Here is a 144,073-nt window from a genome sequence, read left to right on the forward strand (position 1 = left end):
ATAAAGACACATTACATATAGAGTAACAATGATTCAAAAGGCTGAATTTTTCATCAGAAATTATGGAACCAAAACAGTAGAATAAAGTCCATTCAAAATGCTATTTCCAGCAAAAATGCCCTTCAGGTTTAATAGCAAGATAAAGACATTGTCAGATGAATGAAGACTAAAATATACACTGTTATAGACTGAATTGTAATACCTCAAAATTTATTTATTGAAGTCCTAACATCCAGTGCTTCCAAATATGACATTTTTTAAAGATTTTATTTATTTATTTATTTGGCAGAGAGACATAGCGAGAGAGGGAACACAAGCAGGAGGAGTGGGAGAGGGAGAAGCGGGCCTCCCGCTGAGGGGCTTGATCCTAGGACCCTGGGATCATGAATGAAGTAAGCTGAAGGCAGACACTTAACGACTGAGCCACCCATGCAACCCCAGAATGTGACTATTTTAGACATAGAACCTTTAAAGAGGTTAAGTTATGGCACCTCGGTGGCTCAGTCTTTAAGCTTCTGCCTTAGACTCAGGCCATGATCCCAGGGTCCTGGGATCAAGTTCTACATTGGGCTTCCTGCTCAGCAGAGAGCCTGCTTCTCCCTCTCTCTCTGCCTCTGCCTACCTCTCCTCCTGCTTATTTTCTCTCTCTGTGTCAAATAAATAAAAATATTTTTTAAATAATAATAGAAATCAAGTTAAATTAAGTTAAAATGAGGGCAGTAGAGCAGGCCCTAACAGTAGAACTGATGTCCTCATAAGAGATGAAAATTGGGACACAGATACAAACTCAAGGCAAGCAAAAGAAAATAATAAAGAGTAGAAATTAATCACATTGAGAAGAAAATAATAGGGAAAAATTAATGGAACCAAAAGCTGGTTCTTTGAGGGCGCTTGGGTGGCTCAGTGGGTTAAGCTGCTGCCCTCGGCTCAGGTCATGATCTCAGGGTCCTGGGATTGAGTTCTGCATTGGGCTCCCTGTTCAGTGGGGAGTCTGATTCTCCCTCTGCCCCTCCCCCCAATTCGTGTGCGAGCTCTCTCTCTCTCACTTGCTCTCTGTCTGAAATAAATAAAAATCTTAAAAAAAAAAAAAAAAAAAGCTTTAGGGCACCTGGGTGGCTCAGTCTGTTAAGCATCTGCCTTTGGCTCAGGTTATGATCCCAGGGTCCTGGGATGGAGTCCCGTGTTGGGCTCCCTGCTCAGTGAAGAGTCTGCTTCTGCCTTTCCCCCGGTTCATGCTCTCTATCAAATAAATGAATAGGATTTTTAAAAAAAATTTTAAGGGAACACTACTAACAACCCTATGCCCTTAAATTCAGGAATAGCTGAGAGCCCTTAATGCAACCTACCAAAATTGAATTCATCACTTAAACCCTTCCAGCAAAGAAGACCAGAAGTAATTTTCATTACTCAGTTCCTTCCTGTAAGAAGGAAATAATACCAATTATATACAGTGTCTTTCAAAAGATAGAAGAAAGGGAAACATTTCTCAACTCATTTTGTGAGGTCTTACTACCCTGATATCAAAACCTCCTTAAGACTGTACAAAAACCAAAAGAACATTACAAAATATGACTAGAACATCATAAACAAACCGTATCACCCTTTAACACGTGAATTGTGGAATGTCCTTCCTTCTCCCCAACATAATCCTCCGTAATCCAACCAAACCCCTAAGAAAGCCCTCAGATATAGCTATGGAGCCTAGACCCAAGGGAAAACAACAGCAGCTGCAAGTGTCTTAACACCTACCTTCTGATGCAGGGAATGATGTGTGCAGTGGAGCTGGGGCTGGATTTTAGATCCCATCCACCCTGTGGTAGGCCGAATACTGGTTCCCCTAAACACCCATATCCTGACCCCTGGAACATGTGCCTATCACCTCCTATGACAAATAGGATTTCACAAACGTGATTAAGGATCTTGAGATGGGCAAGTTATCCTGTAGAATCAGGTGAGCCCTAAAGGTAGTCAAAACTATTGCTGAGAGGCAGGCAGGCGGAGATTTGGCTGGAGGAGAAGTGAAGGCCATGTAACAACAGAAGCAGAGAGAGATTGGGAGATGCTCCACTGCTAGCTTTGTGGATGGAGGAAGAGCCAGGAGTCAAGTAGGTAAAGAAGGGCTCTAGAAGCTGGAAAAGGCAAGGAAAAGGGTTCTCATGTCCCAACCTTTAGAGGAACCCTGCCAACGCTTTGACTCTAGCCCCATGAAAGTGATTGCAGATTTCTGACCTCTACAACTGTAAGAGAATACATTTATGTTGTTTTAAGCCACTAGGTTTGTAGTAATCTGTCACAGCAACAACAGAAAACTGGGAACTGGGCACCTTAGTAGACAGCCCAAACCACACGGCTGTTCAAGATGGCCTGTGCATGGTCCACTTCTTCCTCTTCTACCCACAGACTAGTGAATTAAGACAGAGTCTGCGACTAGTTAGCATTTCTTCTTTCTTAAATTTCTAAGACCTCCCGTAGCCTGCAATCTTGGCATTGGGATAGGTTTTGAATCATTCTATCTCTGGCTCCTTTCTCTCGGGTCCTCAAATGCACTGGAAGTTCTAGGACTAAGCTTTTTTGGGGAGGGCTGGCAAATAGTTACCTGCTTTTCTTGGGGTACCTCAGGAGGAGGTGGTCAGGTTATGCCAAGATAAGGCCCAAACATTCCTCAGTCTCCTGGCTGAATGTCTTTATAATACCATCTTAACCACTAATGAATTCCAACAACCTACACATTACTGTAAGAGCACAGGGGAAGGAAGAATTATATTAAAAGTGTGTTTACTAGACTGAATGCAATCTATTTACATTAGTGGACTTTTAAATCAGTTTTGTTTGGTCTAATCAGAATTTTTAATGAAATAAAATAGAAATTATCAGAATGCATTGCAGATGGAAGGGTAAGCACAGCTCGATAAAACTTTGGTCTCAGTCATAGGTGTGAGCACAGGTTCTATGTTGCAATATGAAATATATTTCTTTTACTGAGTCTTAGAGGGTTTGAAAAATACTGGAGTATGTGTTTTCAAATGGCTGTTCCAACTCTCATCTCACTGTTCTTATGAAAAGTCAAAAAGACAAAAATGGACATAATTCTCTAAAGTTAAAAGGGCATTTTCAATAAACAAAATCTTCACTTAACTCGCTTTTAATAACTTGAGCTTGTAATGCTATTGAAGGAAAATCCAGAGCAAGAGGTCTTGTGTCCAGGTGGTCTAGGAAACCTCTGATTGCATGCAAAATGTTGTAGGTGAAAATGGACATATTTTTAGGAATGGGTCCATATTTTTCATGAGATACCCAAAAGAGTCCACAAGTTTTGGTATATTAATCTCGTCTGGCAGTGCCATAATTCTGGGAATGGCATATATTGATGATAGTAATTAAAATTGATTTAGGAAAAGACATTCTGATCGAGTCCTGCCTAATAACATGGTTGGACTAATATACAAGACTAGCAGTCAGTATCCATAAAGAAGATACCAAATTATGAAGACTTTTTCTTAAAAAAAGACCATCTTTTCTTTATTATATGAAATCACTTGTGTTAATGACGGGACATAATACAAGTTGATTCTTAAAGTGGCTGATTAAAAAAAAAAAATTGGTTTTGTAACTGAACTCATATAACTGCGTCTCCATCATAGCCTTGATAGACAGGAACACAGGGTCTTGTCATCTCTTGCCATGACCCCTTGTCGTTCCTCACCCAGCTGTATCCTATTTATCCTTACAGATTCATTTTAGGCCTCATCTCCTCCAAGAGCTTTCAGTCTCCATGCCACCGCTCAACTGACTCCAAGAGTGCCACTTGCTCTTCCATAACAACCAACTCACAGCACTCTTAGTACTTCCCTCCTTACACATCCCGCCTCTGCATTGCACAGTCAGTGCTCTGAAGGCAGGCAGGGACGGAAGTGTCTTAGTCTCCAGGTCACCAAAAATTAGCTGGGTGCTTGGCACACACTAAGGCAGTACCCGCTACAAATTACAAGTTTAGTTCCTACAGTGTAAATTGCCTATGAGGTTAAATCTTTTCACCTAAACTTATCAGAAATTGCCTAAAGTCTTTTTTTATTTAACAAAGCAGTATGTATATTCTTAAATATCTTAATACAAATTTGTTAAATATTTGAGACCGAGTAGTCGTCCCAGGGTGTAGCAGGTAGGGACTCTAGGTGAGTCAAGCAGTACTGGGGAAAGGCTATGGTTGTAAATACTGGTTGGTGATGACTGGTCCTCCACACAGTGATCTTCTGAGAAAATGGAAGTGGCACTGTAGGAAGCTTGTGAGGAGAGTTTCCAGACAATCTCGGTCCCCACGAAGCATATTGGTTTCCATAGAAAAAGACAACATTAGGAACAAAATTTGCTTAATATCACTTCGACTAAATAACTTCCCCTTAACTATTCAGGGCTCCAAATATTCTTATTTTGTATCTGTGAGAGAAACAATGTTTTGGATGTCTCACCCACATATACTTTTCCCCATTTCCTAAGAAAGATGTGGCAGACAGAAAGCAAGTAGTCTAAGGGACCGCATTCCTAGCTTTTGTATTTCAGAAACCTAGACTTCACTCTGCCTTGTTCATTGGTTTACCCGAGGTGGAAAGACAGGGCAGGTGGAGCAAAGGAAAAGCATGAAGATAAGGGAGTGAGGTTTGGGGTTTAGAACACCCCCCTACCTTGACTGAAAATCAGTCCTTTAGCAGAAACACATTCCTTTTTCACAGCGCAAACAGTTGAAGCATGAATGCCGGTGAAGCAAGGAGAGAAGGCAGCGGCGCCTGGTGGTCCAGCCAGACTCCCCTCACAGTACACACTCAGCCCAACAGTAAACCTATACCAGAATGGTTGGCCAGAAGGGTACCAAGCTGGGGACACCTCGGGGGCTCAGTCAGTTAAGTCTGCTTTGGCTCAGGTCAGGATCCAGCCTCACGTGGTCATCAGGCTCCCTGCTCAGCGGGGAGCCTGTTTCTCCCTCTGCCCCCTAGCCTACCCCTCCTCACCCCCACTCATGCTCTCTCCCTCTCTCTCTCAAATAAATTAAATTAAATTAAATTAAAAAGGGGCACCAATGAGATTCCCCCAAGGTGCCAACAAAATCCTGGGTGTGTCTTCAACTAAAAAACTCAGAAAGCATTGCTCTGACCACTTGTGGCAATAACCTGATTTCCCTCTGGAATGATCTACCTCTGGAATGTTAACATATACAGTTCTCTGGGAAGGGATGGCAAAATTCACCAGGAGGCACAGGCAGGTCCATAGAAAATGTTTATTAGGACACTATTCATTACAGATGAAGAAAAGACCAAGTTTCTTACACAACGTCAATGAGTAGCTGGGCTGGGTCAGCAGCACCTCGGGAGCCAGGAGGAGGCCGGGTCCCCCATTTCCGGCCCCCAGTGGCAGCAGGGTTCTGTAGGGGCAGGAGGAAGCCAGGGGGAGACCCTGCCTATGTGACTTCATTAAGGGGTGAAAAAGCAATCTTTTCCTGAAAGCACCAAAACAGCATGATAACTTTTCCCTCTAAAGTAAAAATAGGTAGTTTCATCATCATACCTAAATACTGAAAAAAGAAAAATTGTCCCCAGGAAAGCACGGATCCAAACTTCAGATATTATATGAACAACCGGGAGCCATGCAGGTGCTTGTTGAGGGGCCACAGGTTGCTCTCACCCACGTTGGAGGTGCGCCTCTGGCACTGTTTGCAGCGCCGGTACTTCTCACACTGGTCCAAGAGGAAGAGCTTGTCTGATGCCCTGAGGAGAAGGGAGGACGAGCAGCCATCATTAGGTGCCCCCTGAGTCTGTGCCAGGGTGGGGAAGGTGGTGATGGGGGGCACTGGGGTAGAAGAGAGGCAGAAGAGAAGTCACACCCACTCCCCACCCTCCAGGGGCTTACCACCCACCTGGGATGGCCCCCTGCAGTCCCTCCCACCCCCCACACTGCTCCCTGCAGCTCAAGCCAGCTGGGCATCTCCTGCTTCCAAACCTCCCTTTATTTGATCACAAAAACTCCTCTGTTAGCTTAAGTCAGGCCGGTGTTTGCTTTCCTCATTTTACAAATGAAAAAAAGTAAGACAAAAAGATCAGCTGCCTTTTCAAAGTTAGTGTTAATTCTCAAAGCCATGACGAAACTCCCTAACTCTAGATGGTTCGTGGATAGCTGGGGAGAGGCGGCACGAGTCTGAAACGTGGCAAGAAGATGTTCTTGGTTGGTTCCATCATGGGCATCTCGGTTTCCCAGTTGCCAGTCTTACGAACAACCCCCTGACTCTGCTCTTAAATGACTGTTCTGTCAGCCTTTGATGTGTTCAGAGGGAGTCTGTCTCCCTATTTCTAACCTAGTTATTTCCAAGGAGAATTCCTGCTCTCCTCCCCCATGCCTCCTTACCGTCCGCAAAATGACAGTAAAATCACCCTACATGGAGGCTAAGATCGGGGCGAGATGGAAAGCGTGTCACCTACATCACGCATTCTCCAAGCCCATCTCCATAACAGGCATTTCTAATACACCAGAGCAGCAGCTCCCACCTAAACCAGGATTCTCTTGTCCACCAGGTGTGCTAGGCAGCCACAACTAATGAACTGAAGTTGGCCCTGGAAACCTGTCTGCCATCCCAGCGTCTCAGCAAAGTCAATGAGGAGCAGAGGGGGTTTTTCCGCAAACAGGGCCCTTGAAGTTCCAATCAGGAATCACCTCTCGAAAGCTTTCTCCTCCAGGTCCCGCTGCCTCTTCATTGCAGCACTGCTTTCCCAGTCCTCCTGCAAGCTCTGGTTGATTCTGTTCACCCGCTCCAGCTCAGCATTTCGGTCTGCCAGGCGCCTGGAGAGAACAGCATGGTCTGCTTCTATTTACAATATAGGGAAGGGCAGGCACCAACCTTGGGAGCCCCATTCCCTTTATGGTAGATTAAACAGAAACATTCTGGTTTTGTTCACTACTCTTTGAAATACACTGAAAGGCATGAACACAGAACGAGGAAAAATACTAAAAACATTATAGCTCTCAAATAGTTTATGGGTCTAGGACCTTTCATCTTCAATCCTGGTTTAAATTAGCAGAATTGAAACCTTTTTCAAGTTAAATGCAGCCTTTTAAAGCCATTCATTTCCTCTGAAGCTAATTTAACTAAACTGAAGAATCATCTCAAATGGATTTCCTATACTTTAGGTTTCTTTCCTTTTATTCCAGTCTCTCAGCTGTCAGTAATCAGCCCACAAGTTGCCACAGGCTTGTTACAAGGCAGAATAGAGAGGAATTTAAATGAATGAATTCCCTAGAGAGGGGAACAGAAACAGAAGTGACCAGGTAAAGGAAAATCAAAATCAAAAAAAAAAAAAAAAACTTAACATTGTGAAGAAGGTAAAAAGAGAGAGAGAGATACTGGTGAAGGTCACAATATCAGAGAAGCAATTGCAGAGTCTCTCTCCAAGTACCATGCCCCAGAATTCCCAGTGCTAAATGTCTCTATTACTGGTCTCCAGATGCTCAGCCCTGCTGTTATGAATCATCTTAAAGCTGGCTCAAATTATTTATGTGTGTGTATTTCTTGCCCAACTGAAACTCCTACCTTCAGTTCTCATTAAAGTCTAGAAAGGACTTCACTAAATATATGACTGTTGAGTTAGCCCGCTCTCAGGGCGCTGTGTTATAGGCAGCAACTGCCACTAGGTGTCAGGACCCTCTGATAAAAATCGCTCAAGTACTCAGCCACCGGTTTGTGTGTCCTGAGAGCGCAGCCACGTTTTCCTCTGATGAGCACGATTCAACAGTTCAGCTACTGTATGGTCATTACAAAAATTAAATGAGATAATATACACAAAGTGCCAATGCCTATCACACAATGGGAGCTCAATGACCGAATGGTACCTGCCATATAAACTTTTTTTCCCTTTTCATTGTATTTTTTTAAAAGTAAAAATCCACACAGGGGTGCTTAGGTGGCTCAGTCCATTAAAAGCATGACTTGGGCTCAGGTCATGATCTCAGGGTCCTGGAATGGAGCCCTGAGTCAGGGTCCCTGCTCAGCAGGGAGTCTGCTCGTCCCTCTGCACCTCCTCTCGCCCCCTCATACTTTCTCTTAAGAAAATAAATAAAATCTAAAAAAAAAAAAAAATATAGTAAAACCACATAACATAAAATTGACCATCTTAAACATTTCTAAGTGTACAGATACATAGTATATTTACACGGTTGTGCAACCAATATAGCTCTTATAGTATAGCTCAATATAGTAGCCAAAGTACTCTTTCCATTTGCAAAACTGAAACTCTGTACTTATTAAACAACTCCCCATTCCTCCCTCTCCCTAGCCCCTGGCAGCCACCATTCTACTTTGTTTCCATGAATCTGACCACTCTGAATACCATACAGAAATGGAATCATACATTTGTCTTATTATGACTGGCTTATTTTACTTAGCGTGATGTCATCACTGTTCATCCATGTTTAGCATGTGTTGTAATTTCCTTCCTTCTGAAAGCTGAGTAACAGTCCATTGCATATATATAACATGTCTTGTTTATTCATCCCTCTGTGACTAGGTATTTATATTGCTTCCATTTCTTGGCTGCTGAACACTGTTACGAACATGGGAGTGCAAATATCTCAAGATCCTGCTTTCGACTCCACCAAAAAAAAAAACAAAAAAAAAAAACTAAACAAACTACCTGAACTGATTATTTAATTCAGTAAGGTCACAGGATACAAAATCAATGTACAGAAATCTGTTCCATTTCTATACACTAATAATGAAACAGCAGAAAGAGAAATTAAGAAAACAATCCCACTGGGGCACCTGGGTGGCTCAGTCAGTTAAGTGTCCCACTCTTGATCTCAGCTCAGGTCTTGATCTCAGTGTCATGAGTTCAAGCCCCATGTTGGGCTCCACACTGGGCATGGAGCCTACTTAAAAAAAGGAAAGAGAAAACAATCCCATTTTCAATTGCACCAGAAAGAATAAAATACCTGAGAATAAACAATGAAGGAGGTGGAAGATCTGTACTCCCAAAACTATAAAACATTGATTAAAGAAATTTAACACAGGGGATCCTGGGTTGCTCAGTTGGTTAAATGTCTGCCTTCAGCTCAGGTCATGATTTCAGGGTCCTGGAATGGACCTTGCTTAGTGGGGAGCCTTTGTCCCTGCCCCCCTCCTGCTCATGCTCTCTCTCTCAAATAAATAAATAATATCTTAAAAAGAAAGAAAAGAATGAAAGAAATTGAACATAAACAAATGGAAAGATATTCCATGCTTATGGATTGGAAGAACAAATATTGTTTAATGTCCATGCTACCCAAATCCATCTACAGATTTGCCGCAATCCCTATCAAAATACCAACATTTTTCACAGAACCAGAACAAATAAGTCTAAAATTTGTATGAAAACCACAAAAGATTCTGAATAGCTAAAACAATCTTGAAAAAGAAAAACAAAGCTGGAGATGTCACTATTTTAGACTTTAAGTTATATTACAAAGCTGTAGTGATCAAAACAGTATGGAACTAGTACAAGAATAGACACACAGATCAGTGAAACAGAATAGAGAGCCCAGCAATAAATCCATAACTATATGGTCAATTAATCTTTAACATAGCAGGGAAGAATATCCAATGGGAAAAAATCTCTTCAAATGGTGTTGGGAAAACTGGACAACAACATGCAGAATAATGAAACTGGACTACCTTCATATACCACACACAAAAATAAACTGCAAATGGATTAAAGACCTAAATGTGAGACCTGAAACCATAAAATCTTAGAAGAGAGCATAGGCAGTAATTCTCTGACATTGGCTATGACATATTTCTAGATATATCTCCTGAGGCAAGGGAAACAAAAGCAAAACTAAACTATTGGGACTATATCAAAATAAAATATATATAAAGAGGGGCGCCTGGGTGGCTCAGTGGGTTAAGCCACTGCCTTCGGCTCAGGTCATGATCTCAGGGTCCTGGGATCGAGTCCCGCATCGGGCTCTCTGCTCAGCGGGGAGCCTGCTTCCTCCTCTCTCTCTGCCTGCCTCTCCGCCTACTTGTGATCTCTCTCTGTCAAATAAATAAATAAAATCTTTAAATATATATATATATATATATATATATATATATATATATAAAGAACTTAAACAACTCAACACTAAAAAAAAAAAAAAAAAAAAAAAAATCCAAGTAAAAAAAATGGGCAGAAGATATGAACAGACATTTCTCCAAAGATCTACAGATGGCTAACAGACATTAAAAGATGCTCAGTATCACTCATCATCAGGGAAATTCAAATCAAAAACCACAATGAGGTATCACCTCACACCTGTCAGAATGGCTAAAATCAAAAACACAGGAAACAACAAATGCTGGCGGGGATGTGGATAAAAAGGAACCCTTGGGCACCATTGGTGGGAATGCAAACTGGTGCAGCCACTGTGGAAAACAATATGAAGGTTCCTCAAAGCAATGTCCACAATAGCCAAACTATGAAAAGAACCTAGATGTCCATCAACAGATGAATGGATAAAGAAGATGTGGTATATATACACGACGGAATACTATGCAGCCATCAAAAGAAATGAAATCTTGCCATTTGCGACAACATGGATGGAACTAGAGCGTATCATGCTTAGCGAAATAAGTCAAGCAGGGAAAGACAACTATCACATGATCTCCCTGATATGAGGAAGTGGTGATGCAACATGGGGGCTTAAGTGGGTAGGAGAAGAATAAATGAAACAAGATAGGATTGGGAGGGAGACAAACCATAAGTGACTCTTAATCTCACAAAACAAACTGAGGGTTGCTGGGGGGAGGGGGAGTTGAGATAAGGGGAGTGGGGTTATGGACATTGGGGAGGGTATGTGCTTTGGTGAGTGCTGTGAAGTGTGTAAACCTGGCAATTCACAGACCTGTACCCCTGGGGATAAACATAAAAATATATGTTTATAAAAAATAAAAAATTAAAAATAGAACTACCTTACAATCCAAGTAATCACATTACTGGGTATTTACCCAAAGGGGGGTAAAAAACAACACTACTTTGAAGGGGTATAATGCATCCCTGTATTTACTGTAATGTTATTACTATAGCCATTTATGAAAACACCCCAAGTGTCTATTGATGAATGGATAAAGAAGATGTGGTGTAGGTGGCGCCTGGGTGGCTCAGTGGGTTAAAGCCTCTGCCTTCCGCTCAGGTCATGATCCCAGGGTCCTGGGATCGAGCCCCGCATCGGGCTCTCTGCTCAGCAGGGAGCCTGCTTCCTCCTGTCTCTCTGCCTGCCTCTCTGCCTACTTGTGATCTCTGTCTGTCAAATAAATAAATAAAATCTTAAAAAAAAAAAAAAAGAAGAAGAAGATGTGGTGTATATTGGTGTATATATACACACACCCACAATAGATATTATTCAGCCATAAAAAAGAATGAAATCATGTCATTTCCAGCAACATGGATGGGTCTAGAGAGTATTATGCTAAACAAAATAACCCAGACAGAGAAAGACAAATACCAGATGATTTCACTCATATGTGGAATTTAAGAAAACAAAACAAATGGGTGTGTGGGTGGCTCAGTGTGTTAAAGCCTCTGCCTTTGGCTCAGGTCATGGTCTCAGGGTCCTGGGATGGAGTCGGGCTTTCTGCTCAGCAGGGAGCCTGCTTCCCCATCTCTCTCTGTCTGCCTCTCTCCCTACTTGTGATCTCTGTCTGTCAAATAAATAAATAAATCTTAAAAAAAAAAAAAGAAAAAGAAAAAGAAAACAAATGAACAAAGGAGAAAAAAACAATAGACAAGCCAAAAAAAAAAAAAAAAAAAAAATCCAAACCAAAACCAAAAACAAAGAACAGACTCTTAGCTATAAAGAACAAACAGATGGTGTCGGTGGCAGGGAAAGATGGGAGATGGGTGAAGTTGGTAAAGGGGATTATCTTGATAAGCATTGAGTAATGCAGAGAGGCATTGAATTATGAATTACTACATGGTACACCTGAAACTAATATAACTCTGAATGTTAACTACATTGGAATGAAAATTTTAAAAATAAAATAAAAACTTTAGTTTAAAGAAATCCTGCTTCAAATCTTTTGGATATATACATAGAAGTGGAATTAGTGAATCATATGGTAATTCTATTTTTAATTTTTTGACGAACTGCCATGCTGTTTTCCAGAGTGGCTGCACCATTTTACATTACCACCAACAGCGCACAGGGTTTCTATTTCTCTACATCCTCGCCAACACCTATTATTTTCTGGGTTTTTTATAGTAGTCATCCTAACAAGTAGGAGATAGTATCTTTCTCTCTGTGTTTTCTTTCATTTGTTTAGTTTTTTTTTTTTTTTAAGATTTTATTTATTTATTTGACAGAGAGAGAGATCACAAATAGGCAGAGAGACAGACAGAGAGAGAGATGAGGAGATGAGGAGAAGCAGGCTCCCTGCCGAGCAGAGAGCCCAATGCGGGACTCGATCCCAGGCCCCTGGGATCATGACCTGAGCCGAAGGCAGAGGCCCAACCCACTGAGCCACCCAGGCGCCCCTCATTTGTTTAGTTTTGGTTTTGGTTTTCTTTCTCTTTCCCTTTTATAACATAATAGCATCTTAATGGTTTTGTCTACCAGTAAACAGACAGTTTTCTTCCTTTCTAATCTTTTGAATAGTCTAAAAGAAGTACTTGTTAAATGTTTCACGGTGCGTGTGATATAAGAAAAAATCTATAATTAGGGACACCTTGGTGGCTCAGTCGGTTAAGCATCTGCCTTTAGCTCAGGTCACGATCCCAGGGGTCCTGGTATTGAGTCCCGCATTGGGCTGCTTGCTCAGTGGGGAGCCTGCTTCTCTCTCTGCCTGTTGCTCCCCCTGCTTGTACTCTCTCTCTCTAATAAATAAAATCTTTAAAAAAAAAAAAAAAGAGAAATCTATAATTATTCTTGATTTGGACATTTCACAAAGAATCAAAGCACAGTATTATAATACAAGATAAATGAGAGCACATTTCATCTTTGCACTTGTGAAACCTTATGACACTGTTCGCAAATGTATGTTTTCTTTTCATAAAGCCCTAGGGGGAAGAAAAGATAGCCATCTTATCCGTCTACGTTACAGGGATATATACATCTTAAACAGTAAAAGATGTTTTCCTACATCTGCATGAATGAGTTGCAAAGGGAGAGTGAACAGTTTGCTAACTGCTTACTTCATTCAGCTGCCATAGACTTGGCTCTCCAGGATAGATATGTGATCGGAATCAAGTTATTAAATTGCGTGATACAACCACAGCTACATTTGCAATCTTGCCATCCTACTGGGGTGCCTTTATTCACTGGAGTGGAGAATCCCTCTCTCTCCGGTTCAGATAAGCAAAGAGTCAAGGAAACATGAACTACTTCCTGCCTTATAGAGGCAAAAATCTAATTAAATGCTAAATGGTGTCTATTCCAAACAGGACAAAGGAGGGCATCCGGCCGCCGAAGAAGGCTCACCTGTGCACGTTTCAGAGTGCAGAGATCATTTGTTAAGGAGCAGCTACCTCACCATGGTTTTGATGTTCTTTCCCTTAGTGATTAGGGAAGTTGAGCATCTTTGCATATGCTTTTCGGCTACTATTATATTCTTTGTAAAGGGAGAATTTTAAAAGTCAGTTTAATTTAGATGCTAAGCAAGTGAGAAAATGAACTGGGCCACAGGGGAGACCACGAGGATTCTCACAAGACTGGTGGAGGGAACTCGCCTTACCTTTTTAGAAAGCAAACTGCTGGTATCTGGTAATATTTAAAATGTGCCATACAGTTGATCCAGCAGCTCCGCTTTTAGGATTTTATCCAACAGAAACAAAAGAACCAATATAAAGATATATATTTAAAATGTTTAATACAAAAGTTGTTGTAATAGCAAACCAGCTGGAAGCCGAGTGAATTTTCATCAATAGTGTAAAAGTTAAATTACAATAATTAAATTAATTAAATTTTATTATGATTAAATTATAGTAATCCATGTTATAGATGTTATGCTGCCAATAAAGAATGAATTAATTTTGCTTCTGTGTACTGACCTAACTATAAATTAATGATGCATTATTAGGTTAAAGAAAAGTTGGGCTGCAGAGTAATGTATACGATCTCATAGGTCTTTTCATTTACAAAAGTAAAAGGTAATTTTCATTTACAAAAGTAGAAGGAAAATATATATGTGGGTATTGTGTGAAGATATTTGTAAAGAGTAGGAAAAAATATAGAAGGCTGGGGGAGACTATTAACCTTGTTTTATTCTACCAGTTGACTTATTTTAATGAACATGAATTGTTCTATTTTTTATAAACAAAAGCAGAAAAGTTTAAAGAAAAAGAATACTGTAGGGGCACCTGGGTGGCTCAGTGGGTTAAGCCTGTGCCTTCGGCTCAGGTCATGATCTCAGGGTCCTGTGATAGAGCCTCAGATAGGGCTCTCTGATTGGTGGGGAGCCGCTTCCCTCTCTCTCTGCCTGCCTCTCTGCCTACTTGTGATCTGTCAGATGAATAAATAAAATCTTTAAGAAAAAAAAAAGAATACTTTAGCAGGCCTGTTTAGATCACACTGACTAAATTATCTCCTCTGAAAGTGACCCTTTACTTGCCACAGGAGGCTTTAAGATGACATCTTGAGATGAACAAGAGACAGGGAAGTTGGAAAAGAGTTGAGTGAGGGGGCTCCTGGGTGGCTTAGCTGGTTCAGTGTCTGCCTTCAGCTCAGGTCATGATCCCAGAGTCCTGGGATCGAGCCCCGCATTGGGCTCTGCCTGCTTCTCCTTCTCTCTCTGCCATCCCCCCACCCCCAGCCCCTCACTTATGCTCTCTGGCTCTATCTCTCTGTCAAATAAATAAATAAAATCTTAAAAAGAGAGAGAGAGAGAGAGAGATAAGTGAGAGAATCTGGGATACCACGTGAAGGATAGAAATGGAAGACAAGGATCTGACCCCTACAGAAAAGGGGGGGGGTGGTCTGTGACCAGAGCTTCAACAAGAGAGATAACCAACACCACAGTTCATATTTGTTCAGACCTCTGCAGTTTCCAAAAATGTTCTCAAATACATACTCTCACGTTTTTCTCACAGTAGGGAGAGGTAGGGCAGGTTCAACAGGTATGTTATCCTTATTTTCATGTGAGGAAAAGAGGGCTCAAAGACCCCACATGTATTTTGGCCCAGGTCATACAGCTTGGAAATGGCAGAGTTTAACACCACTCATCATCAGAGAAATGCAAATCAAAACTACAATGAGATATCACTTTACACCAATCAGAATAACTAAAATCAAAATGACAAGAAACAGGTGTTGGCAAGGATGTGGCTAAAAAGGAACCCTCATGGAGTATTGGTTGGAATATAAATTTGTGCAAGCACTGTGAAAACAGTATGGAGGTTCCACAAAAAATTAAAAATAGAACTACCATATGATCTAGTAATTCTACCTTTGGGTATTTACCCAAAGAAAATGAAAACACTAATGCAAAAAGATACCTGTACCCCTACATTTACTGCAACATTGTTTACAGTAGCCAAGATATGGAAGCAACCTAAGTATCCATCAATAGACAAATGGGTAGGAAAAATGTGGTATCTATCTATCTGTCTATCTATCCATCCATACATACACACACACACACACACACACACACACACACACACACACACACATCATGGAATATTATACTGCTATTAAAAAGGATGAATTCATGCCATTTGAGACAACATGGATGGACCTAAAGGGTTTCATGCTAAGTGAAATAACAAGTCAGACTGAGAAAGACAAATACCATATGACTGTAAAAAATATGAATAAACAAACAAAAAGCAGACTCAATAGAGAACAAACTGGAAGCCTGCCAAAAAGGAGGGGCATGGAGGGTCAGGCAAAATGGGTGAAGGGGAGTGGGACATATAGGCTTCTAGTTATGGAATGAATAAGGCAATAAAAGGCACAGCATGACATCGTTAAGAGCAATTTACCAGGACAGATGGTCGCTACGCTTCTGGTGAGCATAGTAAAATGTATAGACTCATCAAATCAAAAGGAAAGAAAAAAAGAAACTGGGTGTCTGATGGTTGAATTTTCATATATTTTCGCTGATAGGGCATCAAGTCCTGCCTTGCCCACCCTGCCACCTTCACCACACCTCGCCCGCCCTAAGTACAGCTCACTACATCAACAGTTCTTTGAAGGAAGGGGCTTTATTGGAGGCTGAGAAAGAGCCCCAGTTTCAGGTGGGTGTCTAGTTGAGCACAGCAGCACGTTTGTCGCTCACATTGTATTTCCAATGGATCGTGCTGACCTGGACAACTCTTTTAAGAAGCTGTACTGCAAAGGGAAGGGAAAAACATGGAGCGTTAACTGGAGGGAGGAGGAGGATCCGGTCTGGTTGGTTGGGTTTTCTGATCAATGCCTTTTCTTCATGGGGTGAATTGTAAGGACAAACCAAGGTGACGGATCTGATAAGCTCAGAACAATATTTTGCACACAGTCACTCCTCTGTGTGTTCACTATTGTTTTTGCTTCTTGCTGTTGTAGGAGGGAGAGAGAGAGAGAGAGAGAAAGAACAGGAAGATGGAAAGGGGAGCAGGAGAAGGGGGGAAGGAGGAAGATCTGGGCTCTCTCACTCTCTCTGTGTCCTCCGAAGCATCTGCAAATCCCGCTTCTGTTCCACCAGCTGCTGCAGGATGGTTCTCCTCCTGTGGCTGGCAGCGGCCTCCAGCTGGTGCTTCATGTAATTCTGTTCTTGCTTTTGCTTTTCCACCATCAGCTCACCCTCATCCTTACCAAAGATGGGCTCACTAGAGTCTGGCTCAAACATGGGAAGTTGCAGGGGTTTGTTCTTTATCTGAAACAGGGACACACATCGTGCAGACCAGAATTCTACCAGGCAATAAACCGTACGCACAACACCGCAGCACAGTAAAATACCAACCCTCCCCCCTTAGAGGAAGGAACGAGGGCCCCCCAAACCACAAAATGGGTAACATATAAGGCTACTCATCACATGAGAGCTCTTATACAGATTTTTAGAATGCTACTTGAAGCACAGCATAATTTTTAAGATAACAGTTGTCCCCTTACCTGTGCATCCAAAGCTCTCTTGTAACACTGTGTTTCTTCCATCTTATCTTTTATATACTGGGCTCTTTGTGCAGCGAGTCTGGCAGTTAGGAGTAAGAGAAGCGGGGTGCACAGTGTGTTGCTGTCTCTGGTAATAGAGACTAGCAGCACTAAAACCTGTTTCCTAAGTATCAATAGGAGTGAGAGACTGGTATATAAAAAGTGGTATTTCCGCCTAGAGCTTTCATTTTAATGAAGAAAGGAGGAACAGATCCAAAGGCTAGTGGAAAGTGTGTTGAATACAGGACAGACAGGACAGATGTAAGCAGGGGATTGACCATTCTGTCCGAACCCACTACCCCTGAAACAGGTAGCCCTCCACCCACCATGCTTTAGAACAAAAACCTAGATAGGAAAGCAGGAAGCGTCTATTCACTCTATAAAATGATTCACCATATGATTCCTTTTTAAGAAAAGTGATCTTTCCTGTTATAAATTATGATTCTGTTACAGGCAACCCACAGAGAACCCACATGATCCATAAAGTGAGTATAATGGAACATATACATTTTATAGAAAAGTAAATCTTTGGTCATAAAAACCAGTGTACTCTTTAAGAGTCTCTTTCCCACTACAGTAACCTCTTTAATTGCTCTCCTGACCACAGTTATAGAAACAGGACCCCCTTAGGCAACTCTGACCCTATCCCAGGCCTCAGGTGACCTAAGCAAGACCAATCAGATTCTCATTCCTGAAAATTTGTAATTGGGACTAATATTCCCCCAAGTTTGGGCTGAAAAAGAGACAATGTCAACCAAGGAGCTGTGGGTACAAGCAGAGGGGAAGCATTTCTTACATATGCCTGGTTTTACCCTGCTTACATCCCCCACACACGCCTACCCTTACTACTTCATCCTACCCCTACGTACACCAAAAGTAGAGACACCTCTACTTACAACAAAACGCCAGATTGCCTTGAGATCAGTGGGGAGTAGCTGGGTGTGCTGTTTTTTCAAGACAAGTCCCTTCCTCCACCTGCCAGTATCAGCGATCACAACACAATACAAAAGGATCCTCGATCGCGAATTACAGACTGCTAATCCTTACTCTAATGGTCATTATAATAATGACAGCCTTTTCATTTTTTCTAAAGAAATGTCACGCTGGCTGCTAGCTGGGTTGGTTTGCACAGTCGGTTAGAGCTATGCTCATGAAACTACCGAGGCTGATTCAATCCCACATGGAAATAAGCTTCACAGGAAAATTCTGAACCCGTTTTTCAGGGCCTGTCAGTTAGACTCACTCCTCTGTGAGTTGTACTTGTTCTAGGCGCTCCATCAACTCTCTGTTTTGTCTTTGCTTTATTTCTTTTTCTCGTCTGTTATCCATTTGTTTCAGGAGATTTTGGGAATATTCTTCTTGTTTTAGAGCATTAATCTCAGGACTGAGTGGCCGTTTATCAAAGAGGAAAGATTTCTGGAATGAAAGAGAAGCAATGCATTTACTCTAAAATACCAAAAATCAACAAAGAATAAAGGTAGTAATGCAGAAGACTAAAGTCAATTATTAATTTACAGTATTTGCCCAGTCCTCAACACACTGACCAGCTAGTGTTGAGACAACCCACAGAACAATGGGAGTGTGCTCAAGGACGAACCTGAGCAGAACTGACGAAACCCCATACCAGAGAGAGAAATGAAACAGGATATCATGGAGGAGGTCCTGAGCTCGCACAACACACAGGTGGAAAGAAGGAGTTCTGAGTGAGAGCAAAAGCATGAGCAAGGACTGAGCAGATGTGGGAGAGGGAGAACTGAATACCCGCTCTGGGCCTGGCCATTGTAGACACTGACGGAGATCCACAGAGAGCCTGGTGCATGGAGTCTGCCTTCCGTTACAGGAGATAGGGAACAAGTGAACAATATATCATCTTTTAAGGTAGGGATTAAGTGCTAGGAAGCCTTTATCATAGCAAGTGGGTGGAAACAGAGCTAAAGCAGTTGGTTATTAGAGAAGTCCTTTCAGTAAAGTTGGCTGAACACCTCCACTGCAAATATCAGGTGACCTGTGTCCCATACTTGAAAGAACAGCAAGTGCAAAGGCCCTAGATGAAAATGAGTTAGGCATGTTTAATGAGCAGAAGGAAGGTCTACATGGCTGAAGCACAGTGAGCAAGAGGAAGAAGTAGGAGAGCTCAAAGAGGAAGGCAGGGCCATAGGGACCTGATAGGTCAAGGTAAAGAGTTTAGATTTTGTTTTAACTCACCGGGAGACCGTTAGACGTTTTAAACAGGAGAATGTTATGTTTGGGTTAAGTTTTAAAAGATCACTTGACTGCAGTGTGGAGAATAGATTGTAAAGGGGAAGAAGGCCAGCAGCAAACCTAACCAGGGAAGTGTTTCAGAAGCTGAGCCTTATAATGTGGCTTGTACTAGGATGCGCTGGTAACCCTGGAGATGAAGGGATGTGAAGACCTGGGATACATTTGGGCAGTAAAGGCAACTGTGCTTGAGGATGGCTGGATGGGGACAGGGGAGCAGCAATCTGGGATCACTCCTTGGTTTGGGCTTTGTGCAACTGTCTGCCAGGTGATGCCCCTCACTGAAATGGGGAGGCAAAGAGAAGGACAGGTGAGGAGAGGGATCAAAAGTTCTGATTTGGGGGGGCGCCTGGGTGGCTCAGTGGGTTAAGCCGCTGCCTTCGGCTCAGGTCATGATCTCAGGATCCTGGGATCGAGTCCCGCATCGGGCTCTCTGCTTAGCGGGGAGTCTGCTTCCTCCTCTCTCTCTGCCTGCCTCTCTGCCTACTTGTAATCTCTCTGTCAAATAAATAAATAAAATCTTTAAAAAAAAAAAAAAAAAAAAAGTTCTGGGCGCCTGGGTGGCTCAGTGGTTAAGCCGCTGCCTTCGGCTCGGGTCATGATCTCAGGGTCCTGGGATTGAGTCCCGCGTCGGGCTCTCTGCTCAGCAGGGAGCCTGCTTCCTCCTCTCTCTCTCTCTCTGCCTGCCTCTCTGCCTACTTGTGATTTCTCTCTGTCAAATAAATAAATAAAATCTTTAAAAAAAAAAAAAAGTTCTGATTTGGGGGGGGCGCCTGGGTGGCTCAGTGGGTTAAGCCGCTGCCTTCAGCTCAGGTCATGATCCCAGGGTCCTGGGATCGAGCCCCGCATCGGGCTCTCTGCTCAGCAGGGAGCCTGCTTCCTCCCCTCTCTCTGCCTGCCTCTCTGCCTGCTTGTCATCTCTCTCTGTCAAATAAATAAATAAATAATCTTTAAAAAATTTTTTAAAAAGTTCTGATTTGGGGAGGAGCGTGGAGGGATGGGGTAACTTGGATGATGGATATTAAGGAGGGCATGTGATGTAATAAGCATTGGGCATTATATAAGTCTGATGAATTACAAGCCTGTACCTCTGAAACCAATAATACATTATATGTTAATTAATTGAATCTAAATTTTAAAATGTTTTAAACATAAATAAATAAATAAATTCTGTTTTGATCTTTTTAAGATGTGTGCAAAGAGGATGTATCTTTGTAGGCAAAGTAGGCAGTAGGATGCCTACTAACAAAGTAGGCAGCAATAATCGTAATCTGGAACTTATATGTAAGAAGAGAAAAGAATCAGGCTTGAATCTCAAAAGTATCATGTCTTCTTCCTCCCTCCCTGCTATCCCTCCCTGGAAGGTTCTCGCACCATCCCCTGCTTTACCCAACTCCTTTATACAAGGAAGTCCCGCACATTTCTGGTCTGGGTCAAGTGACTCTTTGCTCACATGCTGCCCTGTTCAAAGATATATCATAGCATTTATGATACCACACTCTTAGCACTTCAAACCTGTCTCCTCCAGTAACCTGAGGCCTCTTCCAGGAGGGACCTTGTCTTATTCCTCTTTGTATTCCTAGCCATGAGCACGGAGTCCAATAAATGTTTGGTGATGAATAAAGAAAAGGTATTTTATTAGAGTTATGTCCCGTGTGTCAGACCACCTAGACAGTGGTGTGAAGGGAGAAAGATTCAGCAAAATAAAGGCAGGTGCACAGTTATTGATAACATGAAATCAGTGGTGAGGTAGGTGGCTCACCTCCACAGAAGAGCTGGGTTGTTCAAACTTAACTTGCACCTACAAATCGCAGGAGGATCTTATTCAAATGTAGAGTCCCACTCTGGAGGGATGGGGCTCCTCAACTCTGCATTTCCAGCAAGCTTCCAGGTCATACTGGCTCTCCAGATCCACGGCTCCTGGGGCATTACTGTAGTACACTGCCCCCCACCACCCGTCCCAGGGCTTAGCTGAGAATTACTATCATTAACAAGTATCATAGTATCGAACAGAGACTGTACTGCAGATGTGAAGAGTCTGGACACAGACGCTGGACAACTCCTGACCCAGAACAAGGCTACAGACTTGCACAACCCACTTTTCACCTCGGCCACCTACACAATGGTACAGCCTGCAGCACAGAGAATAGATCCAAACACTCCTGGATGGGGCAGGTCTTGGCAACAGAAATTTTGGAAACACTCACATAAAATTCAGGTTTCTCATTCTTGTGGATTCTTATAGCTTCAGCAACTCCAAGGTTGTAGGCAGCATTTTTCTGATTTTGTTCTCTATTAGCCAGACTTCTCATCTTTGAGAAAAAAATCACATATTGACATAGAGCCTTTAAAATTTTAATTCTATTACATTATAATTATCTAACCAAGATAGAACTTGCCTTTTGGAGGCAAGGCACTTTCTGATGTCTTCTTAGATCTATAAAAGTAGGTTGGGGAAGGTTTTTTTTAATTTCCTGTTTTGGAGCTTTAGGCATCACCTCTATGGGAATCATAAGAGGGAATGGAAGATTTCGTAAGTAGTTCCTTGATACCACAAATGCAAGAAGCAGTAGTAGGGTCAATTATTGGAGACCTCAGAAATCTGGATAGTGCAAATGTGAACATGCTATTCTCTCTTTCCTTGCTTAGGTAGGCCATGATTTTGAAGGGAAAAGCTTTGATTATGTCTTATTAGAAATCACAATTTAAACCATATCAATCCAGGAATTCTACCTTTAAAATTCAATCCTTGGGGGTGGAGGAGAGGGAGAAATCAGCAACAGGTGCAAACATTCAGCTGCTTGGGTGTTCATCCCAGTGTTGCTCGTTATTAGTGAAAACTGGATACAGCCTACGTTTTAATCCCGCAGTAAGTAAATGATCAAATATGTTACAGAACAGATATATTTAAGTTGGTTTGGGGGGATTTTTTTTTTTTTAAGTAGGCCCTATGCCCAGCTTGGAGCCCAATATGGGGCTTGAACCCACAACCCTGAGATCAAGCCCTGAGCAGAAATCAAGAGTCAGACACCCAACCAACTAAGCCATCCAAGCACCTAATGGAGCATTTTATTTTTTTTTTAAATATTTTATTTATTTACTTGAGAGACAGTGAGAGAGAACATGAACGAGGAGAAGGTCAGAGAGAGAAGCAGACTCCCCATGGAGCTGGGAGTCTGATGCGGGACTCGATCCCGGGACTCCAGGATCATGACCTGAGCCGAAGGCAGTCGTCCAACCAACTGAGCCACCCAGGCGTCCCCTAATGGAGCATTTTAAATGGCACTTTATAATCATGTTCTACTGTCCCATGTTAAGCACTCTTTAATCAAGCTGTTGAACTACCTGCTGTTTTAAGAGAGCCTCTTGATCCCTCAGGATTTGATACTGCTGAATGAGTCGCTCATCTTCTATCTCTCTCCTCTTCCTTTCCTCACTGTAGCACAATGGGGAATTGCGCTGCGCTCGTTGCAAACACACATAACACATCTCCTACGATACCAGGTTTGAAGACATATTAATTCTTGCCTTTTCCTTTTTTGCCTTCACAATCCCTTCATAAGCTCTCCAAAGATTGAGTACGTCAAGCAACATACTTCATAAAAGGATGTATGAATGACGATTAATAAATTGAGATTTGTAGAGAGGGCCCCCAAAATACCCAAGAGGACATACTGAACTCTCATTTGATCAGAAGCATTTATAGCAACGCAAAATTAGAAAGAGATATCCCAACCCTACTTCTGTTAACCCCAGTAGATTTTGACTAGTAGAAAGATTTATTAAAGTCCAATTTAGGGTGCTGAGTACATGAGCTAAATCCATACATTGAAAAAAAGAGCAATTCCCATAATTCTCATTGAGAAACAGAAGTGAGAAAGATTCTGATTGGATTTTTTTTGTTGGTTTGAAAACACAGTACCTGTCCTGCCTTATTATGATCCTGGCAGGTGGGGACTGGAGAAAGTTTAGGCTTCATTTCACTTTTCAAACAACCTGGAGATGACAAACTATAAAAACAGTGCAACACTAATTAATGTTTAAAGCAGTCTGACATGAGCCATGACAATTTTAGAGGCAAGTATAAATATAAAAGAAATAAAAATACCTTTTTTTTTTTTTTTGCAGAGAATCTCTATGCATAGAGGTTAAGAACCCATGCGTCATAGCAAATAAACTTGGGTTTGAATCCCGCTTTTTTGCTTATAAGCTGATGCCATTAGGAAGGCTGAGTCACCTTGCAAAGCCTCAGTTACCAATTCTGTGAAACTGGGATAAAATTTATTCACTCTATAAAATGAATTGTGCTTATTATATGCACTGTATTAGGCATGGGAGGTGCAGTGAACAACAAAACATAGGAAAAAAGAAAGAAAGAGAAATCCTGGGCCTAATGGAATTGACCTTCTGATAGGAACTGACAGCCAGTTGGTAAACAAGATGAATGAATGAATTCAATAGTACGCATGATGGTGATAAATGCCTTGCAGTGCTGGAGGGACAGAATGTATTAAACCATAAGCAGAATCCCCAGGGATGCTCCACCAAGACGACATTTGAATAAGGTGAGAGAGTAACAATAATCATATATTTCTGCTCCTGGGAAGATAATTTGATACAACCTTCCTGAAAATAATTGCTAACATGTATCAAAGACAATGAAAAATGGGCCCATCTCTTATCTCAAAAATTTTAGGTTAAAGTTTTTATCCTATAGGATATTCAAATGTGTGCAGAGACTTCTGTGTAGTTATATTATCCCAATATTATTTATAATATTTTAAAAACTAAATATCATCGGAATATACAAAAGCAGACTGGTCAAACAAAAGGTTAAATCACTGAAATGATATGCAATTATCTGTTTATATCCTGAGATATTTAAAGCCATGGGGAAATGTTTACCACTTATTGTGGTAAACAAAGCTTCATATGATATGATCTCAGTTGTACTTAAAATGTGTACAGGTTTCAAGTATAAATATATGTATATATTGTATACGCATTAAAATGAAGAATATATACCACAATATTAGCAGAAAGTTTCATCTACTTATGGGGTTATGACTGATTTTTTGTATCTTTTGCTCTTCTCATTTTTTTTTACTTTAATGATCAGATATTACTTTATTGATCAGATATTACTTTATTACAGATATTACTTTAATGATCAGCACAAAAACCATTTTTTGGCCCACACCAATAGGAAGCCTTTATTAATAATCCCTAACAATTAATTACTCTCCCTCCTCTTTGCAGCTTCCGTACTTTCTTCTGTTGTCTTTGTCATGAGTATTACTTCTTCAGCATCAGTCTCCCTAAAAGACTCTTTTATGAAAGCAAGTTTATATGGTCTTTTATATGTTGTGTGGCTCTGTATCTTCAGTATCTAGAATAATGTTGGGCATGCAGTGGTGCTCAGTGTCTGTTGGATTGAACTAAATTCCAAAGAACAAGACACTTAATTCTCAATTCTCTTTCATAACAGTGAGATTATTTAAAACAAGTTTGCTGGGGTGCCTGGGTGGCTCAGTGGGTTAAGTGTCTGCTTTCAGCTCAGATCATGATCTCAGGGTCCTGGGATGGAGCCCTGCATAGGGCTCTCTGCTCGGCAGGGAGCCTGCTTCCCTCTCTCTCTCTCTTTGCCTGCCTCTCTGCCTACTTGTGATCTCTGTCTGTCAAATAAATAAACAAAATCTTAAAAAAAAAAAAAAAAAAACAAGTGTGCCTAATGTATGCAAGTGCATACATCTTACATATAAAAGTGCACATATCATACATATGTAAAGTGCATATATAATACATATGATAGCTGATACATTGTGACACATTAATAAATTCAAAGTTGACAGCACAGTGCAAGGTACATAGTAGATGCTCAATAAATACTTGCATACAGTTGACTGATTGGAGATCTTAAAAAGTGTCCTCCTCAAAGAGGAAAAAAATATAGAATTCTTTTGATGTAAAATTGTTAGAAGACATGGCCATGATGATTTGTAATACATCCATTGATTCAAAGAACATTTATTAAGTGCCAACCATGTTTAGCAAAGCTGCTTTCCAATTTTATCTAAATATGAAACTGTGTCATATTGTAATATCCAAGAACAGGAAACAACAGGGGGAGGCCTGGGTGGCTCAGTCCATTAACCACCTCCCTCCAACTCAGGTCACGATCCCAGGGTCCTGGAATCGAGCCCGACATCAAGCTCCCTGCTCAGTGGGAAGTCTGCTTCTCCCTCTCCCTCTGCTCCCCCTGCTCGTGAGCTCTCTCTGCCTCTCTCTTGCTCTCTCACTCTCTAACAAATAAATAAATAAAATTTTTAAAAAGAAAAAGAAAAGGGAAGTATTTGTAAATCCACAAAGAGATTTAGATGTTTCCTCCTCTGTGCTATTTTGTTTCCATCTCTGTTATAGCAAGTATCCTACTGAATCAACTAATTATTCTAGGTATGTCTGGGTTCCCCACTGGATGGTAAGCCCTGACTGTATCTGTTATCTCAATCACCTAGCAGGTAGAATGTACTCAAGGATCCTGGATGAAGGAATGAATGCACATTCATTTTAATGCCCTGCATCAAGATAGAACTCAAAAATACATCTAGTAACATATAACAGGTAAAATACCAACACATTACCTTTCAGGGTTCATAATCTTCCCGCCACTCCCATTGCGCTCTAACTTGTTTGGCAAGGTGGCGCTTGTCATTTTGGGAGGGGATATGGCTTGTTTATCCCGAAGTCTCTTGGGCGATAAGATCTCTGTAGAATGAATGAAACCAAGTTTCCTTCCAAACTTAAATGGGTAGTTTTATACCTAACTGATTCTTAAAACTCATTATTTTACTAGGAAAAATTTTTATCAAGAAACATTTCTTATCTTAAATTATTGTCCCTTGCCCAGTGTAGTTAAAACAAATTTTTTTGCTGTGTACTTCTTATGTGCAAAGCTGGCTGGTCACTTTAGAAAATGCAAAGAGGCAAGTCTTGGCCCTTAAAGATCTTTCAGTAGATGTATAGACAGTTCCCTTAATGATGGTTCTGCTCGGGGCGCCTGGGTGGCTCAGTCGTTAAGCGTCTGCCTTCCGCTCGGGTCATGATCCCAGTCAAACCCTGCATCGAGCCCTGCATCAGGCTCCCTGCTCAGGGGGAAGCCTGCTTCTCCCTCTCCCACTCCCCCTGCTTGGGTTCCGTCTCCCGCTCTCTCTCTCTCTGTCAAATAAATTAATAAAATCTTTAAAAAAAAAAAAGGTTCTGGGCGCCTGGGTGGCTCAGTGGGTTAAGCCGCTGCCTTCGGCTCAGGTCATGATCTCAGAGTCCTGGGATCGAGTCCCGCATCGGGCTCTCTGCTGAGCAGAGAGCCTGCTTCCCTCTCTCTCTCTCTCTGGCTGCCTCTCCGTCTACTTGTGATTTCTCTCTGTCAAATTAATAAAAAAAAAAAAAATGGTTCGACTTGTGAATTTTCGACTTTATGTTGGTGCAAAAACAATATGCATCCAACAGAAATTGTACTTTGAATTTTGAAGTGTGATCTTCACATATCTAGGGATATGTGGCAGAGTACTCCCTTGGGATGCTGGGCAGAGCAGCAAGATGCATCTGCCAGTCAGCCACACAATAACAGGAGCAAGCAAGCAGTGCATTTACAACTATTCTGTACCCAGACAACCAGTCTGTTTTTCTCTTTCAGTGGTCAATAAATCACACAAGATATTTAATACTTTATAAAATAGGCTTTGTGTTGGATGATTTTGCCCAACTGTAGGCTAATGTAGGCTAAATGGCACATTTAAGATAGGCTAGCTATACTATTCAGTAGGTTATGTGTATTCATATGATAGTTTCAACATATGATGGGGTAATCTGGATTTAACACGCTCATTAAATAGGGGGAGATCAATAGCTGGGTAGAAAAATAGGAGAAAAAGAAAAAACATGAGCGCCCTCATTTGTTGAGATCTTATTACGTGTCAACAATGCTAAGTTCTTTACATACATTGCATAAATAACAACTCAGGACAATGAAGAAAAAATGTCTAAATCCCAAATGATGGTGCCATCTTCAAGGGTCTGCCATGTTCAGAGAAGACAGAAGACACTTCAGAGTCCAGTGATGAGAGGAGTGAGATGTAGAAAGGACGCGGAGAGGTAAGGAGGATTGGGAGAGACTCTAAGAAAGGGAAGGACATTGTAGTCAGGAGAAAAAGCATAAGCAAAAGCATGAAGGCAGGGAAGGGCAAGACATGTTAGAATATGGACAGTTTTGCTCAGAGAAGTCTATGAGGAACAGTGACAGATGAGGCTAAAAACACAAAAGCATGGGAATATTAGGCTAAAAGCTTACATGTAATCACGTAGACATCACGTGCAAAACTAAGATCCACAAACCAGTGTTCACCCACTGATATGATTTGTTTGGCCCACATTTTTTGCTTCAGTGTCAATTAGTGTGTTGCCCACAGAGCAACAGTCCTCCAGGGGAAGTCTTCTGAGAGTAGTACAGAAACCCCTAAGGATCTCTAGGCCCCTTTCAAAAAGTCTTTGAAGTCCTAGGATTTTCTTCATATGCTTCAACCAAACAACACATCATAACAGATTAGGTAAAGACATAGATATAAAAATCCAGCTATCTTCTATTAAGTCAAATATCAAATGCTGCTGCCCCTCGGAACAATTTGTTACTTAAACTGTAACCCCTGGAGGATTTTACTAGTTGCCAAGCACATTTAGATATGGCCTTAAGAAATACATATACTGACAACAGGTCTTTGGGGAGAAGGAGGATGTACGACTGTGAAGCTGGGCAGCTGGGGATGCCCGGCTCGCTCAGGGCGGAATGTCGCCCCTTCACAGAAGCCCCGCAGCTGGGAACGCCCGGCCCGTCCAGGGCAGAACGCCACCTGCTTCAGGGAAGCCGAGCACCCAGGAACGCCCGGTCATGCTCAGGGTGGAACAAAAACCGCCTGCTTCCCTTTTTCGTGATTGCTCCTTTCTCTTCCCAGAAGTGCTCGTTGTTAGTTGGATGAGTCCTGTGAATGTGCTTGTTTAACTAGAAACCTTACCCTCCTCCTTGCTCGTCTGCAAGACGGGATTAACGTTTGACCTTCATCAGTCCTTCTGTTGGCTATTGTTTTCTATCCAATAAAAGTGAGACTGTGGCGTTGCTCGGGGCAGCAGTCCTTTTCCACTGTTGTCCCCGGCTCCCAGTCTTTTGCCTCTGACTTGTTTGTGCCTAATTCTTCTCTCATGGCCGACTGGAAGCGGCAATCAAAGATGCAAAATTATCATTCTCTATTTATAAAATTATTATTTATGCTAATGTATCACCCTATTGTGTTACATGGAACACACTTCATGCGTTTATTATCTGCCTGGACCCCATAGGCATCTGAGTTTTGGCCTCTTTGAGTAATGGGGAACCAACAAAGAGATCATAGTCTAAAAGCCTGAGCGTCAGAAATTGGTCAAGATGAGATATAAGATTCCAGGAATAGAAGATATTTGTTAGATGGAGTGGAGGGAGGTGGGAGGGATGCGGTTGACTGGGTGATGTCCACTGGGGAGGCTATGTGTTGTGGTGAGCACTGTGAATTGTGTAAGACTGAGGAATCACAGTACCTATGAAACAAATAATACATTATATGTTAATAACAAAAAATTTTTTTAATAATAGTATTTTTTAAAAGAGAAATTATCCTACTTTCTATAATTTTAAAGTTAAAAAAAAAACAGAAACAGATGTGGATGTTTTTTTTCTGAAGATTTTTGTTATTTATTTATTTGACAGACAGAGAGATCACAAGTAATCAGAGAGGCAGGCAGAGAGAGACAGGGGGAGAAGGCTGCCTGCGAAGCAGAGAGCCCGACGCGGGGCTCGATCCCAGGACCCAGGACCCTGAGACCATGACCTGAGCCAAAGGCATAGGCTTTAACCCACTGAGCCACCCAGGCGCCCCAGATGTGGAATTCTATCAAATGCTTTTCGGAATCTAGATTTGGGTGATTTGCTTTTCTTATTGATGAACTGTATAATTTAAATACATTTCCTAATGCCAAACGATCTCTACATTGCTAAAATAAATCTTGTCTGGCTACCATGAAAAAAAAAATTCTACTTGAAAAAATCCTGAGACTTATAAGATTTAATTAACATACATAAAATATCAGCATGGTCATAGTATTTAGCAGATATTCTGTTATTATTAACCATAACCAATTTACTTTCTTTTGCATTAAGAAATATTTAGATGTTTACCATATATGCTACATTATACAATTACATTTATATAATTTTTTGGTAATGTTGTTCTAGAACTTTCTTATATCTTTAGAATAAAGAAATATAAGTTTTTAGAAATCATATAAACATAGGTAGTTTTTCCTCAGATGTTTATGAAAGAGATTATAGGATTTATATAATAAAAATAAATAACTTTAAAAACCATGATCTAAATAAAAGAATGTATTTGTTAGAAAGAAGAACACAGTGATTATTCATGAATCTAATTTTATCTGGGGCACAGAAGTCACTAAGAAATATGGCTGGACCTAGAAGCAATAAAGCATGACAAATGATGCCTAGAATCATTGGCCTACCTCTGATTCCTTCTTCTTTGTCTGGCTGGTCTTTTAATTTGCACTTCCTTTGTCTATTCTTTCTACCTTCTTCTACAATGGTCGCCATAGGTGGTTTGTTCTCCACCTCCTTGAGCTCAATCCTAGAAATAAGCCACAATGTTTACTGCACTGGACCTGAATAGGTGACCATGTGAACTTTCAATCCTGAGAAGCAAGCCACCTAGCTCTCTGATTCTGAAGTAAGCCCAATTCCCTCAAGGGGGCAAGTGTTTTGAATTGCTGAGGCTCTCTTTGAGTCTAAGTCTGAGAGCCTGACCAAGACCTTCCCCCTCAACACTGGGGGCTCAAAAGCAGCTCTTATACAGATAAATTGTGGGATTTAAGCTTTTGGGTTTAGTTTCAGTTTAAGTTTGTCTGTCTTTTCTAGTTCTATACCAAGATGCCATTAGGAGTGATACAGTGAAAGGTGGCTGTTGGATGGCTTGCGGGCAGATTCATAGCCTGTAGGCAGAGTATGTCTGGAAATAACCATTTCTTTCCTCTTTCTTTCTCTGCCCCACAACTCCACCCCTTCCCCAGGCAAAAGTGAGGGACTTACAAAGGCACAGTGGGGGAATGGGTTTGTTAGTTGGCATATGCAATTGTAGATTCTCTGTGGTCTCAAGTATGGAGTTCGTAGACTGAGGGGCCAAACTTCACATAAATACAACGTCTGTAACTGTTTTGACTATTTGAGTCCTCATGTCCATGACTAGGCTCTATGATTAACAGGAGAGTCTGACAATCTCTGGTCTTGAACCAATTCAGTTATTTCCTTCTTGGAGTGCTTAAGCCAAAATGTGTCCTAGCAGGGCAGCCAGATTTGCCTTCCCAAATACAATCAAAATAAAATTATTTGAATTCATTGATTTCTTTTTAATGAGTAAGGCAACACGATGCAATGGAAAGGACAGTGCAGCCGTGAGGAGCCATAGTTTTATTTCTGACTTGGCCAGTCAGTTGTTTGGCCATTTCATCTACAAGATGAAGGGGTTGGACTAACTCTTCTCTAATGCTTATTCTGGCCCTCATACTGGTTTTGCTGAGGCATATGTCATACAGTCCTTTCATCAGCAATCCAACAAACATAAGAGAATGTCACACACTCAAAAACCATGAGAAAATAACACTCCGGAAAGCTGGTTATTATTCCCCAAACTTCCTCCTCTTGAAATGCATAGTAGTCAGTTGGGCAGCCACGAAGATGAAGAACATGATTAAGGGCATGCAATGAGTGAGTGAGAGAGACTCACTGGAAATAAAAGCCATCTCCTGACCCCTGTTCCAGTGTTCTCAATACTGTACCATGTTGTTTCACTCGTTAAAAGGAGGGGGGGAAGAATTAAAATTACAATTAATTTTGTACATCTATAAAATGGATAAAACTATAGTACATACCCTACATCACTGTAGTGAAGATTCAGTACAATAATACTGAGAAAATGCTTAACAGTATCTGACATCTACAGTAGTAAGTGTTCCATTGATAACAACTATTATTATTACTATCATTATCATTATTATAATCATGTCAGCAGCAGTCACCAGTAATGCCCACAGCACGCTTGAGATAAAGTTGTTCCTTTATTCTACCTGTCTCTCCTACAGCTTGAGGGGTAAAAATCAGAGTGTAGACAGAAGGTGGGCTACACTGCAGAAAGAGGAAGCTAGGTCAGAGGAAGTGATAGAAGGTAGAAGAAAGCGCCGCAGCTAAGAAGAATTGCACTTATATTGCAGGGACTAACGGTGATGGGAGGTAGTATCAGAATTTCCAGGGAACTACAAGTAGTTTAAAAAATGAATAGTCCATATGGATTTAGAAGGTACAATACTAAGTAAAATAAGTCAGACAGAGAAAGACAAATACCATATCATTCCACTCATATGTGGAACTTAGGAGTTCCACAAACAAAGAAAATAAGAGACCAAAAAAAAAAAAAAAAAAAAGCAGATTCTTAAATACAGAGAATAAACTGGTGGTTTCCAGAGGGGAGGTGGATGGGGGGGTGGTGAGATAAAGAAGATTAAGAGTATAGTTGTTGTGATGAGCACCAAGTGGTGTTTAGAATTGCTGAAACCTCAGGAAAAAAAATAATATAAAATAAAAAAGAAATCGTCTGTGCATTGTTTTCTATCTTAGCTATGGAAAGTATGCATAAAATTCTTCTTTGCTGGAGCACTGAGAGAGAAAGAACACTGAAAGCAGCATGAGCTAGAAAAGGTGAGAAACACAACCCAATCACATTAATAAGTCAACAAGGATTGCTGTCCTGGAGGAACCTGTGGAGCAAAGCACTGACCTTGGAAATGCAAGCACACTGTTGGGTCGCTTCCCTGAGATCTCTCTGCTAGACAACACGGAGTCCACAGTGCCAGGCCTCTGAAGGACAGAGACAGAAAAGGCTTACACCAGGACACAAACACATCTAAGCTACCGGCCGTCTCACAGGCAAGGCTACCCTGGTACTCTCTATTGTTATTTTTTTGAGTGCTTAAAGTCTAGAGCTTAGAAAGTCAATGAGGAATTATTTCACTTACCACCCAGGTAGTCCTATACCAACGTCACTGATGCTGCCTTTTCTCAAACCATCGCCTCTTTGGAAATTGCCTTCGGAGTTTATGGCTTCCTTTACACATCATTGAGAGGAGAGCCAACTTAATAAAAAAAAACTATCAGGAAAATGAACAAGCAAGCTAATTTCATGCTTGACCCAAAGAACTCTAAAGTTGGGTGGTTAAGAGAAGAGCTTGAAGTTGGTAGGTTCATATTCACATCTCCATATTGTTAAAGTTATGTAGCCTTAGACCCTGGGCATATGGGGCTAACAATGGGCTCTAATTCATGGGATTTGGGGGTACTGTATGTAAGTGGCTGGCACAGGATCAGCAGTCAACAAATAGCAGCTATTATCATTATTACTACATTAGGCAGTAATCACACTACATATTATACTAGTATAGAATAATATACAAAATTATTTTGGGATTAATGACACAGTTTACAAAAGGCTTGAAAGGAATTTCCAAAAAGAGGTTTTAAATATGTTTCCACCAAAAGCAGCATCATTGAAATAAACCCACAGCTTCCTAAGAGAACCACTCTGCAGAATAGCACTCAAGTTTAAGTTCTGGGACATTTGGGGGGGAAACAATCACTCTCACCACTTTACAGCAAGTTCCCAAAATGTGTTTTATAGATGTTAACAAGTATTGGATTAACGTAAAGTTCCATGATTCATGATTCAGGCAGTTAAAGTGGCTTCTCTGTAGCCAGACTTCTCAGACCCTTGAACAGGCCTGTGTGCTTTGTGCTTCTGTGTGTGAGGTTGATATATGTAGCAGTCCTCCATTGGCTTTGACCTCCAGGTCCTCTTTTCATAGGATCTCTCTCAGGACTACTTTCTGGAAAATGCTCCTTAAAAGTTATGACTTAGAGTACAGCAGGCCAATTAAAATGCTGTCCTTTCTTAGAAATGCATTATTAAAGCTAAAGAGTTCCCTAGTATCCCTGAAGATTAGAGATGGGTGAGTGCTTTGGCCTTGTTTCTGGTGGGTTTTCATGGAAAAAGAGGGTTATACCTTTGTGTGTTTCCACTTTACACACACAGGGTCGGTACCTCTCTTTAAGATCCTGCATGAAACCAGATTGTGGAGAAAACACCAACAGCCTCACTTTGCACAACTCTTAAAGTCCCTATAACAGAGCTCCATGAGAGAATAAAATAAAGGGTAGAATTTGACCATATTTATAGAATTTAATTTTGTAGCCTTTTGACTTAAAAATCAGGCTTTTATTCTGTGGGACACAGGATTATCTAATATTCTATGATAATCTAATTCACTTATACCAGCTTTGTTGGTTCCCAGAGGTGAACCTAGGGCACGTTAAGCATCCATTTAGTCCCACTGATTGACTAGTTCACTAGCTCCTTAAATTCTGCTACGTCCAACTTAGCATGAAGATCATACCAGTTACAGAACAGTTAACAATGATGGAGTCAGTCAGAAATTTGTTCCACAATATGGCAAATTAAAAGCTAAAGAGAGGGGCACCTAGGTGACTCAGTGGATTAAGCCTCTGCCTCCATCTCAGGTCACGATCCTGGGGTCCTGGGATCGAGCCCCATGTCGGGTTCTCTGCTCAGCAGGGAGCCTGCTTCCCCCCTCTCTCTCTGCCTGCCTCTCTGCCTACTTGTGATCTCTCTGTGTCAAACAAATAAAATCTTTTTTTAAAAAGTTAAAGAAAGATACATTTCCATGACTCAATTCACTGTAGGTTTTCATTAAAATGCTATAACCAGCAGAAAGAAAAAAAAAATAGAATGATTATAAAATCTGGTTCTACCACTTAATAGCATCCTGACTTCAGTCTCCCCACATAACCTGACCTCCATTTTTCTCATTTATAAAATCAGGATGATAATAATGCAGTTTGATAAAGTTTTGAACCACAAGTGAAATAATACATGTGGAAGAATTGTTAAACTATAAGGTACTATAAAATATTTAGAATTATGAATGTTTCTATTACTATTTATATTTTTTAATTGGCATTGACTCAAAACTTATTTTAAAGTTTCTTTGTCCTTCTAAACTTTGTCAAAGAATTAGTCATCTATAAACAAAGACTTCTTCTTACTTGGGGTAAGTGCCATTTAAAATATGCCAACCTGAATTTTTCCTTTTTTTTTCCTTAAAGATTTATTTATTTATTTATGAGAGAGAGTGTGTACATGCAAGCCGGAGGAAGAGCAGAGAGAGAGGGAGAGAGAGAATCTCAAAGACTCCCTAATGAGCATGGAGCCCAATGTGGGACTCAGTCTCATGACCCTGAGATTATGACCTAAGCTGAAATCAAGGGTTGGTAACTTAACTGACTGAGCCACCCAGGCACAACTCCACCTGAATTTTTCTTAATAATGACACACACTTATTTCAAAGCTATGATTGGGAGAGGGGTTTGGAGAAGGAAAACATTAATTTACATTTGCTAGGGCTTTTGCCAAAGTCCCACTTCCATCCACAGAACAAAGGAAGTCCTTATAAAATCTCATCTTCACTTTGTTGCCTTTAATCACAAGGACCCCGATTCCTTTGAAAGTAAATTCCACATTTCGTTTGATGGAAATGGATCGTGATAGAAAAAGCAATGTCTCCTTCACGCATCCTTCCACTGTATCCCTGCTAAATGGACCCTCCAGGGATATCATGACAAAATTAAGTGGAACAACTGGAATATCACCTAGAGGAGTAAAGACAGGGTAGGGGGGAAAAGTGGAAATTACAACAAGAATATATCATATACACTCACAAATAATTCTCAGTACTCAAAAATAGACTTGTCCATGTGAACCCCTTAGTTGTACCTTATCAATAGTCAGTAATAGGCACAAATTTCCCTAAATGTATATTTTTTTTTTCTCAGAATAAGAACAATTAGCTTTCTAAGCAGTACTGCAGCCAAGCTTTTGATTTTATCTTGGAGACACAGTAATAACTAACTTCATCGCTTCATCAGAGGTTTTTCTGAAGTTGTCAGCCTTCTTCTCTCAGGACATACTCCAGCAATATTTGTCTATCTCCTCCAGTTATCACACCATTTTGAAATGTTTATAAATATCTATAAATGCCAAGTGTTTTGAAAAGATAGTCATCTTCAATAGAAGTTACCTTCAAATGAAAGTTTGTCTTATCAGAGGGCATCAGACTGGATAACTTGCTTTTCCTCCCTAATAAGTTCATAAATGATACTGCAGAGGAATATGGTTATAGCTAGCATAAAAATAAGCAATTGTTATGTTCCACTAGAACAACAGTCAGAAAAGAGGGTAAATAACAAAGATGATCAAGATGATAAATCCAAAAAGGGGCAAGAAACAAGATCCAGTAACAGAGGAACAGGATAGGAGTAAGATAAGAACATTCTAAACATTCATTCAGCAAGCATTACTTTACAGCTTTTCTGTCTGATAGTGCTGGCTGATGAGGATTAATATAACTACGAGACATATATCAGCCCACGGTCTTCTGCACAACTTAATGGTGCTTCTATACGACCACCCTCTATTTTACTTTTTATTTTTTGTAAATGTCTTAAAAGAAAAGGCTCTGATGCCTGCCTCTAGATTGTCCCCTCCCATTCATCCAATGCTTCTCTTCAGTCTATCTTCCAGTCCACTTATCTCAGTAAGGACAGTATCAACTCAGGATGGACAAGCTGATGGAGAGATTGTAAATCTCACTCTCATGACTGCTCTGTAACTTCTGTTGGCCATGCCCTCTCTTTGCTCTTGTATCCATGGCACCATTCTTGGTTCTCCAATTTCCTCTTCCTTGGTCTCCATTGCTGTTTCCTTCTTCTTCTACTTCTAGTAAGATGGTGTTTTCTTGGTGTGTGTGTGTGTGTGTGTGTGTGTGTGTGTGTGTGTGTGTCTTAAACAAGACTTTGTCCTTGTCTGTCTCTTCCCCTTATTTCAAACCTCTCCTGGGTAAATTAATCCAAATCTTGACCTCTAGATTCCATCCCTCTCCCAAGCTCTGGAATTCTCTCTACCTAAGTATCCCTACAGGAATTTCAAATTGAACATCTCCAAAAGTGAACTCATTACTTCTCCTGCCATCCCAACCCGCCTGCCCCTTCATTCCCTGTGACACTAATGACAAGAACATATATGTATTTTCCAAGAAATCTGAGTCATGCTAAATACCTCCCTGCTTCTTGCTACCCACCACTCTCAACTGGCAGCCAAATCCCATCAGTTCTCCATACAAAATATGTCATGAACTGACTCCTTCATCTTCCTCCCGATTGCCAATGCCTTCATTCAGGTTTCTATCATATTTCACCAAACTACGGTAATTAAAGATTTTATTTATTTATTTATTTATTTATTTATTGATCTATTTATTTGAGAGAGAAACAGAGACAAAGCACGAGCAGTGGGGAAGGGGAGAGGGAGAGGGAGAAGCAGACTCCCTGCTGAGCAGGGAGTCCCATGTGGGGCTCAATCCCAGAACCCTGAGATCATGACCCAAGCAGAAGGCAGACACTTAACCAACTGAGCCACCCAGGTGCCCCCAAAACTACTGTAATTAAAAGAACTGTTTTCCTAAACTAAAAACTGGATTAGTACATTCAAGTCTCGCTCAAAAATTTTCAATGACTCCTCATTGTCTATAGGATGAATTCTGAAGTCCTTATCACTTATCACTTTATCACCTTATCATGCCAAAGGCCCCTCACAATTTCACCACTACCAACCATTTTTGTCTTACCTCCCTCCACTTGCCTCCACAATCATATGCCCTGGTCACACAGAAGTACCCATTACTCCTTTCATAGGCTTTACTCCTTCTCTTATTCTTGAGTCATTCACACTGTTTCCAAAATATTTTCCATAGCTTCTCTGCCAGCAAAGTCCTATCATCCTTTAAGACGTCCCATACATGTCATCTTCCTAACTCTCCCCGAGCAAAGTTGGGCATGCTCACCTCTCAGCTCCCCTAACACTTGATCCAGTTCTCACCAATGCTGCTTTCACAGCATTTAATCATGTTGCAACATCTGCTTTCATATTTATTTCCCATGCTAAATTCTGAGATCTTCAAAGGAAGAATTATGTCTTGACAATCTTTAAGACTCACTGTATAATGTTTAGTTACGTAGTTAATTAATGATGAAGAATCATAACCCCAAAGGTAAACTCTAGACAGAACTGTTTTTGTGAATTAATTCAAGCATATATATTTAATTCTGAAATTTCTTCAAACTTGTAAAAAAATAATTCTGTAATCTTTTTAAAAAAAAAAAAACTACAGATCTAAACTACTTTTTTGCAGGATACTATGATGGTAAACTAATTCTAAGGAGCAAATGTTTTTGTCAAAAAAAAAAAAAAAAGATTGGCTATCTTTTCACTTTGCTAGGTTTTTGATGAATTAGGATATTATATGTCCATAAAACTCTAGGTAAAAATATCTGAACAGTCCATCAAATCTACCATATAGATTATATGCATAACTAAGTATAATTTGTTGCTATTTGTTTTTCCAATCTTTCCTTTTTGGTGGGAAGTTTGTCTGAAAATTAACTTTCAGGGAAGTTCACAAAAGGCAAGTTTTAGTCTAAAAAGGCTAAACTGCTGACTTCGAGGGTAGACTGTTTCTCTTTGTCCATCTATCAGTCTGATGCAGGAGCCAATAGTAAGGAAGATCAAAAGGAATACAGCCCAGAAATCAGGAAGGAAGCCCCCAAAGGCCCCTAAGGAGCCAGAGCAGGCATCACTAAGTCCACACACCAAAGCTGGAGCGTAAGCAAGCATCCTGTGTCAGGTGGCATGCCTGTTTTGCCTACCACTGTATTCCAAGGTCCTAGAACAAGGCCTGATACATAGTTGGCCCTCAGTAAATATCTGTGGTAAGAGGGAAGAAAGGAAGGCGGGGGAAGGAGGGAGGGAGGAAGGAAGGAAGATTTTAGGGTGTGAGAGGTATACAAGGTGTTCATCTATGGAATTATTAACCTCACTTGTAAATTTTAATAATTTAGATTATGTATGATAGAAACAGTTAGAGGTCTTTTTTCATAGCTAACATGGACGATAATTCTAACCAGAGACCCTAATTAACTTTTTCAATAGCCATTTTTAACTTCTTAGAGCCTAAAAAAGTGAATAAAGTCCGCACAACTCTGTAATGTGGCATTTATATAAATTTGCCCTGACGTCACTTCAAGTCTTCCCAGGCCTGCCTCTTAAGCTACTGAGGTTTGAAATGGCCTGCAGGAAGACTATTATTTCCTGTGTTGTCCCCCACCCACAAAGGTTCCACATGAAAACTGAGCTCCTCAAATCAGAAACCCATAAGGTAGCAAGTAGACACACTTTGCCCTTTCATTTTCATCCCCAGGCCAGTTACTTTCTGAGAACATCTTAAATGTTGAAGAAGTTTACCAGGAATATATATTTTGTTTTGCTTGAGTCCATGAATCTGCACTAACTTCTCGGCCATGATAAACATGGGTCTCTGAATCAGAATAAACTTGTTGTTTCCCACCTCCAGTTTTTGTCTCATGAAAGTGAAAGTTCCAAGTCCTGGAATCTGAACTCCCTGCAAGAAAAAAGGAAGGGGGAAAAAAAACAGAGCAACAATCAGAAAAATAACCCTTAGTACCATTATCCCAAAAAACAAGGAAAGAATTAACCATTAAATAGTCAATGATCTCTACAATCTCCTACAACTATAGCACGTTATGACTTTAAGTTTTCATATAAATATAAATGTAATACATTGATATCCAATCCTTCCAACATCAGATCTCCCATCTCCATCATCATTCAAAGGCTGTGAGGACTAAGAAAACTTGTATGGATGCCATTGCTAATTTTAATTTATATTTAAGAGTCCTCTTGTCCAGGGTACCTAGATGGCTCAGTTAAGAGTCTGCCTTTGGCCCAGGTCATGACCCCAGGGTCCTCCAATGGAGCCCCCCGTGGGGCTCCCCGCTCATCAAGGAGTCTTCTTCTCCCTCTCCATCTGCCTCTCCATCCCCCTCACACACCTCCACTCACACCCACTCTCTCTCTCTCTCTCTCTCTGATAGGAGGAATTTGAGAGGCAGAGCCAGGGGGCTTGAGGGTAGGGAAGGAAAAAATGAAACAAGATGGGATTGAGAGGGAGACAAACCATAAGAGACTCTTAATCTCACAAAACAAACTGAGGGTTGCTGGGGGACAGGGTAGGGAGACGGTGGTTGGGTTATGGATATTGGGGAGGGTATGTGCTATGGTGAGTGCTGTGAAATGTGTAAGCCTGACGATTCACAGACCTGTACCCCCTGGGTCAAGTAATACATTATATATTATTTAAAATAATTAATTAAAAAATTTAAAGATTCCTCTTGTCCTAAATTGTGTGAAATTCCAAATTTTAATCATTTGCCATTAGAAAGAGGTAATTTAAGAGGCCATAAGAATCTCTGCTTTCCCATTCTATCTTTTAGGTTTTGTCTCTCATTTAAAATCAGACAATCCAGCATCCTAGGCATATGCTGCAGTGGAATGATGTTGGCTGCTAGGTAGAAGCAAATGCTTTTCGCTCTCAAACTGGGTCTCTGTCTCCCTGAAAATATCATACCTCAAGGGTTGCAAATGCCTACATACACCATGAAAGAATGCAGGGGAGTGAAGGTAGCCAACCAGAAACTGCAGTGACTAGAAAGTACAAATCCCATCCAAAGGCTAGAGCCCATTGTTGGCTCCAGTGAAATGTCAGCATGCAGGCATGGAAAAACTGGTATTGTTAAATCTGCTGATTTTTCAAGAAAAGAGAGAACAGATGCAAAACTTTATATAAACTCTCCAAATTTTAGGTGGTGATGACTAATTCAAATTATCAGAACAAACAAAAGTTTGAAGGATGAATTCGGCCCAAGGGCTGCCGTATTGAGACCTCTGGGTAGCATATAAATGTTCCACAACTTCCCAACACCCCTCCAAACTTCTCAAAGTTCTGACCAGTTCTACAGCATCCAAACTCAAGACAGGCCAAGATTTCTCATTTTGGGCAAGTTGAGTTCAGTCCCTCACTGTCTCCTTGTATTTTAATGAAAAGCCATTCCCTGCAAGGAAGCAAGACAGGAAGCAATATATCCTTCTATAGATACGCCAGGAACTATCTGATCACAGATAAATAGAATTTATCTAGTTCCTCTACACATAGCCAGGTTAGTCAGTGCTTGGTATCACTAGAAGAGTAGAACTCTTAAAAACTCATTAATGTAAGAATAAAATCCGTGTTTGTTAAATCTACTATCCATAAGTCAAAGTGGGAGCATCATAAAATCACAAGACTGAAAGTTAAATTAGGATGGATGTAAAGTCTGCTATCTTGCTCACAGCAAAATTATACAAGACTAAGAAGGAAAGATCCTTTGGACTCTTGCATTAAAGTATAAATCCTACCTTGTGCAGGGATAGCTGCCGTTCCACAAATTCTGACACATTTGCCCATATAGCAGAGACTTCTGAAATTCAAAGGAAATAAAAAATAATTTATTTAAGCATTCATGTGATAGTATCTGGTGCTAGTATAAAAAAGTAAATATGAAATGCAGAATCAAATAATAGTAATTCCCAATTAATTTAGAATTGGAAGAAAGTAAGGTCATTCCTCAAAGTTAATTTTCCTAATAGCTAAAGCTCCCCCTTTTAAGTTCCAAAAATGTGCTTAATAATAATAATAATACAATAAACTTTTGAGTAAAATCTTTCTAGGATAAAGGGAACTCTATCACACACCTTTTAATTCTATAAAGGAAATTCTATAAATTCTGTAAAAGTGTGACAGAGTTCCTTTTATCCTATAAATAGAGCTAGCCAAGTATAATCTAGACTTGTTTTAAGTTTTTATTTAGGGGCGCCTGGGTGGCCCAGTGGGTTAAGCCTCTCCCTTTGGCTCAGGTCATGATCTCAGGGTCCTGCGATCGAGCCCTGCATCCGGCTCTCTGCTCGGCGGGGATCCTGCTTCCCCCCTCTGTCTGCCTACTGGTGACCTTTCTCTCTCGCTCTCTCTGTCAAATAAATAAATAAATAAAAATCTTTTAAAAAATAATAAAGTTTTTATTTAAATTCCAGTTAGTTAACATATAACGTAATGTTAGTTTCTGGTGTACAATTTAGTGATTCAACACTTTCCTACAACACCCGGTGCTCATCACAAGTTCACCCCCTTGTCCCCATCACCTATTTCACCCTCTCCTTGTTTTGATGACATTCAAAAAGCATTTATGGAGTGTCTACTCTGTGCCATCTGATAAACCTTCATTCGTATGCCATCCTATAACACAGGAATAAAGCCAAGCACCACTGAGGCATGAGAGGCTGTTGTCTATATATTAAGTGTCCCTATACTTCTGTTTTGCTTAATTCTTTTGGGAGGTGGGGAGTACTCCCAAATGGGGTGTGTATGTGTGTGTGTGCACATGTGATCTTTCTGCACAACCCTGCCCAGACAATAAACTCCATGACAGCAGGGACTTAAGTTCTTTGGTGCACTGAGTCTTGGTGTACCATCAACAGTGAGTAGCATACAGTAGCCTTCTATATTTTTTAAATGTCTTGTGCCCAGGGGTGCCTGGGTGGCTCAGTGGGTTAATCCTCTGCCTTCAGCTCAGGTCATGGTCTCAGGGTCCTGGGATGGAGCCCCACACCGGGCTCTCTGCTCAGCAGGGAGCCTGCTTCCCCCTTTCTCTCTGCCTGCCTCTCTGCCTACTTGTGATCTCTCTCTCTGTCAAATAAATAAAATAAAATCTTTAAATGTCTTATGCCCATAAAACATCATCACTAAACCTATAAAAATACACATTCTTTTTAATTGAGATTCAATTGACACATATTATACTAGTTTCAAGTGTACAACATTATTTGATATTTGTCTATATTGCAAAATCATCACCATGTTTTTGCTTAATTTTTGACTTGCTTTTCATTCTCATTTGTCACTCTTAAGATGACAAGCTGTCACCGTTCTGCTGTGAGGGCTCTGCAGACCTCCTGCCTAATCCTAATTTACTGCTTCAAATGTACCTAATTTACTGTACCTAACTTACTGTAACAAATATACTAATATTATCTCTAAAACAATAATTTTTAACAACTGAACTTAGGGGAGGGACCCAAAGTCTTGAATCAGTGTGTAGACTTCTCCCTATCTGCTCTGAATGATCAGAGAGAGGTCTTCTATGTTTTTCTTGTTCTGAGATATGTTCCCCCCCCAAAAAAAAATGTGGCAGAAAAATAAGTAGTTGCCAATAACAAGTGTTAAATATGGGATATGAGGATATGCTCTAGGTATAACCAATATTTAGAAATACAGAGACTTGGTGGCAGCCACGGTACAGGATGGACTCCGCTGGCTTGTGTACCTCATTCTGCTTCCTCTGCAAACAAGTCTGACAGCCCCGACAGGACTTAGAGAGAGAAATTCAGTAAGTTGAAATTGAAGAAGGCAGAAACACAGAAGAAAAATCCACTGCCTTCAAGAGAAACGACTGAACAGGAGAAGCAAGCAGGGAATCTTAATGAGGCGTGTGCAGCTGAACGTGCATGGCACGTTCCACAAGCATTGCTTTCTTACTTCTTTTCAGCTGTTTAACTTTGTCAGAGGCAAACACATTGGATCCAGTTTAAGTGGCTGTGCTGCCCCTTTTCACATTAAAGAATCAAGAACTACTGACAGTGAAAGCTGTGCTTGCCTCTCCCATCTGCCTGTGTGGCTGGCAGGCAAGGAAAAGAACTTGGATGTTGGTGAAGGAAGAAGCTGGGTGGGAAGACAGTGAAATCTAGAGTAAAAAATGCAGCTGGTTCAAGGTGTCCTGCAGTCTGTAAAATGCAGTTTAATCAGAGTGCCATTTTTTTTGTTCAACAATTTTAATCATGGGAATTCACAATTTTTAAATATGCAAATTTAAAAAATTTTTAAACCTGGAAAAGAAAAAGAAATACAGAAAATTAAGTCTGTGTTGACATCTCCATTCCAAACCCAATGATGTGTATTGAAGATACTTTCCAGGGGAACCCGAGTGACTCAGTTGGTTGAGCATCTGACTCTCAATTTCAGCTCCAGTCAAGATCTCATGGTTGTGGGATCCAGCCCCTTGTTGGGTTCTGCGCTCAGATTCTCTCACCTTCTGCCCCTCCCCCAGCGTGTGCATGTGTGCTCTCTCAATAAATAAAATCTTTAAAAAAAAAAAAAGATACTTTTCATTGAGGAACTCTTTGCAAATCAAGAGTGTTATATTTAGGGCGCCTGGGTGGCTCAGTGAGTTAAGCCGCTACCTTCGGCTCAGGTCATGATCTCAGGGTCATGATCTCAGGGTCGTGGGATCGAGTCCCGCATTGGGCTCTCTGCTCAGCAGGGAGCCCGCTTCCTTCTCTCTCCGCCTGCCTCTCTGCCTACTTGTTCTCTCTCTCTCTCTGTCAAATAAATAAATAAATAAAATCTTTTAAAAAAAAAAAAGAGTGTTATATTTAATTCTCAAAATAAAAGATCAAGAACAGTAACATTTACCAGGTTGCCACTTTAGGATATGGACACAGTTGGTGATAAAGACCAATTCTCTTTTCACTTTGGAAACTGCTTGATTTATTGCTATACCTTTTATTACTTTTTTTCCTTTTTAAAAATTTAAATTCAATTAATTAACATATAATGGATTATTTGTCTCAGGGGTACTGGTCTGTGATTCATCAGTCTTGTGTAATACTCAGTGCTCATTCCATTGCATGTCCTCAATGTCCATCCCCAGTCACCCTCTCCCTCCATCCGCCCCTGCTCCAGCACCCCTCAGTTCATTTCCTATGATTAAGTGTCTCTCATGGTTTATCTCCCTCTCTGGTTTCATCTTGTTTCATTTTTCCTCTCTTCCCCTACAATCCTCTGCTTTGTTTATTAAATTCCACATATCAGTGAGCTCATATGATAACTGTTTTTCTCTGATTGGACATATTTTGCTTAGCGTAATATACAACTTTTATTTCTAATGGCTTAAACCACTAGCTAAAGCAGGGAAATTGCAATCTTGTAATTCCAATATATCAGGGTTATAAGTATTTTAATTAATATGCCAGAGGAGGAATAGGTTAGGCAATGAGAAGTAGTAGTGATTCTCATCGGCATCGGGGAACAAGCTGGGTGATGAAAATTCACTCACCCACGAAGAAAACTAGGGCTGCATGCTACAGCGAGCCAAGTGACAAGATCATAACCAAGTTTTCCCTCTACCCTGCTCCATCCTACTGTGTTCCTCACTCTTGCCCACCACCATAGACAAAAGAATTCTACTTCTGGCAGCTAAGAACTAAGAAGATCTTTCAACCAATCCCAATTGTATGCTGAATTAAAATTTTCATCATGACCAAAAAGGTCATTAATTTATTAACAAGACAGAATCTTCATAATACCCAGATTTACAGGGAGACCTTTCAGAGTTTTTAAAGTCAAAACTATTAAGTCTTTCACCTAGACTCATGATATGCAGCTCAAATTTCAGGAAAACAATCTATACCAAAAGGAAATGATTTAATTAGAGCGTGGAGAATCTATATAGCTTGGAGAATCTATATACCAAAAGGAAATGATTTAATTAGAGCCTGGAGAATCTATATAGCTTGAAAAGACTTGACTGAGCCTAACTGGAAATTTGAGGATCACCTTTCTTCATTTGGATGGTATATTCAAGTCATGTCATTTTACTCTATACAATCTAATGGGCAAAGTTATGCAAGAGCAGAGTTTATTATTTGAAACTGAAATTTGCTATTTTTTTAAATTTTTTTAAAAATATTTTATTTATTTACTTGAGAGAGAGATAGTGAGAGAGAGCATGAACGAGGAGAAGGTCAGAGAGAGAAGCAGACTCCCCATGGAGCTGGGAGTCTGATGCGGGACTCGATCCCGGGACTCCAGGATCATGACCTGAGCCGAAGGCAGTCGTCCAACCAATTGAGCCACCCAGGCGTCCCTTAAATTTTATTTATTTATTTGACAGAGATCACAAGTAGGCAGAGAGGCAGGCAGAGAGAGAGGGGGAAGCAGGCCCCCCACTGAGCAGAGAGCCCAATGCATGCTCAATCCCAGGACCCTGAGATCATGACCTGAGCCAAAGGCAGAGGCTTTAACTCACTGAGCCACCCAGGCACCCCTGAAATTTGCTATTTCTTACTGAAGAAAAGAGAAAGCTCTTAATTTTAATTCATTTAAATTTTAATTCAGCACACAATTGGGATTGGTTGAAAGACCTTCTTAGTTCTTAGCTGCCAGAAGTAGAATTCTTTTGTCTATGGTGGTGGGCAAGAGTGAGGAACACAGTAGGATGAAGCAGAGTAGAGGGAAAACTTGGTTATGATCTTGTCACTTGGCTCGCACATTATTCCCTTTAGGAAGCTTTGGGGCCCTGCCCTTCAGCTGGAATAGGTAGATTCGAATATCCTACAAACTATGATTTTTAACTTTGATTTTTCTGGCATCCCAAAATCAGAGAGGGCATCACTTAATCTCAAAATAAAAAGAACTGTAATCCAGTCTATGAAGCAAGCTAAAGAATATGCTATTTTTATATTTTAGAGAAAGCTGGGGTAATTATTTATTTTAATCAAATACTGAAATCCCATGACTCACTATTATAAAGAAATAATCCCTGGACGTACCTTCTATACTCAGTTCAACCATCATTTGACTTCAAATTCTAAACATTTTATGCATTCAAAACCATATTTTTAAACAGTGCCAAGTAGCAGGAATTCTCTGTTTTATATATGATCATTATAAAAAAGAACTGTGTCCATTATGTAAATTATAGGATAATATATGCTAGAAATAGATATTAATACCAAATATAAAAGATAAGCTCCCTGACTTCATAAGACATCTTCTAAAATTAAAATATTGACACACAAACAAAGCAAAATATTCAAGACTGATCTAAACAAAGAAACATATTCCCAGAGCAAAGTGCAGTGAAAAGATCAGTGTGTCACACTGAAGACCTACAGCCTTCCTGCCTCCGAAGATTGCTAGCTATGTAGTCTTCACAAGTTTGATTCAGTTCATATCCATAAAACGATGACAGGACCTTCGAAGTACCATAACTACATAATACTAAACTTCAGTGAAACATATGGAAACAACAGGACTTAATATGAAAAAATTAATTTTTTTGTTTTCCTGAAATTGGAATTTTATCCTTATCTCCTTCACAATGGGTCATTTGTGAATGTTAATAAGTAGTTATTTGACTTCTATTTCTGTCCTTCAACCAAGAAAGTTCTTGCTGTGGGGCACCTGGGTGGCTCAGTGGGTTAAAGCCTCTGCCTTCAGCTCAGGTCATGGTCCCAAGGTCCTGGGATCGAGCCCCACGTCCAGCTTTCTGCTCGGCTGGGAGCCTGCTTCCCCCTCTCTCTCTGTCTGCCTCTCTGCCTACTTGTGATCTCTGTCTGTCAAATGAATGAAAAAAAAAGAAAGTTCTTGCTGAGGTCACCAATGGTCTCCTTGTCAACAGATTAAGTAGATATGTTCAATTTTCACCTCCTTGACCCCTCAGTCACATGTAACGCCGATGACCACTCTGTCCTCCTTTAAACACCTCTCCTGTTAGCTTTTGTGACAACTACCGTCTCCTGGGTTTTCTTCCTACCTGTACAACCATATTCTCTCATTCTCCTTCGAAAGTTCACCTGCCTCAACTTAGCCATTAAATGCTGGAATTTTGGGGCACGTGGGTGGCTCAGTCGGTTAAGCATCTGCCTTCAGCTCCGGTCATCCCCCAGGGTCCTGGGATCAAGTCCCGCATGGGGGCCCCTGTTAAGCAAGAAGTCTGCTTCTCCCTCTCCCCTCTCCTCCCTTCCCACACTGCTCATGCTGTCTGTCTCTCTCAAATGGATAAATAAAATCTTATAAATAAATAAATAAATAAATAAATAAAATGTTGAAATTTTCAAAGGTACAGCCCTCGACCTTCATTCTTCACTCCAGACTCCTCTTAAGCATTCACATCCATGCTCAGGGCTTTAATCACCACCAAAATGCTGAAGAGTCCCAAGTGTTTTTTTAGAAGCCTAGAAACTCTCCCCATCTTTAGGTTCTAGACTCATGTATCCCACTGCCTCTTTGGATATCTCACTGAGACACTTTGCATGCTCAAAACCAGCATCTTCTGGGTGCCTGGGTGGCTCAGTTGGTTGAATGACTGCCTTCAGCTTGGGTCATGATCCTGAAGTCCCAGGATCGGGTCCCGCATAGGGCTCCCTGCTCAGCGGGAAGTCTGCTTCTCCCTCTGACCCTCTACCCTCTCATGCTGTCTCTCTCCCTTTGATTCTCTCTCTCTCTCAAATAAATACATTTTTAAAAAACATAACAAACAAAAACCCAACATCTTTCTTCCCTTAAATCTTGCCCTAAATCCAAGGTTTCAATTGCAATGACTGTCATCACCATCTATTCAATTATATAAGCCAAGAACTCGGAACTCATCCTTAAGACTTCCTTTCTCTCTCACCCTCCTACCCAGTCCACCACCACAATCTGTATATTTTGTCTCTAAATAGCCTTACAGTCTGTCTACTTCTCTCCACTTCTACTGCTACCAATTTAGACCAAGCTACCATTCATTCTCACTTAAGTTACTGTTCTAGGTGTTCTTAATCCTCCAATTCATTCACTTGGAAACCAGAGCAATCTTTTTCAAAACACAAACTTGATTGTGGTGCTTGGGAGACTCAGCAGGTTAAAACCTCTGCCTTCGGCTCAGGTCTTGATCCCAGAGTCCTGGGATCGAGCCCCGCATCGGGCTCTCTGCTCAGCGGGGAGCCTGCTTCCTCCTCTCTCTCTGCCTGCCTCTTTGCCTACTCGTGATCCTGTCAAATAAATAAAATCTTTAAAACAAAACAAAAAACCCCACAAACTTGATCGTGTCATTCAACCCCTCCTTTAGCTTCACGCAAAACACTTAGGGGCCTTTAATCAGACTTAAAATAAGGACCACTATCCTTAATATGATTTACATGCATTGCCTGACCCCTCCATTTCTCTCCAGCCTCCTTTAGAACACACTCACCTCCCACACTTACAGAGAAGCCATGTTGACTTCCCTTCAGTACCACAGTAACACCAGGCTCCCTCTTGCCAACATGCTCTTGTTATTCCCCCTGCCAGGCACACTACCGCCTCCCTCCACTCCCCACTCCCCTGATCCGTTTCCTCTATTTCACAGCAACTCCTTCTTCACATCTCAGCTCGAATCTTCTCTTCTTCAGCAAATCTTGACACATATCCCCATCCTCGCCTTGAGTAAAAGTTCCCAGTGTACCGTGCACCCGCACCCATAGCACTTACTAATTGTAAAGTAGTATTTATTTCTGTGATTATTTGGTTAACGTGTATCTCTTCCCACAATAGACAATAAATTCCAAGGTTTTTGCTCACCATCAGTTCTCTAGTACCTAACACATAATAGGCTCTCAAAATTACTCATATAAATAAATTCTATATAAATTTATAAATATGGCAAATATTTTTAATCCATAAAACCATTATATTTAATGCTTCTTTTAGAATTATTATAACAGGAAAAAATAGGAATGATGCAGGGGAAAGAAAAGAGGCATCTACTCCTATTTATTTTTGTCTTCTTAAGTCATTTGGTTAAAGCATAGACAACGTCCCTAAGTTACAATGACTTGAGAGTAACAATAGTGTCCATTTCCGGAAAACCAAGGACTCCCATTGCTTCCAGACATCTCAGTGTCACTTTAGGGGGATTCTTCCAAGAAAGAATGTTTTTAATCAAGCCTAGTAAGCTTTCTGTAAGACGTTGCCAGTTCTTCTTCCAACCACCCTGTTCATTTTATGGTCCTCTCACTTAACCCCAAAACATCAAGGGCAACAAAAGTAGCCTTTTCTTTCATGAAGTCTGGGAAGGAGCCATTTGGGGTGGCTGTTTTCAGCTAACATTTATTGAGCACTTACTTTGTGCTAGTCCCCAAGTTAAGACATTATTTCTTTTAATCAAAATCCTCACCTGGCCTTTTTCCCTCATTAAGGCAGTCAATAAAGAAACCGTCTCTGGGCATCCAGTGTAAGCCTGCTGTGATTGCCAGCTGGTTGCCAAGACAACCTGGTCACTCCAGAGGATAAGGAAGGAGATTTTCTGCCTTTCCCTAAGCGGGTTAAGATCCAGCCCCCAGGGCCCTCACCCCACATCGCTTACCCTCTTGGCTCAGCGACAGCAGCGTAGGCAGCACCTGCCTGCCTAGGTCTTGCACGGAAGGGACAATGGTGTCCAACATTGCAGGTCTGTCTCTAGTTGGCTTGGTGCTCAGTCCTCAATGGGTCTCTTCTTCTTTCTTTATATGGAGTTTGTACAAAATTGATTTTCCCACCCTCAAATCTCCTCTCCTCAGAGCTTTGGATGTGCCTTAAAAATAAAAATTACCAAATCTTGATTTTTTTTTTCTTTCTTAAACGCTGTTTCTCACTGTCCCTCCCTCCATGTGCTGACTTTCCCTGAGTGACTCCCACCACAGGAACCCAAGAGCTGTCCCGCACCAGTATGCAAATCCAAGCCCTCCCTCCGGGCCACCGAGAGGTACCATGAGAGGGTGAGCAGGAGCCTAGAGCCGGCAAGGAGGACGGAGGCCACAGGGAGGGCGAGGTGTGTTGCTAGGACGCGACAAAGGCTTGCTGCGTTGCTAGGGTGTCAAAGAATGGCCTTGGCCCCGCCTCCTATGATGGGTCGCTCCCAGTTGCCCTGGTGATTCCGGAGCTTCCAACAGCGAGGTTGGGAAGTAACTTCACGTTTTTTCTTTCCCTTCTTACCCTGGACAGCGATGAGACTTCCTCGCTTTTGTAACCACCTTGGACCAATTTGGGAATACCTTTTAACCCTGGTGGTGCACATTTGAGTCTCCAGATCTGTGCGAGGACTGCAGTTTGAACTGGACTTTTTTTCTCGCGTTTGGTTTTTGCCCTGGGCTCTCTCCAGAGGAGATGGACAGCCAGAGGACTGGGGAGAGAAACTGACGTTTCTTTTTTTTAAATTCCCTTTACACTACACGAATGTCATCCTACAGACTTGTTTTAATACTCTTCCCTCTGCCGATAATGAATTATCCCAAAGTGAACACACACATAAGCCCCACCCAGGTCAAGAAACACCTCTTGCATCCATCACTCACTACTCAAAATTAGAGAAGATACCCTACCTCTCTGAGATTCTCTATGTAAACTGAGAGTTAATAAAACAGAAGTCACATAAAATTATTTTCCCAGAGTGTTCCGCAGAATACTAACTTCTTATGGAACAAATAAATGATACGTGGAAAAAGGAAAGTAGGGAGAGGAAGGAAGCTCTACCACCACAGAAATACCTCATTGCCTCTCCAGGCATTATTCCACAAATGCTATACATTTATTTGCCTGTGTTTGAACTTTTGGAATCATATAGGATGTATTATTTTGTGTGCGGCTCTGTCATTCAACATTATGTTTGTGAGATTCCCCACGGCTTCTGCAGGAGCAATTTCTTCATCTTCACTGTTGCATATTATTCCTGGGTGTGAATGTGGCACAATTTATCCATTCCACTGCTGAGGGAACATCTGAGTTACTTCCATTTGGGGCTAATAGGAACAATGTTGCTGTAAATATTTTTTTAATTAACATATAATGTATTATTTGTTTCGGAGGTACATTTCTCTGTGCTGCAAATATTCTTGAACAAAACTGTGATGCACGTACATACTCATTTCTGATGTGTAGATAATTAGGAGTAGACTACTGGGTCATGGGAAGTGCAGATTTTAACACAGGCCAAGAAGATTTCCAAAGTGACTGTCGCAGTGTTGGTGGGAGGGAGAAACTTCTGGCACTTAGTGTGAACAGAAACTAGGGAGGCCTGATGGCCTGCAATGTACAGGACAATCCTATACAGTGAAGACTGTCCCACTATGGTGAAATATCTCATCAGACGTCCCCATGTAAGAAAAAAGGAGGCTGCTTATGAACCTAGGGGAAAAAAAAAAAAAAAAACACTTTACGTGCAAATACAAAGAAGTTTTTCCTTAATTTCAGTATCACTTAATTTCCTAGAAATCCAAAATCCAAGGAAAGTTGGGAATTATGCCCTTTTGTTCAGGATTTAAGATTATGCCTTTTCTTTTTTAGGAATTTAGAAGAGTTCTTCCTATTTAGGAAAACTATAATCATTATGATCGATGAGGCTGGTGGCATCTGAGTAGCCAACACAGCAGAGCCAGACTGCATTTGCTGTTGTGGCATTCACAGTGATCCTTTCTGTTGGTAAAAGCATGTGGCAACTTCACTGGCCTTCCAGCATAGTCATGCCTAGACATGTGTACATTAAAATATATATTATTTTACTATACATTACTTACATTATACTAGAATTTGGACTTTATATTCTTTTTAAGGAGGCTCCACGCCCAACATGGAGCTCAAGGTGGGGCTTGAACGCATGATCCTGACGTTGAGACCTGAGCTGAGATCAAGAGTCAGATGTTTAACCTACAGAGCCATCCAGGTGCTCCCTTTATATTCACTTTTAAATGGTATAGGTAAATAAGCTGTATTATCTACAAACCTCACTTCAGGATAGTAACAAGGCATTCAGGCAAAATATTTGTTGCAGAAAAGAATCATTGTATCTATTAGGACTGAGAAAATCTGTGCTAAAAAATGATAAGCTCAGGGCGCCTGGGTGGCTCAGTGGGTTAAGCCGCTGCCTTCGGCTCAGGTCATGATCTCGGAGTCCTGGGATCGAGTCCCGCATCGGGCTCTCTGCTCAGCGGAGAGCCTGCTTCCCTCTCTCTCTGGCTGCCTCTCTGTCTACTTGGGATTTCTCTCTGTCAAATTAATAAATAAAATCTTTAAAAAAGAAAAAATGATAAGCTCAAGGTGCCTGGGTGGTTCAGTGGGTTAAGCCTCTGCCTTCTGCTCAGGTCATGATCCCAGGGTCCTGGGATCGAGCCCAGCATTGTGCTCTCTGTTCAGCAGGGAGCCTGCTTACCCCCACCCCCACCCCCGCCTGCTGTTTTGCCTACTTGTGATCTCTTTCTCTGTGATAAATAAATAAAATCTTTTTAAAAATACATTAAAAATGACAGGTTCCATAACTCAGGTTTTCCCTATCTTCTACTAAGAAGTTCAGAACTAGGTTTTAGGACTTTCATAAAGTAGTTTCTTTTTTTTTTTTTTTTTTTAAAGATTTTATTTATTTATTTGACAGAGAGAAATCACAAGTAGGCAGAGAGGCAGGCAGAGAGAGAGAGAGAGAGAGGAGGAAGCAGGCTCCCTGCTGAGCAGAGAGCCCGATGCGGGACTCGATCCCAGGACCCTGAGACCACGACCTGAGCCGAAGGCAGCGGCTTAATCCACTGAGCCACCCAGGCGCCCCCATAAAGTAGTTTCTTGAAAAAATAATTTTCTCCCACTCTCTCTTTTACCATCTGCCTTCTATCCTTAGTCTATGATGGTGTTTAGTCTTCAAGCACTTGTCTTTCGCAGAATAGGTTGTCTTAAATTCTTTGGGGGAAATAAGCAGGGAAGATTGTTGAATGGATCAGCAGCAAACAATGGGCAAACTCTTTTGTACCAGTTGTCTGGACACTTGCTGAGCAGGCTAATTTTTAGTGGTCATATCAGCATTATTATTCAATCTTAAAATAACGAAAATGAGGGCGCCTGGGTGGCTCAGTGGGTTAAGCCGCTGCCTTCGGCTCAGGTCATGATCTCAGGGTCCTGGGATCGAGTCCCGCATCGGGCTCTCTGCTCAGCAGGGAGCCTGCTTCCTCCTTCTCTCTGCCTGCCTCTCTGCCTACTTGTAATCTCTCTCTGTCAAATAAATAAATAAATCTTTAAAAAAAAAAAAAAAGATAACGAAAATGAAAAAAAAATATTAGTTTCTTAGAATAATAGATTAGATTGATTTAAACATGGTGATGATACTTCTAGTCTCCAGAAAAACTGTCTTCAGTTTCAAAAAAATGGTTATGAATGACTGTTGATTATTAATGAATTATAGATGACCAAAGGAGGATCTACAAATGATGAAGGCAAAGACCATTCTTTGAACATCTTTTCCTTTTACCAAAGATCTCTTGACAAAAGAGGCTGTGGAGACGCATGTGACCCAGTGTTCACTAGCAACTTTGAATAAGTTACAAACATGTCTCCCGAAAATACATACCCTTTAGTTGATAACAAAGCTCAGGCAAACGTTGCAATTCTACTACTTAGAATTTGTTCTTTGGATACACCTGCATGATACAGACAAAGACATATACATATGCAACATTGTTTGTAATGCTAATTATTAGAATTAACCTAAGATAACCATCATGGGGAATTAGTTAAATGGTAAATTATACTTTGGAATACATTTTGAAGGGATTGCTTAAAAGAAAGCTGTACATTTATGTGCAGGCATTTTAAAAGTTTCAAGATACATTAAGTGAAAACTTGTTGCAGAATAATATTAATAATATGATACTATTGTTTCAAGTATACATATACATATAAGGATATATATTCATATATGTTCATAAATTCATATAATATTTGAGGAGAGAGATATTAACAGTGGTTATTTTTGGATAGTGTGGAATTGTATGTGGAGAGGGAAGAGTTCAGAGGACTTTTAGGTTAACTTTTCTTCTTTATTTACTGTTTACCAAGAGCATGAATTATCCTAGTGTTAACATTTTAAAGGTAATTTGCCAAAGAAAGAGAAACAGAAGACAGAGAGAGGTAAAAGCAGAGTGCAGAGTTGTGTGAAAACACTGAAGGAAACAAAGAGCCAAAGTTTTCCAAAGTACTTTAATATACATATACTTTTCTGCAAACTTCAACTCACTTTGCAAAACCCACATTAAATGGGCAGTCATTTTAACCAGACCCCAAAGCATACGCAGTATTCAGTGGTTTGTATTAAAGGCAACTTGGAAACCTAGTAAAAAAAGAAAACAATTTGTAAAATTTTTGTTTTAATATTACACAGCACAGAATAAAAATTTTCAATAAATAATCGAACCCTGATCTATTAAGTATCTACTATGTGTCAAGCACTTTGCTAGCTGGTAAGAGGAACACAGCAGAAGAAAATCCCTACACCATTCATTTGCCATTTAACAAATATTTATTGAAGAAAGTTTTAAAATCAGGATTGGGTTCTGAAGTCAACGTGTAAATTGAAAATTCAATAAATGAGCAAAATTACTCTAGAAATGCCTTCTTAAGAGGGTACCATGTTAGAACCCAGATAGCATCTCTTGGTTCATAGACCCAATACAGTCAGTTTTTCTCTCCAGCTTTAAATCAGATCACTTTCCTGTGAGCATATACTGAAGCAATTGGCTTATGGTTAGGAAAGCAATCTTGTCTGAGAAATTCACCCAAATAGCAGAATTATGCCCCGCACTGTGAGATGCTTACAGTATGGTAAGTACTCGGAAACCGAGACAGACTAAAAACATATCAGATGCATATCTCCAATCCCTTGCTTACTCAAGGGCTTATGCAGAAGTGGACTTGAGGTGGCTTTCTACCACATTAACTTAGCTAAGATGGAACTGGGTTTCCCAGAATTCCATTCCCTGTATGGCTCTAGGTTAAGGTTAGTAAAAAGAGAAATTTGTGTGAGATTTAAAATGCAGAAGTAAAGCAGAAGACGTTCTTATACTCTGAAAATCATTGTATGGTCAGATGCTGATCTGCTGCCTCGCCACATAGGCATGGGCCAGCAGCCTGGCCTCCAGTGCCCACCAGATCTCCTTCTCCAGCTCCCCTGAATCCTCAACTTGGTGCATGTTCAACAGTGGGGCCAAAAGCACCACCTTATCCTACAGGTCACATGTATCACTGAAATTAGATACAGTGAGAGACAAATGCAAGGCCCAATTTGTTCTCGTCGGTTCTATTTGTCCTCATGGGTTCCAGCTTATCCTCACCAATTTCAATCATTTTTTTTTTTTTTTAATTCTCCCCCATTTCATGACTATTTCCTTCCTGACTGTCGTTCCTGCTGACTTCAGGCCCAACACCACAGACTGCTTCAGAAGTCCCTACAATTATGGAAGGGCTAATGCCCATAGCAATCTGATACTCATCATTCATAAGGCTTCTGCTTCCTGAGTAAAAGCTGATACAGGACTAGTGGTTAAGACTGAAGTGTTTCAATTTAAATTAGCCTCTTTCAGCTTTACGTAGACTTGACATCCTATAAATTAACGGCTTGTGCACTGCAACTCTATCATAAAAGACACATTAACAATCAGGTTAAAGGTATGAAGACAATATAATGGGAGTACAAAGAGAAGAATGTTACTTATATCTGAGATGATTTGTCTGAATGCTAAGCAAAGAGGTTTGGGCTTTATTTGGAAGTTGCAGATGGTTCCTGAAGGCCTTAGAATAAGATGATGACCTTATCACTCACAGAGTATTATATTCTCCAGTACTATATTAAGATGAGGTTCATATTTCACCACATGATACAAATAATCCATATTTCATATGGCAACTAAAATCAGGGAAATTTCTGAGGGAGATGAAGGAAATCTACCAGATTAAAAGGATAAGTGCTAGCCATTGAAAGGCAGGGCACAGGATGATTAATGTCACGGACAATAACAGCTATTTATAGACTTTTTTTTAAAAGATTTTATTTATTTATTTGACAGAGAGAGATCACAAGTAGGCAGAGAGAGAGGAGGAAGCAGGCTCCCTGCCGAGCAGAGAGCCCGATGCGGGACTCGATCCCAGGACCCTAAGATCATGACCTGACTTTTGAAAGATGAAATGGCAAAGATACAATACAATTGAAAAAAGGTAAATTAGCTAATGTGACAAATGAGAATATTTTGAGAATAAGCTATAAAATGATCACCCAAAAAGGAAATAGAGCAAAATGCATCAAATCAGACTACTTGAAAACAGAGCTTTTGAAGTTATAGATAGCACTGTCACCAGCCTGCCTGGACTATCTACAGGATAAAAGTCATACAATAGGACTTCCCATGTTTAATAGATGTAACCTCAATGAATAATAAGTATGATAATAATACACATTTGTATTTATTTGTAAACATAAGGTTGATATTTATGCTGTAATCATCTGCCCTGCCCCTCTTAAAAACATTTTTTAACTTTTTTCTATTTCATATGTGCTAAAATGAAAAACTGGCACCAAAAACCTGAGCTAACACCTAATATTAGCATAAATAATTTATACAACTGAAAAAAAATATATTTCTGAGCTTTAATTTTTCATTGATTAAAAATAGGAATAATGATGATAAATACTAATAGAGGAAATTCCCATATTTTAAAAGAAAAAAATGGGAAAAACTGAAATAAGAGAATTTTTTGGCTTCCACAAATCCTAAACTTACAGTTACTTGTCCAATTTCACTATTATGTTATACCATCCTACATAGGCAAAACAAGATATGTATTCTACAGACAAAGGAATACTTCTTGATTTTCTTTTTAAATGAAGACTACTGATCAATAAGCAAGCTCTGTAAAGAAATGTAGATGATTTTATGCAATGCGTGATAAGTTAGTTAGGCAACTCACCTCACGAAGATTAATTGAAAATAGGTTGTAGAACTATATCTAGAAGTAAAAACTACAAAGCTTCCAGAAGGTTTTAAAACATAAGAGAGAAATCTTGTGATATTCAGGTTTTAAACAAATATTTCTTAGAACACGAAAAGCATAAATTATTGGAGTTAAAAATGTGATAAATGGGACTTTATCAAAATTTAAAAGTTTTGCTCTTCAAAAGGCATCATTAAGAAATGAAAAAGGAAAACAGAACAGGAAAAGATATTCATGCTACATACATCTGGCAACTGGTATACAGACTATATATTTTTTTTCCTCGAGTTTTTATTTAAATTCCAGTTAGTTAATAAACAGTGTAATATTAGTTTCAGATATAGAATTCAGTGATTCAACATCAGTCCATTAAGAGTCAGACATGGAGAAAGTCAAGAAAATAATATATCAACAAAATAGAAATATCAACAGAAATAGAAAACCTAAAAAGAAACCAAAAAGAAATTCTGCATCTGAGACATACAGTAGTAACTGAAATGAAAAGTTCACTAGAGAGATTCAATAGTAGCTTTAAACAGCAGAAGAAAGAAACAGTGAACTTGAAGATAGACTAATAGAAACTATTGAGTCTGAGGGACAGAAAGAAAAAGATTGAAGTAAAGAGAGGCTATGTGACCTACAGGACACCTTCAAGTAGACTGACTTATGCATTGTGGGAGTACCAGAAAGAAATGAAAAAAAAAAAAAAAGGAAAAGAGAAGATTTGAAAAATAATGTCTGAGAACTTCCCAAATTTGATGAAACACACAAATATAACATCCATGAAGCTCAGCAAACTCCAGGTGAGATAAACTTGAAGAGACTCACACTGAGACACAATATAGTCAAACTTCTGAAAGACGAAGACAAGGAGAATCTTGAAGGCAGCAAGAGAGAAGTGATACATCATATCCAAGGGATTCTCAATGAGATTATTAGCAAATCTCTCATCAGAAACTTAGGAGACCAAAAGGTAATAGACCAATATATTCAAAGCACTAAAAGAAAAAAAAATCTGAACAAACACCTTATATCCAGCAAAATGATCCTTCAATAGTGAGGGAGAAATTAAGATATTCCAAATAAACAAAAGACAAACAAAGAGACTCAGTTCAATAATGTTATGGTAGTAGGGGCATCTGGGTGGCTCAGTCAGTTGACTATCTCAGTCTTGATTTCAGCTCAGGTCATGATCTCAGGGTCATGAGATCGAGCCCCAAGTCGGGCTTCATGCTCACCCCAGAATCTGCTTGAAATTCTCTCTCTCCATTTCTCTCTGCACTTCCTTTCCCACTCCATGTACTCTCTCTCTCATAAATAGATAGATAGATAAATAGATATAGATATTTTTAAAAAGACCAAAATGTGAGATATGAAACCATAAAAATTCTAGAAGAGAACTCAGGGTCCTCAACAAAGTAGAAATAGAACAAAACATCCTTGATCTTTAAAAAAGATTAGCTAGTAATAAACTCTATAGCTACATCATTAGCAATGGTGAGATAGTGACAGCTTTCTCCCCAAGGTCAAAGAGAGGATGAGGATATCCACTAGCATTTATTCACTACTGTGCTGGAGGCTCTAGACAACGCTATAAAACTAGAAAGAAAGGGACGCCTGGGTGGCTCAGCTGGTTAAGCGGCTGCCTTCGGCTCAGGTCATGATCCTAGCGTCCTGGGATCGAGTCCCACATCAGGCTCCTTGCTCAGCCAGGAGCCTGCTTCTCCCTCTGCCTCTGCCTACCATTCTGTCTGCTTGTGCTCACTCTCACTCCTCTCTCTGACAAATAAATAAATAAAATCTTTAAAAAAAAAAAAACTAGAAAGAAAATAAAAGATATAAGACTCAAAACAGAAAGTAAAATGTTTTTCAATTATATATTATATGAATGTAAAGGCAGAAATCCAAAAACATATCAGCTGTTATAATCAATAAGCTCTCTAGATATAAAGTCAAGATATAAAAATCATAATTCTATATATTAGCAAGAAACAATCAGAAAATTAAGTATTTAAATATTCCCCACAGTGGAATAAAAATATCAAATATCTAGGAACAAACTTAAGAAAATTTACATGAAGCTAATATTGAAAACTAAAAAATATTGTAAGTTCATACTATAAAGAGTAATTAAAGATGACCCAAATAAATGGAGGAGGTGTATCATGCTTGTGAAGCAAAAGACTGAATATGGATAAGATATCAGTTTCTCCCAATTTGATGTGTATATTCAAGGCAAACCCAATCAAAAGCCAGCAGGAATATTTGGTGGATACTCACAGGTTGAATCCTACATTTATATGAAAATGCAAAGAACCTAAAATAGCCAATATAATCTTAAAGAAGAAAAAATTTGGAAGACTTTTATAAGAGTTCAAGACTTACTATAAAGCTATACAATTAAGACAGTGTCCTATTGGTGCAAAGATAGACTAGTAGACCAATGTAACAAGACAGAGTCCAGAAATATACCTCTACAGATAAACTTACTAGGTTTATGACAAGAGTATCACTACAATTCAGCAGGAAAATGATTGTCTCTTTTATTAAATGGTGCTTCAAAAATTGCATATTCATATGTGAAGAACAGTAAACCCTACCTCACATCAGACCCCAAAATTAATTTAAGGTGGATGATAGACCCAAATGTAAAACCAAAAAATAAATCTCTACAGGAAAACAAAGTAACTTCACTACTCTGGGGTAGGCAAAGATTTCTTAAACATGACAGAAAAAGTGCTAACCTTAACAAAGTCAATAAATTTGACTTCATCAAATTAAGAACTTCTATTATCAACACACATCAGTAGGAGATTGAATAGACCAATCAGAGACAGAGAATATATCTGTAGTACATATGTCTGATATATCTGATAAAGGATTCTATCCTTAATATATGAAGAACTCTTTAGATGAGAAAGTTTTAAAAAGGGGAAAATTCTTGAACAGGAACTTCCCAAAAATGGAAGCTGAACATACATCTACCTTATGATGCAATAATTCCACTTCTAAGTATATCTTCCCAAAAATAATGTATTGAATATGTATGTTTATAAAAATTTGTTCAAGAATGTTTATAGCAGGGACGCCTGGGTGGCTCAGTTGGTTGGACAACTGCTTTCGGCTCAGGTCATGATCCCGGAGTCCCGGGATCGAGTCCTGCATCAGGCTCCCAGCTCCACGGGGAGTCTGCTTCTCCCTCTGACCTTCTCCTCGCTCATGCTCTCTCTCACTGTCTCTCTCTCAAATAAATAAATAAAATCTTTAAAAAAAAAAAAAAAAAAAAAGAATGTTTATAGCAGCTTTATTCCTAATAGCCAAAAGTGGCAATGATCTAAACATACATTAACAGGTAAATAGATAAACAAATTGTAATATATTCATACAATGAAACATGACATGACAATTAAAAGAAGAATAAACTACTGAAATATGCAACATAAATTTCCAAAATATTATGATAAGCATAGGAAAACAAATGCAAAATACAAACCACAGATGACATTTATATGAAACAAGAGCCAGCAAGCTAATTTATGTGATAGGAATCAGAAAACTTACTTCTGGGAGATGGGGTATCAACTGGGAGGTAATATAAGAGACTTCCCTTGGGGACTAAAGATGTTCTATATCTTGACCTGGGTGGTGCTTACACAGTATATGCATCTGTAAAAATATATACATGCTTGGGACGCCTGGGTGGCTCAGTTGGTTAAGCAGCTGCCTTCGCCTTAGGTCATGATCCCAGCATCCTGGGATCGAGTCCCACATCGGGCTCCTTGCTGGGCTGGGAGTCTGCTTCTCCCTCAGCCTCTGCCTGCCATTCTGTCTGCCTGTGCTCGCTCTCTCTCCCTCTCTCGCTCTCTGATAAAATAAATTTAAAAAAAATATATATATATATATACATGCTTAAGGTTTATCTTACTATATGCAAATTAGATTCTAATTTTAAAAAAGAATGGAAGAGCAGTGCACATTTACTTGCCACATTGTGTTCATAAGCTCTGTGCACCACATTCGGGCATTTAAAAATTAAAACTTCCTAACCCATGGGGCACCTGGGTGACTCAGTGGGTTAAGCCTCTGCTTTCAGCTCAGATCATGATCTCAGGGTCCTGGGATCAAGCCTCACACTGGGCTCTCTGCTCAGCAGGGAGCCTGCTTCCCCCTCTCTCTGCCTGCCTCTCTGCCTACTTGTGATCTCTCTCTGTGTCAAATAAATAAATAAAATCCTTAAAAAAAAAAAAAAAAAAACTTCCTAACCCATTAGGAACACCATATAGAATAGTGGCTAAGAGCTTGGGTTTAAGAATCAGTTCTTCAACAAAAGTTTGTTGAGCTCCTTATTATGTGCCAGGCTGTACTAGCATAGTGGTATAATAAACAGTAACACAGCCAAGAGCCCACCATCACAGAGATCATAGTCTAGTGAAAGACACAAATAACAAAATATAAACACTGTAAGTACTACAAAGAAAAATAGGGCAGGACAATTGGACACAGAGTGAGGAGGCTACTTAGAAAGTCTTCTCTGAGCTGACATTTGAGCAGAGAGCTGAATGATGTAAAGAAGCCAGACATGGGAATATTTAATGGAAGGATAAGTCCTAGACATTTACTTTTCTATTCTGGAAACATTGGGCAAACTGTTTGATTTCCCTGAGTCTTAGTTTTATCATCAGTAAAGTAAGGATCATAATAACTCCATGTTACACTAAAGAATGAATGAGATAATGATGTAAAGTGCTAACACAGTATTTGACGTATCATATGGAGTCAATAAAGAATTGCCTAAATCACTGAATAAGATAGAAACAGAATGAATGCATCAGGACTACAGGAGATAGGCTTTTTCTTTCTCTTCTATATATACAGTGTAGGTATTCCATAAGCATTTGGGGTTCTGTGTATTCGAATACGACACCTTTTTTGAAATGTGTCTCTTCCAAGACAGCTCTAGCACAGAAAAAGAAAAGATGGGAAAATGAGGAAGCTAGGGAATAAAGGACTGGCTACAGAAAGCAGAGGGACTACCAGGGGATAGATTCAGAGTAGGTATTCTAAACAGTTCACTTTTCCAAGCTAGGTCATGGATGAAGAAGTGAGATGAGCCAGATAACAAGTTAAACAAACAGTTGAATCTTAACTGATGCACATACATTGGACACCTTTGTTCATCTTGTTTCCTCTTCCTAAAATACTCTCTCTCTCTCCATTCCCAACCCATCTCCTATGATTCCTGTAAGGCACTGTGCTTTCTCAAGCATCTCTACCTCTTTGATGTTCTTTCTTAATGACTGAGCCACTCAGGCACCCCTTTTGATGGTTCTTTCTTAAGTTGGAATTCCCCTCTTAATTTGTAACAGGTCCTTGTGCCCAAATCTCAGTTGTTTTTAGGAAACTTTGGCCTCCCTATCTGTACAGGTTGGTTGGTGTCTCTCATCTGGGTTCACATTTCTCACCCTCAATAGGAACTCAATATTTCTTGCGTAATTGTTACACTTTGTAAACAGCAAGTGTTTGAGAATAACCCCGGAATCCACAGCACACTGTTTATACAGGAAGTACCCCCTGGTGGTGAAAGAAGGTTACTATACTTCTATGTCACTAAGATGTGCTTTCCATACTGAGCTTTCAGAGCTTTAAAGATCATGTACAGAAGCCATGAGGACTTGTTTGTAGATGTACCTGTTGCCAAAAAATAATATTTCTTGAATGAATGTTTCCTGTTCTTTTACCTACTTTTTTTTTTTTTTTTTAACTCTCTTCCCCATTACCTCCCATCATCGCTTTTCAATCCCCTTCTCCTACATTTCAGTTGGTCCATTGAAAACACAGTTCCGGGTGGCATTTGTTTTGTTTCGACTGCCTATGAGCCTCCAGATTTCCGTTTGAAATTCACACATTCAGACTGTGCATTATGTCTGTAAGGCAGTAATTCCTGATAATAGAATGACCACATTCCATTACTAAAGCTGAAGGAAAAAAATCCTTGCCTTCCTTGACTCAGCAGGGCCAGGAGCCAGGCATGTGACCCAAGCATAGTTATCAGATGCTCTTTCTTGGACTGAAGATTGTTGAACCCATGGCAAAAACAACAGCAAAGTCTGGAAGATGTATACTGCAGGGATGGTGTTCCCTCCTCACTGTTCTGCTTTATGATAAATGCCAGGATTCCAAATGCCCAGTGCTCCACAACCCCCTTGACTCCTGCCCATTTCCAAGTCTCCATCTCCCAGCTCCCATTAGTCTGTATGCTTCCTAACCATCTTCCAATAATTCCCTTCTCCTTAAGATAGCTCAAGTCAATATCTGTGGTCTTGTCTGCTTACAACTTTGTAAAACAATTAAGTCAGACTAGCGTGGTGTCAGAAAATGAAACTATACATCCTCCCATCCCATTATCGGAGAATAAACTTGACCATTAAGGAGAAACGCTTAAATCCTAGCTTTAGTTAGTCATGTGGCTTAGGCAGAGCCATGTGCAATTAACCTGAGGGTCCTCCAAATGAAAACCAGAAAAAGAAAGGGGCAAATGTCAGTAGGAAAATTAGATGTTTCTAATGTAGATTAGATTAGGTATTCCTAGAATAGAAATCAATCCTCATAATAGCATACTAATTTGAGGTATTTTAGGAGAAGACCAGCTGCAGCTGGGAAGCACTCAATGGATTCCCCTGCTCTTCCCCACTTTACAGAACCTCTCTGCCTGCAGAGACAAATGGCGGAGAAAAGTAGGACCACATGTATACACCCAGTGAGTAGATTATGCAAGAGAATTTATGAGACACAAAAGAAACTAGGGCTTAAAACTTCTTTGTTCTGTGGATTGAAGAGTAGTTTTCTTCAAAAGACAAAGAAACAGGGAGAATCTCTCCTCAGATATTCTGTCACTTTATGGCTTATGCAGTTAGGTCCAGTTCTGCTTTTATATAGGCCAAGGGAAAGAGTTAACTAGACCAAAAGCCTAATGCCTGATCCCTGCCTATGGACTCCATATGACTTTGAAACAGTAAATTGACCTGTTAGTAAAGAACAACGTAAAGTTCTGCCAAGGTCTAATGTGTACTCGGAGAGAAGAGTGTATTTGGTATAAGGAAATGGAACACTACTCCATGACTGCTGACAGCTTATCAAGGCTTTCTTTCATGGATCATGCCTGTGGTTTATCTAAAAAGTTATTGCCACACCTAAGGTTATTCAGATTTTCTCCTATGTTGTCCTCTAGAAATTTCACAGTTTCATACTTTATATTCAGATCTATTATCCAGTTTAGGTTAATTTTTGTATTGTGTATAAAGTCTGAGTCTAGATTATTTTTTGTAGGTGAAAGAGCAGTTGTTTTGGCACCATTTGCTGAAGAAACTATCTTTGCTACATTGTATTGCCTTCACTTCTTTGCCAAAGATCAGATGACTGTATTTATGTTGGTCTATTTCTGGGCTCTATATTGTCTCACTGATCTATTTGTTTGTTCTTTGCCCCATATCACTGTCTTGATTGCTATAGCTTTATAGTTAAGTCTTGGAGTTAGACACTATTGGTCCTCCAACTTTTTTTTTTTTATATTGAATTGGCTCTTCTGGGTCTTTTGCCTCTTCATATGGACTTTAGAATCAGTTTGTTCATATCCACAAAATTACCTGTTAGTATTTTAATGGGATTGCATTAAATCAATAGATCAAGTTAAGAAGAGCTGACATCTTGGTAACATTGTGTCATCCCATCCATGAATATCCTGTTTCCATCCTATTTCTGTTTTTTGTCTTATTACATTAACTAGGACTTCCAGTACAATTGAAAAGGAGTGGTGAGAGAAGACATCTTGTCTTATTCCTAATCTTAGCAGGAATACTTCTGGTTTTCTACCATTAAGTATGATGCTAACTGTAGGGTCTTTGTAGGTGTACTTTATCAAGCTGAAGATGTTCCTCTCTATTCTTAGTTTGTTGAGAATTATTATTTTGAATGGGTGTTAAATCTTGTCAAATTTTTTCTATACTTACTGAAATCATTATGTGATTTTTTTCTTCTTTAGCCTATTGATGTGATGGTTTCTATCACCTGATTTTCAAATATTAACCAGCATTAAATACCTGGCTTAAATCCCATTTGGTCATGGCATATAATTCTTTTTATACATTGTTGAATTCATTTGCTAATATTTTTTGAGGATTTTTATATCTGTGTTCATGAGAGATGTTGATCTGTAGTTTCTTTTGATGTCTTTGTCTGGTGTTAAAATGATGCTGGCCTCAGAATGAGGAAGTATGCCCCTGCTTCTATTTTCTTGAAGAGACTGTAGATAATCAGTATAATTTCTTCATTAAGTATTTGGTTGCAGAACTCACCAGTGAACTCATTAGGCCTGGCACTTTCTGTTTTGGAAGATTATTAATAATTTACTTTCTTTAATAGATACAGACCTATATAGACTGTCTTTTCTTCCTTCTGTTTTTCTCCAAATTAACTCCCAAGTTTTGAAGGGTTTTTATCTACCACTATCTTTTCCATTTTTCTCAAACCCCAAGTACACATACCACATGAAGGAAATAAAATTCCAAACAAGAAATACATACTATAGTTATCCTAAGCAACCTCATTATTTATGCAATTTTCCTTTAAAAGTACAATTACATACCTAGTATTCAAATAGTTATCAGTCATTTCAGTATCCAAAAGAAGGCCAAAAGGTATGACAATTTGATTGTTCTTTGAAGCTGTGATATGATGGTAGGTCACTTCATCAATGTGTGACCCTGGCTGATATTCCACCTGGTAGATTTTAATAATCTGATTCTGAAACTAAGTGAACATTTACTATATGAGTTTTATGTAAATTAACTCACTTGTACCTTGCAATGAGCCTCTTAGGTAGATACTGTCACTTGACTTTAGAGATGAGAAAACTAAGACACAGAGAGGCAAAGTAAGTTGATAAAATCACATCAGTAAGTAAATGGTAAAGCCAGGTTTGGAACCCCAGTTATGTGGCTCTAGAGGCCTTGCCTTGACCACTTTATGTGATTCAGTTTTCTCTATGCACCCTTGCAAAAATAAAACAAAAAACAAAAACACAACTTTGTGTCTTTGGGAAAAGAAAGCCAACTGCTAGTTGCGATCTAAGAAAACTGTGGTTCCTGGTTGGAAAATAGTGGGCTTTTATCAACCAAATACAGAAAACTTGAATCTGGTGATGGCTCAGACGTCTAATACATATTAGTCCACAATGGGTTCTAAATGGAAAAAAAGGAACAGTAGGTCCTGAAACTGTTTCAATGAGTGTTTAAGCTAGGACATGTATATATGTATTTTATTTCACATTTAAACTTATTGCCTGACAGTGGCAATTAAATTTCTCTTTCATCTTTGCATTTGCCAAAGGGAAATTAAAATGGAGTTTTATAGTCAAATAAGCTAGAAAAACATCAAGTTAAACAAATTTTACAAGGTTTCTTTACTGAGGATTTTGCAGAGACTTCAGTATGTAAATACATAGTACCATGAATTTTTAGCGGTGGGAAGATTATGTTGCGTTTCTTGAACTATTTGATCACAGAAGCTTTTCTTCATGGCATCTAGCAGACTTAGTGTTTTATGGTATGCATATTGAAAAACATATGATGCCATATTCAATAAATTCATATTCATATTTCATATGATACTTATATATCATATTCAAGAAATTGGGAATAAACTGAGGTCTTGGAAAGTATCATTCCCTAGTAAAACAAAGCTCCAAAACACCTCTCATACCTCAATTTCTTCCTTTGTGGATCCTCTGAAATTCTAAAGTTGGAAGCTACAAGGAAAGCTTAATCAGGGAAGCACTTAATATCTCCACAAAGTATAGTGCTCTCATATCTTTTTCAGCCTTTAAAAAAAAAAAATTCTATTGAGCATCTACTATTTGCTAATAATTAAAAAGATAGTCCCTGACCTCAGAAGTTGATCAGGCTAAAAAGACAAGTAAATAGGCAATAACAATTTAGCATGATCGGATGCCACAGAATGCAATAGGAGAAAAGAGAGAGAAAAACTATCTATTCTTGAGAGGCTTCTCAGGGGGAAGGGAGATCAAAGCTGAGACCTAAGGAGAGATTATAGGAACAAAGGGAATGGAAGAAGAGCAGACCATGCAGAACAGAAAACAAACACAAAGACCTCTTCAAACCACACAGACACAGAATATGAGCAGGTTGGTGCGGGGAAGACAAATATTAGGAAATAAAGTTGAAGGGATAAGGAGGATCTGGATTCCCTACTTCGTTCTGAAATCAAGAAATTGAAGTATATTAAGTCAGGGATTGAGATGATCAGATTTACATATCAAAAAGATCCCTCCAACTGCAGTGTGGCAAAAAGATGAGAGCAAGGAAGGATTAAAAGCAGCAAAGGGACTCTTTCAGAGACTCTTTCAAGGAAGGACTAAACTCTTTTATTCAAAATGTTGTCAATGGGGGCACCTGGGTGGCTCAGTGGGTTAAAGCCTCTGCTTTCAGTTCAGGTCATGGTCCCAGAGTCCTGGGATCAAGCCCCACATTGGGCTCCCTGCTCAGTGGGGAGTGTGCTTCTCCCTCTCCCACTCTCCCACTCTCCTTGCTTGTGTTCCCTCTCTTGCTGTGTCTCTGTCAAATAAATAAATAAAATCTTAAAAAAAAAAAAAAGAAGAAACCTGATAGAAATCAATGGAATTTTCTAAGATAAGGGACACTGTGAACAGAGAGGCAGAGGGAAGAGATAAGTTCTTTTTTGTATATAGTTTGATTCTTGAACAACATGGGTTTTAACTGTGCAGTTTCACTTACATACAGGTTTTTAAAAATAGAGTACAGTGCCACAAATCTAATTTCCCTATGATTTTTCTCATGATTTTCTTGATAAATTTTCTTTTCTCTAGCTTACTCTAAGAATACAGTATATAATACATATAACAAACAAAATATGTGTTAATCAATTTGTTGACAGTAAGGCTTCTGGTCAATAGTAGGCTATTAGTAGTTAAGTTTTGGGGGAGTCAAAATTTATAAGTTTTTGACTTATATTTGACTGAAGGGAGGGGGTCTGACGCCCCTAACCCCTGCATTATTCCAGGGTCAACTATACAGATTTTTAAGTTCGTATAGGACATGAAGCTTTTCAGGAAATGGCTGAAAATAAAACTCTGGTGTTGAGAAAAGAGATCTGGAGTCATCAAAATGTGTTGAAATAGATGAGATCATTCTAGAGTGGCACTTTCTAATATGGTAGCCACTAGCCTTATGTGAGGACATGAAATGGGATTACTGTGACTGAGAAACTGAATCTTAAAATTTTATTTATTTTTAATTAATTTAAATTTAAAAGTTGGGGCACCTGGGTAGCACAGTCAGTTAAGCATCTGACTCTTAGTTTCAGCTTAGGTCAAGATCTCAGTGTCATGAGATCAAGTCCCAAGTCAGGCTCCTTCCTCAGTGGGGAGCCTGCTTCTCCCTCTGTCTGCGGCTTGCCCTCTCTCTCCCTCTCAAATAAATAAATAAGATCTTTAAAAAATTAAAATAAATTTACATCCAAATTGAGAAGAGCAGTAAGTATAAAAACCAGATTTTGAAGTCTTAGTACAAAAAAAGTAGAGTATTTTTTTTAAAGATTTTATTTATTTATTTGAGAGAGAGAGAGAGAGAGTATAAGCAGAGGGAGCAGCAGAGGGAGAGAGAGAAGCAGACTCCCCTCTGAGTAAGGAGCCTGACGCTGGGCTTGATCCCAAGATCCTAAGATCATGACCTGAGCTGAAGGTAGACACTTAACAGACTGAGCCACCCAGGCTCCCCTAAAAGTAGAATATTTCATTATTTTTTTATTAATTACATGTTGAAATAATATTTTACACATATTGGGTTAAAATGTATTATTAAAATTAGCTTTACCTGCTTTTTAAATTTTTTTAATGTGGCTACTAGAAAAAAATTTAATTATATATAGGGCTCACATTATATTTATACAGGAAAGCACTGCTTTAGAAGTATGCAGTGAGAAACATGGCGGGGGGGCCTAGGATAACATTCCATGGGATGCTATAGATAGACATGCCCTTAAAAAGAGAGACAGAGAAGGTCGTATGGCACATTATGGCAGTCAAGACTTAGTCATTTTAAGAGGACTATGATTAAACATGCAATGCTAAGTAATAGAAAGACTGAAGTTCCAAAGAAGCCAAAGATGACTTTGTAGATTAGTTTAAATTAAATGTGCAGGCTCAAGTCAGATTGAAAAGGCTAAAGAGTCAATAAATTGGAAGGAAGTGGAGGGCACCTGGGTGGCTCAGTGGGTTAAGCTGCTGCCTTCGGCTCAGGTCATGATCTCAGGGTCCTGGGATCAAGCCCCACAGTGGGCTCTTTGCTCAGCAGGGAGCCTGCTTCTCTCTCTGCCTGCCTCTCTACTTGTGATCTCTCTCTGTCAAATAAATAAATAAAATCTTTTTTAAAAAAATTGTAAGGAAGTGGAGACAATTCCATTGAGAAATCTATCAAAGAGTGGACCAAGAGAGGGCAGGGGCAAATTATAGAAGGGCTTTTTGTTTAAGAGAGGAAAGACGTGGGGAACCTGAGCGGCTAAGTCAGTTAAGTGTCTGCCTTTGGCACAGGTTCATGACCCCAGAGTCCTGGGATGAAGTCCTAAATCGGGCTCCCTGCTTAGTGGGGAGTCTGCTTCTCCCTCTCACTCTGCCTGCTGCTCCCCTTGCTTGTGCTCATGCTAATAAATAAATCCTTTCAAAAAAGAAAAAAAGGGGCACCTGACTGGCTCAGTGGGTTAAAGCCTCTGCCTTCGGCTCAGGTCATGATCCCAGGGTCATGGGATCGAGCCTCGTGTCCAGCTCTCTGCTCAGCAGGGAGCCTGCTTCCTCCTCTCTCTCTGCCTGCCTCTCTGCCAACTTGTGATCTCTGTCAAATAAATAAATAAAATCTTTTTAAAAAAAGGGAAGTATAATTAATATGTTAAGTCTCCAACAAAAGAGATGAACAGCACATAAGATCAGATAGGTAGAGATGGAAACTAAAGGAAAAAACTGAATGAAAATACTAGAAAGGGGCCCTGGATGGCATAGTTGGTTAAGCGTCCAACTCTTGGTTTTGGCTCCAGTTGTGAGCTCAGAGTTGTGAGATTGAGCCATATGTTGGGCTCCATACTCAGCAGAGAGTCCGCTTGAGATTCTTTCTCCCTCTCCCTTTGCCCCAACCATCTGCTCTCACACATGCTCTCTCTAAAACAAGTACACAAATCTTTAAAAAAGAAAATACTAGAAATTTAAAATTCAGTCATAGAGATGAAGAATGCCTTCACCAGCTTCCTTGACAAGCCAAGGAAAAATTTAGCAAACGTGAATACAGGTCTGTTGAAAATAACCAAACTGAAACACAAAGAGAGAAAAATGTGAAAATAAACAGAAAAGGGCTATGAGACAGTATCAGTGGTCTAACACACACATAGCTAGAATTATAGAAAGAATGAGACAGGGACATCTGGATGGCACAGCTGCTTAAGCATCTGCCCTTGGTCATGATCCCACGGTCCTGGAACTGAGTCCCGTATCTGGCTCCCTACTCAGTAGGGAGTCTGCTTCTCCCTCTGCCTGCCATTCTCCCTGTGTTCCCTCCCTCTGACAAATAAATAAATAAAATCTTAAAAAAAAAAAAAAAAAAAAAGAAAGGAAAGAAAGAACAAGACAGAAAAAATTGGAAACCAGTAACAACCAAAAATTTTCCAGAATTACAGACATCAAATCACAGATTCGAGATGCTCAGAAAACACTAAGCAGGATGAAAATAAATAAATAAATAAATAAAAAATAACGTAGGCAAACCATTTGCAAACTGTTGTAAACAAAAGACCAACAGAAAATCTTAAAAGCAGCCAGAGGATAAAATAATGGTTGTGGTCAATAAGGGTTTATCAAAAAATGTTAAGTTTGAGATTGTAGTTACAGGTTTTCTTATGCAATACTTTTTTTTAAAAAAAGAAAGAAAAAAAAAAAAAGAAAGGCACATATATTGGACTTATTCAGAATTCAGGTTGATAGGTGATAGAAGGTGAGAGAAAAGGAATAGGACGACAGTCCTGAGATACTGAATATGCCAAATGATCAGTTGAAGTAAGAAATGTCTGAAAATATCTAACTCTACAGGCTACAAATGCAATACAAACTATTATCCCACTATACTTTCAAGAAACAGCATTTTAAGTGAGATAATTTTTTTTATATCCTTTTAATGTTGAGAAGGATGCATGGTAAATAGTGAAGGAAGATAATAGTCTGTGTTTTTTCCAAAAACTAATTAAAGAGTTTAGACGGATTTCAATATTTAAGTGATGAAAGGATCTTTTAAGCCATACAAAAATTGGTAAGCAGCAAACATGACAATTCTGCCAGCATAATAAGCCTCTTTAAACATAGCCACCATTGAATAATAGTCCTTCTCTCCATGTCCATTAATGCAGGCCAGATATCAAGTAAAGAAGATAAAGTACATAAGCCCAACAAATTTCACATGCTTTTAGTCTAGATTTAATACATGACGACTATTGTAATGATCACAGGAAAAAGCCTGAAATCTATATGAACTAGCTTCAATAACAAAACCAATCTCAGTTAAGAAAAATAAAGTGCACATAATGAAACCAAAGGAGATATCTTCAAATGTCACCAACAAATGTTTACAATTCCATGACCTGATGCATCATTAAGATACTACTAAAAATCCAAACTAAGACTAAAATAATACCCAACAAAATATGCTAAAGACCACCACCCTAACTTATGCAATAAATGTATTAGTCTATAAATGTCATCTTTTTAAACTTACAGATATTTTCTTGGGAGTACTGAGAATTCGAACAGAAACTTCAACTTGCAAAACATATATACATGATTCTCAAGAGATAAACTGTATCAAAACTTAACATGCAAAACAAACCACCTAAGCTTATACAGATGTATATATTCTAAGATAAGACCTCAAACTGGTGTAACATTAACTATAACTGGGTTCATGTGTTCTAAAGACCACTGACTTTTCCTTCCTCCAAATTTGTATTTAAATTCCAGTTAGTTAACATACAGTATATTAGTTTCGGGGGTAGAGTTTTGTGATTCTTCACTTACATACAACACTCTAAACACCACTGAGTGTTTCACCAATGTGTTCTTGCCAAGAGAATTCAAGACTAACTCCGGCTGCCAAAACCTCTTCCCAATTCTTCCCATTTGAGATGCACTACTGTTCCCTTAGTGTGCACTCTTCCATACTACAGCACCCTAATAAATCTAAGTTTGTTTGAATCAGAGTTTATGCCTCGTGGTCTTTGTATTACAGACTTTAATAGGTTTAGAGCTCCCCTGAGATCCTCGGTATCATGATGTGGACTCTCAATGGGATACTAGTGAATCCACTAAATCCTCTTTACCTTCTACTTGCTCAGAGTCAATCTTGTGCTGAAATTGCAGTCCATTATTTCAATGAGTTTTTCAGCGTTGGGTTTTTGGGTTTTGTGCTGGGAAGAAATTCTCCTGGGAATCCTTGACTAGGTAATTAGGTATTTAATCATTTTTCTTGGTAAAGGTCTAACAAATCTTTGATTTACCATTAGCCATTTTGCCCATCTATTGTCTATAGTTCTGCTGCATGTCCAAAAGAGAAGTTTACAGAGGTCAGTTAAAGACCCATTAAATCTGTCTTCCAAACTTCCCTCCAAAGGACTCATGAATTCACAAGGTCTTAATAATCTGGCATCATCTAGGCAAACTTTTTAAAATTTAACTCTTTTAAGCCCATATAAGAATGCTCTAATTAAGTCTTGTCTGTGTATGAGAAATTGGCTTTAGGAAAGACATTCTCTTAATATTCCATTTGCCAGGAAGCTGCTGAGTAATGACCCTAGAGACTCACACAAGCAATACTTTCCCTTTGAACCTAAGTCAGCCTGGTTGTCTAATCGCTCATCTGCAAAACACTTGGGTAGGCTACCTCTTGACAGAATTCTCACCTCTATTTTCTCATTTCTGCACATATCTTTCTCAAAGACATATTCATAGGCAATCTGGAATTATAAATGGCCATTTAGGGTTTTGACATGAAGAAAATTGTTTCGGAAGCATCCTAAATCAGAAGAGGAATGAATCAGGGCGCCTGGGTGGCTCAGTGGGTTAGGCCGCTGCCTTTGGCTCAGGTCATGATCTCAGGGTCCTGGGATCGAGTCCTGCATCGGGCTCTCTGCTCAGCAGGGAGCCTGCTTCCCTCTCTCTCTCTCTCTCTCTCTCTCTGCCTGCCTCTCTGCCTACTTGTGATCTCTGTCTATCAAATAAACAAATAAAATCTTAAAAAAAAAAAAAAAGAGACTACTTCAGCTAGCCAGAGATCAGCTAGATAGCTTATCTAAAGATTGCAAACACCTGAAAATCCATCGGCAGATCGAAGAGAAGAAGAACAGCAATTCTGGAAACAGAAAACAACCACTTTCTGAAAGGTAGGACCGGCGGAGAAGTGAATCCAAAGCGACGGGAAGATAGACCCCGGGGGGAGGGGCCGGCTCCCGGCAAGCGGCGGAGCAACGGAGCACAAAATCAGGACTTTTAAAAGTCTGTTCGGCTGAGGGACATCGCTCCAGAGGCTACCCGGGGCAAAGCCCACACGGGGTCAGCGTGGCCTCAGGTCCCGCAGGGTCACAGAAGGATCGGGGGTGTCTGAGTGTCGCAGAGCTTGCGGGTATTGGAACAGGAAAGCCGGCTACAGAGACAGAGACGACAGTAAGCTCGCAGCTCGGGGTGACCTTGAACCGGTCGCAGGCTCGGTGAGCTCGGAGCGCGGCCGGAGGTCAGGCAGACGGGAGTAACTGGGCGCGGTTCTCTGAGCCGCACTGAGGAGTGCGGCCCTGGGCTCTCGGCTCCTCCGGGCCGGAGACCAGGAGGCCGCCATTTGTATTCCCGTCCTCCGGAACTCTACAGAAAGCGCTTAGGGAACAAAAGCTCCTGAAAGAAAACCCGAGCGGATTACTCACCCCGGCCCCGGGTAAGGGCGGTGCAATTCCGCCTGGGGCAAAGACACTTGAGAATCACTACAACAGGCCCCTCCCCCAGAAGATCAACAAGAAATCCAGCCGAGACCAAGTTCACCTACCAAGGAGTGCGGTTTCAATACCAAGGAGAGCAGCAGAATTCTAGAGGAGGAGAAAGCAAAGCACGGAACTCATGGCTTTTGCCCTGTGATTTTTTTTAGTCTTGCAGTTAATTTAATTTTTTTCTTTTTCATTTTTTGTTTTTTTTTCTTGCCTTCGAGTAAACTTTTTTTTTAACTGTTACCTTTTTCTTTTTTAGCGATTTTTTACTAGTTTATCTAATACATATATTTTTTCTTTTTTATATTTTTCTTAGGTGTTTTCTTTTTTTTTTTAATTCTTTTCTTTTTTTTTTCTTTCTTTTTTCTTTTTTTTTTTTTTCTTTCTTCCTTTTTGAACCTCTTTTTATCCCCTTTCTCCCCCCTCACGATTTGGGATCTCTTATAATTTGGTTAAAGCATATTTTCCTGGGGTTGTTGCCACCCTTTTAGTATTTTACTTGCCCCCTCATATACTCTTCTCTGGACAAAATGACAAGACGGAAAAATTCAACACAAAAAAAAGAACAAGAGGCAGTACCGAAGGCTAGGGACCTAATCAATACAGACATTGGTAATATGTCAGATCTAGACTTCAGAATGACAATTCTCAAGGTTCTAGCCGGGCTCGAAAAAGGCATGGAAGATATTAGAGAAACCCTCTCGAGAGATATAAAAGCCCTTTCTGGAGAAATAAAAGAACTAAAATCTAACCAAGTTGAAATAAAAAAAGCTATTAATGAGGTGCAATCAAAAATGGAGGCTCTCACTGCTAGGATAAATGAGGCAGAAGAAAGAATTAGTGATATAGAAGACCAAATGACAGAGAATAAAGAAGCTGAGCAAAAGAGGGACAAACAGATACTGGACCACGAGGGGAGAATTCGAGAGATAAGTGACACCATAAGACGAAACAACATTAGAATAATTGGGATTCCAGAAGAAGAAGAAAGAGAGAGGGGAGCAGAAGGTATACTAGAGAGAATTATTGGGGAGAATTTCCCCAATATGGCAAAGGGAACGAGCATCAAAATTCAGGAGGTTCAGAGAACACCCCTCAAAATCAATAAGAATAGGCCCACACCCCGTCACCTAATAGTAAAATTTACAAGTCTCAGTGACAAAGAGAAAATCCTGAAAGCAGCCCGGGAAAAGAAGTCTGTAACATACAATGGTAAAAATATTAGATTGGCAGCTGACTTATCCACAGAGACCTGGCAGGCCAGAAAGAGCTGGCATGATATTTTCAGAGCACTAAATGAGAAAAACATGCAGCCCAGAATACTATATCCAGCTAGGCTATCATTGAAAATAGAAGGAGAGATTAAAAGCTTTCAGGACAAACAACAACTGAAAGAATTTGCAAACACCAAACCAGCTCTACAGGAAATCTTGAAAGAGGTCCTCTAAGCAAAGAGAGAACCTACAAGTGGTAGATCAGAAAGGAACAGAGACCATATACAGTAACAGTCACCTTACAGGCAAAACAATGGCACTAAATTCATATCTCTCAATAGTTACCCTGAATGTTAATGGGCTAAATGCCCCTGTCAAAAGACACAGGGTATCAGAATGGATAAAAAAACAAAACCCATCTATATGTTGCCTCCAAGAAACTCATTTTAAACCCGAAGACACCTCCAGATTTAAAGTGAGGGGGTGGAAAAGAATTTACCATGCTAATGGACATCAGAAGAAAGCAGGAGTGGCAATCCTTATATCAGATCAATTAGATTTTAAGCCAAAGACTATAATAAGAGATGAGGAAGGACACTATATCATACTCAAAGGGTCTGTCCAACAAGAAGATTTAACAATTTTAAATATCTATGCCCCCAACGTGGGAGCAGCCAACTATATAAACCAATTAATAACAAAATCAAAGAAACACATCAACAATAATACAATAATAGTAGGGGACTTTAACACTCCCCTCACTGAAATGGACAGATCATCCAAGCAAAAGATCAGCAAGGAAATAAAGGCCTTAAACGACACACTGGACCAGATGGACATTACAGATATATTCAGAACATTTCATCCCAAAGCAACAGAATACACATTCTTCTCTAGTGCACATGGAACATTCTCCAGAATAGATCACATCCTGGGTCCTAAATCAGGACTCAACCAGTATCAAAAGATTGGGATCATTCCCTGCATATTTTCAGACCACAATGCTCTAAAGCTAGAACTCAACCACAAAAGGAAGTTTGAAAAGAACCAACATACATGGAGACTAAACAGTATCCTTCTAAAGAATGAATGGGTCAACCGGGAAATTAAAGAAGAATTGAAAAAAATCATGGAAACAAATGATAATGAAAATACAACGGTTCAAAATCTGTGGGACACAACAAAGGCAGTCCTGAGAGGAAAATATATAGCGGTACAAGCCTTTCTCAAGAAACAAGAAAGGTCTCAGGTACACAATCTAACCCTACACCTAAAGGAGCTGGAGAAAGAACAAGAAAGAAACCCTAAGCCTAGCAGGAGAAGAGAAATCATAAAGATCAGAGCAGAAATCAATGAAATAGAAACCAAAAAAACAATAGAACTAATCAACGAAAGTAGGAGCTGGTTCTTTGAAAGAATTAATAAAATTGATGAACCCCTGGCCAGACTTATCAAAAAGAAAAGAGAAAGGACCCAAATAAATAAAATCATGAATGAAAGAGGAGAGATCACAACTAACACCAAAGAAATACAAACTATTATAAGAACATACTATGAGCAACTCTACGGCAATAAATTTGACAATCTGGAAGAAATGGATGCATTCCTAGAAACATATAAACCCACAACTGAACCAGGAAGAAATAGAAAGCCTGAACAGACCCATAACCAGTAAGGAGATTGAAACAGTCATTAAAAATCTCCAAACAAACAAAAGCCCAGGGCCAGACGACTTCCCGGGGGAATTCTACCAAACATTTAAAGAAGAACTAATTCCTATTCTCCTAAAACTGTTCCAAAAAATAGAAATGGAAGGAAAACTTCCAAATTCATTTTATGAGGCCAGCATCACCTTGATCCCCAAACCAGACAAGGATCCCACCAAAAAAGAGAGCTATAGACCGATATCCTTGATGAACACAGATGCGAAAATACTCAACAAAATACTAGCCAATAGGATTCAACAGTACATTAAAAAGATTATTCACCACGACCAAGTGGGATTTATTCCAGGGCTGCAAGGTTGGTTCAACATCCGCAAATCAGTCAATGTGATACAACACATCAATAAAAGTAAGAACAAGAACCATATGATACTCTCAATAGATGCTGAAAAAGCATTTGACAAAGTACAGCATCCCTTCCTGATCAAAACTCTTCAAAGTGTAGGGATAGAGGGCACATACCTCAATATCATCAAAGCCATCTATGAAAAACCCACAGCAAATATCATTCTCAATGGAGAAAAACTGAAAGCTTTTCCACTAAGGTCAGGAACACGGCAGGGATGTCCATTATCACCACTGCTATTCAACATAGTACTAGAGGTCCTAGCCTCAGCAATCAGACAACAAAAGGAAATTAAAGGCATCCAAATCGGCAAAGAAGAAGTCAAATTATCACTCTTCGCAGATGATATGATACTATATGTGGAAAACCCAAAAGACTCCACTCCAAAACTGCTAGAACTTATACAGGAATTCAGTAAAGTGTCAGGATATAAAATCAATGCACAGAAATCAGTTGCATTTCTCTACACCAACAGCAAGACAGAAGAAAGGGAAATTAAGGAGTCAATCCCATTTACAATTGCACCCAAAACCATAATATACCTAGGAATAAACCTAACCAAAGAGACACAGAATCTATACTCAGAAAACTATAAAGTACTCATGAAAGAAATTGAGGAAGACACAAAGAAATGGAAAAATGTTCCATGCTCCTGGATTGGAAGAATAAATATTGTGAAAATGTCTATGCTACCTAAAGCAATCTACACATTTAATGCAATTCCTATCAAAGTACCATCCATCTTTTTCAAAGAAATGGAACAAATACTTCTAAAATTTATATGGAACCAGAAAAGACCTTGAATAGCTAAAGGGATATTGAAAAAGAAAGCCAACGTTGGTGGCATCACAATCCCGGACTTCAAGCTCTATTACAAAGCTGTCATCATCAAGACAGCATGGTACTGGCACAAAAACAGACCCATAGATCAATGGAACAGAATAGAGAGCCCAGAAATAGACTCTCAACTCTATGGTCAACTAATCTTCGACAAAGCAGGAAAGAATGTCCAATGGAAAAAAGACAGCCTCTTCAATAAATGGTGCTGGGAAAATTGGACAGCCACATGCAGAAAAATGAAATTGGACCATTTCCTTACACCACACACAAAAATAGACTCAAAATGGATGAAGGACCTCAATGTGCGAAAGGAATCCATCAAAATCCTTGAGGAGAACACAGGCAGCAACCTCTTTGACCTCAGCCGCAGCAACATCTTCCTAGGAACAACGCCAAAGGCAAGGGAAGCAAGGGCAAAAATGAACTATTGGGATTTCATCAAGATCAAAAGCTTTTGCACAGCAAAGGAAACAGTTCACAAAATCAAAAGACAACTGACAGAATGGGAGAAGATATTTGCAAACGACATATCAGATAAAGGACTAGTGTCCAGAATCTATAAAGAACTTAGCAAACTCAACACCCAAAGAACAAATAATCCAATCAAGAAATGGGCAGAGGACATGAGCAGACATTTCTGCAAAGAAGACATCCAGATGGCCAACAGACACATGAAAAAGTGCTCCATATCACTCGGCATCAGGGAAATACAAATCAAAACCACAATGAGATATCACCTCACACCAGTCAGAATGGCTAAAATCAACAAGTCAGGAAATGACAGATGCTGGCGAGGATGCGGAGAAAGGGGAACCCTCCTACACTGTTGGTGGGAATGCAAGCTGGTGCAACCTCTCTGGAAAACAGCATGGAGGTTCCTCAAAATGTTGAAAATAGAACTGCCCTATGACCCAGCAATTGCACTATTGGGCATTTACCCTAAAGATACAAACGTAGTGATCCAAAGGGGCACGTGTACTCGAATGTTTATAGCAGCAATGTCCACAATAGCCAAACTATGGAAAGAACCTAGATGTCCATCAACAGATGAATGGATCAAGAAGATATGGTATATATACACAATGGAATACTATGCAGCCATCAAAAGAAATGAAATCTTGCCATTTGCGACAACATGGATGGAACTAGAGCGTATCATGCTTAGCGAAATAAGTCAAGCGGAGAAAGACAACTATCATATGATCTCCCTGATATGAGGAAGTGGTGATGCAACATGGGGGCTTAAGTGGGTACGAGAAGAATAAATGAAAGAAGATGGGATTGGGAGGGAGACAAACCATAAGTGACTCTTAATCTCACAAAACAAACTGAGGGTTGTTGGGGGGAGGGGGTTTGGGGGAAGGGGGTGGTATTATGGACACTGGGGAGGGTATGTGTTTTGGTGAGTGCTGTGAAGTGTGTAAACCTGGTGATTCACAGACCTGTACCCCTGGGGATAAAAATATATGTTTATAAAAACTAAAAAATTATATTAAAAAAAAAAGAAGAGGAATTAATCAGATAATAAGGGATTTTTAAAATAATCTATAGAAGCTCCTGTGCTAATTGATTTATGAGTTAATAATATCACTTTTCTCCCTTACTTTACCACAATGTAAAAATATTCTAGTTGGGGGGCCACTGGGATGGCTCAGTTGGTTAAGGGACTGAGGTCATGGTCTCAGGGTTCTAGGATGGAGTCCTGAGTTGAGCTCCCTCCTCAGCAGGGAGTCTGCTTCTCCCTCTGCCCCCATGAGTGGGGGCTCATGCTCATTCTCACTCTCAAATAAATAAAATCTTTAAAAAATGTATTCTAGTTGGTACAAGCTTAGGGTCCCCCCCATAGTTTAAAGTGCCTATTATATTTATTATATAGGTTTATTATTTATACATATTATTTATAAATTTATTAAACAGGTTATATGTGTTAACATTGCTCCCACAAGTCACTTAAATTACAAAACACTTAAGTTGTGACTAACAAAATGAAATTATATAATGAAAGTCTTTTTAGAGATTTTAAGTTTATGGAATTCTTACACTACAACCAAAAGGACGTCCTCCAGTAGCTTAAAATTTGTGATTTCCACAGTTAGTTAAGAATATAAACATTTATTTAATAAGTAATCCTTAGCAACTAGGCAGTATAATTATGCCAAACATGTGCTCTTGTTTATAAATTTATTTAGTTATTTATTTGAAAGAGAGTACTCAAGCAGTGGGGTGAGGGGAGGAGTAGAGGAGTGAGGTTGGGGGGTTAGAATATCAAGCAGACTCTGCACCACGCATGGAGTCAAAGCAGGGCTCAATCCCATGAACCTGAGATCATGACCTAAGCCAAAACCAAGAGTCAGCCGCCCAACCAACTGAGCCACCCAAGTGCCCCACATGAGCTTTTATTTAATAAATGGAGTAGAATCCTTTAGATTACGTTGGTATGCATGTTCATTGTGAAGGAATATAATAGAATTTGTGTAGCAGGGATGCTCAGGTCATGATCCCAGGCTTGTGAATACATCCATTACATTTAACCAACCTTATCAAAAGTTTTAACAGTCATTGATCCTTTCCAAACTATTACTTATAACTTATTATAAACTCAGATTAAATTTACCCCTCAAACCTTCTGCACGTTCTGTATACTCTTAAATTTGTCTTTCAAAAAAAGTATTTTTTTTCTTTAGATTTTTTATTTCTTCATTTGAGAGACAGAGAGGGAGAAAGCATACAAGCAGGGAGACAAGGCAGAGGAAGAGGGAGCAGACTCCCTGCTGAGCAGGGAGCCCAACATGGGGTTCAATCCCAAGACCTGGAGATCATGACCTGAGCCAAAAGGCAGATACTCAACCATCTAAGCCACCCTGGTGCCCCAAAAAAGTACTCTTTTATAACCTCACACAACCAGACACTTTTTAAGACAAAATAATTTTTTTATCTAGGTAGAAAAATTGTTCATTACTACTCTACATGTACATTCTCTTACCTACACAAATTCTTATGGTTTTTTAAAAAGATTTTATTTATTTATTTGTCGGAGACAGAGAGAGCACAAACAGGGGGAGTGGCAGGCAGAGGGAGAAGCAGGCTCCCAGGCAGGCTGATGCAGGACTTGATCCCAGGACCCTGGGATCATGACCTGAGCTGAAAGCAGATGTTCAACTGATGGAACCACCCAGGCATCACCCCCCACAAAAATTCTTCACAACAGGTTCATGAAGCCATTACTAGGTGTTGTTAAAAAATAATAAAATGAGTAAAACTATAATATGGACTATATTTCTTGTAAAACACCAAAGCCATCACTGTGCTGAGATTAATGAGATTTCTTTTATCTAAATATTCTATAAGCATTTTGATATACACCGTTAAGTCATTTTTGGAAAAAGCTACCCACTTTTGAAAAGATTAAAAGTTCCTGATAACCTAGTTACCTGTTTTTTCCATCTTTTATGCTTGTACACCAAAATTAGCTAAAGTAAACAGCAGTATTAGGACAAATGGATATCCACCTGCAAAAGAGCAAACTTGGAGGCCTAACCAACACCATTCATAAATATTAATCAAAATGGGTTCAAAGACCTAACTGAAGAGCTGAAACTATACAACTCTTCTAAGAAAACAGAGGAATAAATCATTACAACCGTGGGTAAGGCACTGGTTTCTTCAATATTACACCAAAAGCATAAGTGACAAGAGAAAAAAGATAAATTGGTCTATATCAAAACTAAAAGCTTCTGTGCTGCAACTTAATATTCTCATCAAGAAAATAAAGACAATCCATAAAATGGGAGGTGATATATGCAAATCATATATCTGACAAGGGATTTGTGTCCAGAATATATAACTCAACAATAAGAAAGCAAATAATCCAATTTAAAAATGGGCAAGGAATTTGAATATTTTTTTTTCAAAGAACGTAAACAAATGGCCAATAAGCACAGGAAAATAATCAACACCATTAGTCATTAGAAAATTGCAAATCAAGGATTGCCTGGGTGACTCAGTGGGTTAAGCTGCTGCCTTCGGCTCAGGTCATGATCCCAGCGTCCCGGGATCGGATCGGGCTCCTTGCTCCGCAGGGAGCCTGCTTCTCCCTGACTCTGCCTGCCACTCTGTCTGCCTGTGCTCGCTCTCGCTCGCTCTTGCTTGCTCTCTCTCTGACAAATAAATAAATAAAATCCTTAAAAAAAATTTTTTTAATAAATAAATAAATAAATAAAAGTTAAACAAAGTTACCATATAATCCAGTTAATTCCACTTCTTTTTTTTTTTTTTTTTTTTTTACTCCACTCCTCCATACCCAAGAGAAATGAAAGCATAAATCCACATAAGACCTATAAATCAGGGCACCTGGATGACTCAACTGGTTAAGTGTCTACGCTCAGGTTCCAATCTCAGGGTCCTGGAATCCAGCCCCATCTCAGGCTCTCTGCTCAGTGGGAAGCCTGCTTCTTCCTCTGCCGCTGCCCCCTCTGTGTGCTGCGCTCTCTCTCTCTCTCTCGAATAAAATCTTAGAGAAGGAAAAAAACTTGGTAGATGAATGTTCATAGCAGCACTGTTCATAGCCAAAAAAAGGAAAGGAGGGGAACGTGGAAGGGAATGTCCATCAATTGACATATGGATTAAATGTGTATATTCATACAGTGGAGTAATATCAGCAATAAAAAGGAAATAAATACTGACATACTATAACATGGATGTATCTACTGATGGGTATGGAACTTCTAAGGAAATTGAAAATGTTCTAAAATTAGATTGATGGTGGTTGCACAAATATGTGAATATACTATAAAACACTGAATTGCATATTTTGAGTGAATCTGATGGTACATGAATTACATCTCAATAATGCTTTTTAAAAATAGGCAAATGCTGAAAGAAGTGTCCACAAAAGTACAGAGAGAAATAGAAGACAGAGAATGAAAAATTATTTGATTATTCTAACATATAGCTATAAATCTAAAAATGAAAATGTCTTACAACTAAGGAGCTAAGAAGACAGCCACTCTCTTTTCAACAAAATCATTTGCTGTCAGTTTTCAATTAATTAAGTATTTGCATTTTGCAGATTTAAGTTCAAGAACCAGAAAGTAATGTTAAAGTAGACCCTATTAGAAATGCATTTGAAATCTAAAATCAACATTTACAAGATGGACATGTTCCAGATTCATACATGACAACTGATAATTACATTTAGAAGACAATGCTCTCATTAGGTACATATGTCATCAAATCTATGAAAATAAGAAACACGGTTTGCTTTCTCATTACTTAAAATTCTGATTAAGTTGTTTACCATCCTTTTACTTGTTCAAGTGACTTAGAAGCATTTTAAAAAAACAGATCCATGGGGCACAGATGGTAAATGGTGTTACTCTTTTTCCTAGTATACTGAATATAGATATTGGCTGAGATTATTTCTTGCCTTTGGATATTTTTGATTCATGTTCATATCTTGTCTCCTCTGAGATCTCTTTATGATTTTGCCCTTCCCAAACTGAGGCATAATAAGATTGTTAAGATGTCTTTTTTGTCTGAAATCTTTGGGTTTCCTTCACTTTATAGAAGAATAGGAAAAATTAAGTTTATTTGACATTCTCCAAATTTTAATTAATTCAAAACTATTGTTAGGAGTTTTTAAAGTCAAAAGAAAAAAAACTTGAAAAATCAAAAGTTCAGCCTGCCTAGATTAAATTATGTGTAAGTAAAACGTGTTAATAAAAAGGTTTCAATATTTCTTATTCCATTCAAGCTGCTGTAGCAAAATACCAGAGTTTAGGTGGCTTATTATCAACAAAAATTTGTTTCTCACAGTTCTGGAGGCTGGAAGCCCAAGATCAAGTGCCCACTGTGGTCAGATGAAGGCCTTCTTGCAGGTCACAGACTTTTCTACTTCTCCTCACACAGTGGATGGGGCATAGGAGCTCTTTGGGATCTCTCTTATAATCTCATGACCTAAGCACTTGACAAAGGCCCTAATACCATCACACTGGGCATTAGGATTTCAACATATAAATTTTGCAAGAACATACCCATTCAGACCATAGCAAATGACTATACATTTCAGGTAAAAAGAAATATACTCTGCTTACATAAAGACTAATATAATAACGGACTCCAAAAAATATATACTTTATGGGATAAATTACAGACCTAGAAAACTGTCACTGTCCATAATACCTTTGTCATCTAATAATAATTTATAATAATCTTACAATTGTGCTATACCTCAACAGTGAATTCAACTCTCCTTTTCTACAAAAACATCAATGTTGGAAACATCCTCAATCTTTGGCAAATATAGTCTTTTGGAAGAGACATCAGAGAAATGAAAATTGCCTTCAGTGAAAATAAGCTTATCAGATACTGTAACTAGCATGGCAGTGAAAGTCCAAGACAATGACTCTTGGATTCTTGTTTCCCAACTAAATGACAAATATCTTCTCCAAACAGCTGGACCACCACTCTTGTCAGGAGACTTTCAGCCAGTGACTCTCAGGGATTCTCCAGAAGCCATTATCTTTTCTTTTCTTCCAAATTTTTATTTAAATTCCAGTTAGTTAACATAGAGCATAAAATTGGTTTCAGAATTTAGTCATTCATCACTTACAGATAAGACTCAGTGCTCATAAGCATCCTCCTTACAGAAGCCATGATCTTTGAGCTAATCAAACCCACAGGACAAGCAGGTAACAGAAAATGAACTGCCTCTGCCCAAGGCAAAAAACATGATTAATTTTCTGATACCTTCGCTCTTTATCCCCTATTTATTATAGCGTGGCACCTCCTAGAGATAACCCTAAAGGTTTCTCAGTATGTTCTTACATATCTGTATCATTAAAGGATTTTATTCTTAATCCTCTATGGTCTTTTTTGGTCACCCTAAGAAATGCAAAACTTTTCCATTTTCTCAGACCACAGCCACCCTTTGAAACTGTCAAATTCCACTATAAAAGATGTAATTATCTATCCCTTTAAACTCCTGTGATCGATTTCCTCCCAAATATCTCTTCTGATATTTGAATTTTCCTCTTCATCAGTAGCCCCAGCCTTCATTCGTGTAAAAGCTGAAGTTTTCTCCAAGTCAACAAAATGCTTCTACTATAATCGTAATAGCATTGTCACCAGAACCAGATTCACCAGAGAAGAGAACAAATGCTAGAGCTATTCTCACTGCACTAGTCACTTTCTCCAAAGATCTCCCAAACTTCTAGGCAGGAACTAAACTCCACCAGCAATGTGCTCAGCTCAAGGAAACAATTGCTGGATCATTTCGGTCGTAGTATCATTTATATTCCTAGTATTATCTGTAACTCACCAGGGATTACTTAGGTCTACATCAGGCTTTTGCCTGCCTCCTAAACCCAAACCTATCTTGCATACAGAATAATTGTTAAGAAGCTTTCAGATATTTAAGGCCCGTTTCTATTCCCTGTAGCATGTTTCCTTGGGAGGGATAACCAGAGACTTCCAAATGAAGCAGGAACTGGCTACACAGAAGAGTTCTCCAAAGTGTTAATTCTTGAATACAACTAGAAAAGGTGGTTCAAATTTTGACACATGCTGTGTAAGCCCAACAAACCAGTTTAAATTCACTACCTAGGATTGTCATAGCAATGACATAGTCTTCTACTTCATCTTGGCAAGCCAAAGGGCAGTTCGCATTTATTATATTATATATAAAGGTCTATAAAAATCACTTGACAGGTACAATAGTCTTTTTTTTTTTTTAAGATTTTATTTATTTATTTGACAGAGAGAAATCACAAGTAGATGGAGAGGCAGGCAGAGAGAGAGGAAGGGAAGCAGGCTCCCTGCTGAGCAGAGAGCCCGATGTAGGACTTGATCCCAGGACCCTGAGATCATGAGCTGAGCCGAAGGCAGCGGCTTAACCCACTGAGCCACCCAGGCACCCCGGTACAATAGTCTTTGACCAAGCTAAAGTCTTTCACAGACTCTATAGAATAGACCCACCTGGACTTTGGGATATGTTTTTGTAGCTTGGGTTTTGTAGCCTAGGTCCCTGGCTTTGCATTCTAATAGAATACTCATTTTGCTTGAGAATTTTATTACAGTTGGCAGATGCTTTCTGTTCTGAGCCTTAAATCCTGTGGTATAGCCACTGTCAAGTCACATGATTCAACAACAGTCAACAATTACTAACATGAAGAAGACCTGAGACTATGTTAAAACTACCACTGGATACTTGATATATAATTATAACCCAGTGAAGAGCAATACTAACCTGGCTTGATCACAACTCCAAAAGATAATGGTCAATCCTTCAAAACAGACTGAAGACCAGAAGAGAACTGAGAAGTGAAAAAGAAACTACAATTTGCAAAAACATACAGCTTGCAAAATGCCGAAGTATACAAAACTTTGACAACAGAACAAATTGCCTAAGCTCAAACTCTTAATGCTAGCTCAATCAGATACGTTTCAAGATAAAACCATAAGCTGATGTAATGATAATTCTGCATAGGCTCATGTGTTTTAATGACATTAACTGCACCAGCAACTCTCTAGTTTCCAAATTTTCACCAATCCTTGCCAAAATGTTTCAAAACTAACCAGAGGCCCCAAACTCCTATATGTTCCCTTCCTTTGGAGATCGCCCACAGTTCCTCTGGCATTTGTATTCACTTGGTGCAGCAAGCTAATGAGTCTCGCTTTGCTTACTTGGTTTTTTTGGTCAATGGATGGCACTAGTATAAATGAGTCAAGGACTCCCTTCTGAATGAGACACAATGGCTTCAACTTAATAAGCAAATGTACTAAATCCTATATTCTACACACAAATGCCTCAGAAGATTACATTACCAGAATTAAATAAAACCTTGTCAGTATTTAACCATGGCAATTTTGTCAAACAAGTAATTATGTATGAATTTGCAGATATAAAACTGACAGCCAACCTGCGTTAATGGAAAAATTTATAATCTTAAGAAATACAAACTGAAAATAATCTTTCTGTACATAAAAATGTATATTTGATATGTTTCTCAAAAAGTCCCCCAAATTTTGATATAGTTGATTTTAAGTTAATTACTCTAGCAAACCAATATAATACTAAACGAAATATTATGAAGGCAATGGCATTTGGCACACTATTGTTGTGAATATGCTTTATTTTTAAGTAAAAAATGAATCCTCGCCAAAACAAAGTGTTTCTTCCTCTGAATATTTTAAACTTAAGGGAGAAAAACTCATTAATAAGGAACATATTTTCATTTTTCCATGTTTTTAATTTTTTATGAAGATTTTCATTAAGCTTCAGTCAATAAGCAGTTTTTTAAACTTAGGTTTCATGATCCTTTTGACTTCGTACTTTTAAATGGAGGCATTTCTCTTCAAAACATGACAAATTTCAGAATCCATTAAAAATTATTTTATTCAAATTATGTTTTCCAAAAGAGAGGGTTCTGTGCTAGTCGTCTTTGAAAGTTTTCATACCTATAAAAGAAAAGAACATATTTTTACAAGAAAATTATATCTTTCATAATCTACCAAATGACTTATCAAAAAGCAAACAACTCTAAGTATCACTTCTAAAAAGCTCAGATAAAAAATAAAGAAGCTAAAAAGTTAATCTCAGAAATGAGTAGATGAGAGAAATTTGCTCAAGGCCACATACCTACATTTTAACAAAGCTCAAACCTAATACCGTCCAGAGCTATCCATGCTACACCATGCTACCACTGCTCAACAAATTCTCATGTATTGCCCACCACTGGGATATTCAACGTGACAAGAATACCTATAAAACAGAATCATGGGAAAGCTAGGAAAATCAATTTTCTTAACCATTTATGTACAGGGTGCAGTAAAAATCATCCTGAGGCCTTACGCATATCTACTTCAGACCAAGACTTTCTAAACTTACCCAAAAATTGCTTTGTATTTCAAGACTCATATATGGCTACTAATAAAAATATTTTAAAATTTACAGCCTTAATTGTGGTCCCTACACATAGGCAATTGTATTTTCTTATCTTTATAAATTCAAAATAGCTACTATGTAACAGAGTATTTAGGATAAGAACATATTCCCTGATGTGAACTCCATAGTATACTTTTTAATGGCATGCCACTGTTAATGTATGCTGATGTTCACAATAGAAGAGTATGTTTAAATGTCAAAGAAATACATTTACCAGCAAAAATAAATGCATGGTTACTAAAAACCTTAATATTAGAGATACAAAATGTCCCATACCATTTCAAAACCACATTTGCTGGAATGAACATTTCAGATGGACTCGGTGTCATCTGGGCCTGAGAGACAGCAAATGATGAAGCAAAATTGTAGAAGTTGTCCAACATCTTTTGTGTGAACTGGAAAGTTAATAATGAATAGATTAATGAGTTATACTAAATATTCTACTTACACCTTAGTATTTTTAATTAAAAATGTTCCTGCAGTGTACTTGGTTTTAAGTACTATGAGTTTTAAACAGTCTAATGCTGTAAGTTAAAGAAAGTCATAAAATGACACTGTGGTGTAAAATCTTAACAACCTTCATATCTCAAAGGATTTCTGTGGCTTTTAAAATTTTAATTTCCTAAGATATTCATTTGGGGGGTAAAAAGGAAGAAAATGTTTTTCCTTCAAATACTCTCTTTTCTCTCTCCCTCACCATCCACTATGCCCCTCTCCTTAAATCCCAGCCTACTTTCTCATATAAAATAGTAAGAAGTCTTTTTCTTGCCAGAAAGATAAAATCCTAAATACAATGAAAGGAAATGTCTTATTAGCTTTTATCTTTTTGCTTAATAATATCAAGATAGTTTAATCCAGGAGGCTACCATTAAGTTACTTGGACTAAAATCCAGAGTTCAGTAAAATCACTAACTAAAAAATCAGTATCAGAAAGAACAAAAATCAACAGCAACCTTTAACACTAACAACAAAATTTTAAAATGCAAATTTTTATTTAAAAGATTTTTAAATCTTTAAATCTCAGTCAGTTAAGTGTCTGCCTTCAGCTCAGGTCATGATCCCAGGTTCCTGCGATTGAGCTCCACATCAGGCTCCTTGCTCAGCAGGGAGCCTACTTCTCCCTCTGCTTGCTGTTTCCCCTGTTTGTGCACTCTCGCTCTGACAAATAAATAAAAATCTTTTAAAAGATCCAATTCAGAATAAAAACGAAATCTGTAAATATCTAGGAAAACACTTCAAGACTGTCTTGAGAGACAGGAAAGAAAACAAACTAAAGGACCTATACACCACATTCAGTGAAAAGATACATATTCACAGATGGGAAGACATACATAATGGAAGCAATTCTCCCCCAAATTAAACCTGTAAGACCTCGGGACGCCTGGGTGGCTCTGTGGGTTAAAGCCTCTGTCTTCGGCTCAGGTCATGATCCCAGGGTCCTGGGATGGAGCCCTGCATCGGGCTCTCTGCTGAACATCCTCCTCTCTCTCCCTGCCTTTCCGCCTACTTGTGATCTCTGTCTGTCAAATAAATAAATAAAATCTTTAAAAAAATAAAAATAAAACAACTATAAGACCAATGTTATTTCCAACAAAATCCAATAAAGTTTTTCATAAAGCTCAGTAAGCTGATACTGAAATTAGTATGCAGGGCACCTGGGTGGCTCAGTCGGTTAAAGCCTCTGCTTTCGGCTCAGGTCATGATCCCAGGGTCCTGGGATCAAGCCCCATATCGGGCTCTCTGCTCAGCGGGGAGCCTGCTTCCTCCTCTCTGCCTGCCTCTCTGCCTACTTATAATCTCTGCCTGTCAAATAAATAAATAAATAAATAAAATCTTATAAATAAATAAAGATAAAATTAGTATGCAGAATACATAAGCTTATGCTCTCATAAGTAAGAGGAGGGCCTTAGGCCTAGCAGATATTAGTAAGACTTTTACTGGCAAAGGGACAGGCAAACTAACTGGAATAGAACAGAGAAACCAGAAACAAGTCTAAACATATGTGACAACATGATATATAACAAAGATGCTATTAACTCAGTGTTTCAAAAAGAAAAAAGACTAGCTTTTAATTAAAGCTTTAGTACCTATGAGAACATAACACCTTCAAACATGAGGATAACATAGGAATGACTTCACCAATGCAAAAAATAATAATAATAATTACAAAAGAAACAACTGATTGTCTACACAAAAATATAATGTCTACATGCAAAAGATGCCAAAACAACATTAAAAGACAAGCAACATGCTAGGAGAATTACAGCATCTAGAACAGAAGACTATTACCCAGAATACATAAAGGCCTCTTCCCAGAAAGTTAAAATTAAAAAGTGCCAAAAAATACAATAGAAAATTGGGCAAAATATATAAATGGTCAGCCAATTCCAATTACAAACACAAATGAGGTCAAAATGAGAAAAGACGCTCAACTTCACTAGTCACCAAGAAATACAAAGCAAAACAACAGTGACATTCAAATTTTACCCAGCAGTTTGGCAAAAATTTAATGTCTTAAAACAAGTATTAGTGAGACTATCTATTAATATGGAAATGAAAAAACTGTCTCATTCATACAATGACATACTATACAACTATACAAGTCTATTAAAATAGACTAGATTTATTCCATGTATCAAGACAGGTAAATCTTAAAAATAATGCTGAGTGAACAATACCAAGTTGTACAAATCTGTACAGTATACCATTTATAATCATTTTAAAAACATGCAAAGGGGTATTAAGTCAACAAGAATGGAAAAGAGAAGAAACAAAAAAAGGACTGCAACAGAGAAATGAAAAGAATTTCTACAATAATGGTTAAAGAAAAGAATACCTTGACTACAGTTATGCAAAAGACCCAGAAAATAATCAATCCACAGAAGAACAAAAAAGAGTTTCAAGAGCGATGTTTCCAAAACAAATTTAAAATTGCTTTTTAAAAATATACTGAAGGGACGCCTGGGTGGCTCAGTTGGTTAAGCAGCTGCCTTCAGCTCAGGTCATGATCCCAGCGTCCTGGGATCAAGTCCCACATCAGGCTCCTTGCTAGGCAGGGAGCCTGCTTCTCCCTCTGTCTCTGCCTGCCACTCTGTCTGCCTATGCTCACTCTCGCTCCCTCTCTCTCTCTGACAAATAAATAAAATATTTTAAAAATAAATAAATAAATAAATAATAAAAAATAAAAATATACTGAAGGGACGCCTGGGTGGCTCAGTCAGTTAAATGTCTGCCTTCGGCTCAGGTCATGATCCCAGCGTCCTGGGATCGAGTCCCACATCGGGCTCCTTGCTCCGCAGGGAGCCTGCTTCTCCCTCTGACTCTGCCTTCCACTCTGTCTGCCTATGCTCGCTCTCGCTCGCTCTCTCTCTGACAAATAAATAAATAAAATCTTTATTAAAAAAAAAAAAAGTTGGTTAAAAATATACTGAACAGGAATTTATACTTGGCAGAGTTTGGGCATAAATGAGATGTGGATATAGCAACTGACACAAAGGAAAAAAAATGAAGCATTTATTAACCAAGGAAAATAAAAAGTCATTCTAGAAAGGAAATGTAACCATAGTACATCTGGCTCAGTTCTGAAAAATATTTACCTGATCATAATACTGAAAACTCTAAATATTAATTTAGTGAAAATCTATAATAAAAAGGTGTGGGGACATCTGGCTGGCTCAGTTGGTAGAACATGCAACTCCAGATTGTGAGCTCAAGCATCACAATGGGTGTAGAGATTACTTAAAAATACAACCTTTTAGGGGCACCTCAGGTAGCACAGTCAGGTGTCTGAGTCTCAGTTTCAGCGCAGGTTGTGACCTTGGGATCATGGCACTGAGCTCCCTATCAGGCTCTGCCCTAGGTCTGTTTGAGATTCTGTCTCTCTTTTCCCTCTCCCTCCCTATCCTTCTCTCTCTAAAATAAATAAATTAATTAAAAAAAAATAAGATCTTTAAAATAAAAGGTAGGGAGAAAAGACAACTCTGAATGCTGGAAAGCAGAGGAGTAAGAGCACTGAATCACATTAGGTATGGGGAAGTCGGTGGAAAACACCTATAGCAAATCAACTGGTTAAAAAGAGATTAAGCAAGTTTCTTCTGACACATGGAAGTAAAAACAAGAAGAAACAGGTAGAGTAAAAAAAGTGGGAGAGGCTGAAAGTGACTGCTTTTGAGGAACAGAGTAAGAGCAGAATATAAGAAGTATTAATAGGACAACTGTTCTGCATGTAAAACCATCTATGTTTTAAGCCATGTTCATGTACTATTAATAAAAACTACATGGAAGTAACAAGAGTAACTAATTTTTAAGAGAATGTATTAGAAACATGTTTTAACAAATAATGCCATACATATTTTGTGGATACTTAATGAATGTTCCTTTTAAAGTACTAATACAGGATGGCAAAGATAATTTGGTTCCAAGAGTAGCTAACTGGGGAAGAAATAGAAGAAGAGAAACATGCCAGCAAGCTGTATCAGAAATACTTTTTTTTTTATTAGTAGCAAATTTGGAAAATATCAATTAAACCTAGGTAGAAGACACTCAGAAGTCTTCATATATATTGCATTATAAAGAGAGCTCTACGAGGATAGCTATTATTTTGTCTAGCTATTTGTATTTGTTCATGCTTAGAAAACTCCTGGCATGCAGTAGGCATACAATAAATACTGGAGGAATGTACTTTCCTACATATGTAAAATATTTCATAATAAAATGTTTAATAAAAATATGTATGATTTTAAAAGCTCAAATAACGGGGCGCCTGGGTGGCTCAGTGGGTTAAGCCGCTGCCTTCGGCTCAGGTCATGATCTCAAGGTCCTGGGATCGAGTCCCGCATCGGGCTCTCTGCTCAGCAGGGAGCCTGCTTCCTTCTCTCTCTCTCTCTCTCTTTGCCTGCCTCTCAGTGTACTTGTAATTTCTCTTTGTCAAATAAATAAATAAAATCTTAAAAAAAAATAAAAGCTCAAATAACTTACATATATATAGAATAAAAAGTCTCCTTGCCCATTTCCAGAGATAACATCACTTTGGTATGCATTTTTCAGACATTTTTCTAATACAGTCTATATGGGATACTACTAACTCCTGATTACAACTTGTTTTTTCAGCACAGCAGTGTATTTTTTTAATTACGGGGGAGAAAAAAGAATTAAGACCCAGACTCTGTCATTCTTAACTCAGCCTGTTCTCAAGAAATCATTTGAGAAGTCTGACTTTAAATTCATGGCCACAACCCTCAAGAGTATGCTGCCCAGCAAACTCGTAAGGGGTTCCCTAGTCCATTCACCCTCTTCCTCTCCTAGAGGACTTGGTTAACAATCCTTTTCTTCAAATTTCCAAAACTTCTTTCCCCTCAATCTTAGCTAAATACCTTGTTTCCTGTTTCACTGAGCAAAGTGAAGGTATCAAGAGAAAACATGCACAAGTTCTCATCACATTTAACAATCCTCCCGCATCTGTATTCATATAGCCATTCCTATGAATACTATGCATTATTCAATCTAATGTGCTCTCATTTCTATTCAAGGAGTTCAGCAACTCTCTCCACTCTTCTGTAACATCAGCTTTAATGCTTCATTCTCATCAAACATGGTGTAATATCTCCCATTAAAAACAGTAAAAACAAACAACAACAAAAAAGTAAAAACAAAAAAATCCTGTCCCACTGCCCCCTCAAGCAACCAAACCATTTATCTGCTACCCTCTGTAACCACACTCATCAAGAGTCATCTATATTCACTGTTCCCACTTCCTCCTCTCCAACTCACTCCAAACTCTGCTTCTACTCTCTGAACTCAGTTTTCTAACTTTTTAATGACCTCCATCTTGCTGAGTCCACTGGATACTTCTTAGCCCTCATTTTAACTCATTAGCAGTGTGATAGTATTGAGGCTTCTTGCTTCTTAAAAACCAGTCTTTGCTTGGCTTCCAAAACACCACTTTCTGGGTCTCCTTCTACTTCAGGCTGCTCTTTTTGTCTTCATCTCTTCAGCTTCTCCAATTTGAAATGGCCCCAGAGCTCAGTCAATAGCCAATTTTTCCATTTAATTACTTCCCTAGTAATCACACACCCTTCAAAACTTTGGATATTATCGTTACACTGATGACTCTCACATTTTTATCCATATCTCAGAACTCTCTCTTGAACTCTACACTTGTCATCTCCAGCAGGATATCTAACAGGTATCCCAATTATAGTACAACCAAAATCCAACTCCACTGATTCCACTCCCAGCCCATACTTGCTCTTTTCATAATATTCCTGTGTTCAAATTCCTCAAGCCAATATCCTTGGGCTATAATTAATGTCTCTCTTTAATCTCAGACCTTTCATGTGATCCACATCATGAAACACTACTGGCTCCATCTTCACATTAGTTCCAGAAATCAATTACAGGCATACCTCGGACATATTGCAGTTCAGTTCCAGACCACTGCAATAAAGTGAGTCAAATGAATTTTTTGGTTTCCTAGTGCACATAAACATTCTGTTTACACTATACTATAGTCTACTAGGTGTGTAAATAGCATTATGTCTTTAAAAATGTACATACCTTCATTAAAAAATACTTTTTTGCTAAAAAATGCTAAACATCATCTGAGCTTTCAGCGAGTCGTAATCTTTTTGCTGGTAGAGCGTCTTGCCTTGATGTTGATGGCTGCTGACTGATCAGGGTGGTAGTTTCTGAAGGTTGGGGTGGCTGTGGCAATTTCTTAAAATAAGACAACAATGAAGTTTGCCTCATGGATTGACTCCTCCTTTTACTTGAACCCTTAGAGGCCATTGTAGGATAATTAATTGGCCTAATTTCAATATTGTTGTGTCTCAGGAAATAGGGAGGCCCAAGAAGAGGGAGAAAAACGCAGAACAGTTGGTAGGTGGAGCAGTCAGAAAATACACTTATCGATTAAGTTCTTCATTTTATATGGGCAGTTTGTGGTGCCCCAAAACAATTTCAATAGTACTAAAGATCACTGGTCACAGATCACCGTTACAAATAACAATGAAAGAGTTTGAAATGTTCCAAGAATTACCAAAACATGACAAAGAGATACAAGTGGGCAAATGCTGCTGGAAAAACAGCACCAACAGATTTGCTCCATGCAGGGTTGCCACAAACCTTCAGTATGTAAAAAACACTATACCAGCAACGCGCAATAAAGTGAAGCGCAATAAAACGAGGTATGCCAGTACTTTTAATCACCTTCACTTCCACCTCCCCAAACTTCCCTGGTTCAAGTCATTGTCATCTGTCATCTAATGTTCACAAGAGCCTAACTGACTTCTTCCTTCCCACAACAGTGTCTACCCAAAATGCGAAAGTGATCCTTTAGAAATATAAGTTAGATCCTATTACTCTTCTGCTCAAAACTTACTTCTTCTCTTCCAGAGAGAATTTGAGTCAAAGTTCTTATAGGGGACCCTGGGTAGCTCAGTCAGTTAAATGTCTGCCTTCGGCTCAGGTCATGATCCCAGAGTCCTGGGATCGAGCCCGGCATTTGGCTCCCTGCTTCATGGGAAGGCTGCTTGTCTCTCTCCCTTTGCCCCTCCTCCTGCTTTCATGTGCACATGCGCTCTCACTCTCTCTCTTTCTCTCGTAAATAAATAAAATCTTTTTAAAAAATTAATCAGGGGCACCTGGGTGGCTCAGTGGGTTAAAGCCTCTGCCTTCGGCTCAGGTCATGATCTCAGGGTCTTGGGATCGAGGCCCGAATCAGGCTCTCTGCTCAGCAGGGAGCCTGCTTCCTCCTCTCTCTCTGCCTGCCTCTCTGCCTACTTGTGATCTCTGTCAAATAAAAAATTTTTTAAAAAATTTAAAAAAAAATTAATCAGAATCCTTATAAAAGCCAATGAGGTACCATATGATTTTATCCTGCAGCCCCCTCCCCAATTATCTCCTATCTCTCACCCTTGCTCACTCTATTCCAATCACAAAGACCTTCATATTACCCTTCAGATTTCTACCTTCGAGATTCTGCATTAGCTACACCTCTACCTCCATTATTCTCCTGTTCAGGCCTTTGCCTTAAAGAGGTTAAAAGTCAACCATCATGGAATTATGTCACTTTAAGCTCCATGAAGACAAGGATTTTCCTTATCTGGTTCACAACTGTATACCCACAGCCTAGCATACTAACTGGGAGGGAATAAGAAAAAGCTAATATTTAATCCCATTTTAAAATCACTTTGAACTATTTCACCAGTATAAAAACAAGTCTCATCAAAGCATTTACAAATTTTAAAATACCTATAGAAGAAAGCAGGCAAACTTAAATTATCCATGGAAGCCAATAACTTACACCATACATGTTTACCTTCATTTTTACATGTTTTCAATCACCAGGTTAGTTTTTAAAGTACAGACTTGGAGGGCACCTGGGTGGCTCAGCTGGTAAGGTATTTACCTTCAACTCAGGTCATGATTCCAGGGTCCTGAGATTAGTCCTCTATCAAGCTCCCTGATCAGGGGGAACCTGCTTCCTGCCCCTTCCCCCTGCTCGTGCTCTCTCTTAAATAAAAATCTTTAAAAGAATATGTAGAATTTAGTTTAAAATTTTTTTTGGAAGATAATGTGTACTACATTACCTGAGTGAATGAGTCAACTGAGGATACAGCAGCATTGCCTACTGGAGTCTGCTGAGCCAAACTGTCCAATAATTCCACTGAAATTCCAATCTGAGCAACAGATGGAGTCCGGACAATATTCATGGCTCCAAAAGGGTGTTGGCTTCCTTCTCCTGAAAAAAATTAACATGTACCACAAATTTCAAATTTAACTTGTAGCTATAAAAATTCCTTTGTAAGTATGTGGAAAACCTCTGATCTACATTCACTAAAAAATGGTTATATGAACATTTGTCTCTTTTCAAAAAAATGTAAAAGGCTAGTTTTTATCACATTAGCAAAGAGTAAGAAAACTAAAATCTTCCCCACCAAAAAAAACAACTGTTACTTTTCAAAAACATATTACAATTAATGTAGGTAGAAACAGAAAGTAACAGAATAAGAAAAATAAATATGCATTAATTACATTTAAAAATTCTCAAAGCTAACTCCAAAGAAAGGATATTTTTAAAGATTTTTTAAAACTAGTTTTAGCATTTTCTCATTATTCCACTAAAGAAAGATCTTAAATTACTACTATTACTGACAAATGACATGTCATATTTTACTAAATGTCATGAATCACCCCATATAACACCTGATGTGATCAAACAGGCAATAAAAAAGCTTATAACCGAAAATACTTAGTAACTTTTTCCCTTTAAAAATCAGTGTGGGGGCGCCTGGGTGGCTCAGTGGGTTAAAGCCTCTGCCTTCAGCTCAGGTCATGATCCCAGGGTCCTGGGACTGAGCTCCGCATTGGGCTCTCTGCTCATCAGGGAGCCTGCTTCCCTTCCTCTCTCTGCCAGCCTCTCTGCCTGTGATCTCTGTCAAATAAATAAATCCTTAAAAAAATAAAATAAAATAAAAATCAGTATGTCATTAAGTATACACCTGAGCCTGTAAATGCCATCTAATTTCTATGGGGAAAATAGAGGCCAATTTCTTTAATCTACATAAGACAATCAGAAAAGTTAGTCTGAAGGAAAAAAAAAAATCATACAATAGATTTTGGTTATCTGCTGTTTTCATAGGACTATAAAATGTTTAACCAAATAAAGAAGAACAAAAACCTGGAGCAACATATATTCCTAATAACGAGAATTCTCCTTACAAATATCAAAACTCTCCTTAAATTTTCAAGCACATGAATAAAAACTTACTATTTATTCTTCTGTGATTTAAAAATACACACACACCTGTCACTAAATAGGACTAGTTTAAAATAATTTTAGTATTTTTAAATTATTTTATTATATTTTATATTTCCATATATTTATGAGTTTTCCAGATTTGTTATTTCTATCATTGTGGTTAGAGAACACACTTTGTATGATTTCAGTCTTTAAATACACGGAGACTTGTTTTACAGTAACCTAACATATGGTCTATCCAAGAAAATGCTCCACGTGCATTTGAGAAGAATGTGTTCTGCTGTTGTTGGGTAGAAAGTTCTATGTAAGTCTGTTAGGTGTGCATGGTTTATAGCGTTCAAGTCTTCTTTTTTTTAAAGATTGTGTTTTGTTGTTGTTTTTTTTTTAAAGATTGTGTTTATTTATTTGAAAGAGAGAGACAGAGCAAGAGAGGGAACACAAGCAGGGTTAGTTAAAGAGGGAAAAGCAGGCTCCCTGTCAGGCAGGGAGACCTATGCAAAGCTCAATCCCAGGACCCAGGATCACCTGAGCCAAAGGCAGACACTTAACTGAGCCACCAGGTGCCCCTCAAGTCTTCTATTTCCTTGATGACCTTCTGTCCAGTCATTCTATCCATTACTTAAAGTAGGGAATTGAAGTTTCCAACAAATATTGTTCAACTATTTTCTCCCTTCAATTCTGCCAAGTTTTGCTTCATGTATTTTGAGGTTCTGTTGGTAGGTGCAAACAAGTTTATAACTGTTATTAACTTTCTGATAGATTGACCCTTTTATCATTATATAATGTCTTTATTGTGCATAATAATTTTTGTCATACATCTATTTAGTCTGACTTTAGTCCACCCACTCAAGCTCTTTTAGTTACTATTTGTATGTATCTTTTTCCATCCTTTACTTTCAACTATTTTGTGTCTCAATCAATAGCTGGATTATGTTTTTTTATCCATTCTGCAAATTTCTGCCTTTTAATTGGAGAATCTAGTTTTGTGTTAAATAGACACTTGCTAATGTACCATTTTATACCATTTCTTTTACTATATATTTTTTGTTTTCCCCTTAATGGCTACAGTAGGGATTAGTATAAATTTCTTAATTATAACAACCTAGTTTGGATTAATGCCAACTCAGTATCAGTAGTAGATAAAAACTTTGCTATGTAATTTCTCTCTCTATGTGTTGTCATAAATTATTTCTTTATACACAGCATGCCCATAAACATAGTTTTACAGTTTCCATTTTTAAGATTTTGAGATAGAGCAGAGCCAGTGAGCGCGAGTGAGAGAGCAGGAATGGGGGGAGGGGCAGAGGGAGAAGCAGACTCCCCACTGAGCAAGCAGGGAGCCCAATGCCGGGCTTGATCCCAGGATCCTGGCATCATGACTTGAGCCAAAGGCAGACACTTAACCAACTGAGCCACCCAGGCACCCCACAGTTTCCATTTCACAAAATTGTTTTTTACATCAAATAGGGAAGGAAAGAGTTATAAACAAAATGTACAATACTGATTTTTATGATAAACTAGTTACCTTTACCTGTGTTCCTTTTGCCTTCATGGGAATTCAAATACTGTCTCATACCCCCTCTTTTCAGTCTGAAAGGCTGTCTTTAGTCTCTCTTATAGGCTTAGTCTTGGAGTAATGATTTTAACAGTTTATCTGAGAATGTCTTCATTTTTTTTTAAAGATTTTATTTGAGAGCACACACGCACATGTGGCAGGAGGGGCAGAGAGGGAAAGAGAATCTCAAGCAGACTCCGAGCTAACATGGAGCTCAATGCAGGGCTGGATCTCATGACCCTGAGATCATGACCTGAGCCAAAATCAAGAATCAGACATTTAAATGACTGAGCCACCCAGAAACCCTTCTTCATTTCTGATGGATACTTCCAAAGGAGAATTCTTGTCAGTTTTTCATTCAGCGTTGAATGTTCCCACTGTTTTTCGACTCCACTGTTAATGGAAACCAGCTGTTAATCTTACTAAGAATCTTGTCACTTGATGAGTTGCTTCTTTTGCCATTTTCTCTTTATGATATGTTTTGGTATGGAGCTTATCCTACGTGGAGTTTACTTAAATTCTTAAGTGTATAATGTTTCTCATCAAATTCAGAAAGCTTTAGGGCACTATTTCTTCAAGTACTCTTTCCACCCCATCTCTCTCTTCCTGCTGGGACTGCTAATGTGCATATGTTGGTATACTTGACGGTGTCTCAGAGATTGTTCATTTTTCTTCTTTTTCTTTCAGCTTTTCAAGTTGAAAGGTTCACATTCTTCAAGTTCATGGATCTTTCATCAGCCTACTCAAATCTATTGAGATCCTGTAGTGAACTCCATTTGCTGTACTTTTAAGCTCTATCACTTATGATATCACATATGCTGTACTTTTCGGCTCTATCACTTATGTTTAGTTCCTTTTTATAACTTCTCTATTAATATTTTCTATTTGATGGCATGTTATTCTCCTGGTTTCCTTTAACTCTCAGTAAATCCAATGTTATATGTTTCCTAGGGACAGATTCTGTTCATTTCTTCTCTGAAAGGGCCATATATTCTTATTTCTTTGCATACTTTCTTTTTGTTAAAAACAGGATGCTGTATATTATAATTCAGCAAGTCTAGAAATCAGACTCCCCCCCTCAGGGTTTATTGTTAATATTTGTTGTTTCCTTAATAACTTCTAAACCAATACTGTGAAGTCTGTATTTTTTGTCATGTGCAACAAGTGAGTGACATTTCTATTGACTTAGTGGTCAGGTGGTGATTAAAAAGATATTTCCTTAAAAGCGTGGAACCCAAAAATTCTCCCAGTCTTTATAGATGGGTTCTATGTTTGGGACATCCCTTTAATACTAGCCAGGTAGTTTTTCAACTCTGCGTTTGCCTTCACTTCCTGCTTATGTATAGCCCCAAAGTTAGCCAGAAGTGAAAACTTAGAACCTTTTTAGTTCTTTCCTGAGCGTGTGCATAGCCCTAACTGTATACGGTCTTTGAGGCTTCCAAAAATTTCCAGGTACAAGAACTCAAAGCCCTTATTCCCCAAAGTATCTTATTTCAGGGTACCTGGGTGGCTCAGTTGGTTAGACATCTGCCTTCAGCTTGGGTCATGATCTCAGGGTCCTGGGATCAAGTCCTACATTGGGATCCCTGCTCAGTGATGGGTCTGCTTCTCCCTCTGCCCCTCCCCTCTGCTTATGTACTCTCTCTCCCCCCTCAAATAAATAAATAACCTTAAAAAAAAAAAAAAGCACAAAGTATTTTATTCCCAGCCTTTCCTCCCAAGCTTTGTAGTCAGCCTATTTTTGCCTCATTCGTTGTCAGTGCGTCAGGCAGCAATGACCGGTATTTTTGCAGGTGAATATTTTTGACAAATACTCCCAGATTGTCAACTCTACTGAGATAAAGGAAAGTCTTTTTGATTACTCTTCAAGGGAGTGTGCTTCTCCCTCTCTTTGACCCTTCCCCTTCAAACTCCCCTCCACCCAGCTCTTGCTCTCTTGCTCACGCTTTCTCAAATATTTTTTTTTAAGTGTGCCAATCTCTGCTCTAAGTAATTCCATTACTCTTCCGTTTTCTTATTATTTCAAACTTTTTTTTTTCTTTTTTTTTGCATGGTTGAGAGCAATTGATGAGTAATGATGAAATAATTCCTTGGATGAAAAAGCAAAATGTTTCACAATATAGGAAAAACAAGATTACCAGTATCATCAAATGCATCTTAGATTTGTAAGATAGTCCGGCAGATTCATATAGTGATTCCAAGATAGAATGACTTTTTAAAAAATATACAAGCAAATGTGGTCTCTATTTTTTAGAAGACTTCTACAACAGAATAAAACTAAAAGGAAATCCACTGGTAAAGATATTGTATGTGTGCATGGCAACAGAGATGACTAAAGAAAACACTATGACAAAAATAAGTAATTCACTATAAAGTGGCATTTGAACATGACATATGTTAAAAAGCTTAACTATGCCTGCTTAACTATGCCTGCATAAAAGGCTTCTTGGTATTAAAGTAGAAATCAAATATATATTTCTAAAACCTCTTTACTTCATTTCTATTGATAGCATGACAAGCCTGAAATTACATTTTTCACTCATGCATAGTTCAAGAGCAATGTAACTACCAAAGGTTTATCAACAATAAATATTTTAAACCAGATAAAGCTGCTAATGTATCTGACATTACAATATGTCTTGAATTTGAATGTCTAAAATGTATTTAATCAAGCAATATTTCCCAAGTATCTGAGTCCATCACTGTGCTCTATACATTCTAAAGAACACACAGTAAAAGATACAAACAGTCCCTACTCTCAAGGAGCTTACATTCTAATGGGAAAAGTAACAGTTAAACTTTCTGAGTAGATTTCATTTTCTTCATAATATCTTTCCTAGATCTTTCTATGATTTTACAAAAACATACTATCCTTGAGTACAAACTATATGCCAGGCTGCAAAAAATACTTGCACTATAGGTACGAAATCCGTTTTACCTGAAATCCCAAGGTGAAATAACTTAATCAAGACTACATAGCTAAAAAAAAAAAAAAAAAAAAAAGACTACATAGCTAGTAACTGATATTCAAAATGAGTCTATCAAGCTCTAAAGCTGAAGCTCATTCTAGTTCATTATCCTACCTGTTTATACCAAATTCCATGATATGAACTCTTCACTGATTTTTATGCATCACTTACTTCACAATAAGCCACTCAAGAAAGCAAGCCAAGAAATGTCAGAAGTAGATGGTTCCCTCCCACTCTGGCTCACTAGCCCTATTTTCATTTGAATAGGCTGAGTAGGGACGCCTGGGTGGCTCAGTTGGTTAAGCAGCTGCCTTCAGCTCAGGTCATGATCCCAGCATCCTGGGATTGAGTCCCACATCTGGCTCCTTGCTCGGCGGGGAGTCTGCTTCTCCCTCTGCCTCTGCCTGCCATTCTGTCTGCCTGTGTTCACACGCTCTCTCTCTGAGACAAATAAATTAAAAAAAAAAAAAAAAAAAATCTTTGAATAGGCTGAGTAGCATCTTGAACTCTTGTCCTTCCTAATTCCCTTGACAAGCTCAACCCAATTTTAAAACAAAAACTAGAGTAAAAAATTCTTCCTGGCAACTGAGTTACATGAAATTAGAGGAGACTATATATGTCATGTGCACAGAAAGCCGAAGTGATGACATTAAAATATGGCTGCAAGCCCAAAAAGAAAAGAGCAGAAGTATACAGAAGAAATTCAAATGATGATTTATAAGAAACTCTATTTTTAACGTTTCTTAAAAATTCTTCTTGGCTGCTAAGCCTTTTTATATGGTTATTTTTAATGTCACTGTCATAACAAAGAAAGGCTAAGGAACTATGCCAGATTTAAAGACTAAAGACAATTAAACATAATGCACAATCCTAACACAATCCTAGATGGAGGGAATAATGCCTGTTACTAATGGCATTATTTTTAAAAATTGGCAACATTTTAATGTATATTGTATATTAGACAAGAGTATTATATTAATACTAAGTTTGCTGAATTTGATAATGATACTATGATTATATACGAGAATATCTTTGTATAAGGAGACATATTCTGATGTAGTTAGGAGTCATGGAGCATAATGTCTACAACTTATTCTCAAGGTTTCAGGAAAAAATACACACACACACACGCTCATATATAGATCTCGGAGAATAATAAATAAACTGTAGCAAAACTGATGAATGTGGGAGAATTTAAGAATTCTTCATACTATTCTTGTCATTTTTCTCTAATTTTTAAAATTATTTCTAAGTAAGTAAATAAAATTACTTCCCAAAAAAGTTGTTTTAAAGAGCATTTTTTAATATTTGAATAGGGATACTTCTAGAATTTCATTCCAAACTAACAATACCTCAAAGTAGGGACAGGGTAAGAAAAAAAAAGAGGAAAGAAAAGAAAGAAAGGAGAAGGAAAAAAAGAAGATAAAACCCTACCATAAGGTGCCCAATTTACTCTGAAGACCTGAAACACTGAATTACCTTTTTCCCTAACAAGAGTATTCTATGAAGTTCTACTACATTCAGTACTCTATTTATTCATATAAATATATGATCTCTCTTCTTTAGACCACAGGGGATTTGAACAACTATTTCTTATTCTTCTATTAAGTACAATCACATGTTAAAGTGCTACAAACACAATAAAAAATACTTGTCAAGTTCCATGTAAGTTTTTATTATATCTGACCTAATGTCCTACTCCCCCACCTGCTCTTCCAATCTTGGCCTCTTCTGTTTCCCATTCTCCATATAATTCTCCACTGCAGATGTCACTGGAACTCTCCCTGACTGAGGCATTGAACCATTTCCTCATTGTTTCGTGAAACACTTTACAAATAGTTAACCTACAGAGAAAAGGAAGGTTTTAAGTTGAACTCTGTGTGTATGAGAGTACGTGGATGTGGCTAAACAAACTCTTCAAATAGATATGAACTCCACAAGTATTTACTTTTGACAGACATATGTATATAACTGTGCATAAATATGAATGCAAGTTCTTTCAGTTACATATTTTTGGTAAGAAAAACTGCTTTCACCTTCTAAATTTGGAATCAAAATTTTAAACCTTTATTTAAACACTGTACTCATGTTCCCTAAATACTGTGAACCAAAACTTCTTAAAGTTAACATTACATGGCATCTCATTATTCACACTTGTTACAGGTTTTAACAGATGTTTAAATCATTATAAATGGACACAAGCACATATTATGTGAATGCTGAGTTTTCTTAGTCACCTTACAATTTAAGGATCCTATTAAAGACTACGCTTTCAGGGGGTGCCTGGGTGGCTCAGTGGGTTAAAGCCTCTGCCTTCAGCTCAGGTCATGATCTCAGGGTCCTGGGATCGAGCCCCACTTCGGGCTCTCTGCTCAGCAAGGAGTCTGCTTCCTCCTCTCTCTGCCTGCCTCTCTGCCTACTTGTGATCTCTGTCAAATAAATAAATAAAATCTTAAAAAAAAAAAAAAAAAGACTACACTTTCAGAATTCAAGGAAAACAATTTAAGAAAAAATCCTAAAAAGCACTGTAAAATCTGACAACATTAATACAGAACTAGAAAGAAATACTTTAGTATATGTGGAAAATGGGATTTCCAATGAACTGGACACACATCAAAAACATAAAAATTAAAACATCAAAAACATAAAAATTAGGGGCGCCTGGGTGGCTCAGTGGGTTGGGCCGCTGCCTTCAGCTCAGGTCATGATCTCAGAGTCCTGGGATCGAGTCCCGCATCGGGCTCTCTGCTCGGCAGGGAGCTTGCTTCCCTCTCTCTGCCTGCCTCTCTGTCTACTTGTGATTTCTCTCTGTCAAATAAATAAATAAAATCTTTAAAAAAAAAAAAAACATAAAAATTAAAACAGCTTACCTCTCAAAAGACTACACTGAGAAAATTAAAGATGAAGCCTACTGAAAAATTTTCCAATATTACATTATATGCTAACTAACTAGAATTTTTTTTAAATCTGGAGGGAAAAGAAAAAAAAAAAAAAAAGAAAAACTTCCCAGTGTAACCTGGACTTAATCATGAAATACTTTTCTCAACCAGATTAAGTCCAAGAAAGGTGAGTAAATAATCCTATTTGCCTCTGCTATTCAACTCTGAAAAATGTGAAAATTCTGAATTCTGGGGTAAATGTACAGACTATTTACAATAGACCTTTGGGTTTCCAATTATTCAGATCTGACTCACAATGCAATGTTGGGGATGCCTGGGTGGCTCAGTTGGTTAAGCACCTGCATTCGGCTCAGGTCCTGATCCCGGGGTCCTGGGACTGAATTCCACATCAGGCTCCCTGCTCAGAGGGAGCCTGCTTCTCCCTCTGCCTGCCACTCCACCCTGTTCCTGTTTTCTCTCTCTGACAAATAAATAAATCTATCTTAAAAAAAAAAAAAAAAGTTGCAATGTTGAATTGTGGTATGAAGATGATAAAAATGGGAGATAAATATCTTTAATTCAAAATAAACCACCAAGGGGCACCTGAGTGGCTCACTCATTTAAGCATCTGACTTGGGCTCAGGTCCTGATCTCATGGGTTGAGGGATCGAGCCCAGCTCAGCAGGAGTCTTCTTGGATATTCTCTCCCTCTGCCCCTTCCTTCCCCGCAATCTCTGCCCAAGTAAATAAAATCTTAAAAAAAAAAAGGGGGGGGGGGTGCCTGGGTGGCTCAGCGGATTAAAGCCTCTGCCTTGGCTCGGGTCATGAACCCAGGGTCCTGGGATCAAGCCCCACATCGGGCTCTCTGCTCTGCAGGGAGCCTGCTTCCTCCTCTCTCTCTGCTTGCCTCTCTGCCTACTTGTGATCTCTGTCAGATAAATAATTAAAAAAAAATCTTTAAAAAAAAGGGCCAAAAAAACTCCAGATTCAGAAGCCAATCTGAAAAGGCTATATCCAATCTAAAAACTCCAAAGAGCAAGGTAAAAATTTAAACCTAGTGTATCTATAACATTAAATATTAATAGACTAAGCATCTCATTTTTTAAAAGATTTTATTTATTATTATTTGACAGAAACAGCAAGAGAGGGGGAATACAAGCAGGAGGAGTGGGAGAGGGAGAAGCAGGCTCTTTGTAGAGCAGGGAGCCCTATGCAGGGCTCAATCCCATGGCCCTGGGATCATGACCTGACCCGAAGACAGATGCTTAATGACTGAATCACCCAGGTTTTCAAAAAACAGCATCTAACTATATACTCTTTACAAGGGCCACACAGATGTATGTCAAAAAGTAAACAATGTAGAAAAAAATAAAGCATGTGAACACTAACCATGAGAAAGCCAGAAAAGTTATATAAATTTTAGACAAAATAGACTTCAAGAGAGTAGCATTACTAAAGATAAAGGGTATTTTATATTTATAAGAGCCAATTCACCAATCTTAAACACTCATAAAACAGAAGAGAGAACAACTGTTTTACCTTTTATTTCTTTCTCTTGTCTCGCTGCACTCTTTACTGCCTGTATTTCACATGGTATGCAAAGGCCTGGGCAATGCAGCAAGGCAATAAAAAGAAATAAAAGGTGTCAAAATTGGAAGGAAAGAAATAAAAACTCTTTTTCAAAGGTATCATCTATACAGAAAATCCTGGGCAGCACTAGAATAATGTTACCCTTTCCTTCCCCTTTCAGGATACAAAGTCAATGTACAAAAATCAGTTGTGTGGGCACCTGGGTGGCTCAGTGGGTTAAACCGCTGCCTTCGGCTCAAGTCGTGATCTCAGGGTCCTGGGATTGAGTCCCGCATCGGGCTCTCTGCTCAGCAGGGAGCCTGCTTCCCTCTCTCTCTCTCTCTCTCTGCCTGCCTCTCCGACTACTTGTGATTTCTCTCTGTCAAATAAATAAATAAAATCTTAAAAAAAAAAAAAAATCAGTTGTGTGACAACGTGAAATGCTGTTGAGTATGAGGAGCAACAGAAACTCATTCCTTGTTGGTGGGAATGTAAACACATAAAGCCACTTTGGAAGAGAGTTTAGCAGTCTCTTACAAAACTAAACACACTCTTACCATAAGATCCAGCAATCATGTTCTTTGGTATTCATGAAAAGAGATGGAAACTTCAATGAGATAAAAACCTACACATGGATGTTTAAAGCAGCTTTATTCATAACTGACGAAAATTGAAAGCACCAAGATGTCCCTCAGTAGATAAATGAATAAACTGTGGTACATCCAGACCATGGAGTATCGTTCAGTACTACAAAGAAATGAGCTATTAAGTGAAAGAAGCCAATCTGAAAAGGCTATATACTGTACTGATGCCAACTACATGACATTGAGGAAAAGGCAAAATCAGAGACATAATAAAAATTCAGTGGCTTCCCAAGATTGGGGGTTAGGGGGAGTGTAAGATGGCAGAGAAGAATAAGCAGATTTTCAAGGCAGTGAAATGTATGAAAGTATAACTATAGATACAGGTCATTAAACATTTATCCAAATCCAAAGAATGTACAACACTAAGGTAATACACCCTAATGAACCCTAAGGTAAACTGGACCTTAAGTGATTATGATGATTATGATTTGTCTGTGTAAGTTCATCCTTGGTTTTTGAAAGAAAAAAATATATATATTCTGGTGAATGATGTTGAAATGGGGTAGACTACATCTGTGTGGGGACAGGGGTATATGGGAAATCGATGTACCTTCCTCTCAATTTTGTTGTAAACCTAGAACTGCTCCAAACAATAAAGTCTTTTAGGGGCGCCTGGGTGGCTCAGTGGGTTAAACCTCTGCCTTCAGCTCAGGTCATGATCTCAGAGTCCTGGAATCGAGCCCCACATCTGGCTCTCTGCTGGGCAGAGAGCCTGCTTCCCCCTCGCTCTCTGCCTGCCTCTCTGCCTACTTGTGATCTCTCTCTCTCTGTCAAATAAATAAATAAAATCTTAAAAAAAAAATCTAATTTAAAAAAATAAAATAAAATAAAATAAATAAAGTCTTTTAAAAAAGTCAGCTGTACTTCCATATACTAGCAATAAAACAACTGAAAATTTACAGGATGTTCAGAGGCTTATGAAAAAAAAAAAGCCGGGACGCCTGGGTGGCTCAGTTGGTTGAGCAGGTGCCTTCGGCTCAGGTCCAGATCCCAGCATCCTGGGATTGAGTCCCACATCGAGCTAAGCTCAGCAGGTAGCCTGCTTCTCCCTCTGCCTCTGCCGCCACTTGGCCTGCCTGTGCTCGCGCGCTCTCTCCCTCTCTCTCTCTGGCCAATAAATAAATAAAATCTTTAAAAAAGAAAAAAAAAAAAAAAGCCAAAATGTCCAACAAGGAAAAAGTAATAATAAATAATCAAACCATAACTTATCAACAAAATATATTACTATACTATCACTTAAAACAAAACAAAACAAAAAAACCATATCCTCTACATCAGTGTTTCTGAGAGCCTTTTAACTCATGTCCCCTTATCCCTTTAAAGAAACATAAAAATTTCATCTTGTTACCAGTCCAGCTCATCTGAAGATCAGAATATGTCTGTTTCTCACTTTACTTGGTTAGTAGGGAAAAAAGAATGGAAAAGAAGGAAAAACTAAGGGGCGCCTGGGTGGCTCAGTGGGTTAAAGCCTCTGCCTTCAGCTAAGGTTATGATCTAAGGGTCCTGGGATCAAGCCCCACATTGGGCTCTCTGCTCAGCAGGGAGCCTGCTTCCTCCTCTCTCTCTCTCTCTGCCTGCCTCTCTGCCTACTTGTGATCTCTGTCTGTCAAATAAATAAAATCTTTAAAAAAAAAAAAAAAAAAGGAAGGAAAATTCTTCATCAAAATTTCAAAACCCATTATGAAATAACATTAAATAAAAATGGCACAAATGAGTAGTTACAGGCATATGAACTATATACACGTAAGACAACGGAAATTTGAATGTATTTTTCTCCTTAAATTTACTTTGGGAAAAGAAAGGACTTAATTTTGCTTAGAATAGTGAACTAAAAACCTGAGTATCTAGATCCTAATTCCTCCTCTGTTTTAGAAACATTATGTAATTTCTTTTTTTTTTTTTTTTTTTTTTTTTTTAAAGATTTTATTTATTTATTTGACAGGGAGAGATCACAAGCAGGCAGAGAGGCAGGCAGAGAGAGAGGAAGGGAAGCAGGCCCCCTGCTGAGCAGAGAGCCTGATGTGGGACTCGACCCCAGGACCCTGAGATCATGACCTGAGCTGAAGGTAGTGGCTTAACCCACTGAGCCACCCAGGCGCCCGAAACATTATGTAATTTCTAAATCTCAAAATTTTCAACAGCAAAAGTAAGTAGATTAATTTTTTTTTTTAAGCAGGCTCCATGCCCAGTGTGGAGCCCAATGAGGAGCTTGAATTCACAACCCCGAGATTAAGACCTAAACTGAGATCAAGAGTCAGATGCTTACTGATTAAGCCACCTAGACACCCCAGATTAAATTATTTTTAGGGCCTTCCATTCTAATACCCCACGGCTTACTCTGTTACTATACTTGGCCAGGATATGTTCCCTTAGTTTTTTTATGTAGTACCAAGTACACTGTACCTTTATTATGACTTTCTAAAAACTGCCATGAAAATTATGATCCATTATCCACATTCAGTTCCCTTTCTCCAGGCCTCCTATCCCATTTGTTTTAAAGGCCATTCTAATCCAGGAATTCAGTTCCACTTCTAGGGAGTTTCTTCTACAGAAATACAGTGCTAGAAAATATGTACAAAAGATATGTGTAAGAATATATATTGTAGCAATGGTAGTAAAACAATTTAAAACAAAGGAAACAACCCATATTTCCATCAACTGAGAATTAAACAAACAATGGTATTGCCATGCAACACTCAACTGTTTCAAAGAAGCTGATCTACACATAACACATAAAAGTTAACAGACTCTCTTCTCTGAGCAAAATACTTTAACTTCTCCGAAATCCAGCCTCTTAAATACCCGACACTAGGGGCGCCTGGGTGGCTTAGTGGATTAAAGCCCCTGCCTTCGGCTCAGGTCATGATCTCAGTGTCCTGGGATCGAGCCCCGCATCGCATCGGGCCCTCTGCTCAGCAGGGAGCCTGCTTCCCCCTCTGTCTCTGCCTGCCTCTCTGCCTACTTGTGATCTCTCTCTCTGTCAAATAAAATAAATAAAATCTTTAAAAAAAAAAAAAAAGACACTAATAACACCTTCTTCTGGGTTTTCATGTGTATCAGCTATTTAAACCCATCAAAGCCTAGTACAATGCACTGCACAAGCAGATATTCAGTATTCAGTATGTTACCCTTTCCTTTATCCTTCAATCATTATAAAATCTTCCTAACTGGATTCTCCGGCTCTAATCTTAACAGATTCTCCAAGCCACTCTGGACAATAATTTTCCTAAAACATCATTTTAAATAGTATCACTCTCTTGCTCAAACACTTGCCTACCAGGAAAAAATTTTAACCACCACAGAACAGCTCCATTTAACTTTTAAAACCTTACCCCTCATAGCTCTCAAATAGGAGCTTATCACACTGCCCTTAAAAATCTGCCTCCTCACTGCCATTTAGAGACACAATACACATTACCTTTATGACTCTGATCATTTTCAAATGCAAGTCTCATCCTCCCACTGCCAGCCCATCCAAATCTATTCATACTTCAAATACATACTGCAGACTAACCTTCCACAAAGCCATTTTAAAATTATCTCAGTTTACTAATCTGTTCCCTTTGAATACTATCTTGGAGTGACTGTAATATTTACAGATGCACACGCACGCGCACACACACAATCATCATTGACTTTGACACTCGGCTAAGAGTGAAGTCAATTTTCAGTAATTAGTTGAGAATGGGATAAACAACAAGGTCTAAACTACATAAGCAGGTACTTTTCTGTAATTCATTTAATAGAAATGCCTAAAATAACTGCCGGTTGATTTCCCAAGCTTTTACAATGTAAAGAGACAAGCTGAAAATTATGGTATAGAATTATTGACAATATAGTCCCTAGCCTGTACTTTTCATCTCTATGACCTACCTAATTTATAACTGGAAGTATGTATCTCTTAATCCCTTTTACCCATTTTGCATCACTCCACCCACCTCCTCTCTGGTAACCTCCAGTTGTTCTCTATATCTAAGAAACCATTTTGTTTGCTCAGTTGTGTGCTTTAAGATTCCACACTAGTGAAATCATATTGTATTTGTCTTTCTCAATCTTATTTCACTTAGCAAAATACACTTTTAGGTTCATCCATGTTGTCGCAAATGGCAAGACCTTTTTTTTTTTTTTAATAGCTGAGCATTACTCCATTGTGTGTGTGTACACACACACATCTTTATCTATTGATGGACACTTGGGTTGCTTCCATAAGAAGCTTCTAGATAAAAAGTACAGCACAGGGAATATAGTCAGTAATGTTGTAGTAACATTGTATGGTGACTGCACTTATGAAGAGTACTGAGTAGTGTGTAGAATTGTCAAATCACTAAGTTGTACACCTAAAACTAGTACAGTATTCAATAAAAAGAAAAAAAATAATGTAAGACAGTCCCTGAAAAAGGAATTGAGAGCCACAGTGTGAAATGCAAAACAAAAGAAGCAGCAGCTATCTTAGGCCTAGACATATATAGAGTTTGAAGGGGAAAGGGGCAAAGATTGATTCAACCCCTAAGATGAGTATACAGTCTAGATTAGTTAGAACACTACTTCATTTGATGTTACGCTTTGGTTTGATTTACAGTGTTTGGTTTCTGTTCACCAGGGAACTTCTGTTCACAGTCTGAAATATTTTATTCAGTCAGTGTTGCTGGTGGGATGGGGGGCATGATCATGATTAAAGAGATGGAAGGAGGTGCCAAAGAGGAACAATAATAGAAAAAAATAACACTAGGAAATGCTTTTAAGTTTATATTGCACATATATAACCAATAGTTCATTGAACCCGCAAAGCAATATACGGAAATAGGGAAAAAAAATCATGGTATAGGGGTGCCTGGGTGGCTCAGTGGGTTAAGCCTCTGCCTTCAGCTCAGGTCTATGATCCCAGGGTCCTGAGATTGAGCCCTGCACTGGGCTCCCTGCTCAGTGGGGAGGCTGCTTCTCCTGCCCCCCACCCCCGGCCTCTGTCTGTTTGTCATCTGTCAAATAAATAAAATCTTTTTTTTTTTTTAAATTTTTTTTTTAAAGATTTTATTTATTTATCAGAGAGAGAGAAGGGGAGAGAGCAAGCACAGGTGGACAGAATGGCAGGCAGAGGCAGAGGGAGAAGCAGGCTCCCCGCTGAGCAAGGAGCCCGACGTGGGACTCGATCCCAGGACGCTGGGATCATGACCTGAGCCGAAGGCAGCTGCTTAACCAACTGAGCCACCCAGGTGTCCCCAAATAAATAAAATCTTTAAAAAAAAAAAAAAAATCATGGTATAGCAAAAGACCTTTAGTATCTATAGCTACCCACTTTTAATATAAGTTCCATAAAATAAGTTTTAATTTTGTTAATATTCCTTTGTGTTAATTTGAATTGACATATGCTTCTTACTAAAGAGAAGAACTCCCAGTATTTCATAATTTTTACTAATTGTTTGGTTAAATATCTCTTCCATGTTATGAAGACCAAGGATAGGACCTGAAGACAAAATTTCAATAGACTCATTTAAATAAACTTCTTAAATTCTCCAATTCTTCAACTACCAACTTTTATCTCCTAAGCCTCTGGTTTTTTTTTTTTTCAGGATTTCTGTAGGAATGAAGGGAGGAAGAAAGAAAAGGAAGAATCTTTTTGTTTCTTAATACCAAACCCTTTATTTTCAAGTTTAGTCCTATCCTAATTGTTAACCATCATCCCCAGATTGTTCCAGCATCAGCTTAAAAATGTATTCACCAGGGGCGCCTGGGTGGCTCAGTGGGTTAAGCCGCTGCCTTTGGCTCAGGTCATGATCGCAGGGTCCTGGGATCAAGCCCCGCATCGGGCTCTCTGCTCAGCAGGGAGCCTGCTTCCTTCTCTCTCTCTCTGCCTGCTTGTGATCTCTGTCAAATAAATAAATAAAATCTTAAAAAAAAAAAAATGTATTCACCATATAACTAACTCCTTTCAGGTTCCAAAAGTCACAAAGAATCTTCTCTCAATCAAAATAAAACTCTCAGTAACTGGCTTCAAGACTCCCTATCAACCACGATTCTCCCAAAAGAGCTCTCTTAATCTTCCCCAACCAAAACTGTTCTTTGAAAGTAATCTTTCGTCATCTAGCAGAGAACTGCTAAAACACTGCCAGAAGTTCTTAAAATGAAATCTGTTTCACTTGAACTAATTTTCTACCCTCCTTGCTTCCATACAATTCTACTTCTTCTCAGTTCAATCACAACTGCGCAGAGTTGCTTCAACAAGTCGCTCTCCCGGGGCACCTGGGTGGCTCAGTAGGTTAAGCCTCTGCCTTCGGCTCGGGTCATGATCTCGGGGTCCTGGGATCGAGCCCCGTATCGGGCTCTCTGCTCTGCTTCTCCCTCTCTCTCTGCCTGCCTCTATGCCTGCTTGTGATCTCTCTCCGTCAAATAAATAAATAAAATCTTAAAAAAAAAAAACAAGTCACTCTCCCACCCTCAAGTGCTCCTTAGCTAGGTTTGCCCAACATAGTGAAACTTACATCCTTAGGCTTGAAAGGGCATCTCAAAGGTTCAAAAATATACACCCATTAAAAGTCAACCTATTCTTATACTTTAATATTACACTATTCTCTAATATTAACATTTATATACATAAAGTAAGAATTCTAATACTTTAGGATTGACAAGAGTCCAAGATGGCAAACGAGTGGGAGACCTTGATTTTATCTGGTCCCAGGAATTCAGCTAGACAGCTTATCAAACCATTCTTAACACCTGCGAACTCAAACAGAGACTGAAGAAAAGAATAGCTGCAACTCTATGAACAGAAAAGCAACCACCTTCCACAAGGTAGGAAGTACAGAGAAGTGAATCCAAGGCAATATACAGGAAGACAGACTGCGAAGCTGGGGGGGAAGAACCTTCGCTGGGACACCGTGGTCTCAGAACACTCAGGGTCATAGGAAGACTGGGAGTCCCTGAGTGCCACAGAACTCCCAGGCATCAGAGCAGGGAAGCTGGCTGTGAAGAGTGAGCTGAGGAGTGGGCTCTCAGCACGGGATTGCCAAAAACTGTGACCCGCAGCAGTCCGACCACTGCTCTTCGAGCAGGGACCCAGCAAGCAGCAAAACCGCAAAGACTCCCCTTCTTCTCCCAGGAGGAATAGAGTGGGTACACACAAGAATCTGCTGGGTTTAGAGACTCCAAACTGGGTCCTGGGTCTGAGAGAAACACTCAGTCACAGGCTGGGTGAGCACAGAGTGTGGGCGGAGACCACAGAGACCAGAGTGATTGACTGCTTTCCTGTGAGGGCACACTGCAGAGTGGGACCCCAAGCTATTAGCTCCGGGCCAGAGACTGGGAGGCCACCAATTTCATTCTCATCCTCTAAATCTGCTCAGGAAAGCCTTCAGGGAACAAAAGGAACATAGAGCAAACCCGAGCAGATTACTTAGCCTGACCCCTGGCAAGGGCAGTGCAATTTCACCAGGAGCAAAGACATTTGAGAATCAACCCAACATGCCCCTCCCCGAGAAGATGAGCAAGAACATCCAGCCAAGATCAAATACCGATCAATGAGAACTGCAAAACTCCAGCACTAGACGATTACAGCACACAGAATTCATGGCTTTTCAAAATATGAAAAGAGCCCAGATGTCCATCGGATGTCCATCAACAGATAAATGGATAAAAAAGAGGTGGGTGGGTGAGTGGGTGGGTGGGTGGGTGGGGTGTGTGTGTGTGTGTGTGTGTACACATATATACATCCAAAATGGAATATAATGCAGCCATCAAAAAATGAAATCTTGCCATCTGCAACAACGTGGATGGAACGAGAGGTATTACACTAAGTGAAATAAGTCAATCAGAGAAAGACAATTATCATATGATCTCACTGATATGTGGAATTTAAGAAACAAGGCAGAGGGTCATAAGGGAAGAGAGGAAAAAATCAAACAAGACAAAACCAGAGAAGGAGACAAACCATATGAGACTCTTAATAATCTCAGGAAACAAACTGAGGGTTGCTGGAGTGGAGGGGGTGAGAGGGATGGGGTAGCTGGGTGATAGACATTGGCGGGTATGCGTAGTGATGAGCGCTGGGTATTTTGTAAGACTGATGAATCACAGACTGTACCCGTGAATCAAATAATACATTATATGCTAATTTAAAAGAATAGTAATTAAAGAAATAAGAATTCTGATACTTCAGACATCCAAAAAGTGCTTTTCCAAACTTAGTACTAAAAAAACAACCAGAACATTTAACATTTTATCATTTGCTTAATGCTGTATGTACTAAGTCTCTAAACATTTTAAGCTGCTTTATTTTTCTTTAATAAAACATTGTGCTTTACCCATCATAAATACTGCCTTGAAAATGTTTTAATGGATAAAATAGTCATGTTATAATGGAAATGATAACAAATCATTTATTTTTAAAAAGGCTGGAGAATACAGAACTAATCTTATTATCATAATGGAAATATATCCATTTTCTTGTACTGAATCAGGTATTACTCTGGGATTGAGTTTTAGACTATTTTACCTAACTCTACCCAACAGAAAACACATCTCATTGAGTTATTATTGTTCCAGTTGCAGCAATTGGATTAACCCATTTTTGGACAGCTTAATATCCTCCAAATTCAATGAAATAACACATTAAGGAAATATCTGGGTTCTTATGACCCCAAATGCCAATCTCATCCCAAGCTCCAACCCACTGGATATCACAAGATAAAAGGGAAAAGAAAGCCAAAGGCAATGTGAAAAGGATAGAAGAAATCACTCTTCACTATTCCCAAAACCATGTCCTGCAAGGAATATAGTGACGGTCACAAATGAAAAAAAAAAAAAAAAACACAGTATGTTGGCAAAATTGGGGCAAAGAGAAGAGAGAAAAATGTGGGCATTAAATTGGTAAGATAATTGGTATGTCCCCAAAATAAGCAATGTGTCCTGGTCTACTGGCTGGTGGCTAAAATTTACCTTAATCAACGCCTAAGAGTCTGCGTACAAAATAAACCTGCACTCTACAGCTATGCAAACAGTTAACAGTTAGCTGGCTACTAGCCTATTGCTATACAAACAAAACCTACCACTTTGTATTTGAGGCACTGCTATCATGCCCAGAGGCTCCTCAAATCCAAACCAAAAATATCACCTCCCTCCCCCTCAATTAGCTGCTCCTCTTCCTATATTGCTAAATATTTACCAGCACCCATTTTATCTTCTAGCATGTCTTCAAACTAGTAATTTATTGTTTTTAAAAAAAAAATAGGATCTATTTCCATCTTTTTTAATCAATATATAAATATTCATTTATATCTGTTTATATTTTAAAATGGAGTACTTTGGGAGCCCCCAAATGAATACCAAAGTGACCATGCTTGATAATAGATGCAGAAAAATATGCCATTACTTTGTCTTTTCAACAAATGGTTTTAGAACAGCTGGCTATCCATTTGAAAACAAAAAACTAAACTCCAATCTGAACCTTGCACTAAATACAAAATTAATTCAAACTGGATCCCAGATAGAAGCATAAAATCTGACACTAAAAAGGAAAAGAGGGACGCCTGGGTGGCTCAGTTGGTTAAGCAGCTGCCTTCGGCTCAGGTCATGATCCCAGCGTCCTGGGATCGAGTCCCACATCGGGCTCCTTGCTCCGCAGGGAGCCTGCTTCTCCCTCTGACTCTGCCTTCCACTCTGTCTGCCTGTGCTTGCTCTCACTCTCTCTCTCTCTCTTACAAATAAATAAATAAAGTCTTGAAAAAAAAAATAAAATAAAATAAAAAGGAAAAGAAAACCTTGCTGACCTTGGATTAGGCAAAGATTTCTTAGGCTTAGTACCAAAAGCATAATCCATAAAAGAATAAATTGAAAAACTGTCGACTTTATCAAAATTAAAAAACTTCCGCTCTATCAAAGATACTGTTAGAGAAAATACTAGTCAAAGACTGGGAAAAAACATTTCCAAATAACATATCTGATAAAGAACTTGTATCAAGAATAAATACAGAACTCTCACAATTCAATAATGAAACAACCCAGTAAAAAAAAAAAAAAAAAAAAAAAAGACAAAAGACTTAAAACAGACATTTCAATAAGGAACATACAGATATGCAAATAACCAAATGAAAAAAATGCTCAACATCCTTAGTCACTAGGGAAATGCAAATTTTTTTTTAAAGATTTTATTTATTTGACAGAGAGAGATCACAAGTAGATGGAAAGGCAGGCAGAGAGAGAGAGAGAGAGAGAGAGAGGGAAGCAGGCTCCCTGCTGAGCACAGAGCCCGATGCGGGACTCGATCCCAGGACCCCGAGATCATGACCGGAGCCGAAGGCAGCGGCTTAACCCACTGAGCCACCCAGGCGCCCCGGGAAATGCAAATTTAAAACACAGTGTATACCTCTACACACCTATTAGAATGCATAAAACTGACCAAACTAAGCATTAGCAAGGATGTGGAGAAACTAGAACTTTCTAACACAGCTGGTTGAATGTAAATTGGAACATCCATACTGGAAAATAAGACTGACAAATATAAGTTTGTCATTTTTAAAAAAAAGTTCAACATACAAGTACCATAAGATCCAGCTATTCCACACCTACCCAAGAGAGGAGGGGGGATGTGTCCACACTAAGACTTGCATAGGAATGTTTACACACGGGGCGCCTGGGTGGCTCAGTGGGCTAAAGCCTCTGCCTTCAGCTCAGGTCATGATCTCAGGGTCCTTGGATCGAGCCCCACATCGGGCTCTCTGCTTGGCAGGGAGCCTGCTTCCCCCTCTCTCTCTGCCTGCCTCTGCCTACTTGATCTCGCTCTCTATGTCAAATAAATAAATAAAATCTTTAAAAAAAAAAAAGAAATGTTTACACATCAGTTTTATTTTTATGAATAAAAACCCCTACACAATCCAAATATCCATCAATAGGTAAATGGATGAACAAACAGTGGTACGTTCATACAATGGAATTCTACCCAGAAATAAAAAGGAATGAACTACTGATAAGTACTACATGATGATTCTATGAGACAGGCCCTACTGAACATGATGATTCTAAAAATAATAACTCAGCTGAATGAAAGAAGCTAGGCAAAAAATCACACTGTATGTTTTCATTTATATAAAACTCCAGAAACACAAACTATTTTTTAGTGAAACAAACTGGATCAGTAGTTGCCTAGGGTAGGATTACAACGGAACTCTAGGAAACTTAAGGGGTGATAAGTTCATTATCTTCAGTATGGAGTTTCACAGGTGGGTATACATATATATAATTCATCAAACTGCACCTTTTAAATATGTGCAATTTATTGTATGTTAATTGTATCTCAATAAATTATTAAAACTGTTAATAAAAAGTAAATTTTCTGTTCTTTAGAAGAATTCTTAAGAAAGGATAAAAATTACAAAGTATCAGCATTTGCCTAAAGAAGAAATTGAAAAATTAATATTAGGGGCACTGAGCAGCCCAGCAGGTGCAGCATACAACTTGATGCTGGAATTCTAAGTTTAAGCCCCACACTGGATGTAGAGATTACTTAAAAAAAACTCTTAAGGGGGCACCTGGGTGGCTCAGTGGGTGAAAGCCTCTGCCTTCGGCTCAGGTCATGATCCCAGGGTCCTGGGATCGAGCCCCGCATTGGGCTCTTTGCTCAGCAGGGAGCCTGCTTCCTCCCCTCTCTCTCTGCCTGCCTCTCTGCCTACTTGTAATCTCTGTCTGTCAAATAAAAATAAATAAAATCTTTAATAAAAAACAAAAACTCTTAGGGGCGCCTGGGTGGCTCAGTGGGTTGAGCCTCCGCCTTCGGCTCGGGTCATGATCCCAGGGTCCTGGGATCCAGCCCTGTGTCAGGCTCTCTGCTGGCAGGGAGCCTGCTTCCCCCTCTCTCTCCCTGCCTGCCTCTCTGCCTACTTGTGATCTCTGTCTGTTAAATAAATAAATTCTTTAAAAAATAAATAAAAATAAATTTAGAAAAATCTTAGGGGCACTGGGTTGGCTCAGTCAGTTAAGAGTCTATCTTCAGCTCAAGTCTTGATCCCAGGATTCTGGGATGGAGCCTCATGTGGGTCTCTCTGATTAGTGGGGAGTCTGCTTCTCCCTCTCATTCTTACTGTGTTCTCCCTCTCTCTGTCTCAAATAAATAAATAAAATCTTTTTTTTTTTTTTAAAGATTTTATTTATTTATTTGACAGAGATCACAAGTAGGTAGAGAGAGAGGAGGAAGCAGACTCCCCACTGAGCAGAGAGCCTGATATGGGGCTCGATCCCAGGACCCTGGGATCATGACCTGAGCCAAAGTCAGAGGCTTTAATCCACTGAGCCACCCAGGTGCCCCAATAAATAAAATCTTTTAAAAAAAATTTTTAATTAGGTCCAGTGGATTCTGAGGGTATACAAATAGTTAGAACACATCAAATGTAAACAAATATATACAGACATATCTCCCAAGATTTTATAATCCTTTAAAAAGAACTTACTACTTTAGGCAAATGTTAGGAAATCAACTCTTTTCTGAACCTTGGTATATGAAGATGAACAATCAAGCATTATCATGCCTTTCCTATGATCCTACCTCTGGGTGACCAATAGTATATTCAAGAATCTCTTTATAGCTAATAAGTGAAATAACAATTAGAATTTGATCATCCAAACCCCTACTGAATTAACAAATATAGGCATGGTATATATATAGCTGCTAATTTCACAAAAAGAGACATATATATATATTTACTGATCAAAGAACATACCATTACCTATAATAATCTCAGCAAAAAAATTTTTTTTTCAAAATAAACTCAAATGAAGTCTGACCAAATCTCAAAGTCCAACTAATTTACTGGAAATAGAACAGAGAATACACTATACTTTTAATTTTTATGAAAGATAACTTGAGACATCAATCAGTTGCAAGGCTGACTGAAAGTACTTACAACTTTAAAAATATATAAACAAAAAATTCAGGTTACTGGAAATCTGAACACTAATCAGACATTCAATTCCCTACTAAGGAATTATTGTTTGCTTTTTGATGTGATAACAACATTACAGTTATGTTTAAAAAGCAGAAAGGGTTGCCTGGGTGGCTCAGTGGGTTAAAGCCTCTGCCTTCGGCTCAGGTCATGATCTCTGGGTCCTGGGATCGAGCCCCACATCTGGCTCTCTGCTCAGAGGGGAGCCTGCTTCCTCCTCTCTCTCTGCCTGCCTCTCTGCCTACTTGTGATCTCGGTCTGTTAAATAAATAAATAAATAAATTTTTAAAAAGGCCTTGTCTTTTAAAGACACTATGGTATTTATGAATTACATGTTATGATTCTGGAATCTGTTTCCAAATAATACAAGATGGGAGAAGTGAGTAGGAATATAAAAGAAGTAAAACTGGCATGCCTGGGTCGCTCAGTCCGTTAACTGTCCAACTCTTCACTTTAGCTGAGGTCATAATCTCAGGGTCGTGAGCCCTGCCTTGAGCTCCACAATAGCTCAAAGTTTCTTGGGATTCTCTCTCTGCCCCTCCCCTGCTTGTGCATATGCTCCCTCTCTCTAAAATAAATAAATAGGGGTGCCTGGGCGGCTCAGTCAATTAAACCTCTGCCTTTGGCTCAGGTCATAATCTCAGAGTCCTGGGATGGAGCCTCCCCATCAGACTCCCTGCTTCTTCCTCTCCCTCTGCCCCTCCCCAATGTGCTTTCTCTCTCTCTCTCCCTAAGAAAATCTTTTAAAAAGTAATAAATAGGGCACCTGGGTGGCTCAGTGGGTTAAGCCGCTGCCTTCGGCTCAGGTCATGATCTCAGGGTCCTGGGATGGAGCCCCCCATCAGGCTCTCTGCTCAGCAGGGAGCCTGCTTCCCTCTCTCTCTCTGCCTGCCTCTCCATCTACTTGTGATTTCTCTCTGTCAAATAAATAAATAAAATCTTAAAAAAATAAATAAATAAATAAAAATAAATAAATAAATAAAATTAAGGAGAGAAATAAAATGTTTTTTAAAAAATAGCACTATCCATGAGTTGGTCATTTTGAGTGATGAATAAAGAACGGTTCAATATTCCATTTGGCCTGCTTCTGTATATACTTGAATTTTGTATAATGAAAACTAATAAAAAATAAGATACCCTGTTCTATTTACTTTGTAACTATTTTATGTACATCAATATAAAAATCCTAAATAAATAAAATTGGCATGGGTCAACTTTCTTCTCTTATATTGTCCTTGTCCTTTCTGATATGAAGATTCTATCAGTTGAGAAATATAATCTGGGGGACACCTGGGTGGCTCAGTTGGTTAAGCAGCTGCCTTCGGCTCAGGTCATGATCCCAGCGTCCTGGGATTGAGTCCCACATCGGGCTCCTTGCCCTCCGCAGGGAGCCTGCTTCTCCCTCTGACTCTGCCTTCCACTCTGTCGGCCTATGCTCGCTCTCGCTCACTCTCTCTGACAAATAAATAAATAAAATCTTTAAAAAAAAAAAAAAGAAATATAATCTGGGTAACCGTCTTCTACTATCTGTAAGTTTAGATAAGATATGAACAATTTGTTTCATAGAAGTTTAGCTAAACTTTGTTAAACCATCTGGGCCTGACAGCTACACATCATGAAGGGAGGATTCCTACACAGAATAACGTTTTATCTTTTGACTTTTAATTACACAGCACCATAGGCTGCATACTGATTATTTGCCATTTACTACAACTTGCTTCATGACTTGGTATGTGGTCAAAATTTCATAAATGTTCTGTGTACTTAAAAATGTATATGATCGGGGCGTCTGTGTGGCTCAGTGGCGTAAAACCTCTGCCTTTGGCTCAGGTCATGATTCCGGGTCCTGGGATCGAGCCTCACATCGGGCTCTCCGCTGAACAGGGAGCCTGCTTCCCTCCTCTCTCTCTGCCTGCCTCTCTGCCTACTTGTGATCTCTGTCAAATAAATAAATAAATAATCTTAAAAAAAAAAAAATGTACATGATCTAGGGCGCCAGGGTGGCTCAGTTGGTTGAGCGTCTGCCTTCAGCTCAGATCATGATCCCAGGGTCCTGGATCAGTTCCTACATCAGGTTTTCTGCTCAGCAGTTCCTTGCTTCTTTCTCTGCCTGCTGCTTCCCCTGCTTGTGTGCTGTCTCTCTCTCGCTGTCAAATAAATAAAAATCTTAAAAAATAAAATAAAACAAATGTTTAAAAAATGTGTATGATCGGGGCGCCTGGGTGGCTCAGTGGGTTAAAGCCTCTGCCTTCGGCTCAGGTCATGGTCCCAGGGTCCTGGGATCAAGCGCCACATCGGGCTCTCTGCTCAGCGGGGAGCCTGCTTCCTCCTCTCTCTCTGCCTGCCTGCCTCTCTGCCTACTTGTGATCTCTGTCTGTCAAATAAATAAAATATTTTAAAAAAATTTTTTAATTTTAAAAATGCGTATGATCTAATAATTAGGTGCAGGTTCTCTAAATGCCCATTGGCTCAAACTTGTTAACTTTTATCCAAATTGCATTTTACTAATATTTACTTAAGTGTATTATCAAGAGGTAAATAAAATATTGATAGCATTTATCATTCTAAATGTCAATTTTAAATATATGTTTGAAGTTATATATACACACAAATTCATGACTTCTCTTTTCCCAGAAATACTTGTTTTCCCAATGGATTATCTAAATGAATTTCTCAATCCCTGTTAATGTTTTTGTCTTAGTCTAAATTTTCTTAAAACTAATATACCTATAACAGCTACTTTTTGGTTGCTTGTGTTAAAATGTTTTAGACCCTTACTCATATGCAACAATGTAATTATTCATTTGCTCCCTTTTAAAGAAATCCTATCCTGGAGTTTTCTCTGCCAAGTGTATTCTGTTTACATCTCTCCTGATAACTGATATAGTTGAAGTTAGTTTCACCATTTTATTTTATTTTTAATATACTATGCCTATATACTATGACTTTACTTTTCCTTTCTTTTTTTTTAACTCTTCCTTAAAACTTTTAAGATTACCTGAAAGTATCAGTATAACTATTCTCTTTATCTAAATACTAAGACTTCAGAAAGCTTCAACTCTGAGCAGTACCATTCCTGAATTATGCATTATTTTCTAGTACAATATTTCATTTTTATGCATTTAAGTTATTTATTGTGTGCATTTATTTGTTGTTTTTTTTTTAAAGATTTATTTATTTATATGACAGACAGAGATCACAAGTAGGCAGAGAGGCAGGCAGTGAGAGAGGAGGAAGCAGGCTCCCCGCTGAGCAGAGAGCCCGATGCGGGGCTCGATCCCAGGACCCTGAGATCATGACCCCAGCCGAAGGCAGCGGCCTAACCAACTGAGCCACCCAGGCGCCCCTGTTGTTTTTTTTAATAAAGCAGGTAGCCAGATTAGGATACATGTTGACTTTTTTTTAAGAGAAAGACAGCACAAGAAGGTGGAGAGGAAGAGGAAGGCTCCCCTCAATGAGGAGCTCAATCCCAGAACCCTGAAATCATGACCTGAGCCAAAGGCAGACGCTTCATCAACTGAGCCACCTAGGTGTCCCATGTTTACCAATTCTTTAACTTTGCATCTTGCATGCTCTTCTATATCCTGGGTTCAATTTCCTTTTACAAAGTATAACTACCTTCAGTAGTTCTTTCAGTAATGGTCTATGAGCAGTAAACTTCCCATCTCCATCTGCAAAATATATTTATTTCTACATCTCCTTTTATTTTTCCTTGAAGATATTCATCTATTGGTTTTGACCTCTATTCATCCTCATGGTATAACTGCCATCAAGTTATAATTGAGTTGTCTTTCTCTCTGGCTCCTTTATTACTCCCTCTTTACATTAAATGCCCAGAATTTTCACTAGAATATATTGAATTGTCCATTTACATTCCCTCTGCTTACAGACTGCTTAGTTTTTTATTTTTAGGCACAGTCACATAAAAGAGAAAACATGATCTGATTTTCTTAATTCTCCCAAAGATTATTCAAAACCAACTCCAGGGGCGCCTGGGTGGCTCAGCGGGTTAAGCCGCTGCCTTCGGCTCAGGCCATGAACTCGGAGTCCTGGGATCGAGCCCCACATCGGGCTCTCTGCTCAGCAGGGAGCCTGCTTCCTCCTCTCTCTCTGCCTGCCTCTCTGCCTGCTTGTGATCTCTCTCAAATAAATAAATAAATAAATAAATAAATAAATATCTAAAAAAAAAAAACCAAAAAACAAAAAAACCAACTCCATACTAAATGTGTGAGACATTAATTCATTACATGCAGTGGATGCCCTAGGGTAGTGGTTCTCAAACTTGAGCAGGCAAAACACCTGGGGAACTAGACTCCACCCACAGTTTCTGATCCAGTAGGTCTGGCATCTTGCCATGAATCTGCATTTCTAACAAGTTCCCAGGGGATGCTAATGCTAATTCTGGTGGTCACATAATCATGCTTTAAGAATCACTGTTGTGGGGCACCCGGGTGGCTCAGCTGGCTGTCTGCCCTCCGATCAGGTCATGATCTGGCTCAAGTCATGATGTGGGTCCTAGGATGAAGCCCAGAGTCAGGATCCCTGCTCAGTGGGGATCTTCTCCCTCTCCTCCTGCTCTATCCCCAGTTGTGCCTGCTCTCTCTTCCTCATTTTCTCTCCCTCAAATGAATAAATCAAATCTTTAAAAAAAGAAAGAAAGAAAGAAACACTGTCTGAGGGATTAGGGATAATTACCTCATGGAATCCCATGTTGATAAGGACCACAGGGATTTGTCCTGCTTCTTAAATCTAGAGATTAGTATTTCTCATCAAGTCCAAACAGAATTTAGCTTTAAATACTGCTCTCTCCTGCTGCTTCTTCTAGAATTCCAACTACATAACGTAACAATGCTTAACAGTCCATCATCCAGCCGCAACTGCTCCAGTTCATTCTTCACACAGCTCTCAGGCTAAAATCAAAACTTGTTCATATCACCTCCACTACCCAAAACTGTTGTTTACTGGCTCCTCTACACCCAAAGGAGCAGTTCTTTATGAGGAAGGATACATGGATGGGCTTTAGAGGACATGAAAACTTTTGAGTATTTACATTACGTTACACTTATTTTTTTAAAATACCATCTAATAAGTCTGTGAAATCACCCAGATAAGTACATTAAAAATCACTAACTTAAATTCAAATGAGTCGGTATGGCACAGAAAGCTTTTCCTGATCCATGGCTGCCTAACCTACCCTTACACCATCCTATGCAGGCCATGCTTTCAAAATCTTTTCACTGTACACACATCACCTCCACCTAGAAAAGAATGCCCAATAGGCCTCTCACGGGCCTAATTAACTTCTCTTCCCAAGAGGTCCAATATCACCTCCTCCAGGAAACTTCAACCGACTTTAGTTGCTCCCCTTTCTATTCTCTCTCAGCATCTTGTACAAACATCCACTGACCTTTCACCCTTCCAATTAGTGGTCTACAAAACTATCTTCCTTTATCAGCATATCAGTTATCTCCAGGGAGAACTTAATCGTTATCTTTAAATCCTCATAGTAGATACATGTCTGTTTTCATGTAGATTTTCAAGGGAACCAGAGATTCAATGGCAGTAAATGGCCATCTATCTAGTTTTGTCTCACATTTCTCCACAAAATACTTCAAAGTATCAAAGCAAGGATTATGCCCCTATAGGTCTGAGGCCTGCACTGTCAATACAACCAAGAGAAAAACAGCAAAGGGATAATCAAATCTAAGAGTTCAAAAACAGTGGAGGGGTAATCAAATCTGTTCAAAAATCTTCATTTAAAAAAAAAAAAAAAGACTCTCATTTTAATTCCTATACAAGTCTATTTGCTTTATATGATTATCTAATACACAGATGTGCATATTACAAATTCTGAGAAGATTCCTTGTTATTATTTGTTAAACACATAATAAAATCCCTTTACAAAAGTATACAAAATCCCTAAAGTAAATGGCTCTTTCCACGGACAGAGGGTGGAAATGTGAGAAGCCAAGGAGGTCTTTTGCTTATTACTTTTCAAGTTTATCAGTTTATATCAGTTTACCATCTGAACTTTTTTAAAAATAATGTATCACTTTAGAAACCAGGAAAACAATGGAAAGTTTAAAAAAAAAAAAAGAGCTACATCCTATGTACGCTATTAAGAAAAGAGCTAAATTATGTAATCATTTTAATATTGTTTCTTACCAGATTTAAGACCTGAAATTTTGAAGATGGCACTTGGTTTCCCATTTGTGACAAATCCTAGGAGTTGCCATACAGGCATTCCGTTTGAATCAGGATAGGAAAAGTAGACAGATCCTCCCATTCCCTCAGGAAATGGGATTGTTCCCAGCATAAAAACCACAACGTGGTTGATACTTTCATAATCAGGCAAGTCAAAAACAAATTTATCCTCTGCCACTTGCTGTGCAGCTGTTTGCACCTAGAAAATAAGAGACGTGTCTTAGTTTAATAGTTTGAGGAATTTCTACAACCCTTATAGTATTTCTGTAAGCTGTTATTAAGTCAATCATATTATTAAACCCAGTATAACTTTGGGTTAATCTGATGGTCTATATGGAATTTCCAATATTTCAGTGTTAAAATTTAAAAAAGAAAGTCCAAATATATACATATATATGTGTATATATATTCAGCCTTAAAATAATCATTTAATGAATGTAACCTTTAAAAAACAGAACTAAATTATTTCAGAAGTGCCCTGAAAAGAATTTACTTACATAAGTAAATCACTACGGCTTCAGCATATTAAAGAAATTAAAGGTTGTTCAAAATACCACACCACCAAAGCCTTATCCTCTAGTATGCAAAGTACAGGAAATTAAAATGGGTAAGCAATACAGAAAGAATTACTTAATCCTCATTTGCAGGGGCGCCTGGGTGGCTCAGAGTGTTAAAGCCTCTGCCTTCGGTTCGGGTCATGATCCCAGGGTCCTGGGATCCAGCCCCGCGACGGGCTCTCTGCTCCGCGGGGAGTCTGCTTCCTTCTCTCTGCCTGCCTCTCTGCCTACTTGTGATTTCTGTCTGTCAAATGGATGGACAAAATCTTAAAAAAAAAAAAAAAAAAAAACACCTCATTTGCAGATTCCCTATTTATTAATCTGCCTACTCACTAAAATTTATTTATATGCACAAAATCAATATTCATTGCACTTCGGTGGTCATTCATGGGCATGTTCATGCGCAGAGCAGCAAAAAATTTTAGGTTGCCTAATGTACACATTCCCAGCTGAGATGGAGAAAAGTTAGCTGTGCCTTCTTTATTTCAGCTCTCATAGTGTAAACAAATGTGTTTTTCTGCAGTCAATTTAGTGTCATGTCCGGTTGTATTTTGTGCTTTTTGTTGGTGATTCTGATGTTTAAAATGGCCAAGGTGAAATGTTGGCTAGTAGTCCTAAGTCTGAAACAGTTATGTGCCTTACTGAGAAAATATGTAAGTTTCATTCAGAAATGAGTTATGGTGTTACTGTTAAGTTCAATGTTAATGAATCAACAAAACATATTAAATAAGATGTACTTAAACAGAAACATACAGAAAACAAAGTTATGTACTCACAGGCTAATAAAAACTGTCATCAGAGGCTTGAAAAAAACCTAACTCTGTGTTTCCCCTAAGAGCAATTATTCAGTATTTACTAACGAGGAACTGAGTATTCACACTGACTTCACAGAACTGAACTACTACGAATAACGAGAATCAACTGTATGTATAAGAAGCAAAAATCCTACTTTGAATGTGCTAAGTGAGAACCTGTGAAAGTTTCCTCTTGACTCATTTCATAATCTAATTTTCTGTTCTAGAATTGAATGTCAGTTTCTAGAATAAGATCTTTTCTTATTTTGAAGTTTGAGAAGTTTGAGAAATCTACTTCCAAAGAGAAAATTCTTTATTCCACTTTCAGAAAATTACTGATTATTGCTGTATCACATCCATTAGCAAAAATGAAGTATTACTTCTGAGGGCTCTCTGGTCAAAAGGCTGTCAAGAGTTTACATCACACAGTTTTCTGGTTTTCTTTTTAATTGCTATTGCCAATCCATTCACCAAAACACCAAATCTGAATTACTACCAGTATTTTAAGACTCTAAATGGTCAAATCTTACTACCTAGAATGCAGTTTCTTTTCCTTCGCTAATAGTTGTTGTTGTCGTTACTAAAATGCTTACTTTTTTAATACCCTAGCTACTACTACAAAGAAACTTCAAGAATTTATTGCTATGTATTATCAATAAATATGAATTGTCCTTAATTTATTCCCAAGAGACCAAAAATGAATGTTCTTAAAATCAAGTTCTTCTCTTAAAATCAAGTTCTGCTTCTCTCTTCTGAAGTTTTCCAACCTCATTAAAAACTGTCCACTTTATGGGGCGCCTGGGTGGCTCAGTGGGTTAAATCCTCCACCTTTGGCTCAGATCATGACCCCAGGGTCCTGGGATCCAGCCATATCGGGCTCTCTGCTTTGCAGGGAGCCTACTTTCTCCTTTCTCTCTCTCTGCCTGTGTCTCTGCCTACTTGTGATCTGTCAAACAAATAAATAAAATCTTAAAAAAAAAAACTGTCCCTTTAAACAGAGAATAAAACAAAAGAAAAACATAAATGTAAAACCAAACTGCGTATATTAGTATTAAATTCAGTTTCGCCAGCTTTGGGCATGCACATAATCCTAAAAAACATATAAAATGGTGGTATTTACAAGCCACGAAATAACGATTAGGCAAAATAAGTATCAGTTAAATGTCAAGTCTACCAAGCACCAGACATTCTATAAATCTGTACTATGACACACTAGTACTTAACCTTAGGGAAAAAGATAACTCTTTTATTTAAGAAAAAATTTTCAAGGAATTTAACTGAGGAATTAAACTCATAACATTAGATGACTGGACTTTTCTAGTTAGAGAATAAGGAAGTTAAGTTTTGGATATCTCCAGGTCTATCTGCCCTTCATTTTGAACATGTTCTCTGTTTAACAGAGTCCAGACATCTCCTAAAAGTCTTATCTTTAAAGAACCTCTACTGGATAGCTATCACAGAGGTTAGGTGTTAGGTAAGTAGCCAAAGGTATATGCTGTAATTAAATTTTCTTCCAAATTAGTTAACAACATGGGACACATGGAATGAATCCATGTGGCCTTTTCTTTAAAAAACGCACACACGGGGGCGCCTGGGTGGCTCAGTGGGCTAAAGCCTCTGCCTTCAGTTAGGTCATGATCTCAGGGTCCTGAGATCGAGCCCCCACATCAGGCTCTCTGCTCAGCAGGGAGCCTGTTTCTCCCTCTCTCTCTGCCTGCCTCTCTGCCTACTTATGATCTCTGTCTGTAATAAATAAAAAAAAAATCTTTAAAAACAAACAAACAAACAAAAAAACGCACACAGGGGCACATGTGTGCCCCTGATGTCCTGGTCATGAGCTCAATCCCCAAGTTGGGCACAGAGATTACTTAAAAATAAATATGTAAAGTAAAATAAAACACACACACAAATTTTAAAAGTCATTCATTGATGACATTCACTCATTTGAGTACCACACTTATCCCCGGCTCTTCTTTTCATTTTCCCTGCCAACAGCAGGAGCAACCCAAAGTTATCTCACCAATATTATCAATTACCAATTACCACCATCACCAAGGTGGCCGGCCTCCCAGTCATTCAAGAAACAAATAGAATCTGAGGCTAGTAGTCTCCAATTTATCTTTGTGGTTTCTCAGAACTGTGTACAGAATACATTACCAGAAGTTGATAAAAAATTTAATTCAACAAATGGGCTGCAAAATTTAACAAAGCAGGGAGCAAAAAGAAAAAAAAAAAGAACTCTGGGCGAAAGGAGTGAAGTCTAAAAGGGATTTCTGGGTGGTTTCTACGGAGGCAAGCAAGATTCATCCTCTAAATCAATCCTCTAAACAATTGCAGGTGCTGATCCCATTTAACTCTAATAATCTGGCAAGGCTGATTATTATCTCTTCTGACCAACAAAGATTTTCAAAGCTCATACCCTTCTGGGGTATCTCGGCCATGACTCACATTGAAGTTTAGGCATTTCTATCAGCCAACTTCCGATTACTTTAATCGTATTTTTTACTGGGGTCCTTCCCAAAAGGACCCCAAATGTATACACTGCCCCAGCACCTTAATCTCTTAGAAACAGTATGTTACACACGAGATTCAAATGCCAGGTTTACCTCTTAAGTTACTGCATGAGCTAGCTCAGGCCAAGTATTTAAACTGACGATTAGGCTTAAGTTCCTCAACTACAAAATAAGAATCACCATCTCACTAGTAAGATTAAATTTGAGTTGCTAAATAAGCGCTACCAGAAGGCTCAAACTATCAGAAATGGACCAAAGACGAGCACCGCCTGCGTATATAGATAATGCACACTCGATAAAAAGTAGTTCATGTGGCTACTATTCAAATGACTGAAAAGAGCCGAGAAAGACATCACCCCAGCACCCACTCTCCACTCTCACATTTAGCTGGAAAGTACACGAAAGGGGGGTTTCCCCCACCTCTCCTGGACCCGAGCACCTTCCCCTTCCCGCCTCGCCCCCGGGCGCCCTGCCCCCTTCCTGATACCACCCGGCCCCATCCTCACCAGCCTCCCTGCCACCAAGCAGCCAAACATGGCGGCGACTCCGCTCAGCCGCCAGGGACCCGAAGCCGGCGACTACAAGTCTTGGGACTACTGCCCTAGTGGAGCACAAGAACCTTCCAGAACATGCAGGAGGACGCCTGCCCCTCCGCTACATCGCGACTAGGCCAGCGGCAGGAACGCCTTCTGGCCCCACGACCTCTGACTCTACTTCTTAACCAGCACGCTTCTCAGGTAGCGAGTACTTCCGGGGCTTACACCAGCCTCCCTACCCAAGGGAGAAAGTCAGGCCGGAACCAGAAAAAGACTACAAGTCCCATATTGCCCTGCGCTGTCTTCCGGGAGGAAAGTGAGGAAAGTCAAGAGGGCTTGACTTTCCGGATTGACTATCCACACCGCTGTTTTTTAAATTCGGTGCCAGTACGTTTTTCTCACATTTGTGTAACATTTTAGAAATTATAGTGCGCTTTACGATAATCACTTCTCCAGGTCCTGGCAAAAACCTTATGAGGTATGGAAAGAAATTGCCTAGAACGACCAGTTCCCTGTCTTTACCCCGCAGTAAATGTTGAAGCTTGAATCCGAGTCCTGATCGAAATCCAGGGCTCTTTTTCCTACACAATGTCTTAAAGTACTAATTTTTAACCAGCCATTTAGTACTTACTGACAACTTTATTGTAGTTCTTTTCAGCTTCACTTAACTCCCCCATTTATTTTCTGTAAAACTGTAAGCAAGATACTATAATAACTTTATAAATTTGTGGTTTAATGTTCCCATTTGTAAAATAAGAATAATAATTGTACCTATCTTATAGGGTTGCTGAGAGGATAAAATGAATTAGTATATATAAAACAATAGAGTGGCAGCAGTTAATTTATGGGGGTTTTAAATGTCTTACTTTTCTATATGTATTTGCAGTAAAGGTTCATAGGAAATAAAAAGCAATAGCCCAAAGAAACTGACATCAATTACTAATTGACACCAATATTCACTCTCCTTTCACAGCTTTATCTTCTTAGATAGAAAGGTAGGATATCCCCTCCCCGAGGGTCTCTGTCCTACACCAATCATCAATCAGCAGGTCTGTCTTTCCAAACCCAAGTTATACATGGAAGATCAAAAAGTTTGTAACAATCCTCTGGCCTCCACTCTGGTTTCATAAACTGTGACCATTTATATTCTTTCAGATATTCCTTTTAGATAGCCAAGCCAAAGGTGAAGAGATAAAAGATGTTTCTATTGATGTCTCCAACTTTCTACCTAAAAAGTCCTAGAACCGGGACGCCTGGGTGGCTCAGTTGGTTGGGCAGCTGCCTTCAGCTCAGGTCATGATCCCAGCGTCCTGGGATCGAGTCCCACATCGGGCTCCTTGCTCTGCAGGGAGCCTGCTTCTCCCTCTGACTCTTCCTTCCACTCTGTCTACCCGTGCTCGCTCTCACTCACTCTCTCTCTGACAAATAAATAAATAAAATCTTTAAAAAAAAAAAAAAAGTCCTAGAACCTTCAAAATAGAAAGACATTTATGATAAGATCACTTCATGAGAGGCAGATACACTGCCTGAGTTCAGAGCCCATCTCTGTCATTTATTAACTATATAATCTTAGGTTAGTTAACCTAACACTCCCATTTCTCCATTTCCCCACCTGTAAAATGGGATAATAGTAACTGCATCACAAGGTTGTTATGAAGGTTCTTGCATGAAAAGTTCTAAATACTAGCCAGAATATGGCTTAATAAAATGTTAGTATTTAGCATTATTAACTTCTCCTGTCTTCGTAGAAATAAAAATATTGAAATAAAAAATAAATATATTGGTCTCTGCCCCTTGTTCCTGACACAGGGCACTGAAACCCTTTTGTAAATTCCCAAGTGGTAAGAGCACTAGGAACAACTTTTGTTCTAATGAGATGACTCTGGTTAGACTCCTGGTTGGCGGCTGGTCACCAGAAAGACCAAGCCAGGATTAGAGGCTAGGAATTTTCAGCCCCACCTCCCCCATTCTCCAGAGAAGTAAGAAGGACTGGAAATGGAGTTAATACTTGATCATGTGAGGAAACCTCCATAAAACGCCAATAGTAAGGAGGGTGATCACCCCAATTCCTTAAGGACATTAGCTCCTGCACTTAGAACCCTCCCAGACCTTGTCCTTTGTATTTCTCCATCTGCTGTTAATCTGTATCCTTTATCATATCCTTTTACAAACTGGTAAACATAAATAAGTGTTTCCCTGACGTCCATGAGCTGTTCTAGCAAATAATAGAATTCAAGGAGGAGGAGGTCATGGGAACCTCCAGTTTGTAGCCATGTCAGACAGAAGTTGTGGGTAACCTGGACCTATTACTTGCATTTGGCATCTGAAGTCTGGGGCAGTCTCGACAGACTGAGTCTTGTGGGACTTAAGCTATGGGATCTGGTGTTATCTCTAGGTAGTACTGGGATTGAGTTAATTGTTAGGACACCCAGCTTATATCACAGAATTGTTAGGTGTAGGGGAAAGAAAATAAAAACCCACACATTTGGTGTCAGAGGTGTTGTGAGTGTGGTAGTAGTGTGAAAGTGGAGGAGAAACACAGAAGAAAGACCAGGTTTTTTTCTGCATTTGATTGTCTGAACAACTCATACTTATGCACTTGTCTTATCTTTCTAATGAAATGCCAATAGAGTATTACCCCCACCTTAAAAGACCACCAGAGACGTGAGTCAAAGCCAATCAGCAAGGGTCATTTATTGCAGGTTCGAACCTGGACCTCTGCCCCGCTCGTTGCCGATAACGCCGATAACGCCGAGAGGTCCAGAGCTGGGTTGGTGCAGGATTTTTATAGACACATACAAACAAGTTTCGGGTGGGGCTGAGCTGATTGATTGACAGTTTGAACAGGCATACTTGGCGTCAGTGGATTGGGTCAGGGGACCCCGCGCGAAAGCAAAACAAAGCAATCTTACAGAAGCAGAACTGGCCGGTTAGCCCACACATGCGAAAAAAGCACTACCAGGATATTGAAGGCCTGGTTACTTATCAAGTAAAGACAATTGGGAGTCTCCTGGTGGAATCTTACATTCCTGCTATCAAGCATCCTTGTTAATGAGATTTAGGTTTAGAAGAAATTTAACTTTATTTACTTTTCCTTCTACCTCCGCCTCCTTCCGTTTTTCATGGAGGGGAGGGTGACATTAGGGTTATTGATAAGGTAACTTCTCAAGGACATTTGCAAACCAAGGGAGACTCCTACCTTGCAGGACTGTGATCTCTGCAAGTTAACTATTTATCGTTTTATGGCAGTCAGGGGTGCCTGAGGAATGCTACACTATAATAGACACTCGGCAACCTCCCCCTTGATTCAAAATATTTTTTTAAGATTTAATTTATTTGAGGGAGAGAAAGTGAGTGAATGAGAGAGCATGAGCAGAAGGAGGTGCAGAGGGAGAGGGAGAAGCAGACTCCAGGGCGCCTGGGTGGCTCAGTGGGTTAAGCTGCTGCCTTCGGCTCAGGTCATGATCTCAGGGTCCTGGGATCGAGTCCCACATCGGGCTCTCTGCTCAGCAGGGAGCCTGCTTCCCTCTCTCTCTCTCTCTGCCTGCCTCTCCATCTACTTGTGATTTCTGTCAAATAAATAAATAAAATCTTAAAAAAAAAAAAAAAAAAAGAAGCAGACTCCATGCTGAGCAGAGGACCCGATGCATGACCTGAGCCGAAGGGAGATGCTTAACCAACTGAGCTGCCCAAGTGCCTTCTTCAGGAATTTTTCCATGATCTACCTGATTCTTAGTTACACATTATTTTACACAACTATTTTATTTATTGGTTTGAGAGCTGGCTAGCTTAGAAATATTTTTATGGGGCGCCTGGGTGGCTCAGTGGGGTAAGCCGCTGCCTTCGGCTCAGGTCATGATCTCAGGATCCTGGGATCGAGTTCCGCATCAGGCTCTCTGCTCAGCAGGGAGCCTGATTCCTCCTCTCTGTCTCTGCCTGCCTCTCTGCCTACTTGTGATCTCTCTCTCTGTCAAATAAATAAATAAAATCTTCTTAAAAAATTGAGAAATATTTTTATGAACTAAAGTTGCTATATATTAACTATGCCAGACTTTGTTATGAGGGATTTCAGCTTTTTCTTCATTTTGCTGGTGAATTTCTAGTTCTAACGTAGGACAAAGAATTAGAAACAGTGAATTTAATACCTTTTCTCCAGATTATAAAATCCAGCCTTCTATTCACCAAACTCCATTATTTCTACATACAATTCTTTGTAACTAAAGAGGGCCGAATTAGGGGCACCTGCGTGGCTAAGTTGCTTAAGCATCTGACTTCAGCTCAGCTCATGGTCTTAGGGTCCTGGTCTAGAAGCCGGCATCAGGCTTCCCACACTGTGGGGAGTCCGCTTGTCCCTCTCCCAGAGCCCCTCTCTCTGCTTATGCTCTCTCTCTATTTCAAATAAATAAATAAAATCTTTTAAAAAATGACAACTCACAGAATGGGAGAAAATATTTGCAAATTATATATCTGGTAATGGAGTCATAAACAAAATACAGAAGGAATTCTTACTGCTCAAAAATTTTTTTAAAAGCAATTTTAAAATGGACAAAGGATTTTTATTAGTTTCCTAAGGCTGCCAGAACAAATTACTAATTACTGAGTGGCTCTTTTTATGTTGCAAAACTGAAACTATGCCTATTAAACAATTTCCATATTCCCCTCCCCCACAGACTTCTTTAGGTGATGAAGATGAGCTAAAATTGACAGTAGTGATAATTGCTCATGTACTGAGTATACTAAAAACCGTTGAATTATACATCTTAAATAGGTAAATTATATGGTATGCGAATTATATTTCAATAAAACTGTTTTTAAAATTAGTACTATTTATAATAGCATCAAAAAAAATTTTTTAGCATCAAAAAATTTTTATGTAAAAGTGCCTATGAGCAAATGGGCCATCCTGGAATGGAAGAGAGGAATTATAGGAAAGCCTTCCCACTCCTAGCTCCTCAATACTGCCTTCAAGGCTCATATCCCCCAGATATTTTTCCTTCTCAGTGATGAGGGAGCACGAGGCTGGCTGAAGACAAAGCAAAAGCTGGCGCCTTGTACCCCCCCACCCCACCCGCTTCCCCTCAGTCCTATGTGTAGCATCCCTCAGGCAGCCCTGACTGCCGTGAACAATAAGCAAATAGTTAACTTGCAGAGCTCACAATCCTGCTAGACAGGAGTCTCCCTTGGTTTAGAAATGTCCTAAATCTCACTAACAAAGATGATTGATAGCAGGATTGTGACATCCCACCAAAAAGTCTCCCAACGATCTTAACGTTAATGGCTGGTCTAAAGACAACGTTGATCCAGCAGCAAGGGCAAGGCCTCCGGTAGGCCTGGGACATCCTGGCACCTTGTAGGCCCTCTTTAGCATATGAAAACTCCACTGACACCTCCCTTCCCCTCACCTTCCCCCAACAGCAGGGTACACAACCTGCCATCCCTCACAACCCGGGGCAGCAGCAGCTCTTCCTGCCCACGGGTCCTGTCCCCGTGCTTTAATAAACCACCATTTTGCACCAAAGATGTCTCAAGAATTCTTTCTTGGTCATCGGCTCCGGACCTCAGCCCACGGAACCTCACCTAGGTTCTAGAACTTCATCATCAGGAAAAACTAACAACTCCGGAGATACAATTATCTTGAAATCTTTGTTGACAAAACTGACAGGCTGCCTAATCCTACTGTAGGGAAACATTCCACTTAATGGCTCTCCCCATATTTTTTGCTTATAAATACAACATGCCACTAAGAATCATCAGACATTTGAGGAAAATCACTATCAAGTAAGAGAGTGACTGGGGAGAAGGGTTAGTGGATGGGGTAACTGGGTAATGGACATTGGGAAGGGTATGTGTTGTAATGAGCACTGAGTATTATATAAGACTGATGAATCACAGACCTGTACCCCAGAAACAAATAATACATTATATGTTAATTGAATTTAAGTTAAAAAAGAGAGTGACCAAAGTAAACAAATGAGGGGGAAGGAATTCAGTAAATACAAAAACAATATAAGATGCAGAAAAAAATTAATAAAACTCTATGCTATTATCTAGGGAGAGAGAGAGAAAGAAAGAAAGAGATTGTACCATTAAAATAAAATTAGAGGGGCGCCTGGGAGGCTCAGTGGGTTAAAGCCTCTGCCTTTGGCTCAGGTCATCATCTCAGGGTGCTGGGATTGAGCCCCACATCAGGCTCTCTGCTTAGCAGGGAGCCTGCTTCCTCCTCTCTCTGCTTAAGGCAGAGGCCCAAACCACTGAGCCACTCAGGCGCCCCCTATAGTTTTGACATGAAAAATGATACAGAGAGATGTATTATAGAGCTCATGGATGAAGGAAGACTTAGCCTCAGTCAGATAGTCACACTAAAATGGAAAAAGGGGCCATTATTTTCTATACATAATTTTTAATTTTTTTATTAACATGCAATGTATTATTACCCCCAGGGGTACAGGCCTGTGAATTGCCAGGTTTACACATTTCACAACACTCACCATAGCACATACCCTCCCCAATGTCCATAACCCCACCCTCTCCCTACCCCCCTCCCCTCAGCAACCCTCAGTTTGTTTTGCAAAATTAAGAGTCTCTTATGGTTTGTCTCCCTCCCAATCCCATTTTTTTTTTCATTTTTTCCTTCCCTATCCCCCAAACACCCCATGTTACTTCTCAAATTCTTCATATAAGGGAGATCAATATGATAATTCTTTCTCTGATTGACTTATTTCGTTCGCCATAATACCCTCTAGTCCTATCTACATTGTTGCAAAAGGCAAGATTTCACTTCTTTTGATGGCTGCATAGTATTCTATTGTGTATATATACACCAAATCTTCTTTATCCATTCATCTGAATGGACATCTAGGTTCTTTCCATACTTTGGCTATTGTGGACATTGCTGCTATAAACATTTGGGTTCATGTGTCCCTTCAGATCACTACATTTGTATCTTTATGGTGGATACCCAGTAGTGCTATTGCTGGGTCGTAGGGTATCTCTATTTTCAACTTTTTGAGGAACCTCCTTGCTGTTTTCCAGAGTGGTTGCACCTGCTTGCATTCCCACCAACAGTGTAGGAGGGTTCCCCTTTCTCTGCATCCTCGCCAACATCTGTCATTTCCTGACTTGTTAATTTTAGCCATTCTGACTGGTGTGAGATGGTATCTCATTGTGGTTTTGATTTGTATTTCCCTGATGCTGAGTGATGTGGAGCACTTTTTCATGTGTCTGTTGGCCTTCTGGTTGTCTTCTTTGTAGGAACGTCTGTTCATGTCCTCTGCCCATTTTTTTTTAAATATTTTATTTATTTATTTGACACAGAGAGAGATCACAAGCAGGCAGAGAGGCAGGCAAAGAGAGAGGAGGAAGCAGGCTCCCTGCTGAGCAGGGCTCAATCCCAGGACCCGAGATCATGACCTGAGCCGAAGGCAGAGGCTTTAACCCACTGAACCACCCAGGCGCCCCTCTGCCCATTTCTTGATTGGATTGAGTTTGAGAAGTTCTTTATAGATTTTGGATACTAGCCCTTTATCTGATATGTCGTTTGCAAATATCTTCTCCCATTCTGTCAGTTGTCTTCTGGTTTTGTTAACTGTTTCCTTTGCTGTGCAAAAGCTTTTGATCTTGATGAAGCCGCAATAGTTCATTTTTGCCCTTGCTTCCCTTGCCTTTAGCGATGTTCCTAGGAAGAAGTTGCTGCGGCTGAGGTTGAGGAGGTGGCTGCCTGTGTTCTCCTCAAGGATTTTGAGGGATTCCTGTCTCACATTGAGGTCCTTCATCCATTTTGAGTCTATTTTCATGTGTGGTGTAAGGAAATGGTCCAGTTTCATTCTTCTGCATGTGGCTGTCCAATTTTCCCCAACACCATTTGTTGAAGAGAATGTCTTTTATCCATTGGACATTCTTTCCTGCTTTGTCGAAGATTAGTTGACCATAGAGTTGAGGGTCTATTTCTGGGCTTTCTATTCTGTTCCATTGATCTATGTGTCTGTTTTTTTGTTTTTGTTTTTTTTTTTTAAATCATTTATTTATTTATTTGACAGAGAGAGAGAGAGGGAGAGATCATAAGCAGGCAGAGAGGCAGGCAGAGAGAGGAGGAAGCAGGCTCACTGCTGAGCAGAGAGCCCGATGTGGGGCTCGATCCCAGGATCCTGAGATCATGACCTGAGCCGAAGGCAGAGGCTTAACCCACTGAGCCACCCAGGTGCCCCTATGTGTCTGTTTTTATGCCAGGACCATACTGTCATGATAATGACAGCTTTGTAATAGAGCTCGAAATCTGGAATTGTGATGCCACCAACTATGGCTTTCTTTTTCAACATTCCTCTGGCTATTTGAGGTCTTTTCTGGCTCCATATAAGTTTTAGGATTATTTGTTCCATTTCTTTGAAAAAATGGATGGGATTTTGATAGGGATTGCATTAAACATGTAGATTGCTTTAGGTAGCATAGACATTTTCACAATATTTTCTTCCAATCCATGAACATGGAACATTTTTCCATTTCTTTGTGTCTTCTTCAATTTCTTTCATGAGTACTATATAGCTTTCTGAGTACAGATTCTTTGCCTCTTTCGTTAGGTTTATTCCTAGGTATCTTATGGGTGCAATTGTAAATGGGATTGACTCCTTAATTTCTCTTTCTTCTGTCTTGTTGTTGTATAGAAATGCAACTGATTTCTGTGCACTACTTTTATATCCTGACACTTTACTGAATTCCTGTACAAGTTCTAGCAGATTTGGAGTAGAATCTTTTGGGTTTTCCACATAAAGTATCATATCTGCAAAGAGTGATAGTTTGACTTCTTCTTTGCATATTTGAATGCCTTTTATTTCTTTTTGTTGTCTGATTGCTGAGGCTAGGACTTCTAGTACTATGTTGAAAAGCAGTGGTGATAACAGACATCCCTGCCATGTTAAAGATCTCAGTTTCTCCATTGAGAATGATATTTGCAGTGGGTTTTTCATAGATGGCTTTGATGATATTGAGGCATATACCCTCTTTCCCTACACTTTGAAGAGTTTTGATCTAGAAAGGATGCTGTACTTTGCCAAATGCTTTTTCAGCATCTATTAAGAGTATCATACGGTTCTTGTTCTTTCTTTTATTAATGTATTGTATCACATTGATTGATTTGTGGATGTTGAACCAATCTTGCAGCCCTGAAATAAATCCCACTTGGTTGTGGTGAATAATCAAAAGGGGCCATTATTTAGGCCAATAGAAATAAAATTATTCAATAAAGTGACTTAGCACAAAACCATGGCTGCCATAAGAAATTGCCACAAATTTGGTCACTTAAAAGAACACACATTTAACTGTTCTAGAGATCAGATGTCAGAAATCATCAACTGGCCACAAACAAAATGTCAGCAGGGTCACAGTCTTTCCAGAGGGTCTAGAATAAATTATATTTTCTTGCCTTTTCAGATATTAGAGCTACATTCCTTAGGTTATAGCCCCTTTCTTTCACCTTCAAAGTAAACAACGTAACATCCTGCTCCAGACCTCACATTGCCCTCTTCTTTGTTATATATCACTCTGCCTTCCTCTTATGCAGATATTTGTGATCACATTTAAGATCCACCAGAATAATTCAAAATAATTTCCCCATCTCAATAGCCTTAACAATCATACCCATAAAGCCTCTTTTTCCATAGAAAGTAACAGTTACAGGTCCCAGGGATGGGGGCCTATTTGAGGGGGGTATTATTCAGCCTACTACACTATCTTAATAAAATCTCCAAATGTGCATTAAATAAAAATCATTATTTAACTCCACTAAGATGAGAGAAGAGGAAGAAGAGGGATGAACAGCTGAGATCCTCCTCATAGTCAATATATATCAAAATGAATGAAGGGGGGCACCTGGGTGGCTCAGTGGGTTAAAGCCCCTGCCTTCGGCTCAGGTCATGATCCCAGGCTCCTAGGATCGAGCCCCCAATCGGGTTCTCTGCTTAGCAGGGAGCCTGCTTCCCCCTCTCTCTCTGCCTGCCTCTCTGCCTACTTGTGATCTCTGTCAAATAAATAAAATCATTAAAAAAAAAATGAATGAAGGAACCAAAAGACAACAGCAACTACATATTAATTAGGTAAACGTAGGAAGAAATAGCTAAAAACGTAGTGCTTGCTTCTGTGGTATAGAACATGAGCAGAAAACTGTTTGTTTTTTGGTTTTGGTGGTTTGTTTGTTTGCTTAAAAGCCTTTTTAACTCTGTTTTATTTTTTAAACTATATGCCTATATTATTTTGATAATAAAATCTTATTTATAAAAGTGGAAAAAATGAAGGAATTGGACTAATCTCTAAAATTCCTTGCATTGAATATGCCATGGTTTTATGTCTCTTTAACATTGTTATTTTAAATCACCCCCATCACAGCCTCCAAACTTTGGATGCCTAAAACAAACCCTATCAGGAAATCATCAGTAAAAATCACACCAGTATAAGAATTTCAGCTCAGAGACATATTGTTGATTTGATAGCTCTCTTGAAAGGAGATCTGAGTGGCTTTCCCGTTGCCTATCTTATCACAGATAGCAGATGCCAAAAAAAGCACAAATTCTTCTTCTCCCTGGAGGAATTTGCAGCATGAGACTTTGCATCTTTTGACATGCAAAGATGGTATCTATTTCTTCACCCTCCTGGACTTTTTACCTGATTTGACGGAAAGAATGCAGAAGTTATGTGCCAGTTCCAAGCCTAGACCTCAAAAATATTTGCAAGCATCTGTTCTAGTTCTTGGAACTTTGCCAATCTAACAAAGGAACAAGCCAAGGATAGTTTGCTGGATAATGAAAGGCTCCTGGCACCCCCTGCCTCTGCCAACAACCAATCAAACCTTAGGAACAGAGCTACAAAGCTGATTTGAGGCAGACCAGAAATTAATGAACCCAGTCAAGACCAGAACTTCTTGGCCATGCTCAGCCAAAATAGAATCATAAGTTAAATCAAATTTGAAATGTTTTGCTGTGCAGCAAAAGCTAGCTTCCATGTAGTTCATTCACAATTTGTGATTGCATTTTATTCATTAATTTTCCTTCCCTGTAACAATTACTGGTAGTTATCTATTTAACATTCATTTCACCCTTCTTTAACAGAACCCCATTTTTGTTCAGGAATGCATCCCTTCCCCAGGAGGCTCAGAGCCCCAGAGGAAGGCCCTGCTTAATCTAACTATTTTCCTGCCCCTTTGCAGTAAGTGGTTTAGGATCAATCCCATAACCCAGTTCCGATCAGTGAAACCTGAAAGGAAATCTGCTGGTGGTTGCTGGGACAGGTTTCTCGGTCTTAAGATAATCACATGAAGAGATGATCATTTTTTCATTCTGTACACAGACATAACTGAAAATGACATCTGAAGTTGTAGTAACCAATCATCCTGAAACTTCAAAGAAAACAACCTGACAAAAAATTTTATACAAGGGCATCTGGGTGGCTCAGTGGGTTAAAACCTCTGCCTTGGGCACAGGTTATGATCCCAAGGCCTTCGGATCGAGCCCCACATCAGGCTCTCTGCTCAGCAGGGAGAATGTTTCCTTTGCTCTCTCTCTCCTGTCTCTCTGCCCAATTGTGATCTCTGTCAAATAAATAAAATCTTTAAAAAAATTTTTTATACAAAATTTTAGCAGCTTAAATTCTAAAAATTTTAGTTTTAAAGCCTCATATAAAAAGAAATCAAATAATGGCCAATACTCAAAATCAATGACTTTCTGACAACCTACAATGTAATGGTTTTAGAATTAAACACATACACACTCCCTCAACTCATTGCACACAATGTAACAGAAATCACCCAACTTGTCAAATTTCACATCAGCCTGGGGTAACTGAAGCAGGGAAAGTGAAATGAATCTTTCATTCATCTAAAGTTTTGTTCTGTATCAGAAAAACCCACAAAATACCAAGAATATAGAAATCCATCAGTTCAATAACAAAATGATAGTAATTTTTTACCTAACAGGGGAAACCCACAGGTAACAAATGAAAGTAGGCGAAGTTACAAATTTTATAGTGTTAGAGCTATATTTTATGGCTAAACAGATCATCTAGCACTTTTTTTTTTTTTTTTTTTAAATTTTAAGCTAAGCTCTATATCCAGCACGGGGCTTGCACTCATGATCCTGAGATCAAGAGTTCATGCATTACTGACTGAGCCAGCCAGGAACCCCTAATATGAGTCTTGCTCCCAATTTCCTTGGTTTTACATGGTAAGTGCACTCTTTCACGGAACTTTTGTTTTAGTTAAATATATATATATATATATATATATATATATATATGCACACACACACACATATATATATACACATACACACACATATGTACATATATATGTATATATATATTTGTGTGATTGGGATATTATAGTCTATTTTTTAAAGGATTTTATTTATTTATTTGACAGTGAGACACACAGTGAGAGAAGGAACACAGTGGAAGTGGGAGAGGGAGAAGCAGGCTTCCTGCCCAGCAAGGAGCCCAAGGTGAGGCTTGATCCCAGGACCCTGGGATCATGACCTGAGCCAAAGGCAGATGCTTAACTGTCTGTGTCCCCAGGCATTCCCTAGGACAGTAGTTAAAAAAATTTTTTTTAATGAAACCCACAGTAAGAAATAGACTATAGGGGTACCTGGGTGGCTCAAGTTGTTAAGCGTCTGCCTTCTGCTCAGGTCATGATCCCAGGGTCCTGAGATCAAGTCGTGCATCAGGTTCCTTGCTCAGTGGGGGGCCTGCTTCTCCCTCTTCCTGCCTCTCACTCTCTGACAAGTAAATAAAATCTTTTTTTTTTCTTTTTTTTTTTTTTTAAATTCTTTTTTTTTTTTTTAAGATTTTATTTATATATTTGACAGAGATCACAAGT

At 39.2% G+C, this 144,073-nt stretch overlaps 2 protein-coding genes across 9 annotated transcripts; both read right to left on the reverse strand.

The window, feature by feature from the left end:
- Positions 1–5,255: 5,255 nt before the first annotated feature.
- On the reverse strand, positions 5,256–50,505 carry CCDC81 (coiled-coil domain containing 81). 3 transcript variants are annotated; one of them, XM_059187179.1, is made up of 16 exons: positions 50,133–50,499; positions 49,751–49,957; positions 40,950–41,011; positions 38,940–39,096; positions 34,977–35,233; positions 32,292–32,371; positions 29,971–30,092; positions 26,013–26,136; positions 23,294–23,381; positions 22,717–22,863; positions 21,579–21,683; positions 18,356–18,528; positions 17,074–17,152; positions 16,617–16,837; positions 6,697–6,822; positions 5,256–5,756 (listed from the first exon to the last, which is right to left on the reverse strand). In XM_059187179.1, the coding sequence occupies exons 2-16, from the start codon at positions 49,827–49,829 to the stop codon at positions 5,615–5,617; spliced, it is 1,962 nt and encodes a 653-aa protein (XP_059043162.1). In that variant the 5' UTR covers positions 49,830–49,957; positions 50,133–50,499; the 3' UTR covers positions 5,256–5,614. The 3 variants fall into 3 exon arrangements, with proteins under 3 accessions (XP_059043162.1, XP_059043172.1, XP_059043178.1); XM_059187189.1 differs by having other exon boundaries at positions 50,089–50,499; XM_059187195.1 differs by lacking the exons at positions 5,256–5,756; positions 6,697–6,822 and adding an exon at positions 16,139–16,317 and having other exon boundaries at positions 50,133–50,505.
- A 36,979-nt stretch (positions 50,506–87,484) lies between these two features.
- On the reverse strand, positions 87,485–131,443 carry HIKESHI (heat shock protein nuclear import factor hikeshi). Of its 6 annotated transcripts, none has more exons than XM_059187224.1 (6): positions 131,188–131,443; positions 126,779–127,016; positions 96,903–97,054; positions 94,719–94,749; positions 88,591–88,709; positions 87,485–87,827 (listed from the first exon to the last, which is right to left on the reverse strand). In XM_059187224.1, exons 1-5 carry the CDS (start codon positions 131,215–131,217, stop codon positions 88,624–88,626), a joined length of 537 nt encoding a protein of 178 aa, XP_059043207.1. In that variant the 5' UTR covers positions 131,218–131,443; the 3' UTR covers positions 87,485–87,827; positions 88,591–88,623. The 6 variants fall into 6 exon arrangements, with proteins under 6 accessions (XP_059043207.1, XP_059043236.1, XP_059043190.1 ...); XM_059187253.1 differs by lacking the exon at positions 94,719–94,749 and adding an exon at positions 127,448–127,640; XM_059187207.1 differs by lacking the exon at positions 94,719–94,749.
- Between the last annotated feature and the right edge of the window lie 12,630 nt (positions 131,444–144,073).

Source organism: Mustela lutreola, chromosome 1, assembly GCF_030435805.1.
Source record: "Mustela lutreola isolate mMusLut2 chromosome 1, mMusLut2.pri, whole genome shotgun sequence".
NCBI classification, from domain to species: domain Eukaryota; kingdom Metazoa; phylum Chordata; class Mammalia; order Carnivora; family Mustelidae; genus Mustela; species Mustela lutreola.

Coding starts and splice junctions, on each gene's coding strand:
- HIKESHI (XM_059187207.1), bottom strand. CDS start 131,217: ATGTTTGGCTGCTTGGTGGCAGGGAGGCTG. Junction 97,055..126,778: donor AATTTCAGGTCTTAAATCTG/GTAAGAAACAAT, acceptor AATTTTTTTCAG/GAGAAGGAAGCCAACACCCT. Junction 88,710..96,902: donor CAGTTGACTCATTCACTCAG/GTAATGTAGTAC, acceptor TTAACTTTCCAG/TTCACACAAAAGATGTTGGA.
- CCDC81 (XM_059187179.1), bottom strand. CDS start 49,829: ATGTTGGACACCATTGTCCCTTCCGTGCAAGACCTAGGCAGGCAGGTG. Junction 41,012..49,750: donor GCTGTCGCTGAGCCAAGAGG/GTAAGCGATGTG, acceptor TTTGAATTTCAG/AAGTCTCTGCTATATGGGCA. Junction 26,137..29,970: donor CAAAGAAGAAGGAATCAGAG/GTAGGCCAATGA, acceptor TTCATTCTACAG/AGATCTTATCGCCCAAGAGA.